This window comes from Mirounga leonina, unplaced genomic scaffold, assembly GCF_011800145.1.
Source record: "Mirounga leonina isolate KUSES-001 unplaced genomic scaffold, KU_Mleo_1.0 Mir_151, whole genome shotgun sequence".
In the NCBI taxonomy this organism is placed as follows: domain Eukaryota; kingdom Metazoa; phylum Chordata; class Mammalia; order Carnivora; family Phocidae; genus Mirounga; species Mirounga leonina.
The window spans coordinates 61,734,731-61,878,909 of record NW_023270377.1 but is presented as its reverse complement, the minus strand read 5'-3'; the positions used below and the strand labels follow the sequence as shown (position 1 = coordinate 61,878,909).

At 40.9% G+C, this 144,179-nt stretch overlaps 3 protein-coding genes and 2 pseudogenes across 9 annotated transcripts in view; 4 read left to right on the top strand and 1 right to left on the bottom strand.

The window, feature by feature from the left end:
* The window catches only part of CERS6 (ceramide synthase 6), a 311,203-nt gene extending 273,772 nt beyond the window's left edge, over positions 1 to 37,431 (top strand). Inside the window, exons 9-11 of one of the 4 annotated variants that reach the window (XM_035007836.1) lie at positions 30,328 to 30,384; positions 30,996 to 31,019; positions 33,472 to 37,431. In XM_035007836.1, the coding sequence (XP_034863727.1) occupies positions 30,328 to 30,384; positions 30,996 to 31,019; positions 33,472 to 33,754 (364 nt within the window). In that variant the 3' untranslated portion in view covers positions 33,755 to 37,431. Of the gene's footprint in view, positions 1 to 30,327; positions 30,485 to 30,995; positions 31,020 to 33,471 lie in introns of all 4 variants that reach the window. The other 3 variants (XM_035007838.1, XM_035007837.1, XM_035007839.1) reach the window with 3 other exon arrangements.
* A 19,049-nt stretch (positions 37,432 to 56,480) lies between these two features.
* Positions 56,481 to 115,461, top strand: NOSTRIN (nitric oxide synthase trafficking). Of its 3 annotated transcripts, XM_035007833.1 has the most exons (16): positions 56,481 to 56,589; positions 66,618 to 66,703; positions 82,517 to 82,600; positions 85,543 to 85,605; positions 85,848 to 85,929; positions 88,494 to 88,556; positions 91,257 to 91,355; positions 96,568 to 96,693; positions 102,398 to 102,496; positions 102,592 to 102,717; positions 106,456 to 106,564; positions 107,640 to 107,728; positions 110,522 to 110,647; positions 111,573 to 111,687; positions 112,778 to 112,867; positions 115,239 to 115,461. In XM_035007833.1, the coding sequence occupies exons 1-16, from the start codon at positions 56,563 to 56,565 to the stop codon at positions 115,373 to 115,375; spliced, it is 1,521 nt and encodes a 506-aa protein (XP_034863724.1). In that variant the 5' UTR covers positions 56,481 to 56,562; the 3' UTR covers positions 115,376 to 115,461. The 3 variants fall into 3 exon arrangements, with proteins under 3 accessions (XP_034863724.1, XP_034863725.1, XP_034863726.1); XM_035007834.1 differs by lacking the exon at positions 82,517 to 82,600; XM_035007835.1 differs by lacking the exons at positions 56,481 to 56,589; positions 66,618 to 66,703 and adding an exon at positions 75,182 to 75,274.
* LOC118012361 lies at positions 77,499 to 79,715 on the top strand (annotated as a pseudogene).
* A 13,499-nt stretch (positions 115,462 to 128,960) lies between the features above and the next one.
* SPC25 (SPC25 component of NDC80 kinetochore complex) lies at positions 128,961 to 143,209 on the bottom strand. 2 transcript variants are annotated; one of them, XM_035007832.1, is made up of 7 exons: positions 142,790 to 143,209; positions 142,133 to 142,285; positions 141,972 to 142,037; positions 136,382 to 136,528; positions 135,826 to 135,930; positions 131,076 to 131,174; positions 128,961 to 129,309 (listed from the first exon to the last, which is right to left on the bottom strand). In XM_035007832.1, the coding sequence occupies exons 2-7, from the start codon at positions 142,269 to 142,271 to the stop codon at positions 129,185 to 129,187; spliced, it is 681 nt and encodes a 226-aa protein (XP_034863723.1). In that variant the 5' UTR covers positions 142,272 to 142,285; positions 142,790 to 143,209; the 3' UTR covers positions 128,961 to 129,184. The 2 variants fall into 2 exon arrangements, with proteins under 2 accessions (XP_034863723.1, XP_034863722.1); XM_035007831.1 differs by having other exon boundaries at positions 143,107 to 143,195.
* On the top strand, positions 131,996 to 133,857 carry LOC118012602 (annotated as a pseudogene).
* Positions 143,210 to 144,179: the final 970 nt, after the last annotated feature.

Sequence of the window (144,179 nt, the reverse complement as noted above, 5' to 3'; positions counted from 1 at the left end):
GTCACGGACTCAAGCTGATGTGACTGGCCATGAGAGTCAACCTGTGGAGGAAGTTCAGAGATTCTCAGGATGGACCAAGTAAAAGGAAAGAATCCAGTATTTCAGGCTTTTGTATTTTCTTTATGGTGTTAATTTTTGTTTTGTTTTGTTTTCCTTTCTGAGTTTACCTTGTGTTTTCACATTGTTTATCACAGAAGGAAACAGCAGTCCTTCCATCTTCCTCCTATTGGGAAGGGCTTAACAGATTCCGTTCTTTCCTTGGCAGGCAGAGAAGTGCCTGGAGTGGGGAAATACTTTAAAGTAGAATGTTTAACCCAGATGCAAGAGATGCATGCTTTCCTGTCCACGGAGGCAGAACAACTGAAAACCATTATTTGAAAGTAACCAATTGGTTCAAGTTAGTGAGTTTACATTGATTCACTTTCCTGTAAGAGCTTTTCCTTTAATCAGCTTAATCCCCCAAATCTCATGGGGAAGTGGCAGTTAATATCTTTCAAGGCAGCCCATCTTGCTGTTAGATGAAAGTCTTTTTCTAACCAATTTCTACATTGCCTGACAGAGAATAAAGCTAATCCTCTTTTGGGATTCTTACTAGCCGTGTGAGAATTAATTCTAAGGGTTCCAGGAGATGGTTATAGTTACTGGCTTGGAACACCAAGGGGATTTTGCTACTGCCCATTCAGAGCAGATACACCATTTTGGGCAATCACAAAACAATATACAAACTGAGTTGTTAGTGTTGATGGTCAAGGTTTCCAAGAAGTGTTTGTAGTTCACTGACCATTGGCTCAAAGTGTAGCATAGAGGTTTTTTCCCTCTTCCCATTTTGGTAGCAACATCTAAATGATGTGTGTCAGTCGGGTCCCCTGAGAGGCAGATACTGAGATGGAGTTCGGAGTGCCAGAGTTCTATTAGGTGGTTATGCCTGTCAAAGAGAAAGAGAAGGTAGCACGAGTGGGGCAGGAGGAACTTCCAACAGTGACGTCGACCTGGCAGCCTTGGTCCGACCAACAGAGAGCTCCAGAGCAATGATTCCCTGTGAGAGGAGTCCTGGGTAGGGAAGAAATGGGCAACCCCTAAGGCCCCTGCATGTTCAGCCCTTGGCTGAGAGAGAGCTCCCAGGCCTCAGCACAAACAGTGAGGCAGATGCTGAAGGCACTGCTGCTGGAGCCTGTTAACTGCACTCCTCAGAGCTGATAGAAGTTCTCTCTTCAAGGGAGATCTTAATGACCCACCTCCTTGCTTTACCTAATACCACTATAAATACTGAGGCATTCAAATGAACAACTCCTTTAGGAACAAAAGACCCACACACATCAAAATGGCAGCGTTTGGCAGTCTGTCATTTATAAATTTCGGTCATCAACAGGGTTCACCAGATTGTATTTTGAGAACGCACATTGCTTTGCTTTCTTATAAACTTAATTTTATTCTGGAGAACAGTGATGGTAAAGAGCCCATCCTTTATCAAACAGTTTGGTTTAAAAAGTTGCCTAGCAGTAGGATAAAACAAAACAAAGAAGCGATTAGCTTTATATTTAGTGATCTATCTTATATGCATTTGGAGTACATTTCTGGAATAATTCAAAAGGGCCAATCCATTTTATGCCTCCTGCTGCTAAATGAATGTGGGAGTCAAGCTGCTACTTTCACAGGGTAAGACATTTATTGTTGATAAAAAAAATCTCCCACTTATACATAATCAGTATCCTGGCAAATGACACTGTAGAATTTCAGCTCCTTAAGTATAAAGCAGAAAAATCTTCAAAAAAAAAAAAAAAATTAGGCCTTATGATTTAAAAATCAGCCAACCATGGATCAAAGTATTTAAGCACATTCATTATGCTCAAACTGACCAGTTCTTTAACGGGTATGTGTTCTTTGGGTTGGCAAGACTGATCCTTACGTTTCACCCCTCCTCGTTGGAACAGTGTAGCCCTTTGGTTATTCAGTCAATACAGGACTCTTCAGCTCTGTGCCTGGCTCATTCACAGCTCTCAATGTTCATGCAACTCAATATTATCTAATGTTTTTAACGAATTTCTCCCCTCACCCCTGCAAAAAAGTATATAAAATCAGTAGCTAACTCAATTGAGGGTAGGGTAGATTTAGGCCTATAAATTATTATACCCACCTCAGTCATTTCTGTTTCCTGAAAGTTTATACAAAGAGGGTCTGCTCTTTATGTGTGTTGGAGGTAAGATGGAGGTCATACCCTAATCTGTTTCTTCTATTTAGATCAAATGTGAATGAACACATCTATAATCAGACTGATTCAGGCCTCTAAGAATTTGATCCTTGGACCAAAATTGTTTCTGGGCATAGTGTATGAAATACTAGTGAGACCTTGTCATCAGTTGCACTTAAGAAATATTTTTTCTAGGCTGACAGAGCTCAGAAGGAAAGGAAGGGAGATGTAGGAAGGCTAAATAAATTGATTTCCTGCTGATAGCTTACCATCCACCCAGTATATCATAAAGCAAGGTGAGAATGTGTTCACTCTCTATAAGATGCCCAAGATGGCACCAGGGGGCTGTTGAGGATATAGACTAGGGTCGCAGACTTATCCCTCTCTCCCACCCACATGGATGCCAACATAATCAGTGAGGAGACTTTTTTCATAAGTATGGAGGCTCTTTGCCATAAAAACTGGAAAACACTTGGAACAACGAAGTTGATATCTTGAGCTGACCTATAAACTGAAGGTAGGCATTTATACCATGATGATTTACATGCTTTTCCAACCCACTTATTCTCAAAAACTAAATGGAGAAGTTTTAAAAATGGAGAGGTGGATATGTGTTAAAATTCTGTGAGGTCTTTTTCCCCCCATTGCTTTCTGAAAATAAATCTGGAAGTAGGTATTTAAAACTTTCATCAAAATCATTTTAGACATTCACTCTTGGGTGTTAGATCAAGTTATTCATAAGTCATTCACAAACATAACTCTGCAATAGGGTTTCTTAACTTCACCACTACTGACACTTGGGCCAGGTGATCTCTTTGTTGTGGAAGACTGTCTTGTTCATGATGCAGTGTTGAGCAGTATCCTTGGCCTCCATCCACTAGATGCCAGTGGCATGTACGTGTGCATGCACACGCACACACACACACACACACACACAGTTAGTTATGACAACCAAAAATGTCTCTAGACATTGCCAATTATCTCCTGGGGGCAAAATCAGCCCCAGTTGACAACCACTATTTTAACTCAGTGGTTCTCAAAATTGTTTAGAGGGTAAAGACCTAGAAACAATGATGTTTTATAGAACACCATGAGATTTTTATCATCTTTAAAATGCTGTCATTCCAGGGCACCTGGGTGGCTCAATTAAGTGTCTGCCTTCGGCTCAGGCCATGGTCCCAGGGTCCTGGGATCAAGTCCCACATCGGGCTCCCTGCTCGGCAGGAAGCCTGCTTCTCCCTCTCCCACTCCCCCTGCTTGTGTTCCCTCTCTCGCTGTGTCTCTCTCTGTCAAATAAATAAATAAAATCTTTAAAAAAAAAAAAAGGTTTTAAAAAATAATAAAAATAAAATGCTGTCATTCCAATTCCGAATGATTTTCCTAGCAGAAAATGGCTTTATAATACATAGACTACAGAGAATTATAACCTCCAGTACACATGCCTAGGGTATGTCAAATTAAGCATGATTAAGTTCTCTTGTATATTCCTTTAATTTTCACTTTAGTAAATGACAAAGGTTTACAGAAAACTGAAACTTGAGAATTTTTCTCCCTACAACTGAGGAAAGGCAAAGTTCAGTTTAACTATAGAATTTCATGCTTTTAGCTAGTTATAAGTTTCCTAAACCTTCACTATTGACAAACTATGATTTGTGCCAGAACCACATACTATTATTATTTGCTTGCTTGTTTTCTTTAGTAGACTCAGTTCTTTTTACTTACAGTTTATTTTGAAAGAATTATTGTATCTTGAGGAGCCTGGGTAGATCAGTCAGTTAAGCATCCAACTCTTGATTTCAGCTCCATCGAGCTCTGGGCTCAGCAGGGAGTCTGCTAGAGAGTCTCTCCCTCTCCCTCTGCCTTCCCCCGCTTGTGTGCTGGCTCTCTCTCAAATAAATAAATCTTAAAAAAAAAGAATTATTATATCTCGTATCACTATTGAAAATTTTTTTAAAAGGATTAGTTATATTTTGTAAAACACATGTTCACATAAATACATAACTAGTAAATATTCATCTCACACCTAAAATCATCTTCATACCATACGTTGAAACCAGAGATCTAGCCAGACATCTATATTCTATTAACATTTTATGTGGGGCCAGAAGAAAGCTCAAATAATGCCTTCTCACTTTAATTCCAAGCTTTTTCTAAAGCATTTTTTAATACATTTTTTTAAATTTTATTATGTTAATCACTATACATTACATCATTAGTTTTTGATGTAGTGTTCCATGATTCATTGTTTGTGTATAACACCCAGTGCTCCATTCAGTACGTGCTCTCTTTAATACCCACCACCAGGCTAACCCATCTCCCCACCCCCCTCCCCTCTAGAACCCTCAGTTTGTTTCTCAGAGTCCATAGTCTCTCATGGTTTGTCTCCCCCTCCGAATTCCCCCCCTTCATTTTTCCCTAAGACTGTTGAATCACAGACCTGTACCTCTGAAACAAATAATACATTATATGTTAAAAAAAAAAAAAGAAGATAATAGTAAAGCATTTCTCAAGTATCTAGTGCCTATACAACAGAAGTGTTCTACAAGGACAAAAGAGAAAAAGAAATATTGTCTCTGTGCACATGGACTTTGTCCCCCAGGATTGTAGGATTTAGGAAGGAAGGGAAATTAGCATTTAGTGAGCACCTGTTATCTGCATTGTGCTAAACACTCTGTACTTAATTCTCACGACAGTGGTTCTGTTTATCAGTTTATTTGATATCACACTGTATACGAAATATTATGTTAGTGTTTAAGAAATAAGATACACTTCTTACCCTTAAAGTATAATTTAGTTATAAACCCAGTCCTTACAATAGAATTGTAATATGATGGACAATTTATATCCATGCAGTGAATAGGAAAACAGGATATACAGGGTGCTATTGGAAACTAAGGAACATGTGATTGGGCTGGAGTGAAGGGTAATCCAGGGATAGCATTTAGCAACAAAAGATCTTAGGTCTCCAGGGAGTTTTCCAGCTTTCCTGAGGCTCATAGAAGTAACTAACTTGCTGAAGGTCACAAGAGCACAAATGCAAACCTGAAGCCCGTGCCCTTTTCATTACACAGGGATCATGATTATCTAGCTCCAGGAAGATGTGTGCACATTCAGCCACCTCCCTTAACTACCCATAGCTGACACTGCCAGTCAGTCAAGGCTTCATTTCCCACTGGGCTGAGCCCAGGCCCAAGAATCCTTTTCATTCCCAGGGCTCTAGGAAACCACTACCTATGTCCATCCTCTTAATTTTCTAATGGGAAAACTGAGTCCCAGATAAAGTTAAACTGCCAGAGGTAGGGGGATGGGTTAGCCTGGTGATGGGTATTAAAGAGGGCACGTTCTGCATGGAGCACTGGGTGTTATATGCAAACAATGAATCATGGAACACTCCATCAAAAACTAATGATGTAATGTATGGTGATTAACATAACATAATAAAATAAAATTTAAAAAAGTTAAACTGTCCCACATCTCTCAGAGTCTGAGCCAGAACTCTGACAGTCTTCTTACTGCCACACTGCACTGCTTCCCAGGAAAAGAAAACAGAAACAGCCATTTTGTACTTGCCTGCCCCTCTCCCCTAAGTGAACAGACACTCTTCTTCTTTTCCCCACGGAAGCATACCCATGGCATCCAGATAGCTCGCGATATGACCACACTCCAGCGAACGCTGGAGAACTTCTTCCAGTGGAAGAGTCACACGGTTGTCCGCAGACCTCTTTGTGCCAGTTATAATGTGTGATTTTACTACTCAATATAATAAAATATTAACTATAAGTGTAAAAACATAATGGCTTTTTTCTGAAACTATAAAAATTAAGTTAAATGCATTGTAACAAGTAAGAAGTATCTAAAAATTGCTGTTGGATGAAATGTACGTGAGAAAACTAAAAGACTGAGAGGCAGATCCTAAAAATCCAGAGGACTTCTGCACCCTGATTACTTCCGAGGTGGCTTTCAGTTTTCCATTTTAGATTTTTTTATTTATTTGAAAGAGAGAGAGAATCTCAAGCAGACTCTCCTCTGAGTGTGGAGCCCCACACGGGGCCCAATCTCACCACCCTGAGATCATGACCTGAGCTGAAATCAAGAGTCAGATGCTTAACCAACTGAGCCACCCAGGTGCCCCTAAGTTTTCCATTTTAAAGAAACCCAAAGTGGAAATTGCAGACATTGCATTTGAAGAATGGTGAATGCAAGAAAGGTCTACCAGTGAACCCATGTTCAAAAGGAAAACCCGTGGCCCTCCATCAAAAAAATTATTGAATGAAGACATATATATATTTATATATGCACGCACACACACATACACACACACACACCTTTATATATATACCTTAAAGGTACATATGAATCGTTTTAATTATTGTTCTCTTTAAGCTACTTTTTTAATTACTAAAACTACCCCCAATTGAATCAGGTAATAATGACAAAGCAGTGTATATGAATGTACATCGGCCAAGGATCTTGGAAAGCTCTTTCCCAAAGTTCTGGAGGCTGTTTTTCAAAAAAGCCTCTTAAATGAGATAGCATGGAAATAATATTGGACTGGCAATTAAGAATCCTGTTCGGGTTTTCATTCTGAGATTTGGTGAGCTTAATCAAATCACCACTCTTCTCCCTGCTTTTGCTATCCCCACTGTAAGCGAGTGTAACAAAGCTTTCCTTGGCCAAGAGTTTTTGTGTGTATCCAACGAGAATGCATGTAAAAGGACCTTGAAAGGTTTAAAGTACTATATAGCACTGTTTCTAGCTTATTTGAAAATGCTGGCTCATATGTAGATGAAGACATTAATAGACAGCAGGCTCTAGATGAGGGCACTGAGGCCCAGAAGGATTCTTTGAGGGAAGAAGGCTTAAGTCAAGCAAAAGTCTGACTATCTGAAACAAAACAGGGAAAATTACAAGTAATTCATTTAGTCTGTTAGAGGGGAGAATTCTCTCCTGATGGCTAGCATTTTCCTTCCAGGCTTTCCTGTTGAGGTGGTGTAGAGACGGCTCTGGTGTCCAGGTGGCAGCATGGAGGCTATGCCACCAGCCCCTGACCCACCCCATGAGCTCCTTTACCCTCGCCTTGCCTTGCCCACAGAAGCCATCATTCTCTTATGCTACCTTGCCTCTAGTCCTGTGGGTAAATGCACGGGTCTGACGCTATGCTTGGGTGAATTAGTCTAGAATTTGTGCTAAGGGGATTATTGGTGGCTGCACCATTGCTTTCTGTCTTCCACGATTCTCCTGTTCCCTGTGAAGAGCTATTGCTTCCTGTGTCTGTCTACCTTGACCTCTTCTTGACCTGATAGCATGCCAGCCTCTTAAGAGGCATGAGCAATTGTGACAGAAACCAGACTGAGTAATGGGGTGACAGCATCTTCCATTAGAGCTGTACTCACTATGAATGCTTCTGTAATCCATAAGAGGGCCTGAGGAAAAACACAATGAAAACCTTTCAAGACTGATTCAATTAAGAGCCTCCCAGGAGAGACTGAGCACCAACAATGGAAAATTCAATATTGAGCTCATAGAAAGACACTTCATCTCATAAATGTCCTTTTTTTCTCTGATGTATAAGGAAAAAAACTCTGCAGCAACCTTTAGAAAAATGTGGCATTTGGTTTTTGAAAAAGATCTACCTCTTGCAGATTCCTTAATACCAATATTCATAGGAAATTCATTAGGGGAGATGTGAGATTATAAAATGAATGGTCGCAGTGTCTAAAGCCAATTGTTTGGATGTGCTGTTGAAATCTAGCATGAAATTATCTGTCTCTGTAACCCTAGGCAAGGTTGAAAAAGAAGAGTGGCTGTCAGACTAATCTGGTAGTGTGGGTGCCAGGAACTCTGTTCTTTATCCTGTATGTGAATAAAGGAATATATAATGTGCATCCTCTTTCCAAAAACCAAACTCAGTATTAAGCAGCATTCAGGGAACAAGCTGTTTTTCTTCGCCCTAGAAGTAGATCATAGTAGTTTATCAGCATGTGTATGGTTTACAAAGGGCTTTTGAGCTGTTTATAGGAAAATATTCAATAAGATCCATTTTTGTAGCAGGAGTAAAATAGACTTAACATGTGAATGTGAATTATCGCTAATGTCTTTAAGTGTCTTTAGGTGTGCTAATGGCATTGTGGTTAGGTTTTTTTAAAGAGTTTGAAATACTTATAGATTAAATAATATGGTGTCTGAGATTAATTTCAAAATAAGTCAGGATGGGTCGGGGGGGAGGGATATATGGATGAAAACACACCGACCTTGAGTTGATCATTGATGTAACTGCTGATGAGTGTGTATATATGGGGTGGGATCTTTATACTGTTGTATTTTTCCTAGTGTTTGAAGTTTTCAGTAATAAAAATTAAAAACCAAAATATGAAATTTAGTTCTATTTTATACACAGGATGAGAGACTCAGATTATGAATTGTTTGACTTAAGGAAGTTGAGTGTGAAAGTCAGATGACTTCCGCTAGGTCATTTGCGTGGGGCTCATTATAGCTGACCAACAAAAAGAGGCATGAATCAGCTTTACTCAGATGCCATATTGACAGATGGTGTGAAAAATTTAAATGGCAGATGGTGGTGATTATTAAACAATAAACAATGGCAATTTATCAGGAACCAAACAGAAAATAGCAACTTTTTGTTCTTGGCAATGCATCTAAATTGTCCTTTGTTATGTAACCAGTATTTTAACACCCTAACAGGTGTGCTCTGCTAAGACTGGGGAAGTTTAGAAGTACAGTAAGTTTTAAACTCTGGCTTAATGTTAACTACCGTTCCCCAGAATAGAACTTGAATATATTAAATTAAACAAACACTCCATTGAGGGATGGACTTCAAAGTAAGCATAGAACAGAACATTTTAACTTAGAATTTGCATCTCAGATGTTTTAATAGGTTATGGGTCAAGGAAAATTTCATAAGGTTCTGTTTCTAACCAAGCATAGATTATCAAAAACTTACCCAGGCTCAGGGCTAACCACCAGGGATATGAAAATACATATGATAGCCCTGCCACAAGGAGCGCATGCTTAGTTCTGGTATTGAACAACTAGCTGAAACCCACAGTGGGTGGCCAGAAAGAGTCAACAGAGGTACATAGTTTTGCCATGGGGGCTCAGTAGAAGGTTTTTTTTTTTTTTATGTTATGTTAATCAAGAAGTTTTGATTAATTCTGATCAAGGATGCAAGGATGGTTTTACCGAGGAAGTGATATTTGGCCTGGGCCTCAAGGAATAAAGAGGTGGTAAATGGGAGGAAGGACAGGCCTCTTTCCTTTTGCTCAAAAGCAGAGAGGGAAGCAAAACAGCAAAGAGCACAATATGAAATGGAATAGAATGTTACTCAGAAAATAGGTTCCAAGGTTAGGTCATATGGTAAAAATTTAGTATATTTTCCTAAATGTACATGCATGCAACAAGATGGGCTCACTATGAAAAGCAAGTAAGGTAAGAACTGAGAATATCCAAGGGTCCAGAAAATTCATGTCCTCTAATTCAAGCAAGTTAAGAAAATGGCAGATGCATTCTCCCACATTGTTTAAATTATTTTTTCTTTTCTATCACTATTTTTAATTTTGTTTATTTAATTTTTACTTAATTTTATTTTTGCTAAGCACTAATAGTTGAATCCTCAATTTTATAGTATAGAATGCAACTGACTCCACTGTCTTGCAAGATATGAAGAGATGGGAAGGAATGTGGGAGAAGAGAGGAAATTGGAAGAGCCAACATTTAGAGGGATGTTCTTTAACCCTCCAAGCCCAATAAAGACCTGATCCTGAAAAGTTCAGTTTGGTAAAAGAAAAGAAAAAAGAGTGAGAGAAAGATTAGTCTTATGTCCTTTTTCAGGATTTATGCATATTTGATGCCTAATGAGGGAAAATCCCATGGACTTTCAATCACCTACACATTGTTTAAACCATGCAAAGTTGGTTCACAATAGGTAAAAATAAATATTGACAAGCACAGTTTGAAGAAAAAATGGGAAGGAATTGACTTTACTTTCTTAGCTTTTCCTAGATAGCTTAAAATTTCTAGATGATACATTTTATCTTCAGAATTAGAAAATATTAAAGCCATTCTAATTATGGAAAAAATTCTATTTGTCCTACAAATACTTGCAGACTTAGTATTTGCCAAACACTCTGCTAGGCAACTGAGACCAGTAAGGAAAAGGCAAATATTTCAGTCCCTACCCTTATGAAGCTTTCAATCTAGGGAGGCAGAGGTCAATCATACTGTTACATTGGAATCATGAAGATATATGGGCTGCTGTGAGGATCTAACCTACTCTGAGGGTCACAGAATAAATCCCCAAGGGATGAGTTTGATTGCTGCCATTTGAAGAATGAGTCAAGGTCAGCTTGACCTCTGAGGGCTCGTGCACCTACTTAGGAAATGAGAAAGTGTTTCAAAATTGTTCACAGCAATAGTCCACATTCTTTAAGTATAAATATTCTGGATTATCTGGATGACCACCTCCTGACCAAGTACTGCCGCATGACTTCATTGCTCACACTGTGTTTTTGTTTGTGGTCATCTTGCAACAAGGTCTGCCTGAGGACCGGTTGGAAGCTTATTACAGCAACTGCCTACATAGTAATGGATGGTGGTTTCGAAGAGGGTAGTAGCAGAAGTGGTAGACAGAAAGAAGTGGGTTCCAGTGGAATTTGGGAGATAGAGAGAGCATGTAGGCACACTGGTTAGTGAGGGAGGGAGAAAGGAGATGGGAGCGTGATAACAACAGGGTGATACCACAGTTTTGACTTCGGTCAACCGGTGAGGGCTAAAGCCATTAACTGAGGTAAGGAGATGGCAGTTAGCAGAATGGGCTCTGGATAAACGCTGTGTGTGCTCAAATCCTGGCTCTGTCACTCTGTCTGTATGACTGGCTGAATAACCTACTCGCCCTAACCTCTTCTGTGAGGTTTGGAGATGAAAACGATTTTATATCTCTGGAGATACGATGGTTAGTAATAGGCATAGTGGTGGCAGTGATGTCATTTACAATAGGAATAGGTTGAGGGGGGAAAATATGAATCTGGTTTTGGAAGTGCCTCCTAAATATCCAAGAGGAGGTGCCAAGCAGGCAATGATATGTATGGGTAGGAGCACTTCAAAACAAAACGAAATAAACATAGCTGGAAAACCAAAGCGGAGAATCACAAGCATGATTTTGACTGCGCTCATTTGGCTCATTAGAGTAAGGTGGTAATGAAACCAAAGTTTATATAGAAATAAGGAAAACTGTGATTTTGGGACCACAGCCCCCAGCTCAGGCAGCCACACTTTAAAGGGATGTCCCCATCCGTATCCGAAGACCATGGACGTGACTGTGCTGCAGGAAGCCAGGGAGCCGGAGTGGGAGTGTTCTAAGCATCAGCAGCTTGGGGCAGGTGTATGTAAATGACATAGCAGTCCTAATGTTCTACAGTTGGCATCTGAAAACATCCATTTCAGCACTGTATTTATTTCAAAGGATGAGCACATGCTTGGCAGCTCCACAGTTTTGTTTGAGGGCCCAACTTCAGAGGTTAAAGGGAAAAAATGTGAGCTTTGACTTGACTGTCATTTGTCTTACTCTGCAGGCGGAAAAACAACACAGTGGATAATGATAAAAACGCATAGAGTTAGCATTTCATTTGTGTTGCAGTTTGCTTCAGTTCTGCCTGGTATGGTGTTCACTTGGAACAGCTTCCAAAGTCACTTTGTATTAGCCTCAAAGTGAGCTTTCATTCCCTTTATTGCCTAACGTTCTAATAATTTTATTTTCAGGGGCCTAATGTTCTCATTCTTTTCTCTGTTGCGTATCTAATGCTTTTGCTAAAACTAAAGTCTTAGCAGTAAATAGGCCAAAAACAATTATCAAGGCACAGTGCCCTACAAAGTTATGCCTATGGGTATGCATACTGCAAGGCAAGTGTGAGGAGCAGGCCTGTTTTCTCTGTGCTTGTAAATCAGTGTATCCAGCAGGGATGCTCTAGGCTGCTGAAGCACGAGGGCCATGCCTGCTGCCAGTTTTCTTGGAATGGGAACTGATCAGGCATTCCCCATTATCAACACCTAGTGTACTGTGCAATTCATAGGCGCCTTGGCAGATCCAAAGCAGGTGAAATACACACGATCATTGCACTCTTAGAGCTCGAACTTTAAAGTAGGAAGCAGTGGGATCATGGGAAAATTTCTAAAATGAGATCGACACACCTCCCAGGACCAGTTCTAGGAAGAGGAGACACAGGAAACTGCTGGTGCCTGTTCCCTGAGGCGGGAACAGCCATGGCCTCTTCCTGGAACAGAAAGAAGTTTGATGAACACGAGGAAGAGGGGTAGAAGTTGAGTTTGGAAGGGTAGGAGAGGTCCAGATTAGGGACTTTTGTGGGCCTTGGGAGGTGTTTGGGATTTTATTCTAACTGCAGTGGGTGGTGATGAGTAGGTTTAAAGCAGGTTGGTGATTCTGACAGGTATGAGTGTCCCTGAAAGCTCTTAGCATCCCTGCTAGAGAGAAGTTGGACACCTGTCTCCTTGGGATGGTTGCTTATTTGGGACTTTGGTTACCTTTCCAGGTGGACTGATTTTCCCGCTTATATCTTAGGTGAGGAGGGCAGAGTTCGCCTTTGTCTCACGCTACTTAAGGCCAGTCCTGACCTCCCAGTAAGAGAAGTAGGGTCATGAAACGGCAGCTCTGTGTCCCCATTGATACTTGCCATTCTACCAGGAGGGCAACTCAAGGAAGGTGAGGACACCATGTATTACTAGCTGGAGCCTTGTAAGAGTGGCTTCTCAAAAATTAACACGAAAATCTCCCTTTATCCAGTCTCTTTGGGTGTTTGAAACATAAAAAGACCAGTGATACATCTTAGGCAACTTGAGGATATTGACTGAATCGAAAGGGGAATATTTTTATTAAGTAAAATCTATAGTGAACCTGTTCTCGTTAGCAGCATGGATGTTAGGTGACCCAAGTCATCATAACTGGGTGGCGAATCACAGTCTCCAAGGACACTCCATGCTAGATGCCTAACAGGCTGATGAAGTGTGTGCTTAGGATACAAGCAGGACCATAAACATTGTAAAAAATATTTTTGGTTCAGCAATAATTAACTGATTCCCAATGCCAAAAAAGAAAAGGAATTTTTATGAATTTTCTTTTTTTGAATTCCACATATCCTATTTATTGGCTAAGAAAATTAGGACTAAGAACTGATTTAAAAAAAATTCTTATCACCAAATAGGTCTGACCCCTAACATCTACATTTTCTTTTTTTTTAACTATAATTTCTTTTGTATCTTTTTTAAAAATTTTATTATGTTATGTTAATCACCATACCCTTACATCATTAGTTTTTGATGTAGTGTTCCATGATTCATTGTTTGCATATAACACCCAGTGCTCCATGCAGTATGTGCCCTTTTTAATAACCCATCACCAGGCTAACCCATCCCCCCACCCTCCTCCCCTCTAGAACCCTCAGTTTGTTTCTCAGAGTCCATAGTCTCTCATGGTTCGTCTCCCCCTCCAATTTCCCCCCTTCATTTTTCCCTTCCTGCTATCATCTTCTTTTTTTGAGCATATAATGTATTATTTGTTTCAGAGGTACAGGTCTGTGATTCAACAGTCTTGCACAATTCACAGCGCTCACCATAACACATACCCTCCCCGATGTCTATTACCAGCCACCCCATCCCTCCCACCCCCCACCACTCCAGCAATCCTCAGTTTGTTTCCTGAGATTAAGAATTCCTCATATCGGTGAAGTCATATGATACATGTCTTTCTCTGACTGACTTATTTCACTCAGCATAACACCCTCCAGTTCCATCCATGTCGTTGCAAATGGCAAGATTTCATTCCTTTTGATGGCTGCATAATATTCCATTGTATATATATACCACATCTTCTTTATCCATTCATCTGTCGATGGACGTCTTGGCTCTTTCCACAGTTTGGCTATTGTGGACATTGCTGCTATAAACATCGGGGTGCATGTACCCCTTCGGATTCCTACATTTGTATCTTTGGGGTAAATACCCAGTAGTGCAATTGCTGGATCGTAAAACATGGTGAATTCTTATACTCAGGACTCTATTGTCCTCATTAACATAGGGGAGGAGAACAAAATTTACAACATTTCATGCATGGCCTGGTAAATATCCAGCCCCACATAGTCACAAATGACCCATAATCATCACGTCTACTGACAGCAGAAATGGATCAGTAAAAAGTTATTCAGAATTGTTTGTGGATTTTTAAAAAAATGAGTACAGAAGGGAAACAGAGAACAAAAGAAAAATAAAAAGCCTCCCGAATTGGTTCCCAAACTTGCTGGCACATTGAAGTCATCTGGGAACCTGTTAAAGATTCCAGCTCCCAGGCTGTACCCCAGACCACTGAGATTAGTCTCTGGAGGCTGCGCATAGCCATCAGTACTCTTAATGCTCCCCAGGGAATTCCAGAAGTAGCCAGACTAGGAACCAGCTGGCCTGTAGAGCGGGCTCCTTGAAGTACACAGCACACGGTGGGAAGTAGAGAAACCAGGTTTCTGAATTCTACAGATTACGGAGGATTAGTTTTACTTTGAAAAACACCATCCCAATTCAAAGCTGATTTTGAGCATTTTCAATCGATGTTATCCATTATCCAAACCCTGGAATATGCATACTCCAGAAATCATATGCATGTTTATCCATTAACCAAAAATACTTGTTTTAAAAAAAAAGGTATTTGTAGAGCACGTGTTATATGCTTCACCCCAGACTCTGAATCACCTTAACATTGGGGGCCCCAGGTCAGATGTGCACATGGAAGCTCACCTCTCCACCATCATGTTCCAAGAATGATCTCAGTCTAAGAACTGAGCCACAATAATCTGAGGCCCTTCTGGCCTCCTGGGATTTTTCTTCTTGAATTTGTTTTTTCAGTACCGTCAGAATGCCATGCTAAGGATCCTAACTCATGGGTACAGAACCCTAACACCAACAGCTGTGGCTCACATACAGGTTCTACTCTGTCTGTATCCCTTGGGCATTGCTAATGGTGTCCAACCTTGACACGGAAGATTCAGCTGTGCCTCTTCCCCCCTCTGACAGGAACATAAATAGGTGTTTTTGAACTAACTTGAAAGGATATTTTCTTATATAATAACCTTGAAAAAAAAAACTTTTAAGTGTTTTTTCTAATAATGACAATAATATATGTATTTGTAAAATATAGAAAATGTTTTATTTTAAATTCTGGAATCAGAATTAGCCAATGTGAATACTTTTGAATATTTTCTTTTAATCCTCTCTTATACATGAATGCATAAAATGTGTATATATGAAAATTAGGGATCATACTGCATATAATTTTAATGATTTTTTTCACTTTTCATTACATTGTGAGGATTTTCCAATGTCATTAGATAGAAGACAGGATTTTAATGTATGAATAACATTCCACCATAGAGATATGCATTTTTAACCATTTATTTGTGAGAGGTTTTTTGCCAATAAAAACAGTAGTGCATGGACATTCCTGAACTTAAATTTGATAACTTATTTCTTTAAAGATAAAGATAGATAATTACGAGAGTAAATTTATGAGGATAAAGAATCATTTAAAAATATACTTTAGGGTGCCTGGGTGCTCAATCAGTTAAGCGTCTGCCTTCAGCTCAGGTCATGATCCCAGGGTCCTGGGATCGAGCCCTGCTTCGGTATCCCTGCTCAGCGGGGAGTCCCCTTCTCTCTCTCTCTGTCTCCCCCTCCTTCTGCCCCTCCCCACTGCTTGTTTTCTCTCTCTCAAATAAATAAATAAAAATCTAATGAAAAAATATTCTACATATAGCCAGATTTTCTAGAGAGATTTCACCAACTTATGCTCTGACTGGCCACATGTGAGTGTTGTTTCACTTTAGGTTTGGAAACACAGTGGTTTGTCTTCTTTTTTATACATATTTGGTGATTTGATAGTTTAAATGTTATCTCTTTTAATAAATGTGTTAGTTTGAATGTGTTCAAACCCATAGCACATCTGAAAACATACAATGAATACTCATATACTCACCTGCATCCATCACCTACAAGACCCATTACATTTCTTTACACACGTTGCATTTCTCTTACATTTGCCAAATCATCTGCAACTAAGCTGCAGATGCCATGACACATCAGCCCCAAAACTTAGCATACATATCTCTCGTTTTAATGTGGTATGTATTGGATTATAAGCATGGTGGAACATTTCACCCACTGTCATAAGCCATTTGTGTTTGAATTTCTTTTGTGAGCTGTCTGTTCATGTCCTTTGCCCACTTTTCCCCTGAGGATGTAGTGCTGGTCTCTTCAGCATCTGTGATGTCTGTGAATGGAAGCTGCTTCAGATGCCACCCGAATGCCACTTAAATCCCCTGACAGGGTGCTAGGCCCTGTCCACCAGGGAAGCTTCCTCTGTGTAAGGTGTGGCGTGGCTATTCTGTCTGTGGGAGGAGAAACCTCATATCCAGCTTGTTGACTGTAAGCACTCTATTCTTGGTCAGGGACTATGGAAAGAAGTAGTTGAGGGTGAATGGATAAGCACAATGAAACACTGTAACCAGTAGGAACAGATAGAGTAAGTATCTTGTCCTTTCAGCAAAATGATTGTTTTGCTTTTTAGTTGAACTCTGTCCTTCCCCCAACACACACACACTCTGTATACTGTCTTTTAAGTATGCGAAGATGAGTTTTACCAATAAAACCACTGTCCCTGGGCAATGACTTTGATGTGTTTGCAGTGGGGGTTTCTGCAGAAGAACCCTTGGCTCTCCAGCTCCTGAGCCTGCTTGCCCTTGCCGAGAGGTGGGCCCCTGGAGTCAGAGCAGGAGGGCTCCGGGTTTACTGCATTGCGCCTTCCCTCTCTCCAAGGCAAAGGGTTTATATTGCTTCCTTCCTCAGTGAACTGTTTGAATATGCACCTACTCTGACTTCCAGCAAATAGGTCACAGCAGGTAAATTCCCTTCCTGGCAAGGACAGGGGGAAGGAGCTTTCAAGTGTCAGGCCCTGAGCTTTGCACAGGCACTTCTCTCTCCCATGTTCGAAGGCCTGACTATTTGTCTTGTGGCTCTCTTTTTATTAGTGTAACATTTAATCCCAGAAATGCGGTGGTATTAAAGGTCAGGCTGAGTTTGTGCAAGGCCTGGCCTTCAGGCAAGATACAGACACGGGTAATGCCTCCGGGGAGCAGGGCTCCGGTCTCGCTCCTCCTCTCCGGCTCCCTTCCCTGGCCATCCACTCTCCGCGTGACGTTCCCCCTTCCCTCCCTTCCTCCACTCCCTTGTCTGTTTCCCCCTGCCCCTTGAGACAAGATCGACAAGATCGTGTGGGTGTTGTACCCATGGTTTCCAGAGGCTCTCTCATATCTCGCAAAACACATTTTCTCACAAAACTATAAAATAAGTAAATAACAGAAGGTGAGTGCAGAGGCCAGGCTGGTTTCATAGTTGACAACAACAGCTCCAAACATACCAACACACCCATATGGAAGGGACAGAAGTGATCCCATGTGCTAATGACGTGTGTTTAAGTTGACCCCTCTACCCTCTCAGGATCGTCCCACCCATGACGACAAATGAATCGAGATAGCTGCTTACTATTCACATGAGCTGCTTACTTACTGTTCACATGTCTCTGGCGTGAGCACTGTGAACAGCCCGTCCCAGAGAGGGAGGGATTCTGGCACCGCTGGGGTGCCCTGCTTTTCCCTGGCCTCACTACCTCCAAGTACTCCCAGGGAGCACCCCTTCTCCCAGGGAGCACCGCCAGCCTGAAGGGGCAGGGGCAGCAGCTGGTGCCACCATGGACAAGTGCTGCCCGTTTCCGTCTCCCCGTCCAGAGCAGGAAGCTGGGGCTTTGACGAACAAGGCTGCCCCTCCGTGCTCTGAGACTTAGTGGAGGTGGCTTTCGGGAAATCCACGTGGCTCTGCGAAAATCTGTGCTCTCTTTGCCCCAGTTAAGACCTTTAGTGGGGCTTTTGTTAGCAGTTAGCTATCTATTATCATTCTCATATGGTTTTCTCAAAATTTTAACTTACACTAAATTTATTTATGTGATTCTATACACATTACAGTTAAATATTCGTTATAGAAATTTTATGGGATCTGAAAAACCACAAAGAAGAAAAAAAAATCACAGTCCCACAGTTCTGAGATAACCACTGTTCACAATTTGATGTCTTTGTTTCTAACATTTCGTGGGCTTAAAATTACATCTTTTTCTTTACCAAAATGGGATCATTCTGCACACAGTGTTTTATAGCTTTGCTTCTCTCATTTAACATTGGACTGTTAGCATTTCTCTATTTCATTAACGTTCTTCTATTACATAATTTTATTGGCTACAGAGTATTTCATCCTATGAAAAGGTCATGTTTATTTATGAGTGCCCTATTTTGGGACATTATTTAGGATGTTTCAAGTAGTGTGCTATTATAAATAATATTTAAGTGAACATCCTTAGAGCTAAATCTTTTCACAAATCCCTGATTACTTCCTTAGGACAAAAGTTTGGAAATAGAATCACAGACTCAGTAGATGTGCACATTTTGACACATATTGTAACACTACCCACAAAATACAGTATGCCAATTTATATTTCAACCCCTGCTCCCCAAATAGATTATGAGTTCTGTGAGGCACACTAATATGGACCCCCCCTACAACAGGAGCAGTCTTGGGCATAGAGTACAAACTTAATAAAAATAAAATTAATTCCACTTAACTTTCTTGGTTACCAGATAATTAACCAAGCTTCCCTTGCTACCTTTGCTTGCCTCCATGTTATGCAAAAGACAGGTGTGTGTCACTCAGCTAAATATCAATGATAGCAGTGACCCTGATCAAAAAACCCAGTTACCTCAAAACTGATACTAACGGCCAACACACCCTGTGAGGTTCCAGCAATAAGTATCAGGTTAAAAGAATCTGGGGGCTTGAATGTGGATGGGAAATTTACTGTTTACCATGATACTAATAACCGATTGTTACAAATGAGTTGATCACCTTCTAAAGAGAATAGGACTGAGGATGTGGTTTAGGATGTGGTCTGGCACCACCCAGGTACCGTACTAGAACAGTGTAAACTCTCCAATGTGAGCCAGTGCTATTTCAATAAATAAATCAAGGCTTTGTTCTCACATGAAGAACCTCATTCTTCCTATTCTTCCTTCTCTCCCACTGCTCTGCACCATTCTGGAGTACTTGTTTCCATGAGCTACAATCACCGGGCACTGTTTCTGAAGAGCAGGCATGTTTCTCAAAGATGCTATTCTCTCCCTTGCTCTTGTTTCTGAGACCCGATGTCCTTTTACCAAGATCTCTGTGGTAGCCTCCTACCCAGTATCCCCACATACCCTCTCTCTCCTGATGGAAATCATCAGCCCAAACACAGTTTTTACGAGATTCTTCCTAAAGCAAGGCCTTAATCCAGTCCTATCCACCCACTCATACCCAAATCATCCAAGAATTTCCCTTGTTTTCCACTGTAAGTTCAAATTTCTCTTCCCAGCAAGAAAGACCTTCCACTAAATCATGCCAACTAACATTCCTTCCCTCACGACTGCCTCAGGTACTCAGTTTAACTATTCATGATTCCTTGTGTACACTCTTTGCTTTTTCAGGCTGCAGAAGCCTTTGCTCAAAATACTCCCTTTGCCTGGAACACCTATTATAATAAGATGCTCTACCCTAACAATCAATGTATTTTTCTATTCTCCTGTGCTTATTTGTAAGCTCTCTGAGTATAGATACCTAATCTTATCCATCTTAAAATCCCTCTCAGGGATACAGTTGCGTGGGTTGGTGAAAGAAGACCCAGGATGTCTGGTTAATTTCGGAGATGTCATTTTTTTGTATTCAACATAAGGTAGAGGTATATACTGGTCATAGGGGGGAAAATGGTAAGAATATTTGTTTTGAAAATTGTTTGTGTCCAGTGGCATCAGGTTATATAGTCCATGCCTGAAGTCTTTCACACAGATTGGAAATTAAAGAGAGCAACATCGTAAAACTGGTTGTTGGTAGCTTCCAGCTTTGCTGGCTTGGACATGGAACGTGAGCCAAGGGCTGTGGATATACTTCCAGTGACAAGTCACGCCCAGCCATGTGTGTTCCTGACTGCCCAGTTCCACAGAGAAACGACTGATGGTGTGCGAGCAAGGAACGGGGCACGTAGCTGGCAGCCACGACAAAGCTTAGCCGGGGTGCTTACTAATTCCTGTAGCCATTGTTTTCTGATCAAAATGCCCCGCTCCTGAAAGCTAGGGCTGCCCCCGCTATTTCACAGTCGAGCCAGTTATGCAGAGGTTTTGCTGTCATAAATACAACAGTTTCTCAAGGCCTTATGCCCTTCATTGGTCCCTTCCCTAAAGATGAGATTTTATACATTTTGCCTGGTTTTCTACTTTCTTACTTTTCCCCGTATTTCTGGAAGTAGAACAAAACAAAACCTTTCCTGCTTTCTTGGCTTTAGTTGTCCAGTTTTAAGTTCAGAGAAAAGAATGTGACTCATTTGAGAAGAATGCATCTATACATGTGGGCTCTCTTATACGTGGAGAAATAATCAGAAAAAGTAAAATTTTAAGTAAATCTAAAAACATAAGAATTTGTATGGATATTTTTGTTAGAGTTTAAAGAACCTTTAATAATCATCTTAGCCTAGGCCTTTATTTTGTAGATGAGGAATCTTAGGTTTGGGGGGAAAAAAAAAGATTCTCAATATCATTGCATCAGTGAATCAAGACTAGGCATAGAATCCAGGTGTTCTGATGTATAATTCAGACATAATACTCAATACGGCCCATTCCTTTTTGAGTAAGCACACTTCCCACCCACACTCCCAAGTATGTCCATTCTACGGGAGTCCAATAGTTAACATTATTTCAATGCTTTTTTTTAGCTAGAATGCTAGGATTATAATAAATGTTTTTGTTCACCAGTTGCCCTGTTCTTGTTCACCAATTGCCCTGTTCTTGTTCAATGCATATGGTTTCATATTTGTTATTTTTCTTTCAAACTTTTAAAGCCTGCAAAAACAAATTTTTCTTGTCTAAATCTCTTCATTTGCTCTATTAGAGTTGTTTTTTTTTTTTTCCCCTTTTCCTCCCCCCTCCTCTTATTTGGGGGATGGGGAGTAGTTATTTGTTTGTTTTCCTTGATTTTCAGCTCTTCCAACTTGGTTTTATCAACTCTGATTTACTCTAGGGAGGCAGTTCTTTGTTTCAGACACCTTTACTGTATCTCTTTGCCAGCTAGATAATATGGTGCGGTGTCCCTTAAGACTGCAGGCCTGTGATACATTTTCTCTTTGCAGCAGAATTTCCAAAATTTTCAGGTGTATTTCCCAAAGATACATTAAAGATTGAATCCTAGAAACATTAAATAAAAATAGAAAGAAATGAAAAAGGTACTGGTAACACTTCCCAGAGATGAGGTCATTAGAATCCAATACAATGTGACTTATTACATGTGTAGAAATGTCACACGCCAAATCATGTTCCCACACACAGAGCTCCTAGAAGTGAGATTTAATACAACCCAGGTAGGAGTCAGAGACTTAACCTTCTTTCTCCCCCAAGCCCTGCCTCTACCCTCCCTCTCTACCTACAGGCAAGGGGAAGGAGTTGGCACGGCTTAGCGTGGGGAGGTATTGGGGGCAGAGTCAGGACAGGGACACCCAGTGCAGGGAGCATCAGGCAAGCCAGAGTTTTCCAGAGGGTTGGGGAACCAGGCATCAAACACTGAGGAGACCAGACGAAATTATGTGGTCCAGAAAGTTAGAAGTAATTGTGGTCAGAGTCTCATAGCTAAGAAGACATGAGATAAGAGAATAAGAAAGTCAATCAGGAAGGAGGAAGAGGGAGGGTCTATTTTTCAGGAGCAAGATACTCTTTAGCTCTTTAGCAATTTTTGTTGTTGCTTTTTGTTTGTTTGTTTGTTTTAAAACGTGATTTCAGATTAACCTGTTGTCTGATCCATTACTCTAGGAAAACTTCTTGATAAGGCAGAGAGATCTCACAACCAGGCTTCTAGGCAAATGAAGGTAGAGCTGACAGGAAGTTCTAATACCTGTGGTACACAAACAGTTTCTAAGACAATGCCGACTCTCTTCAGGTTCTAAACAAAATGGGTAGAGTTGGATCCCTGAATAATTAATATGAAGATTCTCCCTGAGCCACTGGGGGAACTTCTGGAAACTTCTCAAGGGATTTTTAAGAGGCAGAGGGACAGCATTCTTCCTTGTCTTGCTAGCCTGTCAGCCCAAACATGATGTCTTCTGAACCTCCTTGTTAGCTCTTTTTTGCTCAAAGTTTTATGAAGAGTACACATCCTCTGTTTTGATAAATTTTTTTAAAAAGGGGGACCAAGAGATATGTGTTTAAATTAAAAACAGGGCACCTGGGTGGTGCAGTTGGTTGAGCATCTGACTCTTGGTTTCAGCTCAGGTCATGATCTCAGGCTCTGAGCTTAGCACAGAGTCTGCTTGGGAGTCTCTCTCCCTTCCCTCTGCTCCCCAACACCTCTCTCTCTCTCAAATAAATTAGCCTTAAAAAAAAAAAAAAAACTACAGTATTGTGACTTCAGATAATTAAATCAGCCTTTGAGATCCTGGTCTCCTGACCAAAAATTTGGTATTGTATCTGATCTGCCAACTTTATAGGTTATTAATGAGACTAAGTCTAATAAACATGAAAATTCTTCGAACATCTTTCCAATGGAAGTACTACTATGATCTAAGCTCTCTTAAATCGTTCAGTTGACTATATGGTGACATACCTTACCTTAATGCTCAATAAATACTAGCTAGTATAAATATTCCTACTCTACAGGGATCTCACAGGGGTGTTGAAAAGACTAAGTGCAGAAATATAGGTAATACGTTTGGCACAGTGCTTAACATGGGGGCTACTCAGTAAAGAACAGCTATACAGAACCAGGCAAAAGTCTGTTTTAAGGGGTATGAAGGCAACAAAGAGCTAGGCAGAGGGTTGAAAAGAAGCATGTTGGAAGCAGGATACATCCTGAAGGACATGGCCTTGGCTAGAGGGATTCAGATTGGCAGATGAGTGACACAGACACGCAGACCAGGCAGTGGGGGAGTTGGGGATTCAGGCAGACAGACAGCAAGGGAGCACCAAGAAGGCAGTGACTTAATGAGAAAAACAGCTGCCCCAGGCAGGAAGTCACCACTTACAAGAGTATAAGTGACCAATTCCTAAGTCTGGCTAGGCTAAGACCAAAAAGTAAGACCCCACCATGTCTTACTCGGATGGGAATAAGGCAGAAGTGGTGTATCCATTGCCAGATGAAAGATGGATGGTTCATCCGGGTTCAACTTTAGCTTCCCGTTAGAGAGATCACTTCTCTCTCTGTTACAGACTTCGTGAGTCTGTTGTTCAAAAATAATTAGGTACCCATGCTACAAGCTACCCAGAGCTGTCCTCCTAGAAAACTTGCCAACAAACAACAGTGTCTTGGAAAAACCCGGGCTGCTGGTGGGACTGTCTCGTTAAAAGAAAATTACAAGCGTGGCTTTAAGCCTTTTGCAGCCTTGACTACCCAACACTTGATAAAGATAATTGTTTAGGCCCAGAGCTTTTATTACCTTAGGAAAACCAGGATGGAGAGGGGTTGCTTATCACAGTGAATTAATTATGAGACTCTTTTTTTTTTCAAGTGTTAAGTACCAGCATTTTTGTTCAGTGTAAATTTTTAAATGCTTTTCTCTCAGCATCTACTTTAAAATGAGTGAAACATGCCAGCAGATTATTAGACCCATCTTTAGGTCAAATCTGTTTCATTTATGTTTTGTGTAAGTTCAAAGGAAAATATATGCCGGAGAAACACACACCATGAAATATACTGAAGTCTGTCTGGGGAAGCAAAACCAAGACCATTCAAAAGCTCTGAAGTAAAGAACACCTTAATGTTGACTATAAAGCAAATGTTACTTTTTAATCTACCCTCAGTTGCATTATGCAGCTTTGCTCAAAGTGAGACCCTGACCCCGATTCTCCTAGAGAAGCGTCTTTGCTCTCTTTGGATATTAGACATGGGTCCAGTTATTGTTGTGGTTTTTATATAGATCATTTCAGAAACCCCCACCCAGGGCTCAGATGGAGCTCTTTGGTGGGGGTGAAGAGAAGGAGTGAGGCAGAGCCTGTGGTCCTAGCCGTGGTCAGGGGCTTGGGCTCATCATTAACATCCACCTGTGACTCATCCACACCATGAGAGCACCTGGGTCTCTGGTCTTTAACATCTCAATCACCATTATATGGTCCTACCTCTAAGTTACTGGAGTATTTTAAAAGTAAGAATAGAGCCAAAAGTGAGAATGTTCATTACCTTTACATATTAAAGATAACAAACTTAAACTTTGAGTTGCCAGTCCTAAGAATGAAGAAATGAAGCATTGGTTATAGCTTTTCCAAATGAGACAACAGTGGAGATCTTTCTGTACTGTGCTGTGTTATATTATGAGACTTACAGAATTCTGAGGCCTGGGAAAGCAGAAGACACGCTGATGCTTAGAATATAGGTCCTTAAATATCATATTAAAATGAGACTACTGTGTTTTCTTTGCTAAAAAAAAGGTGGTAAATTTTCCTCTTGTGCATGCATGTATATATCCCTGCCTCTGGATAGTCTGTACAATATTTCTGTGGTAGTTTAAGATGAGGAATCCGTAAAAGGTAAACATGAGCACAAGTAACTATAAGGCATCGTCAAATTAAATTCTTATGATTCATTAAACATCCATTAAAATAACTCATCAGGGCTAATCTGTTGGGGTGGTAACTGGTGCATCTACACATCACCCACGAATCACAGGGAGCTCAGCTTTGCCCTGCAGGCATCCATTTTCATCAAGAATCATGCAGGAAGGGTGCCTGGGTGGCTCAGTCGGTTAAGCGACTGCCTTCGGCTCAGGTCACGATCCTGGAGTCCCTGGATCGAGTCCCGCATCGGGCTCCCTGCTCGGCAATGAGTCTGTTTCTCCCTCTGACCCTCCCCCCTCTCATGCTCTCTCATTCTCTCTCTCAAATAAATAAATAAAATCTTTAAAAAAAAAAAAAATCACAACTTGGGCGCCTGGGTGGCTCAGTTGGTTAAGCGACTGCCTTCGGCTCAGGTCCTGATCCTGGAGTCCCGGGATCGAGTCCCGCATCGGGCTCCCTGCTCGGCAGGGAGCCTGCTTCTCCCTCTGACCCTCCCCCCTCTCATGTGCTCTCTCTCTCTCATTCTCTCTGTCTCAAATAAATAAATAAAATCTTTAAAAAAAAAAAAAAGAATCATGCAGGAAGAAATTACTGCAGACTGAAGCCTCCTCATTCCGTTGTTCAGGAAGATTCTTAGAAAGGAGAGTGTAACCCAAAGATTGAGTGATTTTTGTGCTGGGAGCCACACCTTGGCAGATGGTTCTGGCAGAATAGACCTATTTGAGCATGTTTTGTACGTGTGTGATGTGCCATCTAGTGGTTGAGTGAGCCTAAATTAATGAAAAGGAAAATGGTCCTTTCTGGTCCTTACTGACTCCTTTGCAAACTGTCCACCACATGATTTAAGCAACAGCAGGAGGTTTGATGCTGTGGGCTATTATTTGGGAAAGGAAAAAAAAAAAATCTATTTTCTTAGAAGCCATATGTTGACCCCAATTATTGTCGGGGGGTGGGGGGAGCACTGGTATTATAGTAAATATGCAAGCCGGAAGTTGCAAATTGGTGACATTTGGCCCCGCAGAGTACTTTTCCCATTTTATTTTATTGAGGTATAATTCACATATATAGTATAGTGCACAACTGTTGGGTGTATAGCTTGATAGATTTTTACATTTATAAAGTTTGTGTATGTATAATCTGCATAATTACCACATGGATCAGGATCTCAAAATGTTTCCAGGATCCCAGAAGCCTCCCTCTATCAGTGCTTAGAGATAACCCCTCGTCAGAACTCTGTCACCATAAATTTGCAATAGCATCATTAAAGTAGATACTCCTAACCCTTACCTCCGAGAAAGGATAAAATCCTGTACTCACCATTTCAACAGTTTGCCCGAAAAGGAACAATTTCCTCATCAAACATTCTGTAGCAAACAAAGACCCCATTTCCTGGGTTTGCTGCTTTTCAGAGTCCAGGTGGCATAATGAGATCTCTCTCCCCAGTCTAAATTCCTAATATATTGTTTTTCTTACCAAGCTTCTCACTGAGAGATATATCCACTTGGTGCACTGATTATATTTTCCCAAGTGTCTCTGCAGGCATCCAAGTCAATTTTCAAAGAAATCCCATTACTTGTGAGCAGCATCTCAGAGGTGCCACTGATTGTCATGGCGAAGCCTATGAATTCTGATGTAGCATTTCAGAAATTAATGTGAATGCCCTGTCGCCAATGACTGCATGACACCTGTCCAAGTTAAGCCAAGCAAATCATAATGGTGAGAAAGGCTCTCAACCTGTAATCCGGCAAAGGCTAATTTCTAATGAATAGCATAATGCAATCATTGTTGCTATTTCTACAGGACCTCTTTCTGTTCAAATGAAACTAGATTCCCTCTGAATGTCAAAACATACAGTGTGTCAGGAAGCAGAGCTAGTTCTGAAATAAAATTGATTTATTCCAGAGCTGTCTTGTACATGCCTATTTACTTGATTACTAAACAAATACACAATCAGCCAACATGTCTACAAGTATGTTACTTCTGGGTATTTTGCAAGGTGCTGGAGATAGAAAAGCATAAGATGTATGGGTCCTCCCTCACTGCCATGGAGTTGGACGTTGTTTAGATCTGTTGTCCTCTGGCTTGCAAACTGGTGTTTAAAAAAATGGCTGTCTCTTGGGATAATAAACAAGGCTAAAAAACAGGATTATCCTAATGTGCTCCTTCTTAGAAATAACTTGTATTTTTTTCTAATTATTTATAATGTATTTGGAAAAAAAGAAGAATGTAAAGAAGAAAATACAAAATTCCCTAATGCACCAAAGAAAGCCTATAATGGCTTTGTTTAATTCTTTTCAAGGACTTATAATTTTCTGGGTTTTTTCTGTGTGTGGGTGCATATATGTACAATTGCAGTTGACCTTTGAACAACATGGATTTGAACCGCACGGGTCCGCTTATACATGGATTTTTTTCAATAAATACAGTACAGTACTATAAATGAATTTTCCTTATGACTTTCTTAATACCTTTTTTCTCTAGCTAACTTTATTGAACAAAGACAGTATATAATACATATAACATACAAAATATGTGTCGACTGTTATAGGTAAGGTTTCTGGTCTACAGTAGGCTATTAGTAGTTAAGTTCTCGGGGAGTCAAAAGTTACACATGGATTTTTGACTACATCGGGAGTTGGTGTCCCTAACCTGCATTGTTCAAGGGTCAACAGTATTTATTTTATGAAGTTGAGGTGATATTACATATTTTTCTCTATCATAAGAAACTCTTGAAACATGTTTAATACTTGAGTGAGTTCATGATTTCTGGAATAAGAATGAAAACTAATTTCTTAACCGTTCCCTATTACTGGAAATTTTGATTGCTGTTTCTAAAACAGTTATAGAGATTTAATGTTTATGTATTTGAAATGAAGTCTTCGACTTTCTACCACACTCAAGGCCAGAACTTTCAGAATAATGTTAAATAATAATGGTGATGCTGGCTGGCTGTGGTTTGTTCCTAATTATAAAGGCAATAACTCTGGTGTTGTTAAATATGGTAACAACGGCTGACTTGAGTTGGGTAAAAATCATATTAAGGAAATCCTTTGAGTTCTAGTTTTTAAACATCAGCATTGGGGAATTGAACATTACCAACTGTCTTTCAGTGCTATTGAAATAATTAGGTTTTGCCCCAATTTGGCCTATGGGTATGTAATACATTATATTAGCAGATTTCCTAATATTGTCCCCTTCCACCAGAATGAATTCTACTATACTGTAGAGTAATATACTTGTAATGAATTGTCAAATTTAATTCCATATTATTGATTTTGAGATTTTAACATCCATGTTTATTGTACATTGTTCTTGAGAGACAACTAGTGTGACAGGATATAGACGTACTCTGTGCATCTCATTCTGGTCTGTAAATGTGGGTTGCTGAAATTAGGGATAGAGAGCCTGTTTGTGTCTATTATTCACTCTCCCTTTTTCTTTACCTCTTATCCCAACTGCACATTAAGTGAGGTTTTTTTTTTCCCTTTTGTGAACTGACAAAGTACTTTTCTTAACCTCTCTCAAAGCACTCATCACATTCTTTCTTTTTTTTTTTTTAAAGATTTTATTTATTTATTTGAGAGAGAGAATGAGAGAGAGAGAGCATGAGAGGGGGGAGGGTCAGAGGGAGAAGCAGGCTCCCCGCCGAGCAGGGAGCCCGATGCGGGACTCGATCCTGGGACTCCAGGATCATGACCTGAGCCGAAGGCAGTCGCTTAACCAACTGAGCCACCCAGGCGCCCTCATCACATTCTTTCTTATATTAAAATTTTCTGTCTTCTGTTCTTGCAAAAGTGGTCTATGTCTTACAAGTTTTCCATCCCTACCCCTTAGCCACTAAATGTTGTCCACCTAACCTCTCCTGTGGGGTCCCAGCAAGCGCTGCAGTGGCAGATGGTGGAAATAGATGAGTTTTGCCAACATCCTTAGATGTCCAGACAAAGGAGGAAAGCAAGGAAGTCAGAGTGATTGCAAAATTCTGTGGGTACTGTGCTTCTCTATGGCAGCGGTTTGAGTCCAGGAGGATGAATCAGTTTCTAAAGGCATAGGAGAGGGCAGAGCAGGGACAAGAGTGAAGCACTGAAACCAGTCCTTATGTACCTGCCCTAGGTGGCTGCCCATCCTGCTCTCAATGGTAGATTACAGGGACAACCAATTACCTCAAATACTTTTGCGTACCTCATGTATACACTCTTAAAATGAAGTCCATTCATTATATTCAAGTAGTCTTTAAAAAAAAAAGTCATTTCAGGTGCCTGGGTGATTCAGTTGGTTAAGTGTCTGCCTTCGGCTCAAGTCATGATCTCTGGGTCCTGGGATCGAGTCCGGGTCGGGCTCCCTGCTCAGCGGGGAGCATGCTTCTCCCTCTCCCTTTGCCGCTACGCCTGCTTGTGCGCTCTCTCTCAAATAAATAAATAAAAATAAAATCTTTTTTTTAAGATTTTATTTATTGGGACGCCTGGGTGGCCCTACATTGGGCTCCTTGCTCGGCAGGGAGCCTGATTCTCCCTCTGCCTGCTGCTCCCCCTGCTTGTGCTTGCACGTTCCCTCTCTCTCCCTCTCTGGCAAATAAATAGATAAAATCTTTAAGAAAAAATATTTTATTTATTTATTTGACAGAGCACACAAGCCGGCGGAGTGGCAGACAGAGGGAGAGGGAGAAGCAGCCTCCCCACTGAGCAGGGAGCCCAATGCGGGACTGGATCCCAGGACTCTGGGATCCTGACCTGAGCCAAAGGCAGACACTTAACTGACTGAGCCACCCAGGCACCCCAAAAATAAAATCTTTTAAAAAATCATTCCAATACCCATCTCAAGCATCAATTCAAAATGGTATCTTTCAATTGTCAGTTCTTTCCCAGAGGAAGGCTTATAGAATTAAGTACATTGTAGGGTCTCCCCAACTAGACTGTAAACCACTTGAGGACAGGGATTAGGTCTTAAGTATATTCTAACCACCACTGTGCTACATATACAGTTTAAACTTATCAACTAGTGTTTCTGGAATTAATTAACCCTTTTTTTTTTCTTGCACTGTAATGTTACTCAATGGTATTCCTCACACTTAAAAGACCAAAAGCAACTTTGAAAACAAAACAGGCCTTTTGACAAGTAGCAAGAGATACCATCACAACCAAAAAACATGATGGAAATTAATGAAGAAATAATAGCAGGTGAAAGAGGAGCAGAAGTACGTGGTTCAAGCTAGAATTAAAATGAATGTTATGACACCAGGGAAATAGTTCCAGCGGTGACTCTTCGAAGTACCTGGTCAGACTTCAGACCATCCTTGGAGGGTGAGACTAGTTAGTGGGTATTGTTGGCTTTGTGCTTCTATGCAGTAACTGATGTTCCTTGGAAGGCAGAGCGAAAAGTTGTGTTCAGTGATTACTTTCTCTTTTTCCTTAGGGTGTTAAATACCACATTATTTGAAAGCTGGGAGATCGTTGGACCTTACCCTTCCTGGTGGGTTTTTAATCTACTGCTGTTGCTAATACAAGGCTTGAACTGCTTTTGGTCTTACTTAATCGTAAAAATAGCTTGCAAAGCTATTTCAAAAGGCAAGGTAAGATGAGACTTACTGTTTCTGATACGTCCCAGAAAAGTATGTTTTCTGGTTCTTCTTCTTTTTTTTTTTACCTTTTTTTTATATTATTATTATTATTATGTTAACCTCCTGGAAACAGAAACCAAATTTTCATTTTCTTCTATTTAGTTAATTTTTTAAGTTAATTTTTCTAAACAATGTTGCTGATGATTCCCACCGATCTACATTTATAATTTTAGATTTAATAATGATACGTTATTTGTTGTGTTCTTTCCCTCCCTCTGTTTCCCATGGTCCTTCTCTGATTAAACTTGTGCCGAACAGAAATTTAATAACTTCTTTCCTTTTGAGAAGGGTTGCTTGGTGCAGTATGCCCATTTATGATTTTTCCAATAAAACTTAGTTAAATCTCTTTGTTTAAATATGGACTCATGAGGCTGATTCACATAACGTATCTTGGGAGCAGTGACTTTTCCGGAACATTCTCTTACTTTCATTGTTTATTCTCTTCCTTCTGCCACCCTGGAAGGCTGGGAAGTGGAACCCTTTACATGTAAGTTCCTCATGCCTCTCTCTCTCTCCTTGTTCTGGGTGCCACTTTCGCCTGTTGGAGGGGCACTCAGATGCTTTTGTTTCCATGTGTATTGTTCTAGCTAACCAGTTGGCACTGACCAGAGGCTTTAACTGAAGTGCGGCTCCCACCAGGTGCAAGGGATACTAGAAACAGCTCGGTTAGTAGTGCCCTTTGTGTGAGCTTGCATTCTGCTAAATTTTGCATCATCCAACAGAAGGAGAGGAATTTTTTTCATTGGCGTTTAGCATGTTTGCTAAAAAACCAGAGATAGACAAAAGTGAAGTAGGAGAAACAGAACTGAGTTTGGGAGAGGATTGCCATGGTCCAGAACGGAGGCCTGAGCATCAGCTATTGCCTGGTCTGCCCTGAGCACCTTGTCCTCGGCGAGGTAAACAGAGCTGGCTCCTTCCATGGGGCTCGGGACATCTAGTCATGTACTGTGCAGCCAGTTCTCAGTATCAGCTCTTATATAGATCCAAAGTATTTCGATCAATTAATTGTTCAGAGGCGAAAGTTCATTTTTTCCCTGTGACCTCTTATTCTTTAAAATGAGCACCTGTGTTTCTGTTAAAAAACACTCCTTTTCTCCTCTGGGTACAAATTACATCAACATGCACAATGCTATCAGCATGGTAACGGTAGCCGAAGACAAAGAGGCAAGGACAGGTGGATTCGATTGCTTGTATCCTTATTGCATTGCTGTTTCCACCAGACCTATTGTCTTCTCTCCAAATTATTCCTTCAGTCTTACCAAGAGATGATTATTAATTTCATTACAGATGTCAGGCTTCAGAATATCTAAACTACCCTTGCTGTTCACCTAGGACAGTTAAATTCATCTTGGCCATGGGTTATGGACTCTATTTTTCTATGGGTTATTTTGAGACATTTTGAATTATTCCTTTCCTTGAAAGTGACATAAGCATAAATTTTTTTTCCAAATGCAATTACAAATAATCTTACTAAGCATGCAAATGTAAATTGATCACTCTCTGAAATTGGAGTTTTCTTTCCGATTAGCAGCTTAATTTATGACTAATGGATGTCTAAATGTCGTGGAGCTTTACTATCATGCTGTCTTTGTGACCCATGTTTGTTTGTTTAAGTTCACGTATCCTAAGTAATTCAGTCCTTTTGGTCTTTCGGTATCTGAATCTTTTTGGAGATGATTCGTGTGTGTTCAGTCTCATTGCAAGGGGCACTGGAGTGAAGTCCATTTGTACCGTGTTTATTTGGTTGTTTCTGGTTAGAAAGGAGCAGCGGTTCTGAACTCTCACCCGGCCTCGTTGCCACCCACCTGACAGAGATGACGTTGTCCTGCAGCCATGGTGGCTTCTCCGGTGGGGGGCATGCATGGCACAGAGAGGATGTGATGTGAAAAAGCCCTCAGTTCATTCTGATACACCACTTCTTAGAGAAAGGCAGGCAGCTGGATTTGGGAAAGCTTCTACGAAGCGAGGCCCCCAGGCCCCTAGGTCCCTGTTGCCACCCCACTCGGAAAATAAGTGAACGGTGCTCAGTTACTCAGAGGTCTTAAGGCATGTTGGGTAAAAATGCTTACCATAATTTAGACGATAGAGTAGGAGGTTCAAACTATTTTAATTTTAAAAGCAGTTGAGTGTTTTCTTAATCTCTCCCTAAATTACTTCCTTGCTAGACTGTGACTTTTTTTTTTTTTTTTTGTCCTTTATGGTAATGCATATGCTGGTGCCTGAGCTTGCCATCCTTGTTACGTAAGGAGACTGGGTAGAGGATTGAAATGATGGGAGCCCATTTGTGATGATCTGGTTGATAGATTTTCTTTGGGAAATATTTTAAACTAGACCTCACCCAGCAGGTTCCCAAAATGCCTCCCCCTGCCATTAGTTGTCACGTAGTATATAAAACAAAATTCCTACTTAATTTTAGCAGACAGAAAAGAAAAACAAATTAAGTCATCAAATAATATATTACAAAGCCAAAGAAGAATGACGTTTTAAATTCTCTAAGCCAGTGACTATCTCCATTAGTGTGGTGAATCCCTTTACAGGATTCTCATGGGGAATGTGACCATCAGAGAGTAAATTGATCCATTTGTACCAAATTCCTATAATGCCATTCCAATTTTATCATATGTCACTTTACCAGTAAGAGTGGGTTTCAGGGTCTAGTACGTTCTCATTGTCCAGATGTACCTTAAAGAGGTCAGCATGTCTAGCCCCCTGTGATACCTAAATCCACCTATGTTCCATTCCTTGATAACTGACTTCGTCACCAAAACTGCACATCTCCACTGCAGGAGAACTAACTGTTATGGCAACGTGCCTGTCCTCTTCGATTTTTAACGTTTGCATCTGTTTCCCTTCATGTATGATTACAGGCACTCTCTGACCATGCTATAGCTTAACGATTCCTTAGGAACTGGTTCCACTCACCTTCTTGTATTCCACAGGTGTCCAAGGATGATCGAAGTGATATTGAGTCTAGCTCAGATGAGGAAGACTCCGAACCTCCAGGGAAGAACCCTCACACTTCGACCACCACCAATGGGACCAGTGGTACCAATGGGTACCTCCTGCCTGGGTCTTGCTCCGTGGATGATTAATTACTCAAAACTACAAGTCCCGAACAAAGTGAACTGTTTGTTGCTGGAAGTATTTAAAAGTTGCAAATGCAGTTCCTTTCATTATATCTCAGCACCAGAAACAAAACTTAGGATTCTCAAAGCATTTTGACTAGTGCACTGCTATATGTCCTGTCTGTGAATGAAGAAGAATGACCATTCTCTATACGTAGGCATGCTATATGTAATTGACACAAGGGAACAGTATTTGCGTTTGTACTGGCTTAGAGTATTATTTATATTTCGTTTTTGTTGGTAAATCTGTGGACAAATGAGGGCTTCCTCACTCCTTTTACTCTCTGGGTTTATGACAGTGAAGGAGATGCTCCATCTGCTTCTACCCCTCTCTGTCGCTGTAACTCAGTTTGACAGGAGCATCAAATAATTTAATTTGTCACTTAGAGCAAGCAAAACCCAGTGCAAGATTCTCGTACTGCTCCAAATAGGTTTGCTTTCTTTGTGTTACAGTGCCTGTTTTGAAATTGCCTATATAGCCCCAGGGGCCGTTTTCCCAGTGTAAAGTTTAAGCAGGATGAGCTAGGCATTTTAATTGTCCCTCTTCGTGGTCAATGCGCAGTTCAAATTAAAGAGTATGGTTTTTGGAGAACTTTAAAAAATTGTTTTGTATTAAGTTGCTTTGGAATAGACATCATTTCTTGTGCACACAGCCAAGATGTCTTCAATGAGTATGGTAGCTAGCTGGAGATGAACTTTGTAGGTTGCAGAGGTTTATTTTTGGTTTTTGGTTTTTGTTGTTTTTGTTTGTGTGTCTATTCCCTCTTATGAGGTCAGTGCTCTGGCTCTGAAGGAGGACCTTTGCCTAAGGTCATAGTTACTACGAACAATGAAATCACTCTTACTACTGGGAATTTGTCCCATGATCTGAGAATAACAGAAAGAGAACAGCTGATTTCAACCGGATTTCAGCAGTACCCCTATAATTACTGCAATCTTCTGTCATGTCATGAAAAAAAAGAAGCTAAGTATATTTTGGCACAGCAAAGGAGACTTTGAACAGTTGGCAAAGGTCAGCTCTAGCATAAAGCATTTTATTGCAACCAGCATTCAAAGAAGTGTGCTAGATATCTAGTATTTGATCTTGGTGTTTTGATTTTTCTGAGCAAAATAAAGCCAATGGGAGAAGGATGATTTTACTGTTTGTCCTTTCTCCTTAAATATGACCCAGAGTGACTCTCCTGTTGCTAGAAACTGAGTAGTGCTGCGCTTGAAGTCCTTTGGTTTGCTTCTTTGAAGACTTGTTCGGTTTCTAGGAATTTTTACTCAAACGGAGCTATTTTCAGAAAAAAATAATAAAAATTGTACCGGACTATGGCAATATCAGCAATGAGAAAGACTGCTGAAAAATAAGTTGCTATAGTCTCCTACATGGCAGTGTTATTTATGTATAAATAAGAAAACCCGTTCACGTAAACCAAAGATTTTATCTCCTTCCTTCCAACTTTTAGTAAGAGCGAATAAAAAGGTATTACACTTATTTCATAAACAAAATAAGTGTTCAAAACCACAATGCAGTAGCATAAATGTGTGAGTCAGGGGATAGTAAAGACAACAGCATCAGAAATACTAGGGAGTGCATGTCCTGCTTACAGCCATTCACATTCGATTCAAATTTTTGGAAAAAATTGAAATGAATCTTTGTGCCAGCAGTTTGCAACCTGTGCGTTAAAATAATGCTCCCAAACAAAAAACCTCACACTGTAATATTAAATCTTTCCCCACCTACATATGAAGTAGTCTGTTTCTGATAAGGCTCACAGTAATAATTGAAGAGCCTTAGACATATGTCTGCTTGTTTATTGAGAAAACGATGCAACTAATTCTTCTCATAAAGCCTTATTATTTTATTTCACAAAACAGGGGTATATCTAGGAGTGTAATTTGTGGATGGTTTGAGACCAGTCATAAAACATCAAAATTACTTGTTAGTCATCTGAACATCTGCTAAAATGCAGATATATAAAATGAAGCAGCGAGCATGTTATAGCTGAAAAATGTTGAGAAGGTGAAAGTTTCCTTTCTTATCAACTAAAATATGGGGAAGAAGAGTGAATTGTACCTTGCTTTAGTGCCTGGAGCAAGTCCTCCCAAAGGGAGAAATAAACCAGAGAACCACCATGTGTTCAAATTTGGATCATCTGATACTCTACCACAGAATAATTTCAAAAAGATCGGCTTGTAAATTAATGGTTTAGTGGAGTTGCATGAAAAGAAGTAAATTGAGTCTGTCCTTAGCAAAGACAAATCTAAGCAATTTTTTGTTTTTCCCAAAAGTCACTTGGAAGTAGGACTGAGAATACTCAGAGCCTCAGTGACCAATGACGTTCACTTAACACAGTCCCCTATGTATCTATAGATTTTTATTTCATTTTGCATTTTAGGACAAAGAGTTCTTTTTCATTAATCAAAGTGGTGTTTGTAGACCTGTTAAGATACAAAATAATATATTTCTGTCTACTCCTCCCACTTATCATGGTGGCATGATAAGACTGAGAGAGAAAAAAATGTGAGATATCTTGTCTTCTACTTGTGCCGGGCCATAGCTTTGGAAGTGTATTTTGTAAATTCAGCTGTAGGTTACTGAAAGTATTGTTTCCCATTAATTAACTTAGCCCATGTTGAGCTCCACTTAGCTCCTTCCTCCTGGTCATATTCAAACCTTTCCAGGGTACCAAGGGGGTGTGTAGGAAGGAGTCTAGAAAAATTAATATTTTATTCTCTAATGCTATATAGCTTTCCTAGATCTCTTAGTGGAGAAAAAAGTAGAAAATCAAGTAGAATTTGGCCTTGGGTCAATAAATGATATGACAATGTGTGATCTATGTACGTACATGTATGTTTCTCCAAAAACATAAAACCAAAATAGCACTGACTCATCCTTATCCATATTTTTTTCATAAAAACTATCCACCGTGTATAAGAGAATCTTCCCACCTCCCTCTCAACTTCTTGTTCATGCCACTCACCCGGCTGAGAGTTGGTAGGATCCTTTCTCTTGCCTCAGGCTAAGGTCGCAGAGGACCTAAGGTCGGCATATAAGCCAAATGTAGTTCATATTTCCAAATTTAATGGTACACATGTGGAGAATAGAAGACTAACTATCAGTATTTGGGATGATTAAGCTGAATGTTGAAAAAAATGCATATGGTTGCTGTTTCACCCCAAGGTTTTATTAACACCCAACTCCTGCCAGGCTGCTAGATAGATGGTATCCTGAGGTACCATCAGATAACGAAACAGGTATCTGACAAAGATGAGCTAGGAAGAAAGGTAGGCTCCCCAAAGAAAGCAAGCAGTTGGGTGAGAGAAATAACTCTTCAGTGAGACAAAATCAGGCCACGTTTAGCTAAAATGGTGGGTGGACCTCATAATGTCCCATTCTGTTGCCAACTGTCCATTCTGAGTATTTGATAGAGGTTTGGATTTGAGCGAACCAAATGCTTTTACCTTAGGCAGAAAGGATCCGGATCTCCCACTTTGTGTATGTGAACCTCATTGTTATTTGGGCTGAAGTAAAAAATGAGGTTTCAGTTCAGTTCACTTGAGTCTTTGCAAAAGAGCTCTTCAGAGAAAACTTTATGGACACCCATGATTGTTCCCATTCTGTTCATGACTTTGTATCGAGAGTTATTTTTGTCCCTTTCTCAGAAATGTTAATGCCAAAGTTGCCTGAATATTTGAGTATTTTTTTCTTAATTTGAAGTGTACAGAATAATTCCAAAGGTGTTAAGAGATTCTGTTTGTGTATGTGATGATGTCGTTATGTCCAGAGAAGCTTCAAAAAATCCTTTGGGAAATAAAAGGTTAAATGTTTACATTTCCTGTGATAGTTGAGATCTTAAGACACTAATTAGCTTATTTTTTTTTTCTGTCTTTGGCTGATTCCTGCTTTGTAGATAAATATTAGTATCCTTGAAATCTTTAGAACATTCAAGTAAGAAAAAACCAAATTAGATCAAAGCAGCCTGATGAGAAAGTGATGACAAGGCACTTCAATTTTTAAGTAACTTGTATGGGAAGAGAAAATGCAGTTCGCTCTGGTTATTGTGCTTGCTGTCTGGCAAGCTGTTCATGAAAGGAATAGCCTCAGTAATCATAAGCAGTTCTTGAAGTCATGCATAATGCAGCAGGTAGTAATTAGTACTGGTTCACTGTGGCCACACTATTTAGTTCTTGATCGTAGCAGGCCAGAAAAGGACCCTGTGGTCTGCCTTTGTGTATATAGTCCCCTCCCCTCCTCAAAGGGATGCTTAGTAGACACTGAGGAAGCCTGTCCGTTTGTCCACTCTATGCAGTTGTAACGTCTCTAATATATATTCAGAGGGAGCATAGCTGATGCTGGTTTTCATGGAGAAAACTTTATTAGAGAGCATCAAACATGATAAGGAACAGTTTGTAAGCTCTGCAGACACCCAGAGGAGAACCTTAGCCTTTTCCAGGTATTTGTAACTTAAGTTCAGCCTTGAAGCCTTTGAAAGGAAGAGCTTAGCAAATGGCCACAAGCTAAGACCCCATCAGCTCAAAGAAATAAAAGTCTCTGCAGCCAGATGGCGTAACTTATGGTGTCTTCACAAGACTAGGTTTTCTCAAGATTACCAGGAACTGATGGGAGGGGACGGTTAGCCCAAGATCTGTCTTGTTCATCTCATCCACCCACATTCCTTTCAGCCTCCTGGAACCTTGATGAAAGGAAAACCAAAATATTGTCACTTATCGGCTGGACTTTGGATCAGTTGTTTACCACACTTCTTTTCTCTGACTGATTCCATTTTTCTTAAAAAGTATTGTGCCCATGTAAGCTTGTTTTCCTCCACACAGGTCCATGAAAGCTTGGTTTCCTATTTTGCTATATGTTGCATGGCCTGGAAGCCAGGGACAGCAGCTGTTGGTATGATTTCTATGTTAAGTGAAAAATTAGATTTTATAGAGATCATTTCTTTCCCCCTCTTGGATCTACGGTAATTTTTCTAAACTGTCGTTGTAAAACTGCCCTTAAAAAATTAGAGGCTTTTAAAGATTAGTTGCCAAAGATAAATTAGTTCTGTAATAGGAACAGTTGTGTGGCAGTTCTGGGAGTTTAACTGAGAGACTCATTAAAGATGGAGTACCCCCTCCAAGTTTGATTTCCAAAAGTTTCATAAAGCCTCTGAGCCTATGATTCTCATCCGCTCTTGGTGTGCCCACAGAATCGGTTACCTCCACGGCCATTTGTGACCAAGCAAGGAGGAGAGGGTTCGTTTGGGGATTTGGTTTTTTTTCAATTTGCAGTGAGAAATAGGATAGGTGACAAAGTCTTACTTGTTTTCTTAAGACAATTCAGTGCTTGAGCATCTCTGTCAGAAATGGAATGATGTACTGTTAGCCAATTAGAATTATTTTATGTATTGTTACTGTGTTTTGCTGATTTTTATATGAAAATATAATTATTCATTCTTGATCTCTGGAAGCAATCATTATTATGAGGATCATTTTACTTTGGAAACACTTTCATAATAAAGATAAGTATTAGGAGTCATGTGTAAATGATATTTTCTGTAAGTGCTGGTGTTGGTAATATGTCACATCGTCCTGGACAAGATTTATTTCAGGGCACACGTCATCCTACTAGTTTCTTGCAAACTTTCCTTAAATCCCAGTTATCATTACGATTACTGAAAAGGTAGTAGTATATTTATATTATATTTATACGTCATATATATAAAACATAAATATATCTCTATTTTGTCAGGAATTTAGCTAAGCTACTCCATAGCATTGCTGCCCCGCATCCATTTTGTTTGCAATGTGGCCTACAGGGACCTTAAATTGACCTTGGCCCCTCAAACAGGTGCACACCCTGGAGAGCAGCCCTCAGACTCACGAGCAAATGTAAGTCCCTGATATGACTTCCCCAATAGCCCCTGTGATCAACAATCTCCCCTCCCTCCCAGTGCCTGCAGGCCTTATATTCCCCCTAGATAAGACCACCATGGGGTTTACCAAAACACCACTCTTTTGAATTGACTCATCCAGCCTTAGCCCAGGAATCCCAAAGCATTCTACTCACAGACCCTAATAAAGGCATGTGCCCCAGGTCCTGTCTCAGTCTCCACCCTGCCGTCACCAACCTGTGTGGCCCCTCAAGCTGTGCCGTGTGTGTACCTCCCCTGTGACGTGTGAAATCTGTCTCTCTCAATTTCTCTTGTGGTGTCTCGTTGAACTTCGGTTCACCATCTGACACCTTGTACTCCACTTAACAAATATTAATCTAACACAGTTAACACATTTACATGATATATATATATATATAATATGTTGCAGTATCTCTTTGAAAATTAAGATATAAAAACTGTAACATTTTATGTAGTGCTTCATTCTGGAAAAAAAATATTAAATATTTATAGAGAGATAAGAGTTCACAGGGCGCCTGGGTGGCTCAGTTGGTTAAGCGACTGCCTTCAGCTCAGGTCATGATCCTGGAGTCCCGGGATCGAGTCCCGCATCGGGCTCCCTGCTCGGCAGGGAGTCTGCTTCTCCCTCTGATCCTCCCCCGTCTCATGCTCTCTCTCTCTATCTCATTCTCTCTCTCAAATAAATAAATAAAATGTTACCAAAAAAAAAAAAAGTTCACAATATCAGACTGCACTGATTTTTTCCAAATCATAACAAGAAGCACTTAGGACCAACAATCCAGACCACAGCACACACAAAACCATCCCTGTCAGTGTAGCTCATAGGAGCTTGACTGATTATCTTCTCTGGGTCCGTGCCCTCCTGTGTTGGGGCTTCTTTCCCTCTTTCTCAGTTTTTCCTGTGTAACTCTGTCTTCCCCAGCTACTCTTCCGCTCTAAGCTTATGTCACCTAATATCTCCAGAACCATAAAAATAGCACTGACATTCAACCAGACACCCCACACCGCCACCACCACCAGTATTATGAAAAATAAAACAGATGCCCTATGAAAAAACATATAATGCAGCCACCACCAACCACAATCTGATTGCAAGCATGAGTTATCCTAATAAATTAAACTACCAAAATACCTCTGAGGCAGAGAAAGATAGGCTATAAGGTCATGCACCACTTTGGGAAGCCACGAACTCTTCCGGTTCTGTAAGCAAAGTGGAATCTAAGTCTACAAGCATCCCTCACCAATAGCCACAATGCAGCTCAGCCTCTCTAGGCCCCTTGCTGCTGGGGCTGCCACATCCAGCTTCGGCACATGTTATTTCTGCCCCCTGGTTCTGGTTCCACCAGCCCTGCACTTGCTTCATCAGGCGCGGTGGCAGCAGTGCTGACAAGAGTGACAGACGGCATGACAGCCAGCCACGGGTCGGACACCCGGACCTACCAGGATGCGGGTGAGCCCTCAGAACCAATGACAATGGTGACCGGAGCCTGAGGGCACATCCTCGATTCTCCCAAAAGCTCCTGTAGCATGAGGAAACAAAAGTTCTATCATTCCTAAACATTGAAGTTAAAAAAAATTATATAAAGCCTGCTAGGGCGACCGTAACCCAAAATCACAGACTGGGTTACTTGAACAACAGCGATTTATTTTCCCCAGTTAGAGGCTGGAAGTCCAAGATCATGGGGTCAGCAGAGTTGATTTCTTCTGCGGCCTGTCTTCTTAGCTGGCCCTCTCACTGTGCCGTCACATGGTCATTCCTCTGTGTATCTGTCTATGTCCGAATCCCTTCTTTTAAGGATGACAGTCATATTGGATCGGGGCTCCCCCCAAAGTCTCCATTTTACCTTAATCACCTCTTTTTTTCCACCATTGATGAGATTTTTATACTAGTCTCATTTTTCCAACAGAAGGGACAAAACAAAGTTTCAAGGGTATTATAATTTGGAGAAAGTTAATATCCTCCATCTTCTGCAATAAATATTGATTCGTATACACAATCTATTTCTGGGGCTTTTAGGGACGTGTACACAGAATGCCTAAATAGAAAAGGTAACTTAATCACCTCTTTAAAAGCCCTGTCTCCAAATACAGTCACCTCCTGGCATACAGGGGCTAGGACTTGAACATGAATTTTGGGAGACGTAAGTCAGCCCGTCATACAAGGTAATTTCACGCAGTGACCAAGAACAAAAGTAATGAAGAAACAAAGTGATTGGTGACTTCCAGGGCTCCAACACCTTATGGACAGGTGACTCAGGCTGAGACCTGAGGGACAGGAGCTGCTTGGGTCACAGACCAGGCAGTGGAGGCCGGAAACACAAAGCCTCCAAGATGGGAACAAGCTCAAAGGTTCAAGGAGCAGCAAGAAGGCCAATGTGGTGAAGCAAAAGAAACAAAGGGGAGAGTGTGTGTGATTAACATTCGAAAGTTAGGAAGGGGCAGATCATATAAGGCCTGTGTCCCATGATGAGGAGAGCAAGAGTTAGGGTAAGAGTGATGGGAAACCTTTCAGGAATCTAAGCAGGGAGCTGTATAATCTGATCTGTTGTCATCTTTAGTTAAGAGAGAAACCACGCTCACCCAAACCATGATGGAGAAAACCGCTCCAACTTCACATGGGTCAGCGGTGTCTGCAGAGGTGTACTGGGCACCACATGACCAGGCAGGGTGATGAGCACGTGGCCATTGGAAGAAATAAAGGACTAAGTGCTTTGAGGGTTCAATCCACAGGCAATAAACTAAGTCTGGGCAGAGAACGAGAGGTGGAAGCTTTTGCTGCAAAGATGCCAAGACCTGGGACAGGAAGAGCCTCCAAGGTCCTCTGAGGAAAGCAGCTTGAAAAAATATGACAGATGGGCCGTCATCAGCCAGGGGAGAACCTTAGGGAGAGGGCAGACTTCCTGACTGAATGTCGTTCTTTTTGTTGTTACTTATTGTTAGCACCTTTCTTTGTGTCGTTCCAAGGCAGCTCATGGGCGGTGAATTGATGGATGATCACAATTTCCACAACACCCCTCTGGAGGAGGCGTGCATCCAACAACAATCCTTGCATGCTGTTTGCAGGTTTTACAATTTCTGAGTGAGCCTGCCTGGTTTAGCAAGAGCTGCAAATCAAGGTTTTATTTATGGATTTATTTATCTGGATAAGCCAGTCGTTAAACATTCACCAGCACGCCAAGGCCACCTTAACTTACAGACGCAGGAACTGTGGCTCAAAAAAGTTAAGTGACTTATTTTCTGTCACCCAACTAACAAGTGGTAGAGTTGAGACCTGACCCAGACCTGACTGATTTCAAAACTTAGACATATCTTCCTAATACCTTATGCTTCTTCCAATGTTTACATTTGTTTCTGAAGATAGGCTGCTTAGATTCCTACTGCATTTCAACCGTCCTTGGCTTTTTTCTTATCTACCTCCTTTAATTCTCCTTAAAGATCTCAGACTTCCACCCCTGTAGTTTTCATCCCTAGTTCCCCTTTTTTCGAGATTAGGTTGTTCAGGGCTCTCAACTACATCAGGAGCCCTTCTTAGGAAAGATCCTCAATAAATCTAATACGTCAATGACTGAACTCAATTGTTAAAGTTCACTGTCTTGTTCCAGTTGACAAAGCACACACTTCCTTCTCCAACCTCACCCAGGGAACTTGCAAGGGACAAGGTATAACCCAGAACACAGGTTTCAAAGGCATCAATTCAAGCAGTTCAATAATTCAGTGCATTGAAGACTAGAAGGATAGAAGATATGTAGGTTGTGAAACTAGTTCTTCAGTGGTTTGGGTTTTAAGAATAGGCTGGAAATCTCATAGGGAAATACTCCTGGGGGTGAGTGAGGGATGGGGTACTACAGATGAGGAAGATGTAGGAAATAAAAGGGCAGTCACCAACCCCCCCTTTTTGGAGTCATCACACTTAGTTAGATTCATCAGAATTAAACTTGGTTCCTATTAGTTTTGCTGACCCAGGATGCTGGTAAATACCCAGCCAGCCAGCCAGCAAACAATGGATAGGACGCTAGGCCAGTTGGAACCAAAGATGAGCTCAGAAGGGTCCCTAGAGTCTTTAAAAATAGTGTTCTTTCTCTCTGTTGAAGGCACTAGACTGTGTATAGAACAGAGCTCTGACGTATTATACTCTCAAGCGCTGCCATTTCTTATTCACTTGTACGTCATTTCTGAGGATGTATAAAACGGTGCATACCATGCCAGGGCAAACACACAGAGCCACAGCACTAACGAATTCAATAAAACGCACATCGAAATGAAGTCAGCGCATCTATTGAGCACAACTCTCCGCAAGCCGTTGTGTCGGGTATTGTGAGAGATACAAATAAGCCGGAGGCAAAGCTGCGAACTGAAGGGGCTCTCCGTCTAGTTAGAGAGGCCAAGCACAAGCAGGGGTTATTGTAATAGGTCAGGGTGGCTCTGAAAGAAATGATACTTGTTCTGTTATGCAGCTCAAACTCTATGATAAAGGCAAACAGTCTTTGAAAATGATAATTACTCTATAAACATGACATTATTATCATCATCATCACATCAAATCTATTGTTGGGATCATAATCACAGAAGAGTTCAGAGGAGCGAGAAGTGGCTTCAGAATCAGATGAGAAAGATTTCAAGGAGAAAAGCAAGAATGAATTTGGATGAGTCAAGTGTGAAGAGGAAGGGCATTTGAGACAGAGGGCATGGTGTGAGCCAGTGCATAAGTCCCTTAGCATTGCCTCTGGCTCTTTGTGGCCCGCCTGCTGATATCCTTCACTCTATCCTCCTCCCTCCCCACGCCTCTTGACCCAGGTCCCAAGTCCGTGGTCTCAAACGGGCTATGCCATGTTACATCTCCAGCACAGAAGCCTCACTCTGCCCCGAAGGCCTTTTACCTCTTTTCCATCGAGCTAACTCTCATATAGCCTTCAAGATTAACATAGGATCCCTCCTCCCAGAGAGCCTTAGTCACTTGGAATGTGGTGCTCTTCCTAGAGAAGAAAAGGTGGAACCATTGAACTCCATCAGAGTGCTTATCACACTCCCCCTCACTTGATTGTAAGCATTGTGGGAGCTAAGAACTTGCTTTTTCTATCTGGATTCTTAGCCAACACATTTGCTCCATGGTAAGCACTCAATAAATGCTTGTAGAATGAGCGTATGTATTTACAGAAATAGGAGTTTCAGGAAGATAAAGAAGTTTTGGAAGGAGAAATGAGCTAATTTTTACATTTTGAATTTGAACTCATGAGCCCATTCATTTGGAAATGTCTACCAAAAATTGGAAAGATGGCCTGTAACTAGGTACCATTATTACTTCTGTTACTTCAGATCAAGAGATAGACGCACAAAGAGACATAGAACCTTGCCTTGGGCTCAGACCCAGGAGGCAGCAATACAGATAACTTGGTCCGAGCTCTGGGCCGTTTCTCCACTGCCTACTAACACAGAACCTTGGGACATGCCTACGCTAGAGGGATAGAGGAAGAAGATAAGCCAGCAAAGAACTCTGTGATAACAAAGTTAGGAAGAAATACAGTATGTTACTGAGAATGCTCACCCTCCCTTTTGCCTCTTCTCTCTTCCTTCCCTCCTTTTCCTGAACTGCTCCGTTCCAGAGCTCTTGGATGGGACAAAGCAGGGTGGATGTTTCTGCCAGGTGAGGGACATGTGGTGGCCCAGAAGGGAGTGCTGGAGGCCACATGGGGTTATGGAAGTGTCTGCTGAGGAGGATAGTACAGCATGGAAGCATCAGCGTGGGGTGCAGAGGATGTCCAATGCAGAGGAGGCCCAACATCAGTTATCAAGCCTAGGCAGGACGGTGAGCGCGTGCTTGTGGAGGAGCAGCCTGGATGGGAAGTCAGAGCGTGGACAGTCAGAGCGGCTGCAGTAGGAATGGCTGCATGCAGAGGAATGGAACAACATCCTTACATAATATAGGAAGGATAACTGAAGCCAGCTTCCCACTGTTAGAAAAGGGAGTTACATGTACGGAGGGGGAGAAAACTGAGTAAATTTAGTACTGGATTAAAATTATTATAAGTATCCATGTAAAATCATGGCTTTCAATAGAGAGGTAGAAATCAATATAAGTGCAGAGATAAGCCTATCTCTGGGTGTATGTGAGTGTATCTCGATAGATTCCCAGCTGTCCAACCGGGGGCCCGCCCTCCGTGACTCCCCACCCGGCACAGCTAGTACCCCAGGTCTCGCTTTCTAATCCATCCCAAGTCCATTTTCCACTAAAAGGAACCAGCCTCCTTGAAGAAGCGGCTGAAAGGGAGGATTTGCTGAGCCAGAAATCAAGAAAGTGTTCCAAGAATGGGGAAATGGCATAAGGACAGAAAGCCACGGGTAGGGCCTCTCACTGGCCAAGTCTGAGACTCTTTGTGCACCCAAATTAATCAGAGTAACTGATTATAATGCACTGAATACAAAGGGAAACTGAGTTCATATAAATTAATAAATGAATAAACTGAAAGTTTGATGAGGAACAAGGTATTTGCATAGTTTCATGGTAGCTCCTCACAAAATATTTATTAACTGCAAAGGTGAAAGTAGTAATTTTACAGCCAAGAAGCCTGGCACACAGCATCCTAATCAAGTAAATGCCATCAGTAATGGGACAAATGAAATCCTGAGTCACTTGATTGGATGCAGTAAGAAAGCAGCATCACTTCTGTGATATTCCTGCCGAAGATGCATATATCAGATAAATGCAAATTGAGGGGCATTCTACAAATAATTAACTGGTAATCTTCAAATGTGTCAATGGCATGAAAGTCAACCAAAGACTGAAAACTTCCAGAGTGAAGGAGACATTAAAGAAACATGACAACTGGGCGCCTGGGTGGCTCAGTTGGTTAAGCGACTGCCTTCGGCTCAGGTCATGATCTCAGGGTCCTGGGATCGAGCCCCGCATCAGGCTCCCTCCTCAAGGGGAAGCCTGCTTCTCCCTTTCCCACTCCCCCTGCTTGTGTTCCCTCTCTCGCTGTCTCTCTCTGTGTCAAATAAATAAATAAAATCTTTAAAAAAAAAAAGAAAAGAAAAGAAACATGACAACTGAAAGCAACGCAAGATTCTGAATTGGATCCTGTCGCCATGGAGAACGTAATTAGGACAATTGGTGGAACTGAGGAGTAGATTGTGGTAATAAATCAATGCTAATTTCCTGCCGTTGATGGTTGTATTGTGGTTTTCCTGAAGAATGTCCTTGTTTACAGTAAATACACACTAAATATTAAGATGTAAAAAAAAAGAAAAAATTCTGTGTCCTGAACTTGCCATTTGCCTGTAACTTTGAGATAATTTTTAAATCAATGTATTTGTTTTTAAAGCCCTAGTACTATCTCAAGAATTTGCAGATACTGAGATGCAATAAGGTCTCTTTTTTAAAAATGAGAATGCCATCTTTGAGTTCCAAGAGCAATAAAGTAGTAACACAAAATGCCTCCCTCAGCCTATTAAAGGGAAATTTAGTGAGAGAAGAAAATGCATTAGCTAAAACTTCAAGAGTTCTAAATTGTTTGGTAAGTAGAGTAGTCATGTTAGTTTTTGCAAGTTTTTGAATTATATTAGCATTAATTGTATTCGTCAATGCTTTATATGTGTAACAATCATCTTTAATATTGTCTCAATTTGTTATGCCAAAATTAATTAAAATGATAACAGTAATAATAAACAGCTAGTGTTCATTGAATATTTATTACGTATACTCTGCTATGAGGTATGTGATATTATTACTTCCAGTTTGCACATCAGAAAACCGAAGCTTAAAAGGGTTAAGAAATTTCCCCCAGGGGCGCCTGGGTGGCTCAGTTGGTTGAGCGACTGCCTTCGGCTCAGGTCATGATCTTGGAGTCCCTGGATCTAGTCCCGCATCGGGCTCCCTGCTCAGCAGGGAGTCTGCTTCTCCCTCTCGTGCTCTCTGTCTCTTATTCTCTCTCAAATAAATAAATAAAATCTTTAAAAAAAAAAAAAAGAAATTTCCCCCCAATAAGCATACTAATGTATATATAGTTAGCCTACTTTTGAACCCACATTTTTCACACTCCAAAGCCTATACTATTACTGATTCCTGCCCTCTGCTGGCTCCCATGGAGGCCATAGAGAAGGGGCTCTTAGGGAGGATACCAGAAACCTGGGCTTCGCTCTAGCGCCTCCCACTCCCTCACTATTTACTCCCAATCCAATCCATCACTAAGTCCTGCTGGTTCCATTTTAAAACTCTACCTCTTTCTCTCCATGTTAGTTAAGGCCTTGCCATTTCCCCCCTGGTTCCAGGCAACAGACTCCCTCTCTTCCTGATTCTTAGCTCAGTCTTTTTAAGAGTCTCTGTGCTGTTGTCAGAGTGATCAGTCTACAATGCACATCTGAATATCACAATGTGCTTAAAATCCTATATGGGAAAAGACTCCTATGTGGCCCCAATTACCTTTGGGTTAAAGTCAAAACATGGCGCCGAAATCTTCCCCTGTCTAGTCTCTGGTATCTCTTCGGCCTTACTTACTATAAGGTCCCATGCACAGGTCCCCCATGCTGTGTGCTCAAGGAATTCTTGTGGGATTTATAATTCCCTGAATGCACCAACACACACTAATGCGCAGACAATTAATATGTGCCCCTCAGCAGGTGTGACCAGCTCTCACCAGTGTTTTCTGACATTCTCCCCTTCCCCAACTGGGCTGAGCTGGTACCTTTTTGGAATTACCATCACATTTCTATAAAGACCTCTTTTATATAATCTATCATGGTATAATATAACCTTTCTTCATCATACTGAGCTCCTTGAAAGAGAGATTAGAGTTTATTCATCTTTGTACACCTCATAATGTCTGGATCAGAGAGGGTGCTACATAAAGACCCCACTGAATGAGTAAGTGAGTGAATGAGTAACCACCAATGAATTACCAATTGTATAAAATGCTACGGAGATGCAAAATGACAGAAATAGTGATTTTCTGGAGAACCATTTCAGAAGAGTTGTGGAAGAAGCTGACTAAGGGGTTAAATAACTTGAGTGTGAAGACAGCAGGGCAAGTTTTTTGAGCAAGTACACAGAACTGGTTGGCTGAACCTAAGTCCTGAGTAAACATGCTTCAAACACTGTGTGCCCTCAGTCCCTGAGGTATGTGATGGCTTTAACAAATACATTCATTTATACTTTTGAATAGGTAATTCAAGAACATCATATAAAATTCCAAACGTGGAAAGCTCCCTCTCGTCTCCATGCCCATCTGCAGTGCCTCAGCTCCTGGTAGAGAAGGAACCACAATAAAAAACCATTTGGAGAGCTTTTGTTTTCTTTCTGAGAGTCTATCTTCATAACCTGGCAGTGATTTATAGGAAATAACTATAAATTGATGATTTATAACATGGATATATCACCAAGGTGGAAAAGGCAAATAAATCCTGCAGGTGGTATTTTATTTACATATGCAAGGCTGCCAAACTCTTATTTTGCCCGGGAGACTAAAGCAGGTCTATCCCGGACATTCTGGTGTGCATATTAATTGAAATCTGTAAAACTGGTCCTAGATGAGCTTAGAAAAATATAAGTAATAGCACATGAGTATTAACATAGTTGATCAAATGAAGATATAATGTCATTTGGATGAATCGGCATTTGTAAAATATTCTTCTTATGCTTTTTTTTTTAAGTTAAAGCCATCGATCATGGCTGTAGGACGGCTTGATTATTAATTAGTTGTCCATTAGATTCATTTCCTATGGCTTATGAGGGAAAAGTAAACGTATGCTAATTTGTTTTAGGCAATTTAGTCTATTTAATTTCATCTTTATTCTCTATTAACGCCTGGAGATTTTAAATTAATATATATGACACTTGAACATGCATGGTGGCAATTCACCAGAGCACACTGAATGCAAGGCTAGTTTGTGTTTATAAAGGTAGTTATGACCATTTGGACTTTGATTTAAAAAGTAGGTATTTTTTATGAAGCGGAAATTGGTAAAAAGATTATTTTGTGCAATTTTTAAAACCACAATATCATTAATACAAACTGAGCATAAAAGTTGCCTCAGATGCTACAAATTAGGCTGGCTGTTAAAAATAACAGTATCCCCGCGTGCATCCCTGCTCCTGTTACAGTGTAAAACACTCATTAGCGCTTCTAAATTAGATGGATTTTTTTTTTTCCAACCTGAGGGTTTGGACAAAGTTATTATTATTTTTTTTAAATGTATGCATTAAGGCAAGGCTTTAGAAATGTATTTTTCAGCTTTGGGAAGATATGGAAATGAAGCAAACTAATCACTGTAGCAACCAGAGACTAAAAATAAAAAGCAATTTAGTCAGAATGAGATTGCCTCTACACTGCTCTCTGAGGGTGATGGGCGGGAGTGATGTCATGTCTGTAAATAATGTCCCTGGTTCTCACATGCCTGATAGGGCAGCAGAGACGGTACCGTCCTCTCTCAGCTAGAACAAGCCAAGGAGGCGGCTTCGTCCAGGACTCAGGAATGGGGTGGCCCTGGGAAGATATGTCAAGGTGCTATTAAGATGTGGTGAGCCAGCCTCTCTGTCTGACCCCCTGAGCCCGGGAACCGGGCAGCGTGGCTCAGCCTTCCTGCTCACTCTGTCATCAGGGACACAAGCCAGCTGCCCCAAGCCCAGGGGCTGTCCCTTTACATTCCTCTTGCTGGGGAGATGGAAAATTCTCTTAGACATGCTCAGCAAAGTTTGCAAAACTTAGCTCATTTTAGACTCCAGCTTTCTCAAATGTATTCTTAGCGTTAGACCACCCTTTGATTTTATCTTTGGTCCCAAGACTCTTATCTCATCTCTATCTTTTTAACCAACAGATCTCCGAGCAAGTTCTCTAAGTGGCCCCTGGGGATTTTTTTGATTCCTTCTCAGTTTCCTGTTTGTCAAGGCCGGTTTTTAATAAGAGTGTCAGAGAGTCCCAAGTGCATTTGGGCCGTTTCCCATTTTAGAGTTCCTGCCCAGAAGGTCACACTTATCTTCACTCTCAATGTTTTGAACTCTGCTTCCTGAGAACTGAAGATATAGGTCTGCCCATAAGCAACGTTGCCTGTCTTGTCAATGGAAAGGAACTAGCTAATGAGGTCACTTTCTCAGTATGGAATCCAGTGAAAGGAAAACAAGTATTTATTGAACATTTCCTTGCTCCAGGCACTTTGTTACAAAGAGCTGGCTGAGGAATGTGGGAGGCAAACCATTTTAAAGTAATAATTCCAATACAATGGGATAAATGAATCAAAAGAGATATGTGCGATGGATAATGGTATACAAAGGCAAGAGTGAATTGTGTCTGGGGGAAATGACACTAGCTGGGCTTTGGAGAGAAATCAAAGTCAGCTAGGCCAACATAAAGGTAGAAGGAATCTGCGTTGTGCAAAGTCTGGAGGTATGAACTAACAAGGCTCGCTGACATCACTTCACTTATCAGTTTTTCCTTTTTAAAAATTAAAGTTAGCATAACTGTTATTCTTTCTTATTTTGTTTCTAAAGCAATGTATGTTTGGTTCAAATGTGAATATTATCCAGAAATGTATGCCAAGGAGTCTTCCATAGTCTCAACTTTGGGGGATATGCTATTGTGTGTCTAGTATATGTGTGTCCAGATCTTTCTTATATATGTACCAAACTAGAATCATACTTACTCTTTTGCAGCCTGTTTCTAAGTCAGTACATACAACTAAATATTTTATACTTTATCCTCAATTCTTGGATATTTTGTATGCTGTTGTTTGGGTTGACCAGCAGTATAGTGTAGTAATTAAACATAGAAGGGTTAGAGTCAGATGAATCCCAGCTATACCACTACTAACTGCATGACCTTGGGTAAGTCATTTAACCACCCTTGTAACCAAAGTGAATTCTCTCCTTGGCGAGTCATAGATAGAAACTATACCAGGTGAGTTGTGACACAAAGGAAAGTTTATTTGCAGCAAATAAGGAGATCTTGGGGAGTAATTCCAAAGCCATGACTCCCCAGGCAAGAGTGAATTGTTCCGATGTATAAGGTTGCGCATGTGCCTTAAGGAAACATTGTATGTTATATAAATGAGGCTTGTGCTCCTCCTTGGGCAGAGATTTTAGGGTAATAATGAGATAAAGGTAACTGTTGGTCATCCCAGAGGTCACTCCATGGTCCAGCTGCACAGATGTGAAACAGGGGTTTAGTTCCAACTGATCCGGGTGGTCTGGGCCACTAGAGCTCTTCCTCTGGACAGTCGTTATTGCTTGAGAGGTAGTTTCAGTTTCCCTTATGGGATGTTATGCCTGTAGGGTAGCCATCAGCTGTCACCATACAGTGCTATTAAGTACTATTGACGATATTCCCTGTGCTGTGCCTTTAATTTTTGTGACTTATTCATGCCATAACTGGAAGCCTGTACCTCCCACTCCCCTTCCCCCACCTTGCCCATCTCCCTATGCTTCTCTCCTCTGGCAGTCATCAGTTTGTTCTCTGTATTTATGGGTCTGCTTCTGCCTTTTGTTTGTTCATTCATTTATCTTGTCTTTTAGATTCCACATATAAGTGAAATCATATAGTATTTGTCTTTCTCTGTCTGACTTATTTCATTTAGCATATACCCTCTAGGTCCATCCATATTATTGCAAATGGCAAGATATCATTCTTTTTTATGGCTGAATAATATTCCTGTGTGTGTGTGTGTGTGTGTATGCACATATATACACACCACATCTTCTTTATCCATTCATCTATTGATGGACACGGGTTGCTTCCATATCTTGGCCATTGTAAATAATGCTATAATAAGCAGAGGAGTGCATATATCTTTTTGAATTAATGTTTTGGTTTGGGTAAATAGCTAGTAATAACTGGATCACATGGTATTTCTACTTTTAATTTTTTGAGGAACCCTGCACTGTTTACCACAGTGGCTGCACAGGTCCTTTTTTTTTTTTCTTTTTTTTTTACAAACCCTTGTGTCGAGGGCTGACTTTCAATAGATCGCAGCCAGGGAGCTGCTCTGCTACATACGAAACCCCGACCCAGAAGCAGGTCGTCTATGAATGGTTTAGCACCAGGTTCCCCACGAACGTGCATTGCGTGACGGGCGAGGGGGCGGCCCCCTTTCCGGCCGCGCCCCGTTTCCCGGGACGAGGGGCTGCACAGGTCCCTTTTGATGGATGTTTGTGCCATTTCCAATTTTTTACATGTTTTGGCTTCTAAAGAAACTTCCAAGACAAGTTATGAATTGCCCTTAACCTCTATTGCATTTGAGCTCCTGTTTCTTTCTGAATTATCAATACCCAACAACTGCTTATAAGCACTTAACAAATGTTACTATGTTGTTAACACCTCTTGGAAGCAGCGCTAAATGGGTTGAGTGGAATACAGTGAAGTGGTTTCCAGACTAGACCCAAGGGAGTCCACTGCAAGTTTTCTTTCTGCAGAGATGCCATGCCAGGAATGTGAGTGCTAAGCATAGACGGGGAAAAGAAGCAGGAAGATTGGCATCTGAGATGTCAGTCAATGAGTCAAGCTGGAGGCCTGGGCTGGAAAGAAACCAGAGAATGTGTGTAAGCCAGAGACAAACCTGAGGACAAAGAACTCAAAAGGATGTCTTGGGAACCAAATATTTTAGTGTACCTTCTGTGAAATGCTTCACTTTATATAGTTCTCATTTACCTGAGTTATGTTAATATCGATGGGAGCCAAGGACAGCCCACCCCAAGATGGGCCACTTGATATGAAGATGATTTTTAGTTAAAAAGTAATCAAAATCCAGCAGATTCTGGAAAAGCTCTTTACCTTCCCCCACAATTGCCTAAAAGAATTTAGATAGAAGAGTTGCTCCAGGAACAGAGCTATCACCATAGATAACTACGTTAGGGATGGTAGGGATGGTAGACAGGAAGGAACCTAATAGGTCCTGTTTGTTCAAAGTCTTCTCTTTGTCCCATTGTTTCTGAGTGGCCCAGCAAACATTGATTTACCAAACATTTACTCTTTTTTAATTCTTCCTGAAGATTGCATTCCTTCCCTTTGAAGACCCAGCCCCTTACCCCCTTCTCCTTAGTTCAGAATGATATGTATACCTCATTTTGCCTGACTGTCTTTGGAACTTCCCGTCTATGTAGGTTTCCTGTACATACGCTAGTATTAAATTTGATTTTCTCCTGTTAATTTGTCTCATGTCAATTTGATTCAGTGCAGCTAGAAGGACCTTGAAGGGGGCAGGAATTCTTCCTTCCCCATAATATTAATTCCAAAACTACAAGGCTCTTCTCCCTTATGCTCGCACAGGAACTCAGCTCCTTCCTCCCAGTCGCCCTGGACCATTTCTGGGAGTCAGGGGACAGGGGATTCTCAGAGGCGCAAGGACAAATGTACTCACCCCCAGGTGCCTCACCAGTCACAGCCTCCGGTGCTGGAGACACTCTAGAGGACCTGCTTGGCTACTTGCTCCTCCCTCACCTGCCACCCCAGGGTAAGTGTGATTTGCTGTTCTTTGGGTCAGAAGGAAGAATGATTCTCAATTCTGTGTCTAGAGAATTGTTAGAGAATTAACTCTTTATTTCTCTCCCATAAACTCAGTCTCTGCTGGAGTTCCAAAAATGTCCCTGAGGCTGCATTGGGGAAAGGGAGAGGATGAAGAGTATCAGCCATGCCCTCCATTGTCTTTTCTGTTTTATCTTTTTAGTCATTCAAGAACAAATATTGCCTGACCACTGTAGTGAATTTAATATAAAACTAATCCCGACTCCCTGCCTTTTCTGTATCTAGGCGTGGAATCTCCCCCACCTCCATGAATCTGGGCTAGCCTGTGACTGGGCTTTGGTCAGCCGAATATGGCTGATACGATGGTGTGTCAATTCCAAGCCTGCACCTCAAGAGGCCTTGGGTGCTTCTACTTACTCTCATCTCCTCACCAGGCCCTGTGAACAGCCCGGGTTCGACTACTGGCTAAAGAAAAGTCACCTCAGCCCACAGCCAACCACCTGCCCAGCAGAATCCAGAAGAGCTATACTACCAAACCCAGCCAAGATCAGCAGTGTGTGTAGATGACCTGCTTTCACAGGAGGGATGCCAGGGAGACCAGAAGTACCACCCAGCTAAACCACAGACTTGTGAACTAAAGAAGGTCTGTGCCATTCGAAGCCACTGGGTTTTCTGTTTGAGCCTCATTTTGACAATGGATAACTGATACAACCCTCTTTCTGATCTCCAATATATATATATATATTTTGTTTGTTTGTTTGTTTGTTTGTTTGTTTGTTTTTCAGATTCAGACACCTCTGAAAAGCTCAACAAATAGCCAAACTCTAATTCTCAGTCCAGATTCAGCCTGGATACCCTGCTGCCCTTACAACAGTCTGTGATAAGGATACTGCAGCCAGAAGGGGGTATTTTAGTTTAGCAGATGTCAGGAAGCCTAAGGGAAAGCTAGTCAGCCTGCTGGGAGAGACACACATGAGGAGTATGGGTGCAGCTACACCCTACCAATCTTTAATAGGGCCACAAAGATCCCAGTAAGTGTGGTGTGATAGCATTTCTTGTGCAAACCAGCAAGGGAGGCCAATCTCCCCATTTTGAATTGAGTTGGAGCTGAAATGAGACCGAGAGCCTCCAGAATCAGAAGGAAGACGCTGAGCTGCCCCAGACCCTTGAATCAAGGCTCCAGCCCAGTTGATCTACAATCTCTGATGGCAGGGAAGCCCTCCTAGGGGAATCCGAATGACATATTAACTTCAGTTTATAACCTGTCTCTACGCTTCTTTCAGAATGCCAAGTTGCCTTATCTAATTCTAGCCCCTAGTTGCTACTGCTCAATGTTGGAACCTCCAGTGATAAAGTTCCTCGGTCGATGCTAAGAGGAGAGCACTGTTAAGTGTGTATGGTGAGCCCTGACTACGGACTGTTCTTCTCCATCTGATTGCTAGGCAGCTTCTCTTCCCTCAGTATCCCCTTCCTCTTCATTCCTTATTTCTAGGGACTTTTCCCTGCATACCTAGGGCAGATGAATACCAGGGCAGCACCCTGGGCGGCTCTGAAGTGTGCCAGTGGGCTCTCCTGACGGAGCTCCTCTCAGACTGGGGCCTTGCCAGTCATACCAAAGCCGCCCGCAGCCCCACAAATGGCCACCGCAAGGCAACAGGCCATTAGCTGAAAACCTAAGGATTGACAACTGGGTGCAGAGAAAGCAATAAATGATCAGTTGCTGATAGTTGATTTCTAGTTCTGTTTACCCTTTTGAGTAATAATAAACAAAAAAGTGAGGGTGAACATAGGAAAATCCTTCTTAACTTCATAGTTTAGCCTCTTGGGCTGAGAGTGAGGGTTGAGTTGAGTTTGGCCCTGTGATGTGGTTAATGTGTGCCCTGCTCCCCGATAGACTTTTCTAGACATTTTCCCAGCATAGTTATAGTTCTGTGGGTGTGGTCCCAATTGTTTGGTACCTGGCCCTGGGGTGATTTGGGACAGGGGAATAGTGACTCGGTGTGTGTGTTAGATAAAGAGGTGGTTGGGGTTCTGAGCTCAGGACTGGTCAGTTTGCATATCAAAGTCACGCTCGCTTGTTTGATATGTCCAAGAATTAGCTAACCCTAGGAGGGGCAGTCCTCCTCAGGTCTGAAAGGCCCCAACATGCCAAAATGGCATAAAATAAAGAAAATTTTAAAATATGATAAATACAGCAGGCCAGGAGACTATGCATCCTCCGTATTGACCTTGAACACCCAAATTACTGGGACACTCGACGGCTTCTGGGCCTCCTCGCAAGGTCGGGCATTTTAGGACTCAGTATTCTGCCTTCTAACTATTCACAGAAGTCATTCTTAACAGCTCAGTCCAGCTCTCTTGACCCAGAGCAGCTCTTTGCTTTTTCAGGAAACAAACGGGATGAAAGTGCCGGGCTGGGACTTCCTCCTTGGGATGTTTGACCAGGACTGACGTACTCAAGGCCCCTTGAATACAGGAAGTCCAGAACACACCCAGTTTCTTGAATGTAGTTTTCTTGAATGCTGAACGCTGGAGCGTAGGTAAAAGGACAGAAGGAAAACAACTCCAATATGAGGGACCCACTGACAGATTGCTCGGTGAGTAGCTCAGTGTGGTGAGTTTATATACTAATGGGTTTTAACTTAAGAAATTTGAGATGTTCGGAAGACAAATATGTTTAGATATTGGCCGTGATACAAAAGTCTTGTGGCTTTTCTTTGGTTCGATTTAAAACAACCCTTTCTAGCAAATGACAGAGCAGGTTAATTGTCATCTTTTATTCTCGTATTGTTGGAAAAACTTCAAGGGGGTATAGATAGCATCATATTTGCTTGCAGATGGTGGCTGTTTGGAAAACATTCTTAAGAGTTACACCAATGGTGCCAATGTGGTGTGTAGAGTGGCTACACAAACACTCAGAATCTGCAGCCAATTTGAGGCTCTGAGAATGAAGTTAGGGCGGGAGATTTTGGCATATTTCCCCATATCATGTAAGGTCCAGAATTGTAAGGCCTGTAAGTGGAAGGACGGGCCCCCCACCCTGCCCAGCCTCCCGTGGTTCCTCACACTGGTCTACCAACATGTTTGTTTAGTCCTGGGAGTGTTCTCAAAAAAAGAAGATGGATCAAAAGTCCAAAGATGGGGTGAGGTTGTTGACAGCAATAGTAGAGATGAAATTTAGGAAATAAGGAGCAATTAAAATAAGGCGTGTAGGGGTGTATATACTCTGGACGTAAAATAATCAAGAATCATCAGGGTGTTAGCTCAATAAAGGGTGGCAAAAAACTAAGATCGGTGACATCAGAAGCAAGGTGTTGCATTCATCCCTCAAGTATTTTATCAAAAAACCCCCAACAATTACAAACTGTGGAGAAGCAGATAAATGAGGGCTACAATAAAGCCCATAAAGAAGAAGAGCAACAGAGAATTACTGGTTTCATTTGTGTTTATACAATGGACAAAGCACAGGTTTAGAGAAAATGGAGCTGTAAACGCGACCGTGCAAAACGAGTTCATGAATCAGATGGGCTTAATGAGATGAAGTCGTAATGGCTAATAATATTAATAATGACCGTGTAATAGCAAGCTCTGTCTACTTCTACTTTTTTAAATACAAAAGTAAATATGTGTCTAATGTAAAAACGAATTCCAACAATATAGTTGTATATAGATTCTAAGATGGAAAATTCTCCCCTTTAATTTCCTCCATCCCAATCTTCTCTCTATTTGTAAGCACAGATAATTTTTTGTTCATGTATTTGCTGTTTATTTTTCTCTCTCTGCATTTGCCCCCTAACCAAATGTTAACCCCTCTCCTTTCTTCCCACTGATACTCTGATGACGTTTTTGCATAGGGGTATTTGAGTGAGACAGGGATGGGGTAAGTGGAGGCAAAAACTTGACATTAACAGTCACCAAAGAAGAAAGTCACAACCACGTGAAGAGGAGATAGAAGAGAGAGAAACTGGGACCAAGTTAATTTAACGCAACAATAACACGAACGCGAACTAATCGCCTAATGTCCTTTTCAAAGGCTGACTTCAAATCAGGATCTGGGAGACATGTTTCCTTCTAAGCAGCCCCCAGGAGAACCCGTCACCACATGTGTGGGTCAGCCTCATGCTCCCTCCTTAACGTGCTGAGGGGTTATTTTCCCTCAGCTGAGCTACGTCCCCAGGGGCTCCCAACCTTGTCCACAACCTGAAGGTTGTCTCTCTGGGCCAGGTGCCATCAAAGGTAGTCTGGGAGTCAAGAGGAGGCGGATATCCCTTCAGCCAGGTTTCCCAAATCCTCTAAAGTCATGGAATCTTTATTTATTTGCAATTGTTTCATTTTCAAGGGTTCACGTTGATTTCCTGGCGCAGTTCTAGTTTGTGCTTGGGGAATAATGTGTGAAGATGAAGCTGCAGTTGGGCGGCAGAATAAAACAAAGGAATGGACTGCCGATGAATGCTTCCTGAAACACGGGCATGGCTTTGTGAGGAAACCAAACAGAACCCAAAGTTTAACCACCTGCAAAATGTCTCATTCTGTCCTTAGGGTTGCATGGAACACACTTAATTCATAAAGCCTTAGCTTACCTACAGTTTTTAAGCTGGTCTGCCCCGGTGGGTCCATGTATGAAAATCAATGGTTACATGAAATTCAATGGGAAAAATGTGCCTCTTTGTTTCTACTAATTTCTAACTGAAATTTAGAATTTACTTCAGAGGTGCCTGGGTGACTCAGTCTGTTAAGCGTCTGCCTTCGGCTCAGGTCATGATCCCGGGGTCCTGGGATTGAGCCCCGTGCTGGGTGTCAGGCTCCCTACTCAGTAGCCCCCCTCATGCCCCTGCCTCATGCTCATGCGTACTTTCTCTCTCTCTCTCTCTCAAATTAAAAAAAAAAAACCTTTAGAATTTACTTCAATTCTGAATATAAGCAACAAACTTCAGTACTACCACAGTGTCTGTGATTTGTAACCAAAAAAAAATCACAGACATTTTTATATGATATTATAGGGGTTGTAATTATCTAGAAATATTGTTTACATTCCGTGTGATTTAGAAATTTGAGTTATTCTTAAGACTTGTTATTTAGTATGTTAATTTAAAAGCACACATATAATTTTTAAATGTTTTAATAAATATATATCAATATAATGTTTCTTTTGCAATCCTATGTTATTTTATCTAATGCATTTAAAAATTCTGAGTAAAATATAGATTTCACAGCACAGCCAAAGGAACCATAATACAAAAAAATATTTTAAAATCTCTTTTTAAGTTCATGCTCCAGTGACCAAGATAGGCTAATAGCTGGGCTATTCAACATCAAACAGCCTGGTCAGTGTCTATGCTCAAATTATTAGTCACCAGGGTAGCACAAATATTGCCTAAATGTTGTGTAGGCTTTTAACTAATCTTAAGAGTGTCAGAACTTATTTGAGGAAGATTTTTAAAGTTCTGTTTTTGAAAAGGAACAGAATTGGCTCTGAGCCTTAATGTCTTGATGCCTCTGAGTTTAGCTTCTATACCTACAAAAAAAAAAGAAAAAGAAAAAAAAAATGCCAAGAGAAATAATTTTCAAATCCAGGTGCAAGGAAATAGACAGGAATCAAATTATCTCCAAATGAAATAATCTAGTCATTTTTCTTCAAAAGCAGCACCTTCCTATGAAATAATGCCACAGAAATCATGGGCAAATAACAAGCTGTAACCAAATTTATGTTTTTACTCACTCGTACGGTATCCAGGTAGGGACCTGTCAAAGCAGGCATTTTGGGCTCCACACAGTCTGTCCCTTCCCTTAACATCATCAGCTAGGGAAGCAGTACCAGCCAAGCTGTGGGACGGCTCCTTTAACCTGGCTCACGTGCCAATCTGGGCTTCCCATCTCAGTGGCTCAGCCTGGGCCATGGGATGCTCACTTGCATTAAGATAGAAGATAATGTTACAATGGTCCATGGCTTCTGAGGGATTTGGGTTCTTTGCAGAGATAAGGCGGCAGATTGGGTCTGACCACATAGATGTCCTGTGGCCCACAGCATCCCTGAGATAGTGTGATATGCCATCCACATCTCACGGGCCTGTTTCCTCTTGTAAAGTAAGAAGAGGAGAGGATGGAGTAGACTATGTTCTTTAATGTCCAAATCTCATAACTTATGATGGTTTGCCGTGGGGATTCCAGATCTTACCTAGATAATCCCTTAGTTAAAGGAGCAATGGTTTGAAATATTATCCCCCGTGAATCAAGATTCACATGAAATAAGTAGCACAGTGCCTGTCATATGAAGGGCATCAAACAAAAGCTTATTTGATTAAATATAAGTGGAATATCATGGTTTATTTAATACTATGAGGATATCACTGTCCAAAAACTTTCCATACTGCCATTTAGAATAGAAATGGACTTTTTGGGAATAACTGAATTTAACCTTAATCATTCCAATTGTGGAAAATCAGAAAGAACAGTTAGTCCAGGGTTGATACAGTGCATTTGATGTTGTTTAGAAGTTATCTAATTATTCCATGTGCCCATTACTTTGATTGATCCATTTTGGTGATAACAACATTTATACAAAAGAATTTGCTTACAAATTCTGGGCAGAAATATTTTTTTAAAGACTGAATGGGAAATGCCTGTGTGTACCAGTTTTCTCGGTGAAGAGTTTTTTTAGGGGCTCAGAAACGTCCCAAATATTCCACCACTTGCCTGAACTGCCTTTATCAGGGAAAAAATACATAACTTTTTTCCAATTAATTAATGACCCCAGGGAGAGACAGCATATTAAAAAAAAATTCCTATGGATATGTAAGATCAATAGTATGGTCTTTTCTTCGTGGAATGAATATTTGGTAGGGGTGGGGTATTTGAAAATTCAATGGGTGGGGAAAGAACACCAAAAATTTACCTTCCATATGATTTTGACTAAAGAAAACACTTCTTGTGCTGGTTGATGACATTAGGAAGCCATTTGTACTGATCATAATACTTAAAGGTAACTATTACTCCATGTAAACTTAGTGTAGTCATACTGATCAGCTATTTATAAATATATTTATTTCTGATGGTTTCTCTAATTGATTGGCTCCCCTAATATTTCTAAGCACGGTTCTGCCCTTAACTAATGAAGTTATTCTCAGCTCTTTGGTGCTTACCGATAAAATAAAGGGATTAGACTTTAGGGGTTTTCAAGCTGTGCTCCATGGAATCCCTTCAGTGGCCTCTCTGGTGGAAGAGGGTGGGTTGGGAAGGAGAGGTGAGATAGCAAAGGGAGAGCCAAGCCCAAGGTCAAGGGATTTTACCTTAAAGTACACATGTTCCAAGATTTTCTGATCTCATACACATAGGACAAGATGGTCCTGGGTTCTGCTTTGATATTTATGCAAGTCTGCTTTTCACAGATTTTGTCTTTAAGTCTGAGTAGATGGTACATGATGAAAGGTATGAAAAACAGAATCACTGTTTCTAAAGAAGGGCTTATGCTGCACTAATGGAAGTATTCTTAGCAACTCTTTTATTTATCTATGTCACCTTTATCTCAGGGGAGATCAGGGTTTGTTGGGGAGTGTCCGGTACATTGCATATGGGGTCAAAGATAAAGATTCTCTCCATTGCTCTCTAATAAGAACATCCTGCTGTCCTCTGATCATGAACTTAACAACAACATAATGTACTGAGAAGCTTCTGGACTAGCATGTGCCTGGGCATCCTGGAATTTGGTGAATGGGTTATAGGTGTACCTGAGACATGAAACTTGGCAATCTTCAAATTGGCAGGATGTGGCTGGGTGCAGAGTGCGGGGGGCGGGGCTTGGAAGAGCTCCCAGGCCAGTTTCTTCTGCCTTGAACAAGTTTGTCCATTTACCACACACTGTCCCAGTACAAATATCATTTTTTATTATTTAATTTATTATTTTTTAAAGATTTATTTATTTGAGAGAGAGAGAGCACAGGGGGAGGGGCAGAGGGAGAGGAAGAGAGAGTCTTAAGCAGACCACGCTGAGCAGGGAGCCCAATGCAGGGCTCGATCCCAGGACCCCGAGATCATGACCTGAGCCAAAACCAAGAGTCAGATGCTTAACAGACTGAGCCACCCAGGTGCCCCCAAATATCATTTCTTAGGTGTGCCATGATATGAAAGCATTAGGAAGTACCAGTCTGTTAAATAACAGGAAATCATCTTCTAAAATCTAAAACCGGCAGGCCCAGGATCAACTGAAGCATAAGCTGTGCTTTGCTTTAAACAGTTGAGTTTGAACGACTGGGGAAAGACAGGGACTCTCCACTTTCTCACAGGATCTCCAACTCCCCCCAAAACAACTGAGTTTTGAATCAATGGCTTAGAAACTTTCAGGGCTGTCTGGCCTCCTAGAACTAGTCCCCTGGAGATAGTATTTTAAAAACATGTCTTGGAGAGGTTTGATGGCCTGATAAATAGAAAAATTCTCTACTGGTTCTTCTCATTTCCACCTTGGTTAGGGGCAAGATTTCCCCTCCAAACCCCCATCCTCACGCGTGGGGTCTGAGGAACCCTGTTCTCTTCCAGGACTGTTGGGCGCAGACTCCTCAGGCGATGGGGCTAGTGTGGGCCCATCCCCTAGGACAGCTCAGCTCACAGTCCCTTCCCTACACTCCTGGTTCTGCTGATGGTTCTTCTCACTCCCGGTCTGAAGCCTCCAAAATCCTCTAATCCATGTTTCTGCTTTGTCTTCTCCCAGCCCCGGCCTCATAGTGTTTCAGAGCAGGAGAACTCACCCTGCAAGCATGCACTGGAATCTTTCTCTCTTGCACATGGCCCCCTGGTGTTTTTGTCGGGTCTTTGTTTCTGCTTTGCTGTGGGCTGGAGACCGAAGCAGATAGGACATTACATAAAAAAACTCACAGTTTAATACTGTGAGATATTTCTAAATAAATCAAACAGGAAAGCTATAAGACTTATAAAGAAAATCATAAAATTTTATTGAACATAAAATAAGATGAACACATGAAAAGACTTACTATGTCCTTGGATGGGAAGTCTAAATACCATAAAAAAGTCAATTTCCCCAAATTGATATATATGTAATACAATTCCAATTAGGATCCCAATAGGGATTAAAAAAATGTAATTAGATAAATCTTCATATAGAAGAATAAATGTCCAAGTATAGCCAAAGAAATTATGAAAAGGAAAAAACAGTTGGTTAAAGAGAAAGCAGAAGCAAAGTGTTAAATATCTCTATAACTTAGGAAGTGAGTTCATAATGGGTATCATTATTATTATCTGTATCATTATTATTTTATGAAACATAAAAATGTTTCATAATTTAAAATAAAAAGTTAAGAGGCTATATATGAGTTAGAACTATGTTCAGCTGCACATTTTATTTTTTTTTAAGATTTTATTTATTTATTCATGAGAGACAGAGAGAGAGAGAGAGGCAGAGGGAGAAGCAGGCTCCCTGCTCCAATGTGAGACTCCATCCCAGGACCCTGGAATCATGACCTGAGCTGAAGGCAGACGTTTAACGACTGAGCCACTCAGGTGCCCTCAGCTGCACATTTTAAAATGAGTGGCTTTTAAAAAAATTGTATTTCTCTCACGCAGAAAGTAAGTCCAAAAGTAGAGAGCTGAGGGCATGTGTGGTGGCCCCCAGGGCCTTCGGGGACCCAGGCTCTTTTTCTCTTTCTGCTCTACCATTTTAGCACATGGTGTCATCTCAAGATCACCTTATGGCATCAGCCATCGTTTTCTTTCTTTCTTTCTTCTTTCTTTCTTTCTTTCTTTCTTTCTTTCTTTCTTTCTTTCTTTCTTTCTTTCTTTCTTTCTTTCTTTCTTTCTTCTTTCTTTCTTTCTTTCTTTCTTCTTTCTTTCTTTTAATTCAATTTAATTGACATATACTGTATTATTAGTTTCAGAGGTAGAATTCAGTGATTCATCAGTTGCATACAACACCCAGTGCTCATTCCTTCAAGTGCCCCCCTTAATGCCCATCACTGGGTTACCTCACGCCCCTCCCCTCCAACAACCCTCAGTTTGTACCCTGTAGTTAAGAGTCTCTTATGGTTTGCCTCCCTCTCTGTTTCCAACTTATTTTATTTTTCTTTCCCTTCCCCTATGTTCATCTGTTTTATTTCCTAAATTCCACATATGAGTGAGATCATATAGTATTTGTCTTTCTCTGACTGATTTATTTCGCTTAACATAATAACCTCTAGTTCCATCCACGTCATTGCAGATGGCAAGATTTCATTCTTTTTATGGCCGAGTAGTATTCCATTGTATATAAACACCACATCTTCTTTATCCATTCCTCTGTCAAACTTTCCGTAGTTGGGCTATTGTGGACATCGCTGCTATAAACATTGGGGCAGCCATTGTTTCTTAATTTCAGGTGTCAGGAAAGAGGAGGAAGAAAACTTCACTGAAACCCCACACAGTACTCTCACCCGTGCTTCCTTGCGAAGCATTTAGTCACATGGCTTCACCTAAGGGCCAGACACTGAGAAATAACTTTATTCCAGGGACGTGAGCCCTGCTAAACATGTACCTATTTTCTTCTCATGATACCTCTGTGTGATTTGTGGGATGTTATTTGGTGGTGTGGGAGGAAAATAAAAGTCTTAGGGGAACATGGTGAAAATGTTTAGGCAATGGAGGAGCAAACAAAAAAGCTAAACAGTTTTAAAATGCTCGCTAAGACTTTCCCACTGTACCCATAAGGGGAGGAAAGGGGCCTTATAATATCACATCGTTCCTATGACAAGTTATTTTTATGGAAATAAAAATGACTTGGTTGCCAAATAGTGATTTACTCTCATGACTCAGAGGACAATCACTTTCTCATGACAGCCTACACCTAAACCTCACCATCGGTATGTTTTGCTGGCTCTGCCAAGAGCTTTAAAATTTGTAAATTGTTGGCTACGATTATTTTCAGAAAATCATATTTCAGATGCTAATCCTTATTTCAGCTTTTTGAGACAAACTGGGATATCTGGCCATCATGGGCCACATTCCCTTGGTCCAGAGCAGTTGGGACAGCTGTCTCTCCAGCTCGCTGTCCCCGCCCTGCTGCTCACTCAGGTATGGACAGGTGCCTGCAATCACATGATTTTGCAAACCTTGCTTGAGGACTTAACAATGTCTTTGTAAAGAGCTTTGCTCCCTGACCACTGTCCTTGAGCCCAAGGCAGTTTCATCAAAGCTGTTTGCTACTCCTGTGTGTCTCCCAAATCCTGCCCTGGCTTGCGGTGCTAAGTTCAGAGGGAAGTGAAACCACTGCATGAAGATAAAAGAATTTGGTATCTATAGGATTGTGTTCCTATATCCTAGGTACTGGTTCTTTCCAGCCCCGAAAGGCATTTTTTTAGGTCCTTTCCTCCTCCATAGCCCCGGGTCCTCTGTTGGCTACTCTGCTTGCACCATATACCAGGTCCTCCCGTGACAACTGAAAGGTTACCTGGGCCCTGAGAATTCACGTATGTGAACCTGCTGGCTGCATAGTAGGTGCTCACTGAATGTGAGCTCTCCACGCAGCGCCCAGCTGAGCGCCCCTGGAGCGCTGGAGGAGGCTGGCTCATCAGATGAGCAAAGAGCTACAGCATGGCGCTCGTTTCATAGAGGACTTTCATCCTCTTCTGTAAAATCTCATGTTTTTTTTCTGAAGATTTTATTTATTTATTTAAGAGACTGGGGGTAGGTGGGGCAGAGGGAGAAGCAGACTCCCTGCTGACTGGGGAGCCCCACTTGAAACTCGATCCCAGGCCCCTGGGATCATGACATGAGCTGAAGGCAGACACTTAACCGACTGAGTCACCCAGGCGCCCCTAAAGTCTCATTTTAAAAAAAGCAATGAGGTATCATAACTGCCAGATGGAAACTCTGAGGGAGGGCTCTTGGGACCGTTCCACCACCTAACTGAGCTACTCTGTGTCAGGAAAGCTGCAGAATTCATTCACATTTACTCTCTCCATCTGAGCACTTTTACAAATATAATTTTCAGAGTGACATTGTGGAGTTCTAAATCAAATGACAAAAACTTTCCCTTGGAAATCTTGTGTCTGTAGGCTAAATTCATATAGAAATGAATTTCTAAAGATTTATTCATACATGTATAAAAGTTTGGTACAACAAAAATGTTCAACTCCTCGTTACAACATTCTTATTACTAGAGTTAAATGAGATATAGAGGGACCAGGGCGCATATTACCAACAAGTTATTCACTTACATCTTCATATCTCAGCCCCCCAAAACATTCACTTTAAAGAGTTTGGGGTTTGACACCCAGGAATATTATTGTAAAGCTTTGGGGGGGAGGCAGAAAATGATTACTCAGTATGCATATTTCAGAATGTACTTTTAACCATCCTGGGAACAATAGAAGTGACAGGAAGTCAGACTTTAAAATCACCCCACTGCTGAGTCGTTGCCTGGGGAGAAACAGACAGACCAACTTTATTTTTGAAAAGTTCTCCAAGATATTTCATATCCAAGCAGAAAAGACTTAATCTTTATTTTAGGAACTCATCCAAAAAATGTGCGTCCCCGTAGCTGCATGATCATTTACAATGACAGTCATCATTACAGAGCATTGTGAATTTATAGGAGTTCTACCTTTGGAAGTGCTTATAACCCGTCTGTGCATCTTTTCTTTTTCAGTATAATAAAGTGTACAAGAACCTAAAGGAGTTTTCTCAAAATGGAGAGAATTTCTGCAAGCAGGTCACATCCATTCTCCAGCAAAGGTACAAAACGCACATTTGCAATAAACAGTTCTTCCTCTTTAGTTGCAGCTAACGATATGACTGGAGGAGTGATTACAAGCTGTCCTACTTTCCAGAACTCGGTGTTATATTTTGGTAGTTGAGAGACTGATTTGAAGAGTGATTCTCCTCTATTGCACATTTATCACTTGGGTACCATAAAAATCAAGAAACAACAGGAAGTAATTCTGCTTGGGAAGGCTCAGTCAAATTTCTTTTGATTCCTCAGACTGAGTTTATCACCCCCTCCTGGGGCACTCCCTTGTGCCTGTGTGTCCGCCATTATTGTACTTCCCACACTGATGGCAATTATGAGTTGACATTTCTGTCTCCCCTACAAGGGCAGGGGCTATGCCTTGCTCATCTTTGTGTCCTGAGCTTTGAGAGTCTGGGCTTTTGACTTTGTCGGTAAATGTCTGATATATGAAAAGTGACCATTTTCAGTATCACCTTGTCTTAATGCTAGACGTGATCATGTGTCAAGTTGGTGACTGTGTTAAAATGAGCACCCTTAACTCAGTCAAGAAAGTTACAGAAGTTCCTGTTTTGAATTGGGCCATAAAGGGTCTTTAAGCCATTTCCCTACATCTAGACAGCTCTATCATAAACAACTCTAAAGAGACCTCCAGAAGAGGTCTTCTTTTAAGGTAACCTTTTCAGATTTAAAATAATTGCGTGTGTGGTAGACATGGGCCGATTGCATCCTGCATTAGTAAGACAAGAGCAAAGGAGAACATTAACTTTATCAGGAACCATACATGAGGCCAAGGAATGATACAGGAAAGCTCAAACAGGCATTTATTAAAAGAAAAAAAAAACCCAAAAGAACAAAAAACAAAAATAAGTTTGTCAAACAGCGTCAAAAAGAAAAAAAATTAAAGTAAGTTACTTCTATAGCCAATTGCCTTGATTCTATGAGAGGAACAGGTAGGACCAATCTGAGAGGGAATCTCTCCTGTAAGAAATCTTTTTTAGTCTCAAAAGAAATTATTTTAAATATGACCAGTTAGCTATTATACAAATTCAACCCATTACCTATATTAGAAAGTGCTTCCCTCCTGCAGATCAGGAAGCATCTGTAAATATATTAGCCGTGCATGTGACCTGGAGTAGAATCATCTGGGCTTTGATTATTTTGGTGCACCTGTGTTCAAGATTCGTGCCCAGTAGAGACCTATGAAGACAGAAGGCAGGTGGTAAATAATGCCTGGCAAACCAACTCAACAGTGAACAGAATAAATTTGAGGGCATCATTACCCCCAAACTGCCTTATTGCTTTTCCCTTGTCCAGGTCACTTACGACACCTCCACCCTGCCACACACATATCTACTTTATCTACAGTCAGAGCCTTCATTTCTTACCTGTGTCTCTCCTGAAGTTGTTTCCTCGGGCTACCATCTTTCCTAGACTTAGTCATGCACAAAGCCTTCCACCCACACGTTCTAGAGCAGCAAACGAGCTCTGACGAAGAAAAAACACTTGGGTAGCTAAGAATATTTCTCTCCATGGTTTTACCTTCTTATGGAGCAGAATTTAGAATTTGAAGATCTTTTTTTTATTTTTAAGATTTTTTATTTATTTGACAGAGAGGAAGAGAGAGAGCACAAGCAGGGGGAGCTGCAGGCAGAGGGAGAGAGAGAAGCAGGTTCCCCACTGAGCAGGGATCCCAGTGGGGGGGCTCCATCCCAGGACCCTAGGATCATGACCGGAGCCAAAGGCAGACGCTTAACCAACTGAGCTACCCAGGCACCCCCTAGAGTTTGAAGATCTAAAGAATACTACTAGTTAGCAAAATTACATGCACTTTTCTGGGATAAAAACTACATAGCATAAATACAAAAGGGGAATCTAATATTTTACCCCAACCAGCAAAATTATGCTAGATATTAGGTCATTTATGCAATAGGTGGTTTCCTGGACATTTTGTAAAGCTAATTAATTAATTAATCAGTTAATTTTAAAATTTGAAGTCATTGGGCGCCTGGGTGGCTCATTCGTTGGGCGTCTGCCTTCGGCTCAGGTCATGATCCCAGGGTTCTGGGATCGAGTCCCGCATCGGGCTCCCTGCTCAGCGGGGAACCTGCTTCTCCCTCTCCCACTCCCCCTACTTGTGTTCCCTCTCTTGCTGTGTCTCTCTCTGTCAAATAAATAAAATTTAAAAAAAAAATTTGAAGTCATTAACATACAGTGGAATATTGGTTTCAGGAGTAGAATTCAGTGATTCATCACTTATATACAACACCCAGTGCTCATCACAACAAGTGCCCTTGCTCTCACCCATCTAGCCCATCCCCCACCCACCTCCCTCCATCAAGTCTCTATTGCTCTCTATCATTAAGAGACTTATGGCTTGTTTCCCTCTCTCCTTTTTTTCTTTTCCCCCTTCCCATATGTTCATCTGTTTTCTTTTGTAAAGCTGATCTTATACAATTGAATAATTTCTCCTTAACCAAGATGCCATTTGAGTTGCTTTGTATCCATTCCTAATAAATGTGCTTTTGGCAATGTCTCCTTACACCTGAACTTCAGGCTCTCCTTCCTTGGCTCCGCTGTTGGATCATGTAGGTAACCTGAAGGATGTTCATCCACACTAAAAGAATAGGTAATTTGGGAGAACTGTTTTCTAATGGACACAAACTCTCTATTAATCCATGAATACGTAAACATTGTGTTTTTTCCATCTGTATTTCTATATGTTAACTGGCAAATACAGAGGTCACTTCGCTTGCCAGGACTGGGTTATTTCTTTCCCATGGGGAGTGATTCTGAAGTCACTACCTCTTCCTACAAGGTGTTTTAACTGAGTTGACATAATAACCGTGTCAATAGGAGGAATGGTCACAACATAGCTGCCTTACTCTTTCCATTCTGAGAAATCAGTATTTATTACCCTAGATATACAAAAGATAAAAAGGCTGTTTCCCATCAGCCATCCAGACATGAGTGCCGGGCATATTTTCCTCTTCGTTGGGTAGACTTACTACATATCTACATGTAAGTCAATGATTCCTTTCCCTTGTACTAGAAAAATACATGGAAAGCCAGTACTTTTTATAAAAACGATCCTGTTACTTAGAGTATAGACAAGGAATAAGAAACCCCATCAGGCAAGTAAACGGTACTCTTGAAATACAGAGAGTAGGCATATCCACTGAAGGTATGACATAGAAAATTTTGAAGACAAATCCAGTGGCTGGCATAATAAAAGATATCGTGAGGGAGCATATGGGGCTTCTTCGAACTAAGGGTATCAGTCCCATAATATACATTCAGCAAATACTTGTAGAGTGAATGAATAAATAAATGAAAGTTAGCTAAGGGTTTATTTTCTTATTATTACACCTACATTACTAGAACAAGGTCTCTACTGTCCTTGGATAATAACAGCTCCAGACACCTTGCTTACGAATTCATGGGAATGTGGTTCTGCATGGCAGTTCCACATTAGCATGTGGCTACAAGAGACAGCATCACAATCAAGCTTTAAGTCCAGATAACGCTGCATTGCCAAGCTGAGCTGCCTACCAATTTGTTCTAATTGGTGGTGATGGAAAAGTGCAGTTGTTATTGAAACATCATTTTGCCTGGAAATTCTGCAATTCATGGTCATGCTTAGCTTCTTTTATCCAATTAGTGGCTTCAGTTTCCCTTTGTTTGTAGTAGCAACTCCGATTTAGCCAGAAACACACAACAGCTCCCAAGATGCCTGATGTCAAAGTCGTTGGGTTCACTTTAACACAATCACAGATTGGACTTAAAGGACAAAGGCATATGCCCAGAAACTGTTTGTGAAGGTTTAGTCCCCTGCACCCTCACCGCTAGGCTTTAAACGGGCTTTCATGGGAAAATCAACTGTTCCTCTGTGAGGAAACTTAAAGAAAAGAATAAAACAAAAAAGGAAATGCAATTGGTCATCATTCCATCCACGATTCATTACGGATGCTGTCAACAAAGGAATAAATGATTGAAATGAAAACGTTGATAAATCCTAACCTTTTCTACTCTACCTCTGGCCTGGGTGATCAGAACTTCCACAGCTTCAGCTCTTTTTTGCATATTGAAGACTCGCACATGTATATTACTAGGCAATATGTCTTATTTGTACTCCAAGCCATACAGCCAACACTCTGTTGGACATTTCCACCTGGGTGTCCCATGGAACCACAAATTCAACCTATCTATAACAGAGTGTATCAACTTTTCCCCAAAGCTGGTACTCCTGGATTTTTTTACCATGGTGACTAGGACCTCTGCCCACCCAATCAAGCCCAATACCTGGGAGCCATCTATGACCCCTTCTTCTATCTCACCTCATAACCAAGTCTTCATGTTTCTCTCTTTTAAATACCTTTCATGCCTATAGCTTTCTTCTCATTTCATGGCCTCTGCCATTGTTATGGGGGAAAAAATCTCTTAACCTGTTCTTCTGTCTAGGAGTATTGTCTTGAAGTGGTGTAGTTTGTACTCTGCACAAAAGCACCTGGCTAAGGGGTTGAGTGAAGGCAGAAATCTAACCCACTCTCCACCCTCAAGCCTTGCACCCTGGATCCAAGCTGTGTCTTTTCAGGGGATCTCCTTTTTCTAATCCAAGTTAGGTTATCTCGACTAGGGAGCTGGCATGGGCCCTGTCCCTATCTCTCTAGTGCATCTTCCACTCTGTGGCCGTGACCCTGTTTCAGGCTCTCCACAGACTTCCACGAGCTTTAGTATAAAATTCAGCCCTCATAGTATTTTATAAAAGGACCTTTTATAAAGGGGGCTTGGCTTCTTATCTAGCCTGTCTCTCTCCATCTACCCTTGAGCCCTGCCCCACTGCATCTACTGAACCGCTGACAGTCACTGCCCCCCCCTTTATGCATCCGTGGCACCTGTCCCACTAACTCCCACCCACCATCATGGGCCCCTGAATTTGTGCATGCTGTATCCTCTGTCAGGTAGACACTTCTTCACCTTGGTACCAGTCTCCATGCAATGCATCTTCAAGATTCGTTATCCCATGTGAGCCTTCCTTGACTCCAGCCCCATCTCAGAATGGTACCTGTCAGAGATGCATAGAACTAAAGCGTATCTCTGCTCTAGACCCTACTGCCCTATAGTGTTATAGTCTGTTCACTTGCCTGTCTCCTCCACTGGAGGCTGAACTCCTTGAGAGTCTGTGTATCCCATGTAACCAGAACAGAGCCTGGCACAGTGCAGGCATTCAATAGATGTTCACTGAGCGAATGAATGTGTTAATGTAGGAATGACTCCAGGCACTCATAACTTTCAAGTTAGGCTATTTCTGAGGAGCAGTAAATTAGTGTGTCAAAGAAATTTACTTACACAGTATATAGAATATTATTTTGAAAGAAAGCTAGAAAAGAATGACAAAACCACAGAAGACACCATTTATCCAGCACAATCTTCAGATTAGGCACTGTGTTAGATGTGTCTTATATTGGTCTCTTTTACTTTTTTTTAATTCTCACAACCCAAGGCAGTGTGAATGTACTCTCATCCATTCCTAATATACAGAGGAGGATGTGGGAAAGAAGATACATTTTGATTTCTACCCAGCTCAACGCAGGCTTGGTGTAAGGGCATCTGCCAACTGGGCAGGCTGTTTGGGGCACCACCACTGTGGGTGTTCCAACATGTTCAAAGGCCCTGGTCCAGCTCCCTTCAGAGTCTTAAGGTCCTCTCTGGGATGGGACATCAGCAGCCATTAAGCCCAGTAGCTTTTTTTTTTTTAAGATTTTATTTATTTATTTGACAGAGAGAGAGAGGGCACAAGCAGGGGCAGATGCAGGCAGAGGGAGAGGGGGAGAGCGAGAGGGGGAGAGGGAGAAGCAGGCTCCTCGATGAGCAGGGAGCCTGATGTGGGACTCGGTCCCAGGACCCCGGGACCAGGACCTGAGCCAAAGGCAGATGCTTAACCGACTGAGCCACCCAGGCGCCCCAAGCCCAGTAGCTTTTAAAGCTGGTAACACAGAGGTCTGTGGGAGTACTCAGGGGCCACTTTAGGGAGTGAGGAGAAGTTAGATGGGCAGGGCTTTGCTCCCTTGTCACTCCCACTCCCATTATATCAGAATATAACATTTCCATGACATGGTGAGATTCTGTATAAAATTTTGTTTTCCAGTTAAAAAGATTTGAATAGTGCCCTTCTTGTCTGTTTTACCTGACCTCCCCCACAGCAACACTTCCACCTGACTCCACTGACCTCACTGGTTCAAGAATGACCAGGGAGGGAGAATCTGAAGTTCTAGAGCGACCACAGCTGTGCACTCCCTGGGCTGGAAGTGGGCGGTAACTGTGTGGCAGTCTCATTCTGGACACCCAAGGAGGGGTCCTCTAGGTCCGGTCCTCCCATTTCAGCTTCTCATACTGTTCGTAGCAGCCAGAATTAAGGCAATCAATACTGATGAGGTGGGTATTGTGAGCTAGCCAAAGAGCCCAGCCGCTTGAATAACAGAGCTTCCATGTAAAAATGTCCTTTAAATGTCCTTTAAATAACTAACTTTTAAAGATAGCCCATTTGTAAGATGGGCTTACGACCATCTTTCAAAAGGCAAACTGCTAAGGCTTGGGTGGACAATGTCAGCACACCAGCCCCCAAGATGGAAGCTGCTGGTGCTGGAAAGTAGGCAACAAGGGGTGGGGGTGATTCATGAACAAAGATTTCCGATTACTACAATTCCTTCTTAATTCACAATGAAGGGATGGCTCTGTCACCTGCTGTTTCCAAGCTTGAGAAAGCTTTAGTTCAATTTTAATTAGTCCCTCATAGACATAGGGGCCAGCTACAATCTTTTTCTTTCTTTTTTTTTAATCACTTTCTATCATCTTAATTTTAATAGAGCAGGATATGCTAAAATTGATGACATGGTCACTTCTATTCTTACAGTTTAATTTGTGCTCTAACATATTGAATCTGATGCCACATATTTTTCCTCTCTCCTTTCTTTCAAAAGTGTCATTTATTTTAAAATCTAAGACAAATGTTGGTCTTTTACTTATTGGTGGTCTTCAGTCTTACTCATGAAAATTTATTGACCTGCCTCCACGTGTTGAGAGGAAATTAGAATATAAATGGATTAAAAGTCAGTGCATGCCATTTCCCTGGTTCAGGATCTTTGAGGCTCACTGGAAAATTCTGAGTTTGAGTTACCCATCGAGGTATGTATACATACATCATCAGTTTTATACGTGCCAAGACAATTGCTTGGAGAAGAAATCTCAACTCCCATTACATACAGAGGAGGATGTGGGAAAGAAGATACATTTTGATTTCTACCCAGCTCAATGCAGGCTTGGTGTAAGGGCATCTGCCAACTGGGCAGGCTGTTTGGGGCACCACCACTGTGGGTGTTCCAACATGTTCAAAGGCCCTGGTCCAGCTCCCTTCAGAGTAGCTCTAGGGCTAGAACATTAAGCACCGGGTTTTTACAAGCTCGTTTCTGATTATTTTAATAAGGGAATGAAAATTCTCTGTCTCAGACTCACTCTGCCTCTCTTAACTCCCTTTGCCTGCCGGAAACCATGATAAAAGCAACTCTCTTCAAAGGACTGAGAAGAAACCAATGGATGCAGGGGCGCACGTTGCCATCTTTGCCTTGGGAAAAGTTCATTTCTGTTCAGCAGGGATTCTGAAAGGAGATACACACACACACACACACACACACACTATTAGACCATAAGCACAGATGAGCCACATGGCAGTGTCTGTTTCAATTTACAAATGTTCCGACTTATAAAGGTAAAAGCTCTCTCTCTGCTTGCCAGTTGGAACATGGCTTCTTAGAGCAATTTTCTCTGGCGGGGGTGGGGGGGGGGGATTTTACCCATTAACCTCCGTTAAGATAAAGGCCACTGGCTGCCAGAGGCAGGGAACTCTCCCTTAGTAGGCAGACTCACCAGAAAGAGAGCTCAGAGTGTTCCACTCCCCATGTACCCGCACCCATCCTCCTGACCCCATTGCATTTCATTTCCTTCTAACTGGCAGTGTGTGCTGCTGAGGAGTCTGAAATGTCATTAGGGTTTAAATTGCAAGAGCAGATGTTTGCAGCCTGCTCTGCTTGGTCAGTTTGAATGCCGGGTCTAAAACGTGTAGGGCCACCCTCCCGCTGCAGGCGGAGAGGTGGGGACACAGTGAAGTGCTGTTCCAAGAGGCCCCTAGGGCTACCCTGGGGACAGCCGATATCACAGCTCCCTCCCTCCCGCCGTCCAGAGCCTTACCGCCCCCTCCGCATCTGGGAACATGCCTTAGGACGGCACTGCTGCGTGCAGAAGAGGCTGGGCAAGCTCATTTGTCAGCACCGAGGCCGCTGGGAATGCGCTCTCTAGCTGCCAAGCCCCGGGAGCGGGAGCGGTGGTGATTCAGAACACTGCCCACAAAGGCCAAGTGAGAGGCGGTGTCAGTTTTCAAAAGTACTTACCTTTGCTTCCCCCGCAATTCTCCATCTCCAGCCTCTTCCCCACCGTCAGAGGCAGGAAACTGGAATAACCAAGCAGGCGCTTTCTCCAGCCAGACTGCCGGGTTTGTGTCCCAGCTCTGTCAACTTCTTCCGCAGGCAAGTTAATGGACTAGGCTCTGTGCATTGGTGTTCCCCTCCGTGAAATGGGTAGAGTACATGTGCCTACCTGATGGGAATTATCACGGAGTAAATGAGGAAATACACCTAAAACATTTAGAACGGTGCCTGCCATGCTGTAAGTGCCCAGGAAATGTTGGATGTCGCTCTTTTGTGTGTAGACAGAACACAGGTCAAGAGTCAGCCACATGTCACAAAGGATGGCAACACATTTGTCAAGAGAGCACTGTTTGGAATTTTTTAAAAATATTTTATTTATTTATTTTGACAGAGAGAGAGAAACAATGAGAGAAGGAACACAAGCAGGGGGAGTGGGAGAGGGAGAAGCAGGCTCCCTGCTGAGCAGGGAGCCCGATGCGGGGCTCGATCCCAGGACTCTGGGATCATGACCTGAGCCGAAGGCAGACACTGAACGGACTGAGCCACCCAGGCATCCCTGTTTGGAATTTTTAAGCTCTATCCCAACCTGTGAAACTATCAATCTGCCCAGATTTCTAAGATACTTGGTTGTAAAGAGAAACCCTGCGTGGTAATTGAATCTCTGTCGGCTGGTTTCCTATGGCTGCGGAGTGAAGGTGGCCCTGCTCAGCACAGAAGCACAATCGCTTCAAAGCCAGCAGGACCTTCTTCCTTTCTTGACACCAAAGCCCAGCTTTCCCCCCAGGTGAATCTGATTAAGTTAACAATTTAAAGGAAAGCAGCACTTCCTTCTGGCAATTGTCCTCTTTATTTCTGCTTGGCCGCTGGGACTCCTTGTACAGCCTGCAAGAACATTCTGAAATTGAAACCGGGTTCTGAGGGAAAGCCTGTGCCCAACAGCATTGCCTGTCCTTTTAGAAGCCCTTCTGAATCGTTCTGGAGCTGATGGATGAGCAAACTGTGGATTCTTTCCCCCGCACCTCCCATCTCTGTATATTTGGGGTGTTCTGAATGATGAGAGATCCTTTGGGGTACATAATAATCAGATTAGAAAAATTGCTATTTATTAAGAACTTGTTCGGTGCCCAGCACCGAGCTGAGCAGTATGCATGCTTCATCAGATTTCATGCTCTCCGTGCTGCTTCCAAGTAAGAATGGAATGCTGGATGGGGCGCCCGGGTGGCTCAGTCGGTTAAGCGCCTGCCTTCGGCTCAGGTCATGATCCTGGAGTCCCGGGATCGAGCCCCGCATCGGGCTCCCTGCTCGGCAGGGGGTCTGCTTCTCCCTCTGACCCTCCCCCCTCTCATGTGCTCTCTCTCATTCTCGCTCTCTCAAATAAATAAATAAGATCTTTAAAAAAAAAAAAAAAAGAATGGAATGCTGGAAAAGAAAGTCCTCAAAAGCCCTCTGGTTAGTGATGGACTAGGACAGCGTTTTTGTCCAGCTACTATAAGGGCTAAAAAGCAGTGTACTCTGACATTAAGGCTAAGCAATGCATCAGGGCAGGATTGCATCTAAATAGTTTACGGTCTTCAAAGGTGGGAACCAAGAACAAATACAGCAGAGACCAGTTAAAAATTCTAACCAAGATCTGATGGGAAGTCCATTCATTGATTTATTCATTCAAGACATACATACTGAGTGCCTATTATGTGCCTGGCACTGTTCTAGGTCTAGAGATATAGCAGCGAACAAAACAAATTCTGGCCCTCGTGGATCTTACATTCTAGGTGTGTCCATAGAATTGTTCCTAGAAATACACTGAAACTACGTGGTGTAAGATTGTGGTACATTCTAGGACATAAATACAGCTGTAGGGGGACATTCTAGGACATAAATACAGCTGTAGGGGGACATTCTAGGACATAAATACAGCTGTAGGGCGATAGTGATAGGGTAGCTTCTGAGGTAGTGCTGTTTACACAAGACCTGTTGGGGTTTACATGAAGGAGATGCCATGTGGTTATGTAGCAGAAAAACTACCCAGCCACAGCAAGTGCAAAGGCCCTGAGGCAGGATGGCATTTGGCCACTAAGCAGGAGCATGGGGATGACTGGTAGGAGGGGATATCAGAGAGGGAGCCAGATTATGCAGGTCAATCCAGCAATCGATCTCGTTGTTCAGCCCCTCCTAGGCTTGGGTCATTTGCACATTTTAATCATCATAAAACCTCTTGAGGTAGGTCTGATTACTCCCTTTTAGCAGTGCCTAAAGCCATTCCAGAGGTAGAGGTCTGCGCTTCTAGAGCATCTAGGTTCATCAAGGTGATGGTCATTCCCAGCTTGCTGCTGACCAGCATTCTCTCTCTCCATCAACTGGGACATATTCCTAGAGTGCAGAAATATATTTTTAAATGCAATGAGATATTTATCAGCTTCAATTTTTAAAAATATTTGCCATTGCCATTCTTTATTCTTGGGCAAGTTCTGATTCCAAATGTTGTTTTCTGCAACTAGGCCTTAACGTGCATTCTACAGTGGCCTTCTTTCCTTCAAAAAGTGGTAAAAATAACAGAGCACCACTGTACTAACAGGGAAAGCTGAATAGAAACTTAGCAATCGGTCAATAGTCCATGATCTCTGGATTCCATTTTATAAAACAGAGCTATCTTTCTCTGTTCGGTCCATAGCACTGAGTCTAATTTCACTGTGCTGAAAAAATGCAGGTATTAAGTTAGTTACTAGGGAGTTCTGGGATTGTTTTTCCAAATGAAGTGAGGTCATAAATAATTCTAAAGATATGTTATAATAAAAATAGAATTCAAAGGCTAAAATCTATGCAACAACAACAAAATAAACAAACCCATTTTGGTCCAAATTAAGGAGGAAAACAATACAAATTGAACTTACTTTCCTACATTTGTATTATCTTCAGTGAAAGTGAGAAGATGAATAAGAGTATGTCTTCATTTTATCTATAGATGGGCCTATAAGTAGGACACGGTAAAATCAGTTTAAGATAACAGTGATTCAATCTATTCAAAAGAACCAAGGAGTTTGCTTTTGGAGGCATGCCCAGATTTCCTACTGAGTCTTGTCCTGCATACAAAGTAACAGAAATTCATTTTCTAAATCTGGTTTTGTCCACTTCTGCACTTTTCCATTAGGAAGCCACTTCTTGCTTTTCGTGTAGGAGTCGCTGGGTTGAGTGGAGCGCGTCTCCTCTCGCTCTGCCCTCCCTGCCGTGATACATGCTTGTCCACTGGCATGAATGTATTCTGAAAAGGGGGAGTCATCTGGCAAAAATGTCACTTTGCCTGCTGTGGTCAAGGATCCCATTCGACCAGATACCATGAACTTTGTTCACACCAACTTACACCAAAATGACAGACAGCCCTACGCTGTTAGTGAATTAGCAGGTCCTCAAACAAGGGCTGAGTCTTGGGGGTACCGGCAGAGCTGTGGCTTGGGTGCCCAGAGTTTGAGGCAGTGGGACTCATCATTGCAGCCACGGTGCTTTTGGAAATATGTGTCACAGGATCTTCATGTTTGCACCATCCAAAGCCTGGTGCCCTGGGCACCGTAAAGTGAACAAACCCAGAAGCAATATGCCATCTGCTCTGCGTGGGTGCCTCGGCCCTACCAGAGCTGCTCATGGCTAATGGTCACTGTACTGAGGAAGTTCCTAAACTCCCTCTGGTGGCTGAAAATAAAGGCAAAGGCTACAAGAAGACCAAGGAAGCTGTTTTGCTTCTTCAGAAACTTAAGTCCAGGAATGATATCAAAAAAGTCTATGTATCTCAACAAATGAGAGCTGGAAATGGCGAAATGAGAAACCGTCACCATATCCAACATCATCTCTAATGAGGACAGCGGTGTCACCGAGGCCTTCAGAAACATCCCTGGAATTGCTCTACTCAATGTAAGCCAACTGAACATTTTGGAACTTACTGCCGGTGGGCATGTGGGATGTTTCCACATTTGGACTGAAAGTGCTTTCCTCAAGTTACATGATCTGTGTGGCACTTGGTGTAAGGTTGCCTCCCTCAAAGGTAACTATAATCTTCCCATACACAAGACGCTTGATACACACCTTAGCCGAACCTTGAAAAGCCCAGAGATCCAAAGAGCCCTCCGAGCACCCCGCAAGAAGATTCATCGCAGAGATCTGCAAAAGAATCCACTGAAGAACCTGAGAATCCTGTTGAAGCTAAACCCATATGCAAAGACCACGTGCCCGAACACCATTCTCCGCCGGACCAGGCATCACAAACTCCGGATGGATAAGCAGCGCTAGAAGCCAAGTCAAATGAGAAGGGGGTTCTGGGCAAGCAGCCTGTGGTAGGGAAGAAAGGAAAGAAGGCTGTTGCTGGTAAGGAGCAGAAGAAGCTTTTGGCGGGGAAAAAGGTTGCAGCCACCAAGAAAGCAGCAGATGAGAAGCCTACAGAAAAGAAACCCACCACGAGGACAAGAAGCTCACTGCATAAACCTAAATTGGTTTCTTTCTTTCTTTTTTTTTTTTAAGATTTTATTTATTTATTTGACAAAGAGAGACACAGCCAGGGAGGGAACACAAGCAGGGGGAGTGGGAGAGGGAGAAGCAGGCTTCCTGCCAAGCAGGGAGCCCGATGCGGGGCTCGATCCCAAGATCCCGGGATCATGACCTGAGCCGAAGGCAGACGCTTAACGACTGAGCCACCCAGGCGTCCCCTTACATTGGTTTCTTCTGTAAATGTTGAGTCATTTCAGACAGCTAATATTTTTAAGATTTTATTTATTTATTTGACAGAGAGAGAGGGAGGATGAGCGGGGGAGAGGGGCAAAGGGAGAGGGAGAAGCAGACTCCCTGCTGAGCAGGGAAGCAGACATGGGGCTCGATCCCAGGACGCTGGGATCATGACCTGAGCCAAAGGCAGACGCTTAACCGACTGAGCCACCCAGGCATTCCTCGGAGAGCTAATTTTTAAATTTTATTTTATTATGTTATGTTAGTCACCATACATTACATCATTAGTTTTTGATGTAGTGTTCCATGATTCGTTGTTTGCATATAACACCCAGTGCTCCATGCAATACGTGCCCTCCTTAATACCCATCATCCATCCCCCCACCCCCCTCCCCTCTAAAACCCTCAGTTTGTTTCTCAGAGTCCATAGTCTCTCATGGTTCATCTCCCCCTCCGATTTGCCCCCTTCATTTTTCCCTTCCTACTATCTTCTTTTTTTTTTTTTAACATATAACATATTATTTGTTTCAGGGGTACAGCTCTGTGATTCATCAGTCTTAGACAATTCACAGCACTCACCATAGCACGTACCCTCCCCAACGTCCAGCACCCAGCCACCTCATCCCTCTCACCCCCCACCACTTCAGCAACCCTCAGTTTGTTTCCTGAAATTAAGAGTCTCTTATGGTTTGTCTCCCTCTCTGGTTTCATCTTGTTTCATTTTTTCCTCCCTTCCCCCATGATCCTCTGTCTTGTTTCTCAAATTCCTCATATCAGTGAGATCATATAATACTTGTCTTTCTCTGATTGACTTATTTCACTTAGCATAATACCCTCTAGTTCCATCCAAGTTGTTGCAAATGGCAAGGTTTCAATTTTTTGATGGCTGCATAATATTCCATTGAATACATATATCACATCTTCTTTATCCACTCATCTATTGATGGACATCATGGCTCTTTCCATAGTTTGGCTATTGTGGACATTGCTGCTATAAACATTGGGGTGCATGTACCCCTTTGGATCCCTACATTTGTATCTTTGGGGTAAATACTCAGGAGTGCAATTCCTGGGTCGTAGGGTAGCTCTATTTTCAACTTTTTGAGGAACCTCCACACTGTTTTCCAAAGTGGTTGTACCAGCTTGCATTCCCACCAACAGTGTAGGAGGGTTCCCCTTTCTCCACATCCTCACCAACATCTGTCGTTTCCTGACTTGTTAATTTTAGCCATTCTGACTGGTGTGAGGTGGTATCTCACTGAGGTTTTGATTTGGATTTCCCTGATGCCAAGTGATGTTGAAAACTTTTTCATGTGTCTGTTGGCCATTTGTATGTCTTCTTTGCAGAAATGTCTGTTCATGTCTTCTGCCCATTTCTTGATTGGATTATTTGTTCTTTGGGTGTTGAGTTTGATAAGTTCTTTATAGATTTCAGATACTAGCCCTTTATCTGATATGTCATTTGCAAATATCTTCTCCCATTCTGTCAGTTGTCTTTTGTTTTTGTTGACTGTTTCCTTTGCTGTGCAAAAGCTTTTTATCTTGATGAAGTCCCAATAGTTCATTTTTGCCCTTGCTTCCCTTGCCTTTGGCGATGTGTCTAGGAAGAAGTTGCTGCCGCTGAGGTCAAAGAGGTTGCTGCCTGTGTTCTCAAGGATTTTGATGGATTCCTGTCTCACATGGAGGTCTTTCATCCACTTTGAGTCTATTTTTGTGTGTGGTGTAAGGAAATGGTCCAATTTCATTCTTCTCGGACAGCTAATTTTGAATAAAGACTTGATCAAGGGCAGTGAGCAACAAAACAAAACAAAAAAAGCTTCTTGGTTAACTTCATCATAATTTATCACTTTATTGCCAGCTATTATAATCTAGAGCTAATCTGATGGTGCTAATGTTCCAGAGTAAGCAGGAAAGTCTTCCATTCCTTACTCCATGAATTGGTTTGTTAGGTCTGCCATAACAAGTTTCCACAGATTGGGTGTCTTAAATAACAGGGATGTATTGTCTCATAGTTCTGGAGGCTGGATGTCTGAGATCAGGTGTCAGCCAGGTCGGTTCCATCTGAGTGCTGTGAGGAGAAATCTGGTCCACACTGTTCTCTCACCTCTGGTAGTTTGCTGCCGGTCTTTGGGACTCCTTGGCTTGTAGATGCATCACCCCAATCTCTTGTCTTCATCTCCACATGGCATTCTCCCTGTGTGTGTGTGTGTGTGTGTGTTTGTCTCTATGTCCAAATTTCCTCTCTTTATAAGGACATGGCCATATTGGACCTGGGCCCACCCTGATGACCTCATCTTAGCTTGATCATCTGCAAAGTCCCTATTTCCAAATAAGGCCACATTCACAGGCTCTGGGGGTTAGTGTTTTAACATCTTTGCGGGGTGGGAAGGGCATACAATTCAAACACTGGTATACAAGAAGGTTAAATTAAAAACTCTCCCTTTGTAGGATCTTCTTGGAGGTCCTTAAGGATTTCACCTATTGACAAAAGGATCCTTAGAGTAAACAAATCATCTCTTCCTTGTGTATACATTGCATTGTCGGGCTGAGCCCTCCTTCACATGTGTGTGTATGTGTGTGTGTGTGTTTGATGTCTGGCCAGAACATCCTATCTACCAACTATCCCTTTGCTAACAGGGCAAACTTGGAGATTAACTATGCCAAAGGACTTCAGAAACTGGCAATCAAGTTAAGCAAAGCTTTGCAGGGCACAAAAAAAAAGTAAGTATATGAAACAGGTAAGGCAAAATAATTCTTAAGAGTTACAAAAAGTGACATATGGGGGCGCCTGGGTGGCTCAGATGGTTGAGTGTCTGCCTTCGGCTCAGGTCACGATCCTAGGGTCCTGGGATCGAGTCCCGCATCGGGCTCCCTGCAAGGTGGGGAGCCTGCTTCTCCCTCTGCCTCTGCCTCTGCCTCTCTCTCTGTCTCTCTCTGACTCTCATGAATAAATAAATAAAACATTAAAAAAAAAGTGACATACGTTCGATTCTAGCTTCCTCTTATAAATGTGGCAGGTACGCAGTGTTAAGCCTGGCTTGGGCGCTTACTGTGTTCCAGGCATGGTGTTAAGTGCTTTTATAGATACTCTCCTTTAATCCTCTCAACAACCCTTTGCAAGTCTTATTATTGTCCCTATTACAGACCAGGTCTTGGGGCTTGGAGTTTTAAGAAACTTGCCCCAGTGACACAGATAATAAGTGGCAGAACTGGGCTAATCCGGGGTCCTTATGACTCCTAAGCCCATATTCATAATAAGCCTCAGTGATGATAGGTTACTTTGGAAGCAGTGCCATTAAGTTGGAAGGTCTTGGAGTCAAGAAGTGTGAATCCCGCCTTATCTCAACTCCATGACCTCCAACAAGTAACCTGGCCTCTCTGGGCCTTGATTTCCTCCATATGTTAGATGGAGTAGTGATATGTGTTGCATGGTGCATATGTGTGCAGGTCTGGGAGAGGGAGGTATATATTATATGAGATCTTGTACATGGAGATTAGCACGTTGGGTCCTGAAAAACTGGTGGTTCACATTTTCCTTAATACATTTTGGAATGAAGTCAATTTTTTCTTTTGGGGAAGAGAAGAAAGATACTAGATATTCTAAAAGAGAGTCTAAAAATGGTCGATTAATGATAATTGGTTACAAAGATTCTTGCCCAGAGCTTGCAGATGTCACCCCTAGCTGGCAGTGCCTTGGCAAAGACCTCTTTTGATGGTGAAAGAGAGAGGGAAAGAAAAAGAAGCCTTCTGGAACTCACATTCTTACTCTTTCCTAGGGATCCTCTGTAACAGCAAATAATGGCTTTGAAATTGTTTGACTTTGAGCTTTATTTTTAGGATAGTATTTTATTAGACTGAGAAGCAGCCAGTATGGCTGAATGGTTGAGTATACACTTTATTGACACTGCCCAGATTTAAATTCTACCTCTACCCCTTATCAAGTGGGTGAATTAGGGCAATTTATTTTACCTCTCAGTATTTAAAGGACAAAAGGATCCTTAGAGTAAACAAATCATCTCTTCCTTGTGTATACATTGGAATTTAAAATGGAAATAGAACCTACCTCATATAATTGCTGTGAAGATTAAATGAGATAATACAAGAAGTGTGTTTAATACCTGGCATGGAGTTCATTATGACTTTGATTCTGATTACCTCCTAAAGAATGAGAAGTGTGGGTCTTATTTTGTTGCAGTCCTAGCATCCAGCATGGAGGCTCCCAAAGAGTTGACATGTCCGGAATGTTTGGTTAACCAGGATTAGTACAATAATATTTAATAATAAACATTAATTGGACTTTTATCTGTACCCAAAACCTGTGTTGTATATGTAACCTGAATTATTTCTATTTTAAAAGACCAATTACGTGAGGGTCAGAGAAATCAAGTGATCTTTCCAAGGTCACACAAGAAACAGAGACACAGACCCCTCTGAGGCCAAAGTTCTAGGCTTCCTGCTCTGCTGTTCAGCTCCTCTGAGAAGCAGATGTCAGATTCTCTTCCCCAAAGGGTGCCTGGGTTCCTTTTTTAAAAATCAACTCTATTGAAGTTTAATTTACATGCAACAACAAGCACCCTTCTGAAGTGTATGGTTTGGTCAATTCTGATAGATGTATGCACTATATAGACATCACCAAAATAAAAACATAGACATTTTAATCACGTCAAAAGATTCTTAAAGCCTGTTTGCAATCCTTTCCCACCTAAACGACCACTGATTTACTTCCTATCGATACAGATTCATGTTGTGCTTTTTGCAATTTCCTATAACTGGAGGTCTATACTAAGTAGTCTCTGGCCTCTGGCTTTGTGCCTGGCTTCGGATACGCAGAGATTCTGGCATCCTCTGGTCTAGCTCTCCAATTCTCTGACTGCAGGATGCAACCTAAGTCACTTGGAGGCAAAACCTCTGCACCATCCTGATTTCAGTAGGGACACAGATCTGTCCCCGCCCCTCCACCAAAGTCTACACAGGTTTACTGATGCAATTGATCTTATCCTTCTGGCTTCTGAAGGCCAGCGTTATGGGCTGCTGTGAGCTATGCCCCTTCTGTGGGAGAAAATAGCATCACACTTCCTACCCCCACCCTTAGAGAGGTGCCTTTAGAGAGAGGGAGGTGCTCTCCTTTTGTTAAATGGAGACACTGCTTACAAGCAAACAGAATATCTGAGCTGTGGTCCTAAAAGCCAGCAGGGAAGAGTAACTGGACCCCAACCCCAAGAGCAGCACGTGGGGACATCCCAGGGCTCTTGGGTCCTCCACCACTTAACTTTTCTGAGCCTAGCTTGGTGTACTCACTGGTGAAATGAGGAGCCTGAGAAGATGGTCATTAGGCTCCTCTCCCCCTACCTAGCACACGATCTTCTGCTTGTTCTAAATGCCTGCTCACCCTTGGCTGCTTTATTTCCCTGGTTTTCTACAGATATGAAATGGAAAATGAAAATTGAAAATTGAAAAGAAAAATGATGGCAAAAAGGCTGTATATGTAATGACTACAGTGCAAATCAATAAATTGGCAGAATTGAATCCCGTGGACACATTGAAATAAGATTAGGGAAATGAGGGCAATTGCTGTGTGTAGTGAATCAGACATGATGCTGCATTGCTCAGACTTTCCTGGGAAAATGACACCCACTCTTGTGCCCTCCTGTTTTTGCCTCCAGCTGTCTCGTTAGTGCCTGGGCCTGGGTCTCAGAGGGCATGAAATCTGCAGCAGACCTGCATCAGTGAGTGTCCCCCTCCCAGCTCCCCACCTCTCTACCCCACCCCACCCCCAGGGCTTACCCCAACCCCAGGGGGAGGCATAAATATTTAAATATTTAAAGTGGGCGTGCTACAAATACTCTGCTTCAAACTTGCCCTGAATAGACAGGCTGGAACACACGGTTTTATTTACCCAGAAAATAATTTGGAAAGTAGATATAAATCCTAATACTATGCTTGTGTGTCTTTTATGTTCTCTTTCCAGAAAACTTGGCAAAGCAATTGAGTTGGAAGCAATAAAACCAACTCATCAAGTCCTGAGTGTACATGAAAAGAAGAGAAAATCAGTGAGTCAAATCTATCTTAAAGCAAGATTTCTGTCTTTGACCCAAGGAATGAAAGGTGATCAAAAGTGATGCTAGCTTTCAGGGATTTGTCATAAAAAGAAACATAAGCTCAAGATTTATGTACAAAGATATTTGTTAAAGCATTGTTTATAATAGTGAAAAACTAGAAACCTCTTCATTATTCAAAAATAAATCATGATAAATCCAAACAATGGAATATTATGCAACCATTAAAATCTTATTACAGAAGAATTTATTGACATGGAAATTTTTTCACTATATATAGTGTTAAATGAAAATGATCTCAATTTTGTAAAGTAAATATATGTATATACGAATAGAAAAAAATCTGAAGGAACCTCCTGAGAATGTTAATAAGAATTATTTCTAGGGGTGCCTGGGTGGTTCAGTCGTTAAGCACCTGTGTCGGCTCAGGTCATGATCCCAGGGTCCTGGGATCGAGCCCCGCATCGGGCTCCCTGCTCAGCGAGAAACCTGCTTCTCCCTCCCCCACTCCCCCTGCTTGTGTTCCCTCTCTCCTCTCTCGCTGTATCTCTCTCTATCAAATAAATAAATAAAATCTTTAAAAAAAAAGAATCATTTCTAGTCAGTGGAATTCAAGGTTATTTTTATCTCATCTTTTGGTACTTTTTGTATTTCCATTGTTTTCCAATGAATAGATATTCCTTCTGTAAACAGAAGAATTATAAACACAATTTTTAAAAAGACATGTTTTTTGGTGCTTAATGGTTTGGGATTAGGTAAAGGCAATAATAAGGTAGAGTCCTCAAATAGTCTTAAAATTGGAAAAAGGGAAAAACAAAACTAAACAATTCTTTCAGGAGCACCTAGTCCTCTTGTCTAGCATATTCTCTGGTCTTCCTGTGTCCCTTTCCTTCCAGAACAATTTCGTCTGTGCTTCTTTTTCTTTTTCTTTGTGTGTCATACAGTCAGTAAGCACTTTAAAATCTATTTTCAGGTGACATAGAGAGGTGTTTAATATAAACGCTGCTCAACTCTGATGGGGTGAGGTCATGGTTACAGTTGGTGCAAGGCCAGGTGCAGGTTAGAAGTTCAGAAGCAGTCATCGGTGGCCCTTGTGGAGGGAAGGGGCAGTGGCTAGGCGCAGTTTCAAGTGACCACAGCCAGATAAAGGAGGTCTTAAAGGTAGTAAGTGAGGAAGATGAGGCATCTATATAAACCATGATGGAAGAGAAATGATACAAAAACATTTTTATTCAAATTCATTAAGCTGAGTCAGGAAATGGAATTGATGTTTGTGTGGACATATGTGTATTTTTACCAGAATGGATGTTCTACTGAGGGCTGGGGTAATGGGGGAAATTTATGCAGTAATTATTACTAAGCAATACAATCTTCCACCTGTGCCAACCAACTGAATCAAAACTGAACACCAGTCTATATTTCATTAGTTCCAAAATATGTTTTATACCCCATAATAATATGATAATCACTAGCATTTCCTGAGTATTTACCATAAATTAGGCACAGTGACATGATCATTATCATAGTGCTTTGGATAATTAACAGCATGATCCCTCAAACTGCTGGTCCAGTTTTAAAGCCTTTATTTCAGCATTGCCCCTCCGTGCTGCACCCCCACCACCCCGGCCCACTCTCTCACAGAAGATAAAAGATGAGGACTTTTTTAGGGCGCCTGCCTGGCTCAGTCGGTAGAGCTTGCGACTCTTGATCTCACGGTCATGAGTTCAAGCCCCACATTGGGTGTGGAGCCTACTTAAAAAAAAAAAAGAGATGAAAATTATTTTTAAAGTGAACTTGTTCCACATTACACATAGAGTCAAAAGTGACATAGTGCACAAAACTATTTTCATTGTATTTGTTACAATAAATCGTATATTCCAAATTCAGTCAGCTGGACAAAATAAAAGGGCAGCGTTGCTAGATCTCAATGTGGCCGAGTGATAGCTGATCTGTCTATGGTCCAGGAAAAAAAGTTTTGCCCTCACTTAAGTCTGATCTCCTTGGAGGGTTGTCTAGATGCATTTTTATCATTATTTTACTGTACCTTTGGCTGTTTAAAAGTAGGAGAAAAGTTAATTATGATAAAGAATTCAATCTCTTTGAAATTGTAACAGTATTCATTCACTTCAGGGGCAATGAGACACTTAGTAAAATTAGCACTTCCAGGACTCTCAGGCTTTGTCATGGTGCTAAAGATTAGGCAGCAGGGAATGATGCTGAGGAAGTGCTGGGACCAAAAGGGACACCAAACTATGCAAGAGCCCCTCCACGCAGGTCACACACACTGATGTTCTTGTTGCAAGTTCTTGTATAGTTACATAGTTTACACAAAAATAGTTATTTTACCAAATGCATTCAAGCTAACGTCTGTCAAGAGGTTTTGACATGGGGAAAAGATAGTTTGGCTACTTTTCTCAGCATATCTATGTCCACTGTAGCATTTTGAAATTCCTATGGGTTGTGATAGTGACTGCCAGAATTCATAAGCCAGCACCATGACTCAACAGAAAGACAGAAAAAAAAAAAAAAAAAGCATGTCTCTTTTTTTCTGTTCCTAGCTTGATAACGAAGTTGAAAAGGCAGCAAATCTTGTCATTGGCAACTGGAATCAACAAATCAAGGCAAGTATACATATGAATGTCATTTATGTAAACTCAGTTTTTCGGTCTGAGCCTTTTTGCTTTTGCACGAATGTGATCCTGTGTTTTAGTGTTAATATATCTAAGCGCTAACTGAAGAGAAAAACGTTTCCTCCCTGAATTATTGTATAGATCTATCTTTCAACTAAACCACTAGAAGAGCAGGGCTCGGAATATGGTTATTATTTATAGCTAACAGTCATAGCATTTATTGTGTGGCAAATGCTCTGTATTTATATATTGAATCATTGCAACAACCCCCCGCCCAAAAAAAAGCAAACCAATATGGTATGTCCCATTTGACAGATGGGTGGGGGAAACTGAGACACAGAGAGGTAAATAATTTGCCTAAGGCTGGTTGTGTTGAACCAAGAACTGTTATAAGTCATTGCTCTTACCCATTCCACTACACTGACTGCCTCTCTGTGTAATCTGTAGCTTAGGGCAAGTGACAAATACTGTCCGAGTTTTGGATTTATCATTTGTAGAAGGGCATTCGTGATCTCTGTCTCACTAGTGAGAGGAGTGCCGTGCGGGGTGAGGAGCCATGTGTAAAGGGGAAGACATATACTGAGTCCACAAATACGTGTGGTCCACTTCCTGTACTCCACTCTGTACAAGGACATGGTTCCTTTTTGCGAGTAATTTAAAATGTAGTTGGCCAGCTAACATATGTGCAGGAAACAGTAAATGAATTCCAAGGAGAGGAATTGTGATCTGGTGTGAGAATTTAGAGCATATCATTATAGGTTCTTACGCAGAGAGAATAACAGATGGAACCCATATATATGTAGAGAAGATAATTCTAGAACAATCCAGCTTAGGGGGAATTCAAGTTGGAAGAACTACAAACCAGTGGAGAGGGAATCTGTGAAGAAAACCCAGTGATCCCCTTTGAGGGAACTTGTCCTCCAAAGGCTGAACTTCCTTTTCCTCTCCAGAGTATCAGTACCCAAAGAGAACTTTTCCCAGGAGACAGCGGCTAGTGGCAAATAACCAGAGAGATCCCTCAAAAATAGGCAGCCCCAACTCAGTCCGCATTGTTGCCTTTGAAGCTCCTGCTGAAATCAAGGACTCCATAAGACCAAAGGCATTAATAAGAAATGTTGGAGATAAATGAATTTCTATACCTGCAATAGTAGTTACTGGTAAAAGAATGCTCATGAGAATCACTTTTATCATAAATGTTTAAAAGTCTCATAATCAGTGTCCAGTCATTTGTTTTAGCTTTGTTCTTGGTTTTATGAGCTGTCTTAAACAGAATTTGTTTGTTTGTTTGTTTTTAAGTTGGTTCCACATCCAGTGTGGAGCCCAACGTGGGGCTTGAACTCACAACTCTGAGATCAAGACCTGAGCTGAGATCAAGAATCAGATGCTTAAACGACTGAGTCACCCAGACACCCCAAACAGAATTTGTTTTTTATAATCCATTCTCTAAATATTCAGCCTTCACAGGAAATTCAATATAACGGACCAAAAGAGAGAAACCGTGCTAGGCATGTATAATTGCTTTCAAGAACAAAAAAAGCATCTTTATTCTTTCCCAGTTTCCACCAAGTAGTTTTTCTTAATAAAATGATTTTCTTTTTTTATGAAGAGTGACATAGAAATTAGAGAACATAAAATTCCCGAGCTCTAATAATTTTCTCTCCAGTTACAATTGAAGTTTTCAGCATGTCAGTAATGAAGTGCGGTCTATTTGGGAGACAGAAATGGAAGCCTTTTAAAGGACCCAAAGTTCTTCCCTCATGCTCTCATTTCTCCAAGGGCTTGTGACTGACTAGAGGCAGAGAAAGAGGGTCAGTGGGCTTCCTGTTCCTTGAATTCCCTTTTGCAGAAGCTTCATAGGTTGAGAGACATTCGGAAGGCTTTGCCTCTGATTCCTGAAGAGAGAGGGAACTGAACTTTTCCCTTCATTACCCGGTTTTGCAGTCCTTATGACACTGAGTGCAAAACTAAACAGTCTGTCAATCAATCCAGTTCCTGAACAGGCTGGATCCAACTCAAACCAAGTTCTGTTTTCTCATTTTATGGAATGGAACATCATCTGGAACATCATCTTCTTGTTGAAACCGTGTAGAATAGGAAATGATCACCTGGGTCATAACCCACTTTGAGGTTTGAGGCATCAACAGAGTAGGAGGATTTGAACGTACTTCTTCCTTCCCAGCGCCCCGCTCCTCACCGCCAGTACAGGCCATTTCACAAGATGCCAGGCAAATGCCCACCTCCGAAGCCTTTGCATCAGGTGCAAAATTGCCCCTTTGCTGTAAGTTTTAAGAGAGCATCTTAAAATGACCTCAGTTGTGGCCTGGGTTGATTTAAAAGAATGATGCAAGCGGTCTTCCATGTCTGCTGTGATGATTTTGTGGTAAAACCATTCCCGTCATGTTGCTCGCTAGAACAATGTTTTGGAGGCTTGCGGGCCTTTGTGATTTGGAAAAATGTATAACCCTCTTGAATGTACTCAATATAATGAAAAAATATACAGTGGTTTCAGGGCAAAATGTTAGCCACTGTGATATTCTAGGCAGATTTTGTGGTGAGGGCAGAAAAGAAGAACTAAAATTGCACAATCATTTAAGCTAGCACATGAACATAACTTGTTCCAGAACAGAAGAATTTTTCTCTTGCTATCTGATTCTCATTCATTTTTGCTTTTTTGTATGTTTTTGACTCTAGGCCAAGAAGAAATTAATGATTAGTACCAAGAAGCATGAGGCACTTTCCCATCTTGTAGAAAGCTCCAGGCAAACTGTGACTAAGAAGGAGAAGCAGAAGGTAACCTGTCATGGCCGGCTACATGCATGTGGCTTGGAGAAGGATGGATTTCCTACTCTGAGCTATGAACACAAGAGAACTGGCTAACTCCCTGCTCTGTGTGGGGGTCTCTGCAGAGTTGTCATGTGGCAGAGCACGAGAGGGATTCTAAATCATTCCTGGTCCACATATATTTTTAAAAGGTATTATTGACAGATGAAACATTAGACCAGGGGTGTCCAAATTTTTCCATAGGGACCCTATTACATACCTCTCAGCACAAGTAAGTAAAAAATATATGTACATCTATAATGAATTATGTCATGTACTTTACCAATATTGTATACCATATGCAGCACTTTATATATTATACTAATATGCTATGAACATTATAAAACATAAAAAAGTGTTTGAGGGATGAGATAGAGACGAAATAATATTTTAAATGATTAGCTAACCATGATGCCTTCATGTGATCACTGAGTGACATTTTCAGGGAAAATTTACACTTGAGCAAGGTTCAGCCTTAACCGTAGTAAATGTGAATTCATATTTCTTTTTTTTTTTTTTTTTTAATTCATGAGAGACAGAGCAAGAGAGAAAGGCAGAGGGAGAAGCAGGCTCCCAAGGAGCAGGGAGCCCGATGCAGGACTCGATCCCAGGACCCTGAGATCATGACCTGAGCCAAAGGCAGACGCTTAACCATCTGAGCCACCCAGGCGCCTGTGAATTCATATTTCTAATAGTCCTCTTGATCATCTTAAACTTTCTGGTTAACTTCTTTTCAGATTTCACCAGATCATCCCAGTTTTCGCCTTTCCTGTGGGTGATGATGTACTCATAACCAGGAGCAGGAGAAGGCATCAGCTCTGACGGTTTCTTGTGGCTTTCTTGTGCTTACATTGGCAGTACTAATGTCAATCTACATCTCAGCAGAAATCTTTTTGAGACGAACAAAATTTGTTAATTTTGTGTGTGTAACCTAATTAAAGCTAGAAGAAATATCTGTAAATCCCCGTGCCCCAGACACATGCGAATGGCCACATGTCCCAGGACACTGAAAGTGAAGACATTTGTGAGGGCCATGTCAGCTTCTTAGGTTCTAAAATCCCCACTCTCCCTCCAGAGCACATAACTGCCCATGGGTGGGCACCAGTGTCGACTCATATGTTAAATAAGAGTAAGCTTGCTAAACGTGTCTAGGCAAAAAGGAACACAAATAATGTTGGAGATACGATAGATTATCTCACACATCTCGTGTGGTATGTGCTCCAGATTGGAAAACTCGGAAATAATCAGCATCTTCCCCGAAAGATGAAGTCCCCCTAAGGAAATGCAGGCCACACCCCCACAACCCAAAACATTCTTAAAAGAAAAAGAAAATCGTCATTGCAAGTAAAGCTGTCATTTCATCTGAAGAAACTATGAGTCGAATAACTTAAATTCATTGTTAGCAAGATTTGACAACATCCTTATTTCTCCACCTGTCAATTTTCCCAGTTTGAAATGATCATAACAAGTATTGAATGATGAAGCAGCAAAACCACAGTGTGCTACAATGCTGAGCCCCGGCGCCTGGCACAGGCTTTGGGAGCCCTCATTAGAAGCTATTCTTTATTGACGTCAAGCAATAACAAAGAGAAAAGCACCAGGCGGCTAGATGGTGGATTTCCTCTTCCCTCCCTCATTAGCATCTTCCCTGGGAGGTCGAAGCCCATGGTCTTCTTCTGCCCTCCTCTGACTGATTCTGTAACCACAGAACACTGGCTGTCATTATATCAAAATCCCTATCATCTTCATTGCTTTACCTGGTAGCTTTCTTCTTCTTCTTCTTTTTTTTTTTTTTAGTCCTAAGGCTAACCACCTAAGGCAGCATTCCTTTTTTGCTGAAGTGCCCATCATCTCCACCTTTTTTGATGAAGTGCCCATCATCTCCAACCTGAACAGAGCGAGCTCTGCCCTGCTCAGCAGTTCTTTCTGTTTTCCCGCTCAGCAGTCCCTGTTCTCAGCAGAAGCTGATCTAATCTCCATTCTTCTCACACCTCCGTCCTCACCACCCACTCTCAGCAGACTGTCTTGGCTCCTTCCTCACAGTAAATAGAAGTCGGCTCAGCCACCTGCCTACCAAAGTCATATGTGCAAAGAATGGGACAGGCGAATTCTTCATTGTGTGCTTGGAGTCCCAGCCCATCCTGCCTCTCAGAGATCCTTCTCTTGATTATTTCCCTTTCGCCTGTATCTTGGACATACCCCTCTCTAATAGTTGCTTCTCATCAGTCAACATGTCCCTCCCCACCCCATCTTGTGAGAATAGGAAGAGTCAGGGAGACACCTCTCCATGGCCCCATTTCTGTTCGTCTCCAGATTTTATCATCTCTCCTTCTTTTACAGTAAGATTTATTGAAAGGGTTGTCTGTGCTCTGTCTCCATTTCCTCACCTCCTGTTCCCTCCTCGATCCACACCAATCAAGCTTTCCCCACCATTCTACGAAGAGTGTTCTTGCTTGGAAAACATGTCATCCTTCTTGCTAAAGCCAGTGTGCACTTTCCAGTTCTTATCTTACTTAACTTCTTGGAAGCATTAAGCATTGTTGACATCCTCCTTCTAGAAAATTCTCTTCTTTTAACTTCAGCAACACCTTACTCTTTTGGTTTTTCTTTCTGGCAATTTTTTCTTAAACTCTTTTATGGACTTCTCCTTTTTGCCTGACCTTTATATATTGCTTTTCCTGATGATTTCTCTCCTGGGACTCATTCTGTTTTATGCAGCATTGTATTTCCAGTGTCCAACACATTATTCTCAAAATCAGGGACTCACTATATAACCAGTACTCAATAAATATACTCTCAAGGCTTCCACTACCATATCCAGGCTGATAATACCCCAATTTATGTCTCCAGCCCAACCAGTCTCTGAACTGCCTCCTAGCACCTCAAACTCAACATCCAAGATTGGAACCATCACTTCCCTCTACCAAAAATATTCTTTTATTCCTGTGTTTTCTAGATGTTTGAATATTACCATGTAACATATCCTCATGGTTCTACCCCCTAAACAAAATACTTCCTGGATTTTGCTACTTGTGTCTCCACCCCCCACCCCCCACCCCACTCTATCACAGGCCGCCATCACCATTGCTTGCAGCTCTCTGGCAGACTGGTCTCCTGGCTTTCAATGTTGTCTTCTTCATCTCTTCCTCATCTACAAGCCCACCTGACTTTTCTGAAACTTGAATGTGAGCATATCATTCTCCTTTTAAAGGCCGTCAGAGGCTTCCTGGTGACCTCAAACAAAGTCTGAACTCCTTTATGTGGCCCTAAAGACCCTCCCTGACTTGACCCTTGCCTAACTTTTCGGTATTATTGCTCTTCTCTCTCAAACTGTGTGCTCCAACCTCTCCAAAAATTTTGTCGGTGTCACGTTATGCCATTTCACCTCACTAATTATTACTCCCATTTTAGCTTTATTCACACAGGGTCGTTTCTGTGAGTACCCATTGTATGCCCAGGCTTAGCTTACGTGTCATTTTAATTCCAAGTTTGGTTTAGGTGTCCCTCTTGGTGCCCCAGTGATACCTAATATTTGTATCATTCTGGGATCTATCACACAGAATAGTGATGACCCTGTGGGTCTCTGACGAGAGGGGGAGACTATCTAGTTTACTTTTCTAGTTCCAGAGCCTAGTACATGGCGCACTGTGGCACTCAATAGATGTTTGATGAATAAATGAATGATATGTTTGTTCCAAGAGAAAGAAAAGAAAAAGCATTCAATATTTGACAAATTTTATAAAGTTTTCTGAGAATTTCCTTAAATAAGAATATAAAAGTCAACCGTTCTTCTTTTATATCTATTTGGGGTTATTTGTTGTAAATTTGCTAAACAGAAACTTCTAGTCAATATAGCTCTGTAGTGTAGGCTGATGTGAGCACTCATCTCAAAAGTGACTGCATTCTCGTTGCTGGGGGTGTGAGCATCTCAGTAAGAATCTAAGGATGATGATTTAGCAAAGTATAGCCATGGCACACTTTCAGCTTTTTCACTATATTGTTATCAGGTTGAAATTCACGAGCTCATGTTTCCACAGATAAATGCGTTTCATTACATTTGATACACAAAGCCAAATGTGTCCTGTGTAAGTCATACATCAGAGCCAAGGGACAATTGAATGGCTAGCATATCAATTGAAATAATAAAGTGAGCAGTGTTAATATTCACCATTTTGGATGAATGTTCTTCATTACTAAAACATTAGTCAAAATGTCCTTAAGCATAAAGAAGGTCATTTTTAAAAGCCTTTGTCTCTGTCCTTGAAATTCCTAAACTGCTTACATCAGAGGGATCTTTGGTCTTCCTTGAACTGTGCTTTGAGGACCATTTGCATCAGAATCACCCTGAGAAGTAGTGAAATTCAGATTTCCCAATCCCATTATAGAACTACTGGATCGGTATTGCTACCTGTGGGACCCTGAAAATCTGCAATTTTATAAGCACCCAGGTCCTTCCTAAACATATTCAAGTTTGAGAACAATTCATGTAATACAACTTCCTTTGTTCTCAAAGATGTGAAATTACTTGTCTGAGCATTTTGAGAATGAATTTCAGCTACCCTGGTGCAGAGAGTTTTGTTATCACTCTGATTTTCCAGAAGGCTTCACAATCAGAATGGCCACTTTTGGTGGCTGGCAAGAGGGGGCTCCTTGTGAAGGAACAGATCACTGGGAAGCAGGATGAGTGGGAGGCACCTGGCTAGCAGTCCACAACTTGTAGTCAACATTGGCCTGTGCCTCGAGCTTTTCACCAGTGAGCCAGTTCTAAACTTACGTGCCTGCACAATCTCCACCTGTCCTTGCCAAGAAATGCTGGGACATGGAGCATTAGTGGATTACAGTCTGGAGCTGGAGGTTCCTAATCTGCGCTTGCTTCCCCTCACCTGTCATTTGGACTCTTCCTTGATTGGATGAACATGGGCACATCACGTCACACTTAAGGACCTCAATTTCCTCCTGTGAACAATTGAAGGAATGCGGACAGACCCTTAGGTTTCCTTTCAGCTCTGGTATGCCTTTTCTCTGATAAAGATCTTTGGTTTTGTCATCTAGAGCTACCGCCGCTGACTTCCGCTGGGAGATGGGAACTGTATGGTTGGGTTGTAGGTATCCTTTACCTGGGATCACCAAAGGGCTTTGATAAATGTGTTAAGGAATATATGACACTGGTGTTTTCCTTTAGCTCCTCAGTAAACTGAAAAAATCGACGGAGAAGTTGGCAAAAGAAGATGAAAATTACTACCAAAAAAACCTGGCTGGCTGTGCTACCAGACTCAAGTGGGAAAACACACTGGAAAATTGTTACCAGGTGAGTCCTGGGCTCACGTTTTTCTCTTCTTCCAGGGAGCTTGGTGAGGCCTTGAAAAGGAAGGTCAGATCTATAATTACATGACCTGATGAGCTCTGTCCTTGGCAATGACCCTCACTCCTGTGATTTTAGACAAACCACATGACTTCCAATCATTTCCATTTCTCCATGGATCCAGTAACCAGTGCATATTTACTGAGGAGCCGTGGCCAGATTCTAATTCTCAACGGCCACGATAGCACGCAGCTAACTTCAAAGAGTGCTGTTGAAGTGAAGTGTAATTAAGGCTTGAGTATTTGGCACTCAGAAAGGAGTTTTAGGCCCGAGAGCTGATTTGTACAGTAATCGCTTATGGAGTTCCTTTGTCTGTGGGGCTTTGTGTTGGGCCCCGGAGCAATGATTAAAGAGGACCACCTCAACCTGGGAGGTGTAAGCTCAGCAGCAAAGAAGATGTATAAGGAAAGAATTGTGGCAAATCATCCGATAAAACTTAAAAAGTATGAACAAGCAGATCACAAAAGGGAAAATCAAAATCACCAATAAACATATGAAGAGACACTCAATCACCTGGCAAAGATTAAAAAGTGGCGATATCACGTTTTGCTAAACAAGAATTGCTGGGAAACAAGAATTCTTATACCTCCCTAGTGAGAATAACTCGATCGTATCTAGTAAAACTGAAATGCGCATGTATTTACAACCTGGCAGTTCCCCTCTTAGGCGTCTACCTGGTATACACCTGTATACCAAGGGTGATGTATAACAATGTTTATTGCAGAATTGTTTATAACTGCAGGATGAGAAAAAATTGTACACAATCCTCATACCTATCAATAGAGGAATTACTCTTAAAATGTACTCTAATTTAGAAAGTAGACTGATATCTAGCAATAAATATTAATTAAAACTATATTTAAACACAAATTAGGGCCACCTGAGTGGCTCAGTCTCTGCTCAGCAGGGAGCCTGCTTCTCCCTCTCCCTCTGCCCCTCCCCTCCACTCGTGCTTTCTCTCTGGCTCTCTCTCTCTCAAATAAATAAATAAAATCTTAAAAAAAAAAAAAACAACACACACACACACAAATTAACCTCAAAAACATGATGTCGAAGAAAAGAAACCTGCTATTTATACACTTTATGTAAATTAAAGCATTAAAAAACTCACACCACAAACTACAGTGAGTTTTTATGTGTGTGTTTGTAAACTCATACATATAGATTGAATCTATGTTGTAGGAGGGAAAAGGTGGGAATTCAACCGAGCTGCACAGCCACACGGCTTGTGGACAGCCTGGCAGAGGACAAAACAAACCGGGGCCCAAAAGTTACTCCAACTACTATCTATCTGAATAGCGTAGCCCTCTATTTTTTAAGTCAACATAAATCTGACCAACTTAAATAATGTTCAACTCTAGGTGCTAAGAACATGAATGTTTTGGTTTCTTTTTCCCCCACATTTTAAGTTAAAAAAAAATGCTTAAAGGAAGGTACAATTGCAGAAAGAGGCAGTCAAGATGCAATTTGATAAGCACAGTAATGTGTGAATGATACAGGTGCTGCTTAGGGACAGGCTCGGTGCTGAGTACATCGCTACGTTGTATTTTGTGCTCATCACAACATCATGAAGAGGTCATCATTTTATTCCCAATTTATAGTGAGAGAGTGGAGACGTGCAGGTACTTGCCCAAGACGGCAACGGGATTCAACCTAGCAGTCTATGCCACGGACTTGACTTCAGCTCTCTGCTTCTGCGCTAACAGGAGCTGGACAAGCAGAAATCGAAGGGCCGTAGTTAATCTCTTGCTGTTCCCCTTTCAAGACAGGATAGATGCAGAGGTGGGGAAGAACGGGGAAATTAAAGGAGAGATGGAAACTAGGCCAAAGAGAGGAAGAAATGAGGAGAAACCTTTTTTTAATTTATGCCATCAAACATAGGGTCTTGGTACCCCCCTTGCTTCTTCTGGTTTTAGATGAAGAGGACGAGAAAGGGCCAAGGATTTCATTTCCAACTTGGTCCATCTGCAACCTGGCTCTCCAACCTGGCCTTTGGTCTTGCCTCACCCCCTGGGACTCCTCAGTGAGGCTGTGGCTTTTCCACAGAGGCTGGCTTCCTGGGAAGCCCTGTTAGATTATGAGAGAGAAATTGCTGTTCCCATTCCATCTTCCAGACACCCTTCAAAGGCCATGAGAAAAATACTTAACCTCCATGTCTGCATCCTTCTCACTTCTCCACATCACAGCAATGGGGGATAAGTATGGTTCCTACCTCGTATGGCTGCCACTATGTCCGGGGTAGCCGACATCCAGCTGCCTTCAAAATGCCTTAGGTATCGCTTTTACCAACTCCTTTCTCAGAGGTTCTTACTAGGTCTCTCTTTCCTTTTTCTCAGTTTTCTTTTTTCCTGTTAGGGTTCTCCTATACCTTTCCTCCGGACCCACTCCCCTCTCAGCAGCCCCAACTTTTATGTTAAAACATCATGGAAATAACCTTTTTTTGTTTATAAAGTCTCCCTGATGGTGACAGGATATACATTTATCTCTATTTGAAATGATGTCTTTGCAGACAAATAAAAGCACAGACTCTTAACTATAGAGAACAAACTGGTGGTTGCCTGAAGGGAGGTGAGTGGGGGGCGGGGCATGGGTGAAATAGACAAAGGGGATTAAGAGGACACTGGTCATGATGTGCACTGAGTAATATATAGAATCATTGAATCATAATATTGTATATTTGATACTAGTATAACACTGTATGTTAATTATACTTGAAGTTTCTAAAAAAATCTCTTTCAACTCAGCTTTAAAAATATTTAAAACCCTAAGTTTTTTATTAGAATCCAAGTCACATGGGGAATCTACTCAAAATCCGAATCTCCGTAAGGAAAAGAAAGATGTCCTTTCACCCTTCTTGTGTCCTGGTTTATTGTTACCACCATGCCAGAGGCCACCAATATTGTGCCACCTCTCCCTTTCAGTTCTCACGCATCCTCTTACCGCAGCTCCCTTAGAGCTACCTTCTGCCTCCCAAGTGCATGCCCGGCCCCGCAGACCCAGTCGAGACTGCTTCTGCCGAGTCATCCTTGCCTGGCCCTAACCAAGAACGATTCCTTTACTTCATATTCCCTTGGCTTGTATACACTGGGTCTGCACCACCAAGTCGCTGACTCACATCTTATACTGTGTGTTCTAGATCGTCTATTATATACAAACTCAGAAGTAGAATGTTATATTCATGAAGACACATAACAGAAGTGGGCTGAACTGAATTAAAGGGGAATTTTGTCCTAAGTGTGCAAGGTGGAAATGTGAGGAGGGTTGTTCAGTTTCCTTTTTCCCTCCATTCTCCCAGGACCATTCTTCTGTAGAAATGGGGTATAAGAATTCATTGAAATGTCCTATAATGTATCCTCTTACCCTTCTTCCTCTCCAAATTGGATTTATAAATTCTTTCAGAGAACATTCGTTGAGCTGCATTCAAGGCAGTTTGCTAGATACTAAGAAATGTCAAGTTTCAAGTGAGGTTATGAAGTAATAAAACCAATTCCACAAACCACATGTTAATTAGTCTTACTATTCATAATCATACCATGCTCAAGTCACCTTTCCTACCTTCCAAGAACAAACAATTCAGTTGGCAGAAATAATCTATAATATATTTTTAAAAACAATAGCCATGCTACTAAGAATTACCAAGAGCCAAATGTTTGGTTCCAACAGTAAGTACTCAAGGAATTATTTTAGAGAGGCATTTGCAATAAATGTCAAGAGTGTTAAAAATGTTCACCTTCTCAACAGTGTTCTTCATCCGAAACACAGAACACAGAAAATAATCTGAGTGATTGTTTTCACAGTACCCCCAAGGTGGATAGTGACTGTACCTCTTTAGATGCAGGCGGGGAGAGGGTGACTTATAGGGCCTACAACGGCTGCCTCGGGACAGAAGCTTGGCTCTCTCCCGGAGCCCGCGGTGAAAAACATAATTTTCCTTCTATAAATCCATCTTGAGGAAATAGCTGAAAAACAAAGCAATTTCTGTTCAAAATACATAAAAAGCAAAAGGAAGAAACAATTCAAATGGCTAACCTTAAGGGGATGAGTAAATGAATCAAATGCACTGTATGCAATCCCACACAGTGAACTGTATTAAATGGTGTTTCTGGAGACGAACATGAGAAACCACTCTTGTATAACGTTAAGTGAAAAAAACAGGATACAAATTTGAATAATTTGCTAGGTAACTAGAAAAATAAAATCATACATACACGCATACCTAGGACTGAAATACATCAGAATGCTAGTGGGTTAGCTCTGGGTGGAAGGATCATAAATAATTTTGAAATTAGATTTTTTTGTGGCCCTTTATAGTCCCAGGACAATGTCTCCAAGCAGCTAGCATGCTTGTTAAAATTCCGATTCCTGAGCACCTCCCTAAATGGGATGAATCAGAACCTCTGAATGATTTTAGGAAGGTGTCTAGGTGATTGCTAAGCATGCTAAAATTTGAGAGTTCTTGCTCTAGAAAGAACATATTTCTTTGATCAGTTTTATTTAAGCAATTTAGATGAAAATGAAGTCCTTCCAAACTCCTTGAGTGGTACAGACCAGAAGACCAGGACAACGGGACTGAAAACAATGAAGAGTGTGATTTACCATGGTGCCTGGGCCCCAACCAGGCTCCAGATCTGCTGTTCCTGCTTAACTCTGACCACATGCTCATATATGTGCTATCGTAAAGACACAGGAGGACAGTCTTAGGTCCTCCAGAGTATTTTGCTTCTCTACTGTCTATTTTATACAAAAAGAACAAGATAATAGAAAGCAATAATTCACTAAATGAGATCTGGATTTCCCCTTTGCACAGTGGAATTTATCTCTGCCTCTTTTCATGAGCAAATATAGATCATTTTAATGATTTCCCTGAAATGTAATTAAAATCTCTTAACCATTACCATCTCCACCAAGAGATACTGGTGATTCTAGTTTCAGATTGATGCTGGTGGCTCAGCTCGTGTCCAAATAAGGAAACAGCTGCTTACTAGGATACAATGTGTTCCTAAAACCTGGCCTAAAATTTCATAATTTCAAAGCTGATCGGACTTTGGGGTTCTGCTCTTGTCAAATAGTCTGAATGCATTTCCAAGATATGGACATGGGTTTTACTGGGCTTCACACTCCTTCTCTAGAACTCACAGACGCTGGGACACCTGGGTGGCTCAGTCAGTTAAGCATCTGCCTTTGGCTCAGGTCATGGTCCCAGGGTCCTGGGATCGAGTCCCACATGGGGCTCCCTGCTCAGTGGGGAGCCTGCTGCTCCCCCTGCTTGTGCTCTCTCTCTTTCTCTCTCTGACAAACAAATAAAATCTTTAAAAAAGAGAAAAAAAGGAACTCACAGATGCTTTTCAAATGATCTCTTTCTTTGTGAATGTCAGGTAACCAATAACATCAGCCTATACGCCTTTTGGGCCAAAACAGTCTGGGAAAATTATGTGAGTTAAAACAATCCTAAATGAGGATAAACAGGACATTCACCAGACCACAATCCTGTCCTGGGCATCTGCCCCACTGCAGCCTGGAAATGAGATCATCAGAAGGCACTAACCTGACCGTTCCTGCAGGCTTTCTTGGGGTGCGTCAGAGCCTGGCTGGGTGCCTTTAGTTTTGCACAACAACTGGCTCATCTTCTGTCATTTTCCATCCTTTTCAGAGCATCCTGGAACTGGAGAAGGAAAGAATTAAACTTTTATACAATAACTTGAACCAATACACCCAACATATTTCTGTTTTTGGCCAAACTCTGACCACAGTGAGTAGTAAAGATTTCTCTCTTTCTGATGTGCGTGGTAAGAACTGGCAGGAAACATTCTTCAGCAACCCTGTTCTGCTTTCTTGGCATTGCAGTGCCACACGCAGATTCACTGTGCTATCAGCAAGATAGATGTGGAAAAAGATACCCAGGCTGTCATGGAAGAAACTGCAGTTTCATCCACAGAAAATAAATCCGAGTTCCTATTAACCGATTACTTTGTAAGTATGGAATGGAAGGAAGTCCCATTGATGGGGAACCCCATTCACAGGCTAAGGGACGCATTTGGAAAAACATTGAGAGCAATCGTAAAGGAAATATCTTGTTTTGTGAATGAAAATATTGATTTTTTTCATAGTCTGTATAAATAAAAGAAAAGGATGTGGTTTACAAACTGGGCAATAGAAATAAGTCTTTGGTGTCCTCTGGAAGGGAAGAAAGTCAAACGGGATTCTAGACTGAATCTTTATGCTCAGTCTTCTAGAGTAATCCTAGGCAGACGTGTTTCAGGACCTGTAAATAATCACTGTATATCATATCGGTTGTCTATTGCTGCATAACAATTACCCCCAAACTTAGCAGATTAAAACAAGCATTTATCATCTCACAGTTTCTGTGGGCCAGGAATCCAGGTGTGGCTTCCCTGGGTGCCTCTGAGTCCCTCACAAGGCTGCCATCAATGTGTCAGCCAGGAGTGCAGACATGCCAAGGCTCTCCTGGGAGATGACCTGCTTCTGAACTTACCCACATGGCAGATGGCAGGCCTCTGGTCCCCCCCCTCCCCCAGTCTGGTGGCTGCAGATACCAGCTCCTTGCCATGCAGGCTCTCTCCACCTATGGGGAGTTCACAATACGCCAGCCTGCTTCCCCTAGAAGCTAGTGATCCGAAAGAGACAAGAGCTAGTGTCCATCTTGGACACTAGTAGTGTCCAAGTAGTCTTTATAAGCTAATCTCAGAAGTGACATCTCTTCGTATTCTATTTGTCAGAACCAAGTCTATTAAGTGCAGCCCAATAGTTCAAGCGCACGTCAGTAAGTGTACGTGGAAGGAATCGAACAAAGGCAGGACTCCTCGAAGGTGGGAATCATGGTCAACATTCTTCATGGTCCTTGCCTTTGAAAACCTCACACCATACTACAGAAGCTTATTTTGAGGGCATTTGGGTGATTCTACTATTATATGAAACTTGCTAAACACTGATCAGTGTGCCTGGTCACAGCCTAGGCATCTCACTTCTTTGTTATCTGGGGGGACATTCTTTGTCTTCTTGGGTCACACCTCAAAGATTTTGTTCTCTGCTCCCCTCTTGTTAGTCTTAATTGTAGTGTTCTAGGAACTGATCATTAATTACTGCAATCTGCAGGAAGAATTCCTCTGCTGTATTTCGTCCAGACTTTCAAGGTCCAGATTGAGAAGGTTCATTTCCCCCTGTATGGAGAACTAGCCTACTGGTCATGGCCTCCTATAGGCTTCAAAGTGTAGCTGAAGTCAACATCCCAGGAGTCCTGCTCAGGGAACAAGAGATGAAGGAGGAGGAAAGGCAATTAGATTAAACACAACAGTGGCTCCTGAGCAGCCTTCCCCTCCCCCACCCTCCAAACAGCCGTAAGTGGCCACCTATTTCTTGAATTAAATCTTTTTTTCCTACCCTGGCAAAAGTGAAGCGAATTAGCGATAGCAGTGTCTGTTCGAAGCAGAAGCAAATGTAGCGATGGAAGTGGAAAGTGAGATTTGATTATAAGCGGAAAGCTCTCGTCTTTTTTTTTTTTTTCTCTTCCAAATGGCGTAGGCAACCCCTGAGATGGGAAAATGTACAATAAAATATATTTGTTACTTTCTTATAAAAAGCGCCTATTGACTAGCCTGTCAGTAAAATAGGGGTCATTCTCCTTGAAAATGTGATTAGCCTTCTAGTGAGATGTAGGGAGGCAGCCGTGACTGTTCATCTGTAATTGACATGCCCATGGGAAGTTTTGGTTTCTATGGAACAGTCAGGGCACCAGAGCTAATGACTACATGTCTGTTGTCTAAGAGAATGGACTGTATCTCCAAGTGGGTAAATGGGATTTCCTTAATATCCTCAAAGCAAAACTCGGCCAGAATCTGCCCTTAGAGACATTGGCAATAAGCATAGACTGGAAATGTACAGGGACTAGGGTAAGACAAGAGAACAATCCAAGTGCAGGTATTGAGGGGCTGGTGATCGCTGTGAAAATATTCGTAAGGTTACCGTGAAGGCCATGCTCAGAAGGTTGCATCTGCAATTTCATCTGCCACCTTCAATATTGATCTTTCTAAAATCTTTGGAAGAGAAGGACGAATTTAAGAAAGTTAAAGGACAGCAGTACTTTCTATCCTTGAGTTGTGCCAGCAAGGATCCACTTCTGGAAATACATTTGTAAATAATAGGCATCCCCAAACAACCCAAATGAAGTCTTGGCCTGGCACCCAGCTGAGCCAGAGCTGGGGTATGATGTGCATTTCTCCAGTGAGGAGTGCCAGAGGGGTGGAGTTAGACAGCCTTGCAGTTCAGCGCAGGCTGGTTTGGGGGCTGCGGGGCTGCAGGGCAGGGGGTGGGGGGGTGGGGGCTGGGCATGTGCAGGAGCAGATGGGGAGGAACCCTGGGATTCAGAGGTCCTGGGTTTCAAACTGTTTCTTTTGGGTCTTCATTTATTTCTCTGAGTGTCAGAGGGAAAATGGGGAAAATAAAACCAATCTCATAGAGCTGTTGTAAGAATCACATGTAATAAAGATATCAACTTTTATAATATACAATTCACAATATGTAAGTCAAATATGCTTATCTATACCTTATTATTCCTATCGAGGCTATTCACTCTGTTCTAAATCCTCACGCTTCATGACAAACTATCTAAAGCTAATCTCTCCACTAACTTTCAGGATTCTTGTTTTTCTCCTTCTGTATCAGCAAAGTCCTGACTCCTCTACTTCCGTCTTCAGATGTTAGTGTCCCCTCTTTCCCCACGGGTTACTGTCCTTCTGCTACACTCCTGTTCAGCCGCCTCCCCACCTGACCCTGACCTCTTCATTTTTTTCATTCGACCCTTGAAATAATGGATGTGAAAGCTCAGATATTGTTAACAGTTCTCACATTTTCTATGGCAAAATCCCCTACTTCAACTCGAAAATCTGGCCTAAACTGCCAAGACAACTTTTCCTTCCACGGTGTTTGCTCAAGCAACTGGTGTGTGTGTTTTTCCTGACACCTCTCCTGCAGCCTCCCTCTGTCCTTTCCTTGTGCCATTTCTCCTGCCCTGGATACCCTTTGCCCTCCTTCGCCTTGACCAAAAAGTTCTGGTTAAGTCTTCTAGCCTCCTTGAAACTTTCATGTCCTGGCACTCACTGAATCACGTGTTCCTGTCTGCACCACTCATGAATGAATGTGGCCTTGAATTGCTAGGTCTCTTAATGTATGCTTCAAGGCCTGACTAAATTATAGACCCATCCTGGGAAGAGCTCGTGCGTTCCCAGTAGCCAGCCAATACAGAACAGAGCACAACATTCATTTGTTCTACTCCTGAGGCAGTCCTGGCTCCCGACAAACACACCATGCTACCTTTGGAGCTTTAAAGGACTCTAGCTTGAATCAAGATTAATAGGTAAAGTATCCAATGAATAGATTTACTTATCAAGAAACTATGAAATAATTATAGTAAGGCTCTTTCTCCAACAATAATGTGTTCTATTAAAGAAAGTGCTCAGCTATGTACGTACAAGTTGTGGACAAGATGTTTTCTTATTAAACAGGTCTAGAACAGATAGAACAATCTGTATAAAACCAAAGGTTATCCTGACTTTATTTTATTTTATTTTTTACTTTTTTCTTCTGTCAAGTTAATATTAAATACAGTTGTCAGTGAAATTCTCAGTGCAACTAGGAGTAGCAAACCTTACTTTTTCTCCTTAAATTGTCAAGCATCATTTTTTGTCCCTAAAGGAAGAAGATCTTAACAATGCAATGAATAAAGAGCGACAAGAGTCTTCATTAAAGTCAAAACTGTTGAGACTGCAAAAAGATATTGAAAAAGCCTCAAGAGACCAGGAAGGTGTGTAATTATATCTGTGAATGGCCCAATAAGGGAAAGTGTTCTTCCTACTCAGAGGTTTCATTCAGAGGTAGGGTGATTCCACTTCTGCTAATTGGGGCAAGGATCACCTCATTTAAAGAATCATGTGTCAAGGGCGCCTGGGTGGCTCAGATAGTTCAGCGTCTGCCTTCGGCTCAGGTCATGATCCCAGAGTCCCGGGATCGAGTCCCACATCGGGCTCCCTGCTCAGCAGGAAGCCTGCTTCTCCCTCTGCCTCTCTCTCTGTCTCTGTCTCTTATGAATAAATAAATAAAATCTTTAAAATAAATAAATAAAATAAAGAATCATGTGTCAAAGCTAATATGTGTGAATAAAGAAAAATGGGAAAGAAGAAAGGAGAGTGCAAACAGATTGAAAATGACATTTTGGTCTATTTGAGAGAGCTAGACAAGCACTATGTCTCCATTTCCAGAAATAATAGCATTTTGCCGTGTTTCTGAAATTGTCTGGAATGAGGGACAACTCGTTTGGTTTAAAACATGGTAAACCTCCTTGTGCACACAGCTTTTGGTTTCCTTGTTTATTTCTTTTTAAACTATCCTTCTAGATGAGTTAGGGATGTCAGAATGTGAAGTAGCTCTAAAGCGATACGGATAATAAAAACAGCTTGTGATTCTGATCTGTGGAACTTATTTGATGTGGACCAGAACAACATATTGAAATGTAATCCCTGCTAGGAAATCCGAGAGAGTCAAATGTTTAGAAACTTAACTACCGTAGGGAGGGAGAGCCTAACACTGGGATAGTTTTGGGAACCGACCACAGACTGGGTCCACAAGGAGGATTCAAAAGCTCATCTTGCAAAATAACAATCAAGATTTTTTAAACACCAGAATTTCTCAACTTTCATTAAATGAAGGTACAGGCCACCCATTCAGTAAAAGTTAGTAGCAACTACAAAGAGAAAGAGCCTCGGGCCCTGGGAAATCCTCCTGGTGTGACTTTGGGCTCAGGCTCCCCCTGCACGTGCCCCGTCTCAGTCCCTCCAAGACAGGATGGACAGTTGTGACTGAAAGGGTGATTTCATTGTCAGGCCTGGAACGCATGCTGAAGTCCTACTCCAGGGACCCCGCCTTCTCGGACGCAGAGAGTCAAAAAATCACAGCAGCCTTGATGGACGAGGTAAATATTGGCAGCATCCACTTTCCTAGATTTAATGATGAAAGAGCTATTTTTAGAATGCTTGTTTTCTGGGCCCATTTGACCTCTGCTTGCCTTTCTTTTCTCATGACATAGAACAATCTAGTCAGAGAGCCTCCTTGACCAGCAGTTTGAGGGATCGGAAAAATTCAGCTACTTAGACATGTTTGCTTTAGTGTTCTTCCAGGAAACCACTTGTGCCTAAAATAGAATTCCCCAAAATAGAATAATTCCATCAGGGTCTGGAAACCATGTGTACTTTAACCCGGTTAAGAAAGGTGATTAAAAACACAGGGTCTGCATTCAGAAAGGCCTGTATTTGGATCTCGCTCTGCCCTTTCCAGGGACTTGGGACTTTACTTTTCTCAGTACCTACCTCAAAGGGTTATTGTGAGGATGAAGTATTAGCTAGAAAGTGCCAGCCCTGTGCACAGAGGAGAGCCCAAATCCTGGTAACTATGAAGAGTCCATTTTCCATTTGTCCGTCAGCTAACGTCAGGGGCTTCTGAAAATAACAGGAAAAAGGAAAACTGTGGCCGCACGGAAGGAAGAGGGTAGTCTGGGGTGTGTAGCAAAAACTTCTGAGAACAAGGGAAAAACATTTAGAGGCTGAGGTGGTCTTTGAGGGGAGGGGAGGCGCTGTCAGGAGAGGGCAGGGACATCTCTGGGCCTTTTTGCTGAGAGCCTGGCCCACAGCAGCATCCCCCACCTGCCCGGGCTTTTGTGGGGAGAGATGGACAATGTGGCCGCTTCAGAGGCACCCACAGTGAAAAGGGAGGCCAGCAGAGGCCTGTGAATTTTACGTAGGAATAAAAACAATCAGATACTAGGAACTACATGTGCTAGATACAGGTTTTCTGCTGTGATGGGAGAGAGAGAGGAAGTTGACTGGAATTCATCTGAGAAGAATTCAGGAAGAGATACACAATATTTAGCAATGTTTTGAAGGATATGGACAGCTGGGCCAGCTCTCGGTACCTTGTAGGTAGCCTAACTCTCTTGTGAACGCAGGTACCTAATACCTCTGTCCAAATAGGCAATGTCAATAGTTCTCTGGGGAAAGGAGACTGATATGGCCAAGTACAGTTTAATCTGTTTTTTAGCTGAGGCTTCCTTTAGAGGGGGGAGCTGTTGTAAAAACAAGCCTAACACTATTAGTGAAAAGAAAAGGCCTGAATTCTGTTCACTTGGGGGCAGAGGTCTAACACACTTGCAGGGACGCATGACTGTGGTTCCTGTGAAATTAGAAAGCAGTCTGTAGGACATCTTCTGTGACAGTGCAAAATGTTTGGTCTATTAAATCTATGCAAATAATATTTACCAAAATAAAGTCATGTGGAGAATTTTGTGATGGTGTTAAGTTGTAAGTTTATTTCTTCAGTTGTTCTTGCATAGAATTTTTCATTGTCATTACCAGCGTAGAACATGTACTGGGATCATCTGGGTACATGCTGGCCTGATTCACCCAGCAGAGCGTGCAAGGTCGGAGAGGGTCTGCCCCCTGAATTCACGGTGTTTATGATGGAGCCAATATGAACCTTCAAGTAGTGGATGCCAAATACCCATCTAACTTGGTTATACCCCTGCATCTGGTGGACGGAAACTGGCGATGTTGGTAGACTTTGTGTTCCCCAGGGAAGGTTTCTTGCAGGAAGAAACTCTGTTTCATTTAAATTCTTCCCCATTCGTTGTCTCTTGGTCCTTTAAGTGCCATATTTGAAGCAAGAATGTTGGTAAGGCATGTTCTATGAGAAATTTTTGCAGAAACTGAATATATTTAGACACTGTCTTCAGATATGGGAAGGAGCACCACACAGAGGAAGAAGAGGCTTGCCCTATGATGTTCTCAGATGCAGACTAGGTCTAATGGTAGAAGGTATACGGTGGGTTTTGATTTCATCTTAGGTAAGCCTGCCCCACAATGCAGTGGATCATTCCCCGTTGATCAGAGGTGTTCAGTCCATGGTTGTGGCCCCCTGGCAGACATGTAGGGTTAGGAATCGCCATGCTGGAGGTGTGGAAAAGGGAGAAATAATGGTGAAGAAGAGATGGGATAAGCGGGCCCCTTCCATTGCTTAGATTCCAGGCACCCTGACTGAACACAGCTTGTCAAAGAAGCTCTTATTAAGTTTCTAGGTCAAGGTCAAATGGGGAACAGGAGGTCAAATGGAGAACTAGGAGTGTATCTTTAGCTTCACTTATTTTTATACCCAAATACTCCTGAATATTGTTTCCAGTTTCCAGAAGTGTTACTGCAAACTTTTTGGGTAATATAAGACCTCACTTCTTTAAGAAAAACAATAACACCAGCAGCAGCAACAACAAAACCCACTTCACACCATTTTAGTTTGATTCTATTTGATACGAGTTCAGTTGTGTTCACAATGCTGAGCCATTCAACTGCCTTTCTTCAAAGCCCTCTGAAAGTCTACCTTCTGTAATCAATACTTTATTATCCCCCTTTCTCACTCCTCAACAGAAAAGTGAGTAAAACTATCTGTTGCCACAAAATATTGATCTATCTAGGTTTCCAGTTTATCCTGTTTATAAGAGTCTGGAATAAGGCACACTCAACAACCAGGGTTTTCCTTTAAGGTGCTTAAAGTGTCCACTTTTTGCTCTCTTTAACATTTTCTGTGCCTGTCTGCATGAGTTGAATGTGTACCTTTCTAGACCTCTTTGTCATCTTGGAAGTTACCCTGATATCCCTTTACCCACCCAGCTGTGCCTCATTTTCTAGAAATTTACTCACATGGCCAAATGATGTATCCACAGACCAATTTGAAACTAGACCTTTTGCAAGCAAACTCCTACAAACTGTCATCGGTGTTAGCAGAACTTGAGCAAAGACCTCAACCCAGCCATCCCTGTAGTAACTCCATCTTCAAGTGGAAAGAAAAGGTAAAAATTTAAGAGACGAGTTGTAATTTCTTGACGGGGCTTGCGGTATGGAATGACTTCAAGTAGTACCAGGGCAAAAAGGCTATTATGAATTATATGTGCCCTGTATCTCAAATCCCAATGTGGAATTTTAAGATAAATTTATTTTTATTCCTTTTGAGTGCAGTAACAAGAGCTAATTGCAAATGAATACATTCTTTGTAGACTAAATACAAGGAGCTAATAACATTTTGGGTTCCTTCTTCCACCTCATATCTTAACTTTATTCTTTGGACATGCTTTTAGAGTAAAATTTCATACAGACCTAAATCATAAGATTTTGTGATATGCAATAGTCCCATCCATTTAACAAAGTACATAATGTGGGCAAAGCGTCAGGACAGTTTGAAAAAGTCACACCCATGTATTTTCCCGGCAATACGCTAGTTGAATTGATGATGACCACGTGAAGGTACAGGAGTCGCTCCTCCTTGAAGCTGTTTTCCATTTCCTGTCAGAAGGGGGAGCTGTAACCATCTTGTGATAAAGGGATTCTTTTCTTTTCATGACTCTAAACCGATCTCAATCACTTAGAGTCATGACAAATTCACTTGCATTAAAGTTGAATTTGAGGAAGCTCAGCTCTGAATGTTATTATTTGACCTGGAGCTGCAGGTCAGAATTGCAAACACAGGCTGTACAGTGTGGTACTTTTCTAATTCTGAAAATATTACGGCTTCAGAAACAATTCAGATTTATAGTAGAGTTTAGAAAAGTATTGAATAACTTATTTATATGCTCCCCCCAAAATAAAAAAAAATTCCTGAGGAAAACAGGAATGTGGAAGAGTTACTTTTCAAAATTACCTTTGATGACAGTGTTGTTAAAATGACTTTTTCTTCTTCTTCTTCTTCTTCTTTTTTTTTTTTTTGTACTATTTAAACAGCAACAGACACATAGTTATGTAAAAATAACTCGGCCTTTTCTGATGAAGAGATTAGAGAATGTTGTGAGCAGGACATCTTCTGGTGGGCAGAGAATCCCAAGTTCCTCATCTACAGGTAATCCCATGCCCACAATAATTTGGGGCCGGATTCTGTTGGTAAAGCACATTGTGACATTTACATTTTATTTTCAGAGTCACATGGGCATATATCAGCTCAAAGAAATTTGCATTTCGGTTAGCACTGATTAATTTGTTAGCATTTGTGTGCTTTCTGTGCAGATGTAATCCAAAATGTGGGAAGGAATCAAAAAGCAGAGGGTTGGGGGGAAAAAATGTAAGCTATGAGAAGGTCCCTTAGATGACTAGCATCCATATTATTTAGACAGTCTGCAATTTGCTGCCCATACATTCACCCCTGAACCATTGTGAGAAGCTCTGTTTCCACACCGTTCTCCAAACTTCCATGGAAATCCTGTCCTTTCTGTGAGAAATACGGTGATCCCAAGACCTACCTATTCCCTTTATTCAGCTGCCTGACCTTAGCTATTTGCCCAAGCACACCCCCCACTTTTCACCTTTCAACACTCACACACACACTCACATACACATTCACACACGTCATTGTCCCTTGTTTAACTATAGTTTCCGTAACCTTGATTCTTGAGTTTCTTGATGAGAAGTTGGCAGGAAGAGTTTCAGGAAAACCCGGGACATAATCGTCTACATGGTGTAGTAAAGACTCACCGTCACAATGTTTAAAAAACAGTTCCATCAGAACCTCGGGGTGATGGAAGCAAGCACGTGCTCCAGGGCCCCTATCTCTACCTGAATGGCAAAACTGGTGTGTGTTTTCCAAAACATGCATCAACTACCATACGTATTAGCTAACTGATGTTGATAAAGAAGTTCATGTGGGAAACAATTTTAAATTATCTTTATTATTTTTTTCTCCAGACTTATTATGTTCCACATTATCATACAGTTTTTTATTATATCATATACCTAGTCCATACACATAGTAGTGTATCATAAATGGGTACTATACTAAGGAATGAATATTGTGTGAAATTACAAACTTTCCTTTTGAGAAGATGTCAGTATATTTAGGCTCTGTACCACACCATGAAATAACTCAAGAGCTTCCCATCATATTCATCTTGCCTACTGACACAGCATTAATAATTATAACTGGATCCAACTTTCAGCCTCCGGTGTGGCCCAGCTCGGCAGTGGTCTTTGCAAGGCTTTATATTCTTTTCAAGCCAGACAAGATGATGAATTAAATTTGGAAAAAGGTAAGAATCATTTTCAAATAGTTTGATCGCCTTACCATGTTGAGATCTTTCACTTGAGTAACACTCCTGTCTTTGTTACAACAGCCTTACAAGTTACTACAACATCAAATCATCTCAGGTTTATAATCACCCTTTTTGAGACATAAAGATAAGGCACGCCAAAAATAAAAGTCACATAATAAAAATAACTGACGTTTATTCAGTGTTTACTAAGTGCTAGACATTGCTGCAAGTACATTGTCCCATTTAAAGTTCATAAAAGCCCTTTGAGGTAGGTATTATTGTTTATTCCCATTTTATTGTTGAGAGACTGAGGCATAGAAAGGTTAAGTACTTTGGCTGAAGTTACAAGAAGTGATAGACAGGCTCTGAACTCAGAAACCCAGAGTCATGCTTCTTATCACAGTGCTCACTGGGATAGAGTGTCGGTAATGGAAAGTTATTAGAAAGGTAGCCCCACCTTTTTCTTTTTCAGAAAACTAAACACACAGGAATGTGAAATGATTTCCTCTCATGGCTTAGGGTAAGCGTGAGTTCTAGAAGTTGGATCAGAGAACTCCCAGCTTAACGTTTCTCCCACTTACCTCTCAGAAAAGTGGTTTATGGCCAGTCTAGGAAATGACCCCCTTCTCTGTGTCACAGATTTTTGTTGAACATGGAAAGGTGTGCTGTCATGAGTTACCCTCATCATTAAATAAGAAAAAGTCACTAGCCTCAACTTTCTTTGTGTGTCCAATTAGCAACCATATTTGGATGTTAAAGCTAAGGCAGAGATCCAGAAATGAAAATGTGAGTGAAAGAGAGTTGTGTTGTAGGAGAGAGCTTAGCCAACAGGAAGTCACGATGGATTTTGTAGCCATACAACAGGGACACCACGTACTTGCTATTGGTTAACGGATGCTTCCTTTTCAGTTCACCAGCCAGACTTCTTCCAGCAACTACTTTTCCTTCTAGCTCAGAAATAAATAAAAATAAGAAAAAAGGAAATAGAAAGTAGACCCTCTCTTCCATTCATCTTAAATCAATGTTGCCTTTATTTAAAAGTAGGAAGTGTTCTGGAAGTCACTTTGTTCCTCATCATGTCATCCTAGGTTTACCCTACAGCAGTAAATGAGTAAATGAAATGCTGTATTCCCACTTCCCATGTGAATAAAAAACGCATTTCCCAGATGCCACCTAGACCCCAGGGCCTGGCTTTGAGTTACATAGGTACACAATAAATTGATTCTCTTCTTTGTCTTCAGTTCTGTTGGCAGCAAAGTCTACTTATACTTTATATTGTAAGTAGGTTCTTTAAGTAAATGGAGCCATTGGAGGCTTGGGGAAGCTGGCAACAAGACCTTAAATTATTTGTTTGAATTCCTGTTAGTAGACTGTCGATATGCTGACCGGAGATCTGCTGACCTGAGAGAACTCATTGGAGGTAGAACTTAGGCTGAGAATGATCTCCTGTAAGAATAAAAAGTGATTTATGAGAGAGGTGGGATGGAAGAGGGGTGGACAGTCCTTTACCTAAGAAAGAAAATAACTGGGGAAGAGAATGAAAGAAAGACTGAAAAGTTACCTCAGAAGGATGCTCAAGATAGAGGAGCTCTTGGATCCTGAAGGAAGACGATGTTTCTGCTTTGATGTATAGTCAACAGCCAGAGGGGAAGGACTCTTTCTCGCAAGAGAAGGATTTAGCCAGAGGATTTGGGGCACCAGGTTAAGCTTTAGGGTTATTAATATCAGAATAGTATTATTTAAAAAGAGGGAATTAGAGAAGGGCCATGTGTTTCTTAGGAAGTCTGTGTATTTGATTCATTGCTTTAAAAAGTATTGTCTTCAAATGGATATTTTATTAAAGCGATCTACATTGCTGAACGGGGAGTTGTGTTTCTGTGCAAAGCTGTGAGTTGGAACTTTGGACTATAAAACTGGCTCATGTAATGGAGAGAAGCTGTCTTGATCTAAAGAAAAGTCTGGTAGCTGAGACACACTCCTCACAGTCACCATACCAGACTATCTCGGCCACCAACATGAGAAACCCTGAAAACACAGACACTGAGAAAAGTTTGATAGGCTGTATCCAGAGTAAGCCATCCAGCACAAGAAGTATATATGATCCCATATGATACTGTTTTTAATGAAACTATCTTATGGCAGAACTTGAGTGCCTGTTACCTTATTCTTTTTAATATTCTCTGCATTATGCCCGCTTTATACAGAAGTGTTGGATAAATTTTGCTTCATCTGAATCATGTGCAGAGAATGATGCTACCAAGTAACTCCTTGAAAGCAGAATCTCCTTAAAACTGTCCTACCAGCTGGGCTCGGGCATGTGCTTAAATAGCAAAGAGCCATTTGTCTAACTAAATATGCATTTTCACAGGCGACATTGTGACTATATACAGGAAACAAGAAGAAGGATGGTGGTTTGGCTCCCTGAATGGAAAAAAGGGCCATTTTCCTGCTGCTTATGTGGAGGAGCTCCCTTCAAATGCTGGGAACCCGGCTACCCAGGCATAAAACAAGATTCTGAACACATCGCCTTCCTTTGTCAGCTGTACAGGGCAGTGCAAATAAAGATAAATGCTGTAATCCTTACAAATAGAGAATGGAGTCTTACCCGTGTGTCACCGCACTTTGCACTCTTGCTTGTTTGCTTGAAACAGAATCAGAAGATTGAAAGTGGAGGGAGGCGGGAAAGAGGCCCCACAGCAACTAGAGTTTTCAAATCTTAAAAGACCCTAGAGATGCCCCAACACAGCTCCCGGGGTCACACAGGGAGAGAGACGGAGTTCAGACCATTCAGCCACTTGCCTGAACTCATATAGTTTTCTGGTAGCACCACAGAGTTTAGGACTTAGATGTCCTTTTCGTCTGGATTCTGTGGCAACAGGCCAGAGCAGGCCTGTGAGGGGTATAGCAGGGCCCGGGAGGCGAGGAAGAACAGATTAAGAATGAGATGAAGAGCTCAGCAGAGCCTGGCAGGTCAGACCCCAGGTTAGGAGAGGGTAGAATAGAGGATCGGGAGCTGAGGCCAAGAGTCCCGATGATCAGAAGAGGGGATGGTAGACAAGATGTCTGGCTACAAGGCAGGGGAGCTTAGTGTAGAGTGGAGTTCCATCCTCAGCCAGCAAGCTTTTGAGGCAGTGGCTTCTTAAATACGCCCTGTGCACACCCAGAACTGCTCTTAGAAGGGAGGTCAGGTGTGAGCCGGAGATGGCTTGGGATCTGAGAGCAAGAACGAAGTGGCTAGGAAACGGTTAGGAAGGAGACAGTGCCTGAAATCTCTTGCCTCCTTGTCCATTTGGAAACTTCATATACCAATTTAGAGATAAGAAATTTGCACTTCCCAAGTAGGTCATTACGAAAGGAATACCCTAAGCAGCTTCTTAGTGAAAGGAACCTTAAATGCTGAGTCTCTCTGGATCGAAAGTTCTAGAAACCAACATTTACTGTTAAAATGGAATATTTAGAGAGAAGCAGCTTTATGCTGCTTCCCCAAATGCCCTTTAATGGGAAAACATTGGGGCTGAGAGAGGGTAGGCTTCAAATTTTTCCCAAGGGGAACATTTCAGAATGGAGAGAAGTGGTACAGCAGCGTCTTTCAGAAAATGACCTAAATCAGCCTGGAGATCCCACTCTCCTGAATGGAGGGTTATAGTGTTGATAGAAACATCCAGGCATGTTTACTCTTGTACCAGATAGTGTGACATTAGAGTAATTAAAATCCATTTCATTACTCTTGTGCCACCTACCTCTTTTTTTTAAATTTATTAAATTTTGCACTTTCAAAAGGAATTTTTCAAACCAAGGTACATATATTTTTTATACTCTGCACCATTACACTTCTATAGCAGGAATAGAGATATTTATAGACATAGATACCAGACCTGAAGGAGCTCCAGTAAAATTTGTTATGTAAGACATAACTTACAACCTAGAAGAACAGATCAGAAGTTTTAATGTCATCCTTAATGGTGTACTAATGAAGGCTTTCTACGTGTAGAAAGTTGGCTGAGTAATAGGCCATTAGACCATGAACGGAAAATTGAAATTTATATTTCCTCTTCATCTTCCTTCTTTCCACTAAGCCTTGATGTATAAAAAATTGTGTAGCAATTGACTACAGCCTACAACGGATCATTTGTGTAGAAAAAGGGATGATAATGGTGGCTGGGCCCTAAAGCTCATTGGAAGTAATTTTCAAAGAAAGATGCCCCTCTACCTTTGTAAATCTGTTTTACTTTGTGAAAACATAAATGATTTTCCTGTTTTGTAACATTGCTGCAAATTCTTTTTGCACCTGTGACATAGAAATTTTAACGTTCAAGGAAATACTATCGTCAAACTACATGTACAAATATAGTTGGGTAGAGCAGACTTGTTGAATATCGTTTTAGTAGGGCAAGAATTTTCTGATTGGACAGGTGGGAATGGTATCCCTTACATTTAGATAAAAATTAAGTGTATATTGTGAAGATTAATGATGTTCACAAGTCTTCCATACAGAATAAAATAATTTTTAATATTAATAATTTTAAACTCTTAGGCTTTCATAATTACATTCCATTATGCAATTTCATATGTCAGGAAGTTTTTAGCAACATCAACAGCCTGACACATAAGCAGTAGAGGTCTGAGCCAGATTTTCACTGAAAACATCAGAAGGCGTTATTCTACTTTATCTTCTTTCTAATAGAATACAAGCTGATTTATCTATCATATTATCAACCAGAAAGATCTATTAATTTCATCTTTTTGCATTTTTAATTGCCCATAATAATTAACATTTATAATGACAAAAAGCACTTTAATCACTTAAAGTGCCTTCGATCTATTAAAAAGTAATATAATATCCAGTTTGGGGTAAAGTAAATTTTATTGCATAGTATTATAAGGCTTTAACTGATAGTAATTTGAGTATCGTGTAACTTTGTTCTTCCCTCCAAAAAATTCCCACCTCCCCCAAAGTCTTGATGGCCTTGGCGGGTAATCAGCCTAACTTAGAACAAGAAAAGTGCATTAGAATCAAATAACATGTCCTATTGTCTTTTGCAAAGTTACACAGGAAGAGTGGATAACCCAGGAAAGAGAGGCTTGGAGGGGTGGCAGGGGGCAAGATCAGGTGGTACTGGGACTTGGACCAGGGTTGGGGACACAGCAGAGAAGAGCAGGAACCTTTTGTAGAGGGAGTACAGCTACAAGGATAGAGCTACATGGGTAGTGTCAGAGATTCCCGTATGCTGGGCTCCAGAATGGCGAGCCGGGCTCCCAGGCTGCCCAGTGGGCAGCACCACGGATGAGAAATCAGCAAGCCAGAGAATCCAGGCTGTGCTTATGCAGATGGGAGCTCAGTTTAGGGAAACTACGGGGATGCGTGGGTGCCTGCAGCTGGGGAAATCTGCCCAAGGGGGAGAGCGAAGTAGCCACTCACATGAGGGGTCATGGGAATGGGAGGAAAGTAGCTTTGGCCTGAGGTTGGAGTAAACAGACTTGCACAGAATTATACAGTGAAACCCTCTCTCTCAGAGGAACTGTGGAATAAGGAGAAGCCGACCTGGGAGAGAAAGCAAACTAACCTGGCTAGACAAAGACCTCCACAGCTGAGGGCTAATGATGGAGATCTGGGGACACAAAGGGAGTCACTCCAAGGGAGTGCCTAGAAAGGACTGGAGCCTGCCTAGCCAGGTATTTGCCATGCAAATGTGTTGCTGATCTCAGTTTCAGCTGGCTTCTAACTTGAGTTTTTCTGCTTACTCCAGAGATTCTCCAACGGTAGCACTGAAACCAGCAGCACCAATGTAACCTTGCACTAAGTTAGAAATGCAAATTTTCGGGGCGCCTGGGTGGCTCAGGTGGTTAAGAGTCTGCCTTCGGCTCGGGTCATGATCCCAGGGTCCTGGGATCGAGCCCCATATCAGGCTCCCTGCTCTGTGGGGAGTCTGCTTCTCCCTCTGCCTCTGCCTCTCCCCCTGCTCATGCTCTCTCTCTGTATCTCTGTGTCTCAAGTGAATGAATAAAATATTCTTAAAAAATGCAAATTTTCAGCTCCCACTTTACACTGGGTCAGGAACCCAGCCATCTGCGGTTTGGCAGGCGCTCCAGGTGATTCTAATGCAAGTTTAAGTTTGAGAACCACTGCTTGCTTGAATGAATCCTGATAATAGTGTCTAAACTACAGCAGACACTCCAGCGAAGGAGCCCCATTGAAGGAGAAATACATCCAAGGAGTCAGCTCTAAAATAGAAATATCCCCTCCTTTTGACCAATAAGTTTTAAAAGATGAGTGGTGTCGGGGACTTGGTTGAAGCAGTCTTTCTTCCTTGTGGGAGCTGCTCTACCTAGGGGCCCCTTTTCCTCTTCCTTCTCATGTTCACCCTTGGTCCAGGGAAGAAGGAACACTTTGGACTACATTACACTCTCTCAAAAGAGACTCTTCTTCCTCTTTCTCAGCCACTTACTTCATAATCTCATTGGCAAAGAAAGCATGGGATGGGCCATATCTTGATATTAGAGAATGAGAAGCAAAGAGCTCTCCCCTCTCAGTCCATTCCTCTGTACTCCCTACTCCACCAACCAGGGTCTGGAAGTGGATAATCCTCCTTCTGACTTGTGATCGGAAGGTCAAGAGTAGCCTCACACGACGCCACCAATGCCTGTCATTCCCCTCATTTCATCTCCTCATGCAGGCATTTTATCACCTCACATCATCACAAGAAGGGTGAGTACAATACAGTAAGATCTTTGCAGAAAGAAAGACCACAACTTGTATTCACATAACTTTTATTATGGTATGTTGTTATAATAGTTCAATTTTATTATTAATTATTTTGTTAATCTCTTACTGTGCCTAATTTATAAATTAATCTTTCTCATAGGTATGGTATATACTGGGTTCAGTACTAGTTACAGTTTCGGCATCTACTGGGGGTCTTGGAACATATCCCCGTGGATAAGGGGGCAACTACTACATTTTGTTGGTCATAATGAATAGTGTTGTTACAGACATTCATGAACAAATTTGGGGGGGAAATTCATTTCTTTTGGGTAGATACCTAGAAGGAGAATTGTTAACTGTGTATTTAACTTTTTTTTTCCTGTGTATTTAACTTTAAAAACAATCCTACAAATTGTTTTCCAAAGTAACGATTTTATTTTGCATTTCCACCAGCAATGTATGAGAATTCCAGATGCTGCATACCCTTGTCTGTACTTGATATTATCAGTCTTTTAAATGCAGCCATTCTAGCAGGTGTATTTTAATTTCACTGTGGTTCTAATTAGTATTTTCCTAGTGACTAATGATGCTGACCATCTTTCCATGTGCTTGTTCACTATAAATTCACCATTCTCATCCAATTCACTAGCAGGTTTTCATGAATAAACATTTCCCAGGTTGTTGCTTGCCTTTGGGATGGTTGTTGCTTACCCTGAAATGGTCATTTTAACAATTTGCCAGTTTATATATGGTTTCTGTGGGGCAGAATAGCCCAACCTTCTCACATCACCATTGTCAAGAGTAGGGTCTTTCAACTAGATTTGGAAGGGTAAATAGAAGTTACTGTACAGTGTGGCTGGAACATTATAGATCTGTCACTTAAATTCTAGGTCTTAAAGACAACAAGTCCTTTTCCTCGAAGAGTCTCAGTCTCACTTTTGTAAGGGAAACAGGCCAGTTAAAAAACATAATACACTGTGATAAATTCTATAATAGGGCTACATCAAGAGGGGTATGAGAACATTTAGGAGCGGCATTAATCAGGTTGAGGAGGTTGGGGAAAGTGAGCTGAGGAGCACTTAAGCAAATGAGAAAGATGGGGTGAGTTACCAGAAGCTGAGAAAGAAGGGGCTGCACCTTACCACTGGAAAATACACATGTACAACATTTATCAGGCACTAGGCCACAGAGTAAGTGTCTAGAATTGTCTGACCACAGTATAAGCTGGAAATTATTAAGAAAAGGATAATTTAAAAGGCATCTGCATTTGGAGAACACACACATACGTATACCTGCATGCACATAAGCACATGGATGTACGTGCATACACACACACACACACACAAGCACACATAAACTTCTAAATAACCCATGGTCAACGAAGAAATCTTAATGGAAATTAGAAAATATTAGAAATAAAAAATAATAAAGCTACTGCACATTAAAACCTGTAGTTCTAGGAAAGCAGCTTTAAAATGCTATAGGGAAAAGTAGAAAGGCTAAAATTAATGAACTAAGCATCCTAATTATGGATTTATAAAAACAAGAGCAGAATCAACCCAAAGAAAGGAAAGAAATAAAAAGGAAAAAAAGAGCAAAAGTTAATGAAATATAAAGCAAAATAAAATATCAAACAAAGCCACCTATTGGTTCTTTGAAAGGATTAATAAATTGAGCAAGCCTCTGCAAGAATAAGAGGAAAAAACATAAATAAATGTTATTTATAAGGAAAAGGTGGACATGCTACAGCTGCAGCAGATATCTCAAAGCTAAAATTATATATTATTAACAACTTTACACCAATTAATTTGAAAAAAAAGCAAGCCCAAAAGGCAAATTTCTCTAAAAATATGCATTATCAAAACTCACTCAGGAAATAGAATAACTCGGGGTGCCTGGGTGGCTCAGTCGGTTAAGCATCTGCCGTCGGCTCAGGTCATGATCCCGGGGTCCTGGGATCGAGCTCCACGTCGGGCTCCCTGCTCGGCGGGGAGCCTGCTTCTCCCTCTCTGTCTGCCTGCCACTCCCCCTGCTTGTGCTCTCCCTCTCTGTGTCAAATAAATAAAATCTTAAAAAAAATAAAGAAATAGAATAACTCAATAATTTAATTACTATTAAAGAAATTCAATGAGTAGTTTAAAAAAAAAAAAAAACTTCCTACAAAGAAAACACAAGCGCAGATAATTTTATAGGTAAATTCAAAAACAGTTTATCTCATTGAGACTTTTTCAGGAAATAGAAAAAAAGGAACACACCCGAACTATTTTCAAGGGTCTAGGACCTAAGTTAACATTGATGCCAAAACCAAAGTTAACATACAAAGGAAAATTGTAAGCCAATTTCATTTATGGCTATAGATATAAAAATTTAAAATAGAGTATTTGCTGAATCCAACACTATTTTTTAAAAAAAGATCATATATCATGGCTAAATCGGATTTATTCCAGGAAAGCAGGGTTGATTCAACATTTTTAAACAATCTGTTGATATAAATCACCATGTTGACAGATTAAAGATGAAAATCTATATAGATGCAGGAAAAAACATGATAATATTAACAAAAGTTCCTGGTAATTACTTTTAATTAACTGAGAATAGAAGCAAACCTCCTTGGCCTGATCAACAGAAAAGAAACTGTCAAGTTTGGGAAACTACACATGGTACATACAGTATGGCTGATGCTCAAAGAGGTTAGATGACTTGCCTAAGATCATGTACCATAGACCAGACCACATCTTAATTCTCGGATTTTTTCACAATACCATTCTGATGCTGGAAAACAGAACTTTTCACAAAACAATTTAGAATATTCAAGATTTACCATTATACAGATCACATTTATTTGAATCTCAAATATTTCCTCTTTCCAATTAAAGACCTTATGCTCAGCTGCTTCCAGCTAGCTGCTGAGAGAAAGGGATAACATGTCTAAACTCTAAACATTGTTCACGTCATGCCACACTGTACATTGTTTATACTTTCCACCAGGATATATTTATGATACCAAGAAAGGAGCTGATTTTTTTTTTTAAGATTTTATTTATTTGCGAGAGAGAGAGCCCACAAGCAAGGGGAGTGGCAGGCAGAGGCAGAGGGAGATGCAGACTCCCCGCAGAGAAGGGGGAGCCTGATGCAGGACTCTATCCCAGGAGCCTAGGATCATGACCTGAGCTGAAGGCAGCCACTTAACCAACTGAGCCACCCAGATGCCCAAGGAGCTGATTTTAAATAGCTTATATTTCTTCTAGTTTACTTAAAAAGTGGACTCTGGGGCACCTGGGTGGCTCAGTCATTAAAAGTCTACTTTCAGCTCAGGTCACGATCCTTGGGTCCTGGGATCAAGCCCTGCCTGGGGCTCCCTGCTCAGCAGGAAGCCTGCTTCTCCCTCTCCCACTCCCCCTGCTTGTGTTCCCTCTCTCACTGTGTCTCTCTCTGTCAAATAAATAAATAAAATCTTTAAAAAAAAAAAAGTGGAGGGACACCTGGGTGGCTCAGTCGGTTAGGCGTCTGCCTTCGGCTGGGGTCATGATCCCAGGGTCCTGGGATCGAGTCCCGCATCGGGCTCTCTGCTCCGCGGGGAGCCTGCTTCTCCCTCTGCCTCTGTCTCTCTCTCTGTCTCTCATGAATGAATAAATACAATCTTTAAAAAAAAAAAAAGTGGACTCTATTTCTACTTAGATAAAACCCTTATCTTTATTCAGAAAGAATCTTGTTCTTTATTAGCTTGTCATTAAGTCAAGAATTGCCTGTAGGGGGGGCACCTGGGTGGTTTGGACGGTTAAGTGACTGACTCTTGATTTTGGCTCAGGTCATGATCTCAGGGTCCTGGGATCGAGCTGTAGGTGGGGCTCAACGATCAGTGGGGAGTCTGCTTGAACATTCTGTCTCTTTCCTTTTTTTTTTTTTTTAAAGATTTTATTTATTTATTTGAGAGAGAGAGAGCAGGAGCAGGGCTAGGGGCAGGGGAGAGGGAGAAGCAGACTCCCCACTAAGCAGGGAGCCCAATGCGGGACTCGATCCCAGGACTCTGGGATTATGACTTGAGCTGAAGGCAGACACTTAACCGACTGAGGCACCCAGGTGCCCCATCTCTCTCTCTCTTTCCCTCTGCCCCTCTCCACACTTGCCTGCTCACTCACTCTCTCTCTTTCTCTCTCAAATAAATAAATAAATCTTAAATTAGAAAAAAAAAAGAATTCCCAGTAGGTCCATCTTTACCATCTAAAAATGGCTGAACATAACAGCAACACACGAGCAGGTATTATTGAACAAGTCAGCTCTTTTTCAGAGGTGTAATTTTGATTTCGTATTAAATAATTTTCTGTTGAGTCTGGACAATGTGTTCAACATTAACAGATATTTATTAAGCTCCTACTATGTGCAGACACTATGCTAGGTGATCACAAAATAGGCAATTCACTGTCATGGTACACAAATCAACACAGAACTAATTCTCTCTGTACAGGAATTTTCTGAGTTGGAAGAGAAGCAACACTGTAATCTTCCTTAACTGGGAAATTGAAATTTTTAAACCATTAGAACATTTTAACAGATTTTGTGCCAATTCTTTTTTTTTTAATTTAAACAATTTAGTGATTGAGTTTAATTTTTAAAGATCTTATTGTTCATTTTATTACAAAATGTGGATAAGTCTACCCATTTGGATTCTGTTTTAATCAACTTTGATACTTGTACATATTTTTTCATTTAGGAAAATCTCTTCTCTTTGTATCTTGTGTTTTATTTCCATATCAGGAAGATTTTAAATGGTTAAAATTATTTTAGTTTTGCAATATACCATCCTAAATACAATGCATAAAAAGAGCAAACTTAATGAAATAGTTGGTTTGCCTCTCACGTGTATTTTTATTCAGAGTGAAATTTTCATAATGTATCAACTTTATAATTTAAGCTAATACGTTAATAATATCAATTCCAGAATATTCCTGGGTTGGCACATTGTGACCCTCAAAAATTAAGGTCTTTATATTTGAATGGATAAAGACTTAAACATAAGTCAATAGCCCTCCATCTGACATTTCGATAAAGACCCGGGGTGATGACTAGTCTTCAGGCCTAGAGACTGCCCTTAGTGAGCCATTCAGCTCCTAAAGGCTGTTGTTTCCCTGAGATTTGAGGCTTTTTTATCATCTTAGTGAAGGTATTTCCTAAAGATCCAGACAAAACGTATTCCTTTGCTTTCAAGACAGTTTACCTTTCTTTATCTTATTCATTATCCTTCTATAGAAACACAAAGGCTAAGTTATATTATTGAAGTTCAAGTTTGTCTAGAATCTTTGTTAAGAACATTGTCTTCACTTACTTTCCCTACAGTACAGCACAGAAAAGCATGAGGTGTCATCCAGGTGAATCTCGTGGATTAGGTGCCAGACTGCCACCTGGGTTTAAATTCCAGCTCCAATGCTTACCAGCTGTATGACTTGAAGTTCCTTAAACTCTCAGTACCTTGGATTCCTTATCATTAGTCTAAGGTGGCCAGCTCTAACCAAGTCTTATTTTAGAATGAATCAATTTTCCAGCTGAGAAAACATATCACTATAAAGTTTCATGGCTTAAGGCCCTTTGTTTGGTATGATAGCACACTTTTCTTTATGCTTTTGTCTTTGGATCCCAGCAGTAAATCTTGGGACTTTCCTGCTACCTGGTCTTGTTCTCCAGATCTTGCCCTTCCCACCCCCCAGCTTAGAAGTGAAGCATGGCTGTCCTTGAAGAGAAATGGACCCTAAGTGGAAGGTACTCATTTCTTTTCTCATCCCCAATCTTCATTCCTGTAACTTGCAAGTGAAAGAAACCCTTCAGGGTTCCTTGCCAAGGCAACTAGCTCAATGTCTTCACTGCATGGTTCAAAACATTATATCGTCAAGAGTTTGTGGTATGAGACATGGTCTTCCTCTAGTTTCAGTGAATGATGATCTTTCTTTAAGTTTGATGTTTTTTCCTTGTAAATATATTTCCGGTAGGGAATTCAGTAAATATATATTCACTGTAGTAGTTATCTATTTTTTATATCAAATATCTAATCTCTCCCTTAGAGAACTATAACATCCCTACTCTTAGCTCTGTTATTGAGGTTAATCTACCTCCACACCTGGGCTTTGGCAGGAGCTATTCTAATCCAAAACATGTATTTTATTTACCTCCTAATCACCAGTGATTAGTTCAGGGATTAGGATGAGCTTGACATTGCTGAGGTCCTTAACCTGGAAAAAACAGCTAAACAATGGATCCTGCTAATATAATTTGAGCTCCAAATCAAGCTAGATCTACAAAAACTAAAATTGAGTTTTGATATGATTTTATGTATTCATTTAAATGTCATTATATAAAAAAAATAAGGCCAAATGTGAAGATCTGCTTAGGAAACCTGTACTTTTTTGCTCATTGTACTGCCACTGTTAAAATACTATCTTGGGCCATGCCCATGATAAAATAGGAGAGGACTTTGTTAGGCACAAGCCCCAGATGCTTCTCCAGAAACAAAGGCACTGACTGGTGTCATATCCCTCCCCCACTCCTCAACATAAACACAGAGCCATCTGAGGGAAAGTCAACCAGGACAATGACTACCTAACTTGCTTACACCAAGCCACCCACCCCACCCCATGCTCTGGTGGGACTGCCCATTTCAGTCAAGCTTGTCTCAGTCCCAGTGAGGCAGCCACCCCCCCCCCTCCCCCGCCGCCAGAAGACAAACACAAACCCCTGCCCACAACAGATCTTCCATCCAGAGAGTTCTGTTGGGCCTCAATTCTGGTGGAGTTGGTGTCAGGTCTCATTTTGCAAGTAGATTAGAGCACACCTAGTTAAAACTCACCACATTCAGGCCAGGGACCAGACACTGTCCACAGCAGTCAAGAAGCAGACCACTGGCCTGAAGGATAGCAGCCAAAACATGACAGCTGAGTGCACACAGCATATACCGCAGACACCCTGTGAAGCGCCAGGCCCTGGGCACTACATGACCTCTTCATAAGGCCATTACTTTCAGGGGCAGGAGACATAACTAGCTTTTCATATCCATATCCAGGAGGCACGGGGAATGCCCTTCAAAATCACAAAAGCAAGCCAACACCTAGACATAATCTAATTAAATTTTCAAAATATAATGATAAAAAAATCTTAAAAGCAGCAAGACAAACGAAGTCCTTAACTTACAAGGGAAAACCCATAAGGCTAGCTGGAGATTTCTCAGCAGAAACTTGGCAAGTCGGAAGAGAATGGCATGATATATTCAAAGTGCTGAATGGGAAAATCTGCAGCCAAGAATACTTTACCCAGCAAGGCTATCATTCAGAATGGAAGCAGAAATAGAGTTTCCCAGGCAAACAAAAACTAAAGGAGTTCATGACCACTAAACCAGCCCTGCAAGAAATATTAAAGGAGGAGAGGGGTCACCTGGGTAGCTCCGTCGGTTAAGTGTCTGCCTTCGGCTCAGGTCATGGTTCCAGGGTCCTGGGATCGAGCCCCATATCAGGCTCCCTGCTCAGGGAGCCTGCTTCTCCTCTCCTGCCCCCCCTGCTTGTGTTCTCTCTCTCTCTGTCAAATAAATACACCAAATCTTAAAAAAAAAAAAAAAAAAGATTAATTCTTTTTTTTAAGTCTTTTATCTCTGTGGTAAGGTCTCCTGATGTCTTCTATTCTTTTCTCAAGCCCAGTGAGTATCCTTATGATTATTGCTTTAAATTCTTCATCAGGCATGTTACTTATGCCTGTTTTGCTTAGATCTCTGGCTGTGACCTTATCTTGTTCTTTCATTTGGGATAAATTTCTCCATCTTGGCATTTTGTCTAAGTCTCTGCCTTCTTCTGTATGATGGAAAAGTCTTTTTTTTCTTAGTGTAAAGCATGCCAATTTTATTTTTTTGAAAAACTAGTCATTACTTCCAATGTTATATTATTGCTTATTCTGGTCTCTATTTTATTTATTTCTGATTTTTATTATTTGCTTTCTCTACTAAATTTGTTAAGTTTCTTCTTTTTCTAGTTCCTTGGGGTTTAATGTAATTTCAACTTTTTTTCTTAATATAAGCATTTATAGCATAAATTTCACTCTACCATCTGCTTTTGCTGCACCCCATAGGTTTTCAAATATTGTTTTCTTTCTTGTTTGTTTTGACATATATGGATTTGCTGTTTGATTTCTTACTTGGGCCATTGCTTGTGCATTAGTGCTTTGTTTAATATTTACTATTATTTAATATTAAAAATATAAAATAGAATGTTGGTAGCACACACTCCAATCTCTAGGGCAATTTATTAACCTTTTATCTCTACAGGGAGAATATCAATCAATGGTTCCTAAAAGCTGGTCTGCACAACGGGATTGGTCAGTGACAACATTCCCACCAACCCATAGCATTCTTTTCCGATAAATTCTACTGCTATATGATGGTGAGCAGAACTCTGAGCCAAGTCCTAGGCATGAGAGGCAACTGAGGGGAAGTGCTCTGAAACTCTCTTCCTACTCTAACTAGATAACTGGCTGGAAAATTCCACCTCACTTCAGGGAGTAGCAGAAGGAACTGGAGGCATGGAGGCCATTGTTTTGTGGCTTTTAGTTGTGCCCAAGATATCCTGAACCAGTATTATGTGGCTTCCGTTATAGACAGCATACTTAATACAACCGAATTCATAAGGATAGTGACAAAAAACAGAATCTTAGAACAAGTTGACATTTTAACTCTAGTCTGTGTTGAAGAAGATTCCAAGATGGCAAACTTATATCCAGATGACAATTAAACAGTATAAATGTTATAAAATGGAAAGGGATTGTAAATTTTCCACTTTTGGATTTTCAAAAATGTATCTATCCTTTTTTGAGTATCTTAGTAGAATCCTGCTAACCTTCTGATGTGAAGGTTTGCCCTTTATTTTAACTATAGATTCCTTTTGGTGTGAGAGAAAAATTTTCTTTCCTTTATGATATTAGAATGATAGTATAGTAGTATTTATTTTTGCCAAGTACATTTCAAAATTTGCTAACCTTAGGTTGGGCCCACATTCCTAATTTTTTATTACTAATCCATGACCTTAAAAAGCTTGGAGGGGCACCTGGGTGGCTCAGTCAGTTAAGCGTCTGCCTTCAGCTTGGGTCACGATCCCAGGGTCCTGGGATCAAGCCCCACATTGGGCTCCCTGTGGCTCCCCCTGCTTGTACTCTCTTGCTCTCTCTGGCAAATAAATAAAATCTTAAAAAAAGATAAAAAAAATAAAAAGCTTGGAAACCAATGAGACACAGTGTTGGTTGTACGAATTCCCATTTCCAGGCTAGCCTTAAACTGCCCATGCCTGCCATTAAAAAATATGTATACACACACACAAACACACACACACATATATATATATATACATAGTACACTTTCATTTTAGAAAGGACACATTTGACTTTATAAATTTTATTTCTTAAGATTTTAATTAAAATAATTTAAAGAAATACACCACACAGAAATGTTACAGAAATACAAAAAAATTATATAGGCAAACAATGGATAATAAGAATTCTTTTTAAAAGAGATACACAATGATAAAAAAAAGAGAGAGAGATACACAATAGGGAAGAAAAATGAACAATTTTTATATACTATTCATACATTAATTATAAACCATAGCAGTAAAAGCTTTCCGAACATTGGCAAGAAAAGCCGAGAAATTGTTGGTCTTCCTTACATTCTCTTGAAATTCTGCCAGGCACTCAAGATGAGGAGCACTATCTGACACTAGAAGGAAAAAAAAAAAAAATAGAAGATAATTTGAATGAGATTTTTTTATGGAAGAGAAGTGTTTCTAATTTAGATGCTTTCATCTAATTCAAATCATTTCAAGTCCATTTTATTGAAATGCTTTGAGCACAGAACAATAGATACAACTGATTTTCATATCCTAACTATCTTTTGGACCTCTTCTTTGTTTAATCTCTAAATACTAAAATCTTAAGTACTACGATCTTACTTTAAAGGTAAACGGGTGGTAGTCAAGGGATTGAAGAGCTTAGTGATAAAGAACAGAATGCCATTTCCCATCATCTTTCTATACATTTTGTTTTAACTAAACTGTTTTAACAGGTGTGTGTGTTGTTTTTTTAAACAGTTAAGTCAGTTTTCTCTGTAAACCTTTGGCTTGACTTCTAGTTTCTGGTCACTAGATCAAAAGAGAACAACTTTCAAAGCCAACTTTTAATAATTTATAACTATGGGAAAAAATCTAAACTTTTATAAGTTTTCATTAGAAAATGTGACTGCCATTCTAAAAGTGTATTCTAATTATAAGGCTTCCTAATCAAATGAGACACAAAGTCCCAAGTAAACAGTACAGCTCTCACATGTAGTTGTACAAAATGGTACATCTTGGGACCAAGTCTCCAGTGAGGGTGGTCAAAGGAAAGGAATGATCCAGGTTTCTCTCCCAACAATTTAGTCCTTTGTCCAAGGAGAAGAAATTCGACCATGTCAGACTTCTAGCTCTTTGGTTGAGATCGCTTAGGAAACAAGGACCATGACCATAAGAGAAAGAATAGCGAAGAGCACTTGGTTCAAAATCACACTGTAGATTCTATTTTAATACACTATCAAATACTGTGATACTATGTAGCAAGAGAGAATATACAATTTGGAGAACACTAAAAACCTAGGTATGTGGGTTTTTTGGGTTTGCTTTTTAAAATTTAGCACTCATTAAAAAAAATTTACTGAGAGAATATATAAATACAATATACAATATAAATTCCATGAGAATGAGGACCGAGTCACCAGAGTACATTAGGGAGCCAACTCAGCAGCTCTCCTGAGTGTGTATCTGCTATAAATGCTTTAAGATGAGAACACAGGTCTAATGAGCTGAGAAACATTTTCCTGAATTCCAATAAATGAAAAATTACCTTAAAAGGGGCATTAGAAGAATTAAAAAGAAATAAATATATTTCCATTCTCTTCTTGTTCCCCCTATTATCAATCATATATATTCCCCATAAATTGATGACCTTCTGGCCTGCTGGAGAATCAGTAAGTGAGCTAAATTATCAATGTGTGGGATTTTTCAGGAGACAGTAATATTTCTTAAATTGATTTTTGGGAAGATAAATGATCACATTCTGATGACTTAGCATTTGCTTTTAAAATCAACTACTTGCATAAATTATAATATTCATATTTACATAGTTATATCCTTTATAACTTTAGCTTTAAGTTCTCTAAAAGGATAATTCAAACTTGTATATGAAATGCATTGATCTGTGGCCTTTAACACTTTTCTGCCACTGTGGCACCGTGCCGTTCTGAAGAAAAGGGACATATTTAGGATCCTACATAATAACTACAAATCACAACTATACTCACAGGCTTTAGAAGACACTATCCCATGAAGCAAGACTGGCAAAGAAAGCACTACCTTGTGGGAATTACTTTCCTTCCTATTACTTTCTATGTGGAGTCAGATAACATTTGGGGATGCCAATCTTAAATACTAGTTAAGAGATAGGAATACATACCTTCATACTCCTTGGCTTCATTTAGGTGGAGGGAAAACATAAATGGGTTCTCAGGATGCTTAGGGTCAATATTAGTGAATATAAACTGTAATTTATCACCTGAAAAGAGAGATTAGATTATTTGGTATGAGAATATTTTATCGTGCCAAGGGTTTCAATGGAGATGAGCTTTCTCACCTGTCCTTAATATCTATATGCTAAATACATACATACATACATATATATATTTAACCAAACCTCCAAATGTACAAGTTACAAATTAGTTTTAAATGAACTGTAGTATAAATATGATTTTTTTTTTTTAAAGATTTTATTTATTTATTTGAGACAGAGAGAATGAGAGACAGAGAGCATGAGAGGGAGGAGGGTCAGAGGGAGAAGCAGACTCCCTGCCGAGCAGGGAGCCCGATGCGGGACTCGATCCCGGGACTCCAGGATCATGACCTGAGCTGAAGGCAGTCGCTTAACCAACTGAGCCACCCAGGCGCCCGTATAAATATGATTTTAAAAAGCACAACAAAAGAAAATAATTGATACACTGGACTTCATCAAAAAATAAAAACTTTTGTCCTTCAAAGGATATTATCAAGAGAGTGAAAAGATAACCCACAGAATGGGAGAAAATATTTGTAAATCATATCTCTGACATGGATTTAATATATAGGATATATTTTAAAAAACTACAACTGAACAACTAAAAGAAAAGCAACCCAATTTGAAAATGGACAAAAAGGACTTGAATAGATATTTCTCCAAAGAACAGACACAAATGGTCAATAAGCACATGGAAAGATGCTCAACACCGCTAATCACTGGGGAAATGCAAACCAAACTACAATGAGATATCATTTCACACCTACCAGGACAGCTATAACAAAACAAAACAAAACAAGAAAAGTGTGGATGAAGACAAATGCAAGATGGTGCTGAAGCTGTGGAAAAGTTTGGCAGTGCCTCAAAAAGTTTAAATCAAGAATTACAATAGGACCCAGTGACTCTATTCCAAGGTACATACTCAAAAGAACTGAGAATAGGGACTCCTGTAACTTTGCCAACGTTTATAGCAGCATTACTCACAGCAGCCAAAAGGTGATAATAACCGAGTGTTCACTGATAGATGATCAGATAAACAAAATATGGTATATACACACAATGGAATATTATTTGGTCATGAAAAGGAAGGAACTTCCGATACATGCTACAACATGAATGAACCTTGAAAACATGCTAAGTAAAATAATCCAGATGCAAAAGAACAAATACTTTAGGATTCCACCTATATGAAATACTTAGAATAGGTAATTATAGAGACAGGAAGTAGATTAGAGGTTATCAGGGGCTGGGGGGGAGGAATAAGAAGTTACTGCTTAATGAGTACATAATTTCTGTTTGCAGTGATGAATAATTCTGGAAATGTGCTGATGATTGCACTGCATTGTCAATGTAATTAATGTCACTGAATTGTACGATAAAAATAGTTAAAATGGCAAATTCTAGGTCATAGTTTTACCACAATAAAAAAATGTACTACTAAACAGATTTAATTTGACCTTTTCTACACAGTAATCCAGACTTAATGCCTATTTTCCAAAAGACCTCCAAATGCTCCCAAAGGAGTAAATGCCCATTAGAAATTAAAAATGGCAGCCACAAAGTAGAAACTCACATACATTTTAATTTTGCTCTACAGCATAAAAAATTAGGAAATCTCATTTTAAAAATAGTTGTAATTAGGTCGCGGCTTGCGTGGAGTCAGCTCACGGGTCTGGGAGACCTGAAAATTGAGAGCTTCTTTGTACTCCAGCAGCTGCAACCGACAGCTCTGCGGCCGTCACCACGCCACAAAATGAATACACTGAGTTACACCGGAAGCAATATGGTTATTGTTTGAATTACCATGAAAAAAAAAAGAAAGGTCGAGAGGCTCATGAACGATCAAAGAAGGCAAAAAAGATGATTGGTCTGAAAGCTAACCTCTACCATAAACAGTGCCATGCTGAGACAATACAAATGAAAAAGACTATCAAGATGCATGAAAAGAGAAACACCAAAAAAAAGAATGATGAAAAGACTCCACAAGGAGCAGTACCTGTATATCTACTGGACAGAGAGGGACAGTCCTGAGCTAAAGTACTTTCCAATATGATTAAACAAAAACGAAAAGAGAAAGCAGGAAAATGGGAAGTTCCTTTACCCAAAGTTCATGCCCAGGGAGAAACAGAAGTATTAAAAGTTATTCGAACACAAAAGAGAAAGAAGCAAGCATGGAAGAGGATGGTCACTAAAGTCTGCTTTGTTGGAGACAGCTTTACTCGAAAACCACCTAAATATGAAAGATTCATTAGACCAATGGGCTTACGTTTCAAAAAGGCCCATGTAACTCACCCTGAATTGAAAGCCACCTTTTGCCTGCCAATACTTGTTGTAAAAAAGAATCCTTCATCCCCACTATATACAACTTTGGGCGTTATTACCAAAGGTACTGTAATTGAGGTGAACCTGAGTGAGTTGGGCCTTGTGACACAAGAAGGCAAAGTTATTTGGGGAAAATATGCCCAGGTTACCAACAATCCTGAAAATGATGGATGCATAAATGCAGTCCTGCTGGTTTGACAGCAGTTTCAGACACGAAAATCCTTATAATTACTGAAGACTACACACCGATCAGGAAGACCACCATTATTGTGGTGGTTCTGAATACCACCAAACAGCCTTACGTATCTGCAGTCATCAAGAGAAGTATTTATTCTATTGTGAAAAACATTAAAATAGACATTTATTAAAATAAAAAAAAATAGTTTTAATTACAAAAAGTAATATTGAAAAACATGTCTTACATTTTTAATCAAAATGAAATAATTACATTAGTACACCAGATTTTAAAAACAAGATTTATTGATTTATTTATTTATGAGAGGGGTGGGGAAGGGCAGAGGGAGAGAGAATCTTGAGCAGATGCCACGCTGAGCAGGGAGCCCGACACCTGTCGCAGGTCGCTGGGTTTGATCTCACAACCCTGAGATCATGACCTGAGCTGAAACCAAGAGTCTGTCACTTAGCTGACTATGCCACCCAGGCACCCCCAGTACACCAGATTTTTAAAAGTGTTAATAGAAATGGGAGGGAAACATGCCAATGAAAAAAGACTTCCTAAGATAATGAAGGGTTTAATTTGGGTTGTCTTCTTTAAAAAACATTTCCTGACTTTTGAGGGCCATGAGAAAGTTTTATTTTTAAATCTAAAATAATTCTAAAGCTTTCTGGTTCAAAAGCACCTCAGGATGACAGTAAGTCCAATGGATCAAAAATTCAGAGCTGGACCCTGTATCCTGTATTTCCCTCTAATCAAAAGGTTATTATTTTTTATTAAAAGCTTATTCCAACAGATGGAGGGGTGGGGCAGAAACAAGACTCACAGATATATGAATGAAGAGCCCAGACAATCAAAGAAATATAATTAAATATACAGAAAAAAGGTTTACCTTTTCATTAATAATCAAAGAAATGCACTTAAAAATAAATGCTCCAATTATATCAAGTCAACTACCAAAAAAAACCCAAACACAAACAAACTTAAAAAACTACAATTCTTGCAAGAAGACAATGAAATGGGTACTCTTTACATTGTAGAGAGATGTGCACAAAAGAATTAATATGGCAGGCCTGATGCTGCTATCATTAAGAATTTTAGAAAGGCCTGCTTGCAAGTTGGTCATTGGCTGGTGTTGGGGCCCCCCAAACCACCCCAGATTTGAAGAGTCACAAGGAGGAATCATAGGACTCCCCACAGGGTCATACTCACGGCTATGATTTATTAGAGAGAAAGGCTACGGCAAAATCAGCAAAGGGAAAAACACATGGGGTGAAGTCTAGAGAAAACCAGCACAAGCTGCAAGAGTCTCTGATGAGCTTCCCTGATAGACAACACTTTACACGTATTGTCACATTCAGTGCTAAGGGAACTAAGCACATCCTGTGTGACTCTGCTGGATTAAGACTCTTAAAAAATTATGTCTGAAAAAGTGTTTCTTTTAGACTTTGCCCCAGTGCCTTTTTTGGGCTGATTTTGTTTTGTATCCTCTCTGCAATAAATCTGAGCCATGAATATGACTATATGCAGAGTCCTGTAAGTCTTTCTAGGGAATCACCAAACCTGACGGTGATCTTGGGGACTGCTAACACAACAAATATTGATATAAATTGGCACATATACTACACATAACGCCATTAAAATATTTACATGCTTTAACCCAGTAATGCCTCTCTGGGAATTCCATGGAAATTATACAAAAGAAATGGAGAAGTCTATATTCACTATAGTACTTCTAAAACCGAACCACAGGCAGAATCCAAAGGTTAAGTTAGAAACAAACCTGTATTAAATGACAGATAAAAGATTGGATAAATTAAGATACATTAACGGAATGAATTATTACACTACCATTTTAAAACCACCAAAGGAAGGCGATAGCAACTGGAAAAATGCTAATCATACAATACCAGTAAGAACAAGGAACAAAAATTATTTTCGTGGTGGCAATCATGCCAAAAATACATTTATTAAAATACTGGATGATAAATAACCAAGACAGCAGTAATTATGTTAGGATGATAAAAATGTTTAAATTCTTTCCTATTTTCTAAAAAGTTAATAATGTTGTCATTATTTTCTTTGAGAACATTTTTTAAATTCCCTACTTAAGATATACCTTTCTAATCTCGTATGTTTTACTTACATTAATATACATACCATAAATTTTTCGAATTTCTAGTCCAAGTCGATCTTTATATAAGTCTGCAGATTTCTGTAGTCTTTTCAACCTCTCTTCATTAGCTTTGTTAGCAGCAGAAATAGCTATGATTTTTTTAAAAAATACACATATTTGAATATGAAATTTTTTTAGACAAAGAGACTTCACAGCATAAAAAATGTGCTTAATAGTTCCTGGCAGAGAATGTGTGATCAATAACTCTGTTGCATAAAATATACTATGGCTTCTCCAGACAAATCTAATTTAGTGAAACTGTCTCCCACTCTGCTTAATTAAGCTGCCATATCAATTGCATTATCACTCTGGTTATATTAGAAATCAAAAGGACCTTTAAGTAAAACAAGATAAAATACAGCCCACTTAGCTAACTTCACACAGCTTCCTTGCAGAACTGAGTGGCTGGCTATGTCCCTGAGGCATGTCATCCATTTTTAGTAATGAACTGGAGAGAAGGCAAGAGATACAGAATTGTGAACCATCACCACTTTGAAATTTAGGTTAATGTTTTAAATATGTGTATAACTGGAAACTTACTTTCCTTCTTCTTAGCATATTCTTCCTTAAGATCCTGAATATTTGCAGTCAGTACTTCCAGTTCCTGCTTTTTGTCTTTTATTTCAGCAATCAACCTTAACAAGTTATCTTTTTTTTCTTGAATGAGGTTATTCTGCCTACAGATCTCTGTAAGAAACACAAAGTGTTAGCTAGAATATATATACTTTGCTCTCCAACATCTATCACAGATAAGAAATAATTGACTTTCGGGGCGCCTGGGTGGCTCAGTTGGTTAAGCGACTGCCTTCAGCTCAGGTCATGATCCTGGAGTCCCGGGATCGAGTCCCACATCGGGCTCCCTGCTCAGCAGGGAGTCTGCTTCTCCCTCTGACCCTCCTCCCTCTCATGCTCTCTGTCTCTCATTCTCTCTCTCGCAAATAAATAAAATCTTAAAAAAAAAAAATTAAAAAAAAAAGAAATAATTGACTTTCATAAGATCAATAATGTTTTAGTTGGTAAGTGCTTCCTAATGGTTCAAAAATTATAAAGAACAAAAAGAAAAAAATCCTATTCTTTTCTATTTGCATTTGAAAATAAAAGACCCTGCAGCTCTACTCTTCAAGTAAGTACATAAATAAAGCTCACCATCAAAGACAACCAAAATCCGGACAATGTTTTTACACAGTGCTTTAAAGAAACGGTTCATTCTAATGTTGTATTAATGATTCTGGAAGACACTAAAAAAAAAAAACAACAGAAAGAAGTGAAGGAAGAGAGGAAGGGAGACAGAGAGGAAGGAAGGATGAAACCTCATTTATATTTGTAATAAACAAAACATCTAGGAATAATCTAGATCAAGAAATATGTAGGCCCTATATGAAAAAAAGGGCAAAACCTGTCTGAGACATGTATTTGATTTGACCTGGATGTATGGAAAGACATTTTATGCTTCTAAATATTATAAAGATGTCACTATTTCCCAAATCCATTTCTACATTAATGCAGTCCCAGTGGAATTTGAGGGAAGGGAAAGGGAAGACCTAAAAAAGTAACTATAAAATTTATCTGACGAATACACAGGTGAGAAGAGTTAAGGAAATACAGTAAGAAAAATAATGAGGAAAGGGACTTGTCCTATTAAATTTAACATCTGTGATTGTGACACTTTTAATACAATAGTGGGGTACCAGCTGAAGAAATGACATACAGTTTAGTTAAAACAAAAACTGCATTTCCAAACAAACATTGGTATATTTAGGAAATTAATATGAGAAATGAAATATAAAAACAAGTGGTAGATGGTTCCCCAAACCGTGCTGAAATCCAAAATAAATTCCATATTTATTAAATATTTAAATATAAAATGAAATCTTACAAAACCTAAAAGGCAGTATCTGAATATAAAATTACTTCTATGGGGAAAGATCTTTTTACTCAAAGGCAAAAAGAAATCAAAGAGAAAAACATATACCAGCTACATAAAAGTTAAGTAGGCGAAAAACCTCATATTTGATTCAAATAAGCAAACTCTACTATATGCTAGGAACTTTGTTCAACACCTTATACTTCTGTAAATTTACTTAAATTTCACTATTATACATTTTGTAGATCTAATTTAAAAGAGGAAAAAGGCTCAGCAGATGACTAACGTGCCCAAAGCTTTACTTGCTAGGATGCAATAAATAGAAGACCTGGATTCAAACTCAGGATTTGACTTTAAAGACCATGCTTTTGAGCATTAAATATTCTCCCCAACTGTTTTTTTTTTTTTTTTTTAAGATTGATTTATTTATTTGACAGAGAGAGAGAGAGCACAAGCAGGGGGAGCAGCAGACAGAGGGAGAGGGAGAAGCAGGCTCCTTGCTGAGCAGGGAGCCCAACTCAGGGCTCAATCCCAGGACTCCAGGATCATGACCCAAGCCAAAGGCAGCCACTTAACTGAGCCACCCAGGTGCCCCTCCCCTGACTGTTCTTAATCTAAAGAAGACACAAATATAAAATTCCTAAGACAAAAACAGACAAAAGAATAAACAGAGGAAATGTAGACTGCAGATGGTTAATAAATATGAAAGACAATTTAACACAAGTAGTAATCACAGAAATGCAAATAAAGCAATAACATACCAATTTTAATTTAGTACAACAATGTTTACAAAAATAATAGCTAGCAGTTGAGAAGAATGCAAAATACTAGAGTTCTTGTAGCATATCTTTGACATTGCAAAACAAGTCTTAAGGATATTCATGTCCTTTGATTAGTTATTTCATTTCTACAAGTTACTTTAAGAAAACAAGATGTGTGCAAGTACTTATATACAAAAGATTATTTTCAGTATTATTTATAATGGTGAAAAACTGAAAACATCCTAAATGGCTCATGGGTAAATTATTAAATACAGTAGATCCATAAGGTAGAATATTTTTTCAAAGAATTTAGCAATATGGAAAAATACTCTAAAAAAAAAAGTTATATAGACACCATGAACAAAATTATGTCAAAAATACTACATAGCACATGAAAAAGAAAAAAGAAAAAAAGTACGTCACTTTGTTAAATATGATTCTCAACGTTTCAGATAATTTGTTTACTTTTCTGTATTTTCCAAGAATTTGGACATGATCATATATTATGTCAAGTATAATTTAAAGATAGACATTTTATCAGAATTAACAGAAAGAAAAATGCTTTAAAAAAAAAAATTCAATTTAAACCAAAACCAAAGCCAAAAACAGTTCAGCCATTTCTTCTCCCAAACCCTGCCTCTGGCAACCACCAATCTGTTATCTATGAGTTTGCTTGTTTAAAAAAAAATTTTTTTTTTAGATTCCACACATATCATATAGTATTTGTCTCTCTGCCTTATTTCACTTAGCATAATGCCCTCGAGACCCATCTATGTCACAAATGTCAACATTTCATTACTTTCATGGCTTTATTCTATCGTGTATATATATATACACACACACCACAATCACTTTATCCACTCATCCATCTATGAACACACAGGTTGTTTCCTTAACTTGGCTATTGTAAATAATAAACACGGGGGTGCAGATATCTTTTTGAGTTAGTTTTCATTTTCCTCTAATAAACACCCATAGTGGGGATCATATGGTAGTTCTATTTTTAATTTTCTGAGGAACCTCCATACTATTTTCCAGAGTGGCTGCTATAGAAAAATACTACTTTAAAAAAAGGTAAGTATGTTGTATGACAAAAGAGATGCATATTTAAAGTCCAAAGGTCTCGGTTCCATCCTGGTTTCTCAGTTGTCACCCAAGGACCTTGGTCAAATTACAACTTTGGCGACGCTTATGAAACAAGAATAATGATGGCGGCTCCCTGTATTTACTTCATAGGGCTAGAGTCTCCAATGATAATAATATGGAAACTTCTAAACTATTAATGATACATAAATACCATATATGTCAGTGTTTTTCTTACAACATTTAAAGAACCGTATGGGGGCACCTGGGTGGCACAGGCAGTGGGTGTCTAACTCTTGATTTTGGCTTGAGTCGTGATCCCAGGGCTGTGGGATCAAGCACATCGGCCCTGTGCTCAGCGCAGAGTCGGCCTGTGATTCTTTCCCTCTGCCCATCCCCCCCCACCCCTGCTCTCTCAAATAAACAAATAAATAAATCTTAAAAAAAAAAGGTTCTGGAACCTTTCAGAAAGAAAAGAGAAGAAAGAATGAACTGTATGGATTTGTGCCCACACAAATGTAAGGGCCCTTGATGTTGCATAACTATTATTTTACGTGTACGTAGTCAGCTGTCTCTTTTATTCTCTAGGGCAGGTATTTCAAACTTTCACTACTACTCACCACACAAACCCTCCCTCGAATTTTCCTTCCATGTGGAAAGGTTGTTTCATGCTAACACTGGAAAGAGCAGACATTTTGGCTGCACTCTTAAACCTTGTATCTATCAAATGTATGACCTTAGCTAAGTTTCTTAATCTCAGTGAGTTTCAAACTTCTGTCTTGTAAAGATTTCAGGATTTAAGAGCCTGGTCCATAGTAAATGCCTCTCACTTTGAACAGAGGATCTTCCTCCTTTTGATAAATAGAAGGAACAGATGCTCCAGGTGGGCCAGAATTTTTGGCTAATTTGTTCTCTGCAGTATCTTCCTAGAAGGGTACCTGGCACAGAGTAGCTACTCAACAAACATGTGGTGAGTGAATAAGTTCCCTCAAGCTTGCCGACTCCCCACATGTATCTGTATCAGTATCCTCTCCTGACAGAGTACCAGTGGCTCCTTCTCCAATCTATGGTTAATCCAGATTCCCTCCCCTCTATTCTACTACTCATTGTCCCCGACCCTTTTTTCAACATCTGTTTCTCCACTGACTTCTTTCCTGCAGCAAATAAACATGCTCATTTTAGGGTAGACACCTTAAAAATGAAAAAAATTCTGTGCTCACTCAGCCCATTCCATTATTACAGCAATTATTACCATGTATTTTAATTGTGGATTCCGTTTGTATATTCCACTAAATTGTAACCAGTATGTAGACATTATACTTTGTGCACTGTTGTCTCCACGCTAGACAAATATCAGTCAAATCTTCACTGAATTAATTAAACTTAGGTAAATTATATTTCTGTTCAAGCATAAACTGTTATTTTAAAGAAAAACAACTGATAATGCTTTTAGATTTTAGACTATTTCGAGCATATTTTCACTACGGGTCATCTTTAAGAGCACACTGAGACTCATAGTAGCAAAAATTGATAGTTTCAAACTTACGTTTCTAACCCCCAGCAATTCTACAAACCAAGAATGTTTACACACACACACATACACACAAGTGGTTTTCCTTTCTGCTTGTGGTTACAGAAGAAATGAAAACAATAAAAGGGCAAGGAAACTTCAGGGCAGCTCAGAAAGTAAATACGGGTAAAAGGCTAGCATTATAGCCTACCAGGGTTCCAAAATCAAACGCCTTCAGGGGCCAGATAATAAGTGGGCAAAACAAAGCCAAAGAAATTATTGGGGATTGTAGCAAATTAAAGGACACATGTTCCATCTAAAGACATTCCATTAATAGTGTTTAAAACATGGTGCCGTGAAATTTAGCCTGTGGCCACAAGTCTGTGATCTGTAAGAATTCAATAAAACCTACACATACACCGTGGAAACTCCAGAGTGGTATAAACAAGAGGGCAAGAATAACAGGAAAAATATGGAGAAAACAGTCAAGAGTACTAACCCTACCCCCAAAGAACGGAGGAACTCCAGCTTTTCAACCCCCAGCCTATGACTTCCAATGAGAAAACAAACTCATTTTTCAAATAACTGGCATTTACACATCAGCACAGATGAATCTCACAAGCATACTGATGAATAAAAAAAAGGGACAGGATACACACAAAATGATGCCATTTATATAACATTCAAAAAACAATACTAAATACTAAGAGGTTAGTTCTGGAAGGTGGGAGAAGAGAAAAGTATACATGGGATGTTCTATTTCTTAAGCTGGGCTGTAGGTACACAAATGTTTATTAGTTTTATATGTATGTGTATATATACACACACACAATACATTGTTTTATTTGTATGAGGGATTGCCTAAAGATGTTCAATCTAAAAAAACTCTGTGATCTACAGTTTGTCACCTACGATTTTGATATTCCAGAAACATCTCAACCATTCGTTCTTCTTCCTTTAATTTCACAGACAGCTTTTCTGAAAGAGAAATTGGAATTGAAGTTTCAATTCAGCTGAAATAACATAAAAAGCAAGAACAACAAAACAGCATGTTACAAGTTAACTTCAGTTACCTCCACATGCTTTGATGGAGTCTTTGTAGGTATCTCTTAGTCCCACCATCCCACAGGAAGTGTCACTGACAGTGCTTTTGAATTTATTCCAAAATTCGTTTATGCTTTTATCAAATAGTGCAAGTTCGTCCTCTATCATTTTGGAAGAAAATGCTACAGAACAAATAGAACATTATATTTCTTATGAGTCATTGAAATCAAATCAGGCTCACATTCCAATCAAGCGTATTTTGGCAGTGTGACCTTTGCTAGAAAAGAGTTAGCAGTTTACTTTTAACTCTAGATATTCCAGGGCAGATCAAGCCACCTGGACTTAACCACCGTTAAGATGCAAGATTCCAGGAAAGACATCTTTACCTCCCAGGGACTTGTCAGTAGTGTAACTGCACAAGACACTCACACAGCTCTATGACCTTGGGAAAATGATTCTGACTCCGTTTTCTCACAAGTAAAATTGGTAACTTATAAGGCGTTTCCAGCTCTGACCATCTGAATTCTGGCCTGCATTGCCAGGTCCCAGATGGATGGCCCCCTCTCATAGGATAAGACCCCACATCTAGCCTGTCTCTCCCTCCCACTAAGATCAGGAAAAGTAGCACTGAACAGGCGACTGGAGTGGGAATTTAGTGGGCTTAGTCCAGGAAAGGTACAAGTCACCTGCACTCTCTGGGTCTTGGGGTCCTCTTCTGTAAAACAGTGTCCCGTAAGACTGCAGGCTCCACCAGTTTTCTGTACCGCTAATAAAACCTTCCCAGGAGGGCCACAGACCTCTCGTTCGCTGAAACCCGGAACCTTTCAGCCTCACCGCCGCCCACCCGACGTGCAAACAACAAGCGGTGCATTTCAGACCTCGTTCTCGAAAATAAATCCCGCCCGGAAACCCACTTTCCCTTATCGCGACAGGCGGATCGGGGAGCCCTGGTGAGTTCCCACCTCCCTCACCTTCTCCAGGAGGCCTGAGCCCCGCCACCTACCCACAAAAGACCTGAACCAATTCGAGCCAAAACCGGGTCTCCAGAACCAGGTCCCGCAGCCGCGCCGACTTTCCTATTTCAAATCTTAGGGCGCCTTGCTCCTCCCGCCCTCGGGCGCCCATTCGCCTTCGGATTGGCTGATAGCTAGGCTCCTCATGACGGGATTGGTTGATCTAGCCCTCCGGGATTCTCGCGAAAAGATAGGGGAAGTGCATTCTGGGATTTGTAGTTTTCTCTGAGACAAGTCGGACTCTTAGCTCTGCTTCGTAAAATACTAATTAATAGCTCCAGAGGGACTCGCCCCAGCACAAGGCCTTCATCAGTTTCAAATAAAGGCTTCTGTAACAAATATGAATATTGAACTTTAATCGCATTCTGTTGCCAAGTATATTCCCTCTTCTTTAATACTCCCTGTAGCTTAAAGTTAATTAAAAAAAAAAAATAAAGCTAATAAAAATACCATTGCTTAATCTGTCTCATCATTTGGTTGGAACATTACTGTCTACTGGCTTCTAATATGAACGTTTCCAAAATTTCTTAAGTCTCTGTTTTTGACCACGTGAAACAGAAACAAAGAGCAGTACCTAGTACTGGTATTCTTTGCCCAAGTAGAAACTCAAAGACACAAAACTTTTTATGGACAAGTTTCTTGATACCTACCCTCTCTGATAGTCTGTGTTGCTGATAAAAGCGAAAAGAAGCGGGGAAGCCAGAAGTAATTCAAGGTTTTCAACTCTGATATCTGTAAGAATATCTGTAAGAATGGTGATGCTGTTGGTGGGATGGAAATCATCTTCGTGGTTGTTTTGGTGTGCTGGGGGAAGGGTGATGCAGGGAGGTGAGGCAGGAGAGGATATTGTTGGGAGATCCAAGTGTTAATATCCCGTAGGCATGTTACTTCTTTAGTCAATTCAACAGTGGCTAACTGCTCCAACTCTGCAGTAATACTGCCTGAGTTTGAAGTCCAGCCTCCATCATTTACTAAGTTTGATGTTGGGCAAGGTACTTGGCCTATTGGACCTCAGTTTCCTCATCTGTAAAGTGAGGGTAACAATAATAATACCTTCTTCCTC

Coding starts and splice junctions, on each gene's coding strand:
- SPC25 (XM_035007832.1), bottom strand. CDS start 142,271: ATGATAGAGGACGAACTTGCACTATTTGATAAAAGCATAAACGAATTT. Junction 135,931..136,381: donor ATATGCTAAGAAGAAGGAAA/GTAAGTTTCCAG, acceptor AAAAAATCATAG/CTATTTCTGCTGCTAACAAA. Junction 131,175..135,825: donor AGAAATTCGAAAAATTTATG/GTATGTATATTA, acceptor CTCTCTTTTCAG/GTGATAAATTACAGTTTATA.
- NOSTRIN (XM_035007833.1), top strand. CDS start 56,563: ATGAGGGACCCACTGACAGATTGCTCG. Junction 56,590..66,617: donor ACCCACTGACAGATTGCTCG/GTGAGTAGCTCA, acceptor TTTCTTTTTCAG/TATAATAAAGTGTACAAGAA. Junction 88,557..91,256: donor ACTGGAATCAACAAATCAAG/GCAAGTATACAT, acceptor TTTTGACTCTAG/GCCAAGAAGAAATTAATGAT.